Source organism: Caretta caretta, chromosome 8, assembly GCF_965140235.1.
Source record: "Caretta caretta isolate rCarCar2 chromosome 8, rCarCar1.hap1, whole genome shotgun sequence".
NCBI classification, from domain to species: Eukaryota; Metazoa; Chordata; order Testudines; family Cheloniidae; genus Caretta; species Caretta caretta.
The window spans coordinates 103842501-103958380 of NC_134213.1; the positions used below are offsets into that span (position 1 = coordinate 103842501).

The window sequence follows — 115880 nt, forward strand, 5'->3', positions numbered from 1 at the left end:
CAGGTAATCTCAGACTTTCTGCTGAGGGCTGCTCCGTCTGGCAGCCATCTCAACACTCCCTTTATTGACTAGCCCCTGTCCTTCTGCGAAGGGCCAGCAGAATACTACAAAGAACCAGGGTAGCTATAAAGTCCATGGGTGGATCCAAGACCATTCTTGATTGGGCCCCTGCGAATCAACTCACACGATATTCAGTTATTTCAGAATCAGTAACTTCAATGTACAGAGAGTTGGCAAATGCAGAGCGCCCCTTAAAGATGTGTGGTTTGCCATGTTGTTGTAGCCGTGTTGGTCCCAGGAGGAGAGACCTTTCCCAGACCTGAAGGAGAGCCCCATGTAGCTCAAAAATTCGTCTCTTTCACCGACAGAATTTGGTCCAGTAAAAGATATTACCTCCTGCACCTCGTCTCCCTTTAAGATTTGACTGTTTGCCTGTGATTATGAAGAGCATTTCAGGCTGTACAAAACTATTGGCTGCATCTTGAAAGGTTTTATTACCCAAGATCATTTAAACTGAATTTCACACACACACACACCCCTTGCTTTAATATATATGCAGGTGCCACCACTAACAGGGAAGTGACCAAACTGTCCCCACTTAAAGGCTTTCGAGCCAGGAGATCAGTTAGACTCTGCTCCCACGTAATCAGCTCGGGCGGCAATCAGCCTTTCCGAATGTAAATGTATGTAAATCTTTGGCAATATCCAGAATCCACCTCTCTCTCCCCCACTCTCTTTCCAAGCCGGTTGGAGTAATCACAGTGTGGCAGTGTTCTGCAAAGCGTTTCTGCTGATGAATGCAGTCACTATGAACATCGTTTTATGTATCATTAATTCCCTTAGCGTTCAAAAAATAACTTTCTCTGACTGCAGATAATACAGTAATCACTCACAATTGCCAATAAAATTATCTTCATTCAGCTGTGTAAAACAACTGCGGGAATATTTTTAGCAACTTACATTTTCTTTTCCTTTCTCTCTCGCTCTTTCTTTTTTAATGTTCACATTAAATGCAAAGCTGTTTTGACGCGGGTTGCTGCAATGCCGGCAGTCCCGGCTAGAAATTAGGCCCCAAGTTAATCTGCAAGGAGGTAAGAGGAAGGGGACATCGATCACAGTGAGTCCCTAATTTTCTTTCATCATGCTGCACAGGGAAACCAATTACAGGCCCAGGGCCAGATCCTGAGCTGGTGTGACTCGGCATTGACTGCAGTGCAGGGGAGGATCCAGATCTACATTGAAAGCGACATGGGTGGTGAAGGGGAAGATCCAGGGGGTCTGGGAGTGGGTGGCTTGGAAGAGGGGGGCTCAGCTAGGTGCTGGCTGGGGTGGGAGGAGCCGGAGCTATTGGGAGTGTGGCTCCTCACCTGGGTAACATAGAGATCAAGAAGTCACCCACATTGCGCCTCCAGCAGCAACTGGCAGAGCAGAGGAATGATGCCTCCCAGAGCCAGGCTGGCAGGGAAACACAGGGACCCAATCCAGAAGCACTGGCGTGCCACAGATCTGGGGGCAAATCAGCGTCGATCTTGGAGGATCTGTGTGTTTTGGGGACCTAGCCCTCCTGCTTCTTCCAGCTCTGGCCACACTCCCTCCCATTGGGAGAACTCACCGGAAACTCCACAGGTGGAATCTCCTCTATCAGAGCAGCCCCCCTCCACACAGCAGAACCCGGCACTGAGACCAACAGGACACACTGGGGGCAAGGTTGCTTCTTCCCTGCATTCCTGTGGTAGAAAGCGGGAGGCGGCGCTACCCGCATGTGACCAGCCAGTTCTCCGAGTCATGAGCAAGTGACCCACGGATAACAGTTTGGGAACTAGCATGGACTAGGGCGTTGTCCTCTGGCAGGAGATCGTCTATTCCAGATAGTTATGGCCCCCTCCCACTCCCAGGCCCTGCTGCTGTTATTGCTGAGCATTTCGTACCTGCTTCTACACAGTTCCCCTTGCTAGAACCCATCCGATCCTTTTCAGAGAGGCGACGCGGGCCTGCCGCACTGGCAGAAACAAGAGGACGGAAGCTACCTCCCAGGAACGCAATATGGTCACTGCCGAGGACAGCTGGTCTCTACTGACCTGGGAAGTCCAGCTGGATTTGCTCCGATGACATTCCCATGCTTTTAATTCCCTGGGCGTTGGGGCCTGCTGCATGCCAAACTACTGCACCTTCGCAAGCTTTTATAGGTTCCTGAGTGTGACTAACACACTGAGCTTTGGCTATTGAGAGATGGAGCGCACCGGGGAGGCAGGGTTTGGTCGTTAGTCTTTCACCTCTGGAGACCTGACTTCAAAAGCTGCCATGGGTCATACAAGTTTAAATTGGGCTTGAGGGTCCCTTTTCTTTGCTCCCCATCTCTTTGCACAGACATTTTTGTACTGTCGCACCTGAGCCCCTCCCAAGCACTAAGGAATTGATCCTCACCCCCACCCGCCATGAGGTGGGAAATTCTGATCAGCCCTCTGTTCCAGAGGGGAAACTGAGGCACAGAGTGATCAGTGTGCCATACCTACGATCACTGATTTTCAGACTTTTCAAGCACTCTGAGCTCTAACTGAAGCCAATGAAAACTCTGGATACTCGGCATCTCTGACAATTAGGCCGAAAGGCTGCAGATGAGTTGAGAACAGAACCCAAATATCCCGAGGCCTAGCCCAGTGGCTTAACCATGAAACCACTGTGACTCTTTTTCAGGAGCTATCCCCCTGCTCACAGCCCTGGAGGAACCTTGCATGCCACCCACTCATGCTCAGCCCTCCCTCCTTCCCGCCCCACAAGCCTGGGGAAAGAGGTGGGTTTGTAGCGTATCCCGAACATCAACAGATTCAGGACCAAGGGAGACGAATCCCAAGGTGGGGGCTCCATCGTTCCAGAAGGAGCCTCCAGCTCAAATGTGCTTCTGCGCCAGTGTCACTCAGAAGGCAGGAGCTCAAGATGCCAGGTCCCAGGCCACCTCAGCGGAGGCAAGAGGGGAGGACCAGGTGGGGTTTGTTTGTTGGCTGGTTTGGGAGAGCGAAGCAGATTCCAGAGTTATGCTCATTTGCAGTGCTGAATTTGTAATGAAAGCTCAAGCAATTTTTTTGACTTTCGTCCCTGATGCAGCAAGCCCAGAGGTGCCGGGGCTCTGAGCTGCCCGGCCCAGAGGTGCCGGGGCTCTGAGCTGCCCGGCCCAGAGGTGCCGGGGCTATGAACTGTCAGGCCCAGAGGTGCCGGGGTGCTGAGCTGCCAGGCCCAGAGGTGCCGGGGCTCTGAGCTGCCCGGCCCAGAGGTGCCGGGGCTCTGAGCTGCCCGGCCCAGAGGTGCTGGGGCTCTGAGCTGCCCGGCCCAGAGGTGCCGGGGTGCTGAGCTGCCAGGCCCAGAGATGCTGGGGCTAGGAACTGCCAGGCCCAGAGATGCCGGGGCTATGAACTGCCAGGCCCAGAGGTGCCGGGGCTAGGAACTGCCAGGCCCAGAGGTGCCGGGGCTCTGAGCTGCCAGGCCTGGAGGTGCCGGGGCTCTGAGCTGCCAGGCCTGGAGGTGCCGGGGCTCTGAGCTGCCAGGCCCAGAGGTGCCGGGGCTAGGAACTGCCAGGCCCGGAGGTGCCGGGGCTAGGAACTGCCAGGCCTGGAGGTGCCGGGGCTCTGAGCTGCCAGGCCTGGAGGTGCCGGGGCTAGGAACTGCCAGGCCCGGAGGTGCCGGGGCTAGGAACTGTCAGGCCCAGAGGTGCCGGGGCTCTGAGCTGCCAGGCCCAGAGGTGCCAGGGCTCTGAGCTGCCAGGCCCGCAGGTGCCGGGGCTAGGAACTGTCAGGCCCAGAGGTGCCGGGGCTCTGAGCTGCCAGGCCTGGAGGTGCCGGGGCTCTGAGCTGCCAGGCCCAGAGGTGCCGGGGCTAGGAACTGCCAGGCCCGGAGGTGCCGGGGCTAGGAACTGTCAGGCCCAGAGGTGCCGGGGCTCTGAGCTGCCAGGCCTGGAGGTGCCGGGGCTCTGAGCTGCCAGGCCCGCAGATGCCGGGGCTAGGAACTGCCAGGCCCAGAGGTGCTGGGGCTAGGAACTGCCAGGCCCAGAGGTGCTGGGGCTAGGAACTGCCAGGCCCAGAGGTGCCGGGGCTCTGAGCTGCCGGGCCCAGAGGTGCCGGGGCTAGGAACCGCCACGCCTGGAGGTGCTTGGGCTCAGTCCTGGCAAACTCCGACACAAACGAAGCACTGCATATTAGGCTTTCAATGTCTGAAACGCTTTTGGGAGCTTAGCTAGCCAAAGTGTTTCGAGTCAATTTCTATCCTATTTGTTTCCTCCAGAATGGTTAGAAAATTGGCTTGGCCATCAGCCGTTCACCTCTGGAGCCCTGAATTCAAAGGCTGCCATGGGTCACACAAGTGAAAGCTGGGCTTGGGCGGGAAGTCCCTTTTTTTTGCCCCCCCCCATCTGTTTGCATAGAGGCTCTTGGACTCTAGCACCTGAGCACCTCGCAAGCACTAACCCCCCCCCCCCCCACACACACACACACACACACACACCCCGGCTGAAGAAATGTAATTAGGGCCTGGCTTTTTTTGATGACTTTAAGAGACTCACTTGCCACATTCCTGAGAGCACTGAAAGCACTGAGCATTGCAAGCTTCTCTGAAGAGGAGAGGATCGTTGTGAGAGGTTTAGCCATTGGCTATTAAGAGAAGCCATTCAATTTCTCCACCTCCCGAGGTTCACAAACCCCACGGGCTCTCGGAATTGCAAACAGGGATTTATTTGGTTTCTCTCTTCGTGGATTCCATGTTGAACAAATGCCCCAGTTCTGTGCTAGGGGGCGCTGTGCTATGGGGGGAGGTGCCAACTTTGGGAATTCAAATGTAGTTCTCGTGACCAAACCTTGGCACTTTTCACAAGAGCTGAGGGGTTGGTTCTGGTGTCCTAATCAAACGGAGATGTGGGTAATTACATCAGCTGATCCAAATTCTCCTTTCAGCTGCACCTGGTGTTCTTCACTTCTGGTCCCCAATAAGGCAGAGCACGCCTCGTTCATTAGGCAGTTGGCACATCAGTTTGCATGTCATGGTGGGATGGTTGTGTTTCAATGTCCGGTGGGGTTGGTTGTGTTTGCACGTCAGGTTGGCATGGTTGTGTTTCAATGTCAGGGTGGGTTGGTTGTGTTTGAATGTCAGGTTGCACGTCAGGTTGGGAAGGCTGTGTTTGCACGTCAGGTTGCATGTCACATTGGGTTAGTTGTGTTTGCACGTCAGGTTGGGAAGGCTGTGTTTGCACATCAGGTTGCATGTCACATTGGGTTAGTTTTGTTTGCACGTCGGGTTGCACATCAGGTTGGATTAGTTGTGTTTGCACATCAGGTTGGCATGGCATTGTTTCACTGTCAGGGTGGGTTAGTTGTGTTTGCACGTCTGGTTGCACATCAAGGCCGGAGGACTGTGGGGACACGTGCGGTTGCAAGTCAGCTAACAAATCAGTTTGAGGTCCTGTTTTTTGCACATCCGTTTGCAGAGTCATGAGCGAGGCTTCTGTTTGCACAACACTTTGCACGTCAGCGGCCAGATCAGTTTGAGCTAGTGTTCTTTGCACATCCATTAGCATGTTCGTTTGCACGGTCGTGCGGGATGCTTGCGCTTGCATGTCACTTTGCCCCGCTGTATGAGATAGCGCTCTTTGCACATCATTCTGCAAATCTCTTCCCGCATCAGCCTGGGACCCTGCATGCTGTAAGTTATCCTCAGTTTGCTTTTTCTGCCTCTGGGCCAGTCTCTCCACCTCCTTCATGAACCGCAGACACAGCTCCTCCTGCCAGGGCAGAGCCACGCACTGCACCGCCACGGGCAGCCCCACGGCTCCTTCCACGGCCTGCGGAGGAGAGAAAAGCAGTGGAAGATTATTAGGGACACTCAAAGGACCTGTGCTGCCATGCGGAGCCGGGCCTGTAGACCAGGGGTGGCCAACCTGTGCTCCAGAGCCACAGAAGTTAATGTGCGGCTCCTTGTCTAGGCACCAGGGCTGGAGTTACAGGCCCCAACTTTCCAATGGGCTGGGGGGTGCTCACTGCTCAACCCCTGGCTCTGCCCCCACTGCACCCCTTCCTGGGCCTTCCCCTGAGTCTGCAGTGCCCTCCCCCCTCCCTACTCCCCCCTCCCCCCCAGAGCCTCCTGCACGCCACGAACCAGCTGATTGGGAGGTGCGGGGAGGGAGGGGGAGGCGCTGATTAGCAGGGCTGCCGGTGGATGGGAGGTGCTGGGAGCGGGGTTGGGGGGGGCTGCTGGGGGGCTGCTGACGTATTACTGGGGCTCTTCGGCCATGTACATTGGTAAATTCTGGCTCCTTCTCAGGCTCAGGTGGGCCACCTCTGGTCTAGAGCCTCCTTCTCTTTGTGAAAGAAGAACGGAAGGATCCGTCCACAGGACCCAAGGTTGGACTACGGGTACCCCCCTGCAGACATACCCCCTCCAGCTTTAATCTGGCCAGCTCAGGAGCAGTGAAGCCGCAGCAGTGGACGCAAGTAATTATCCAGGGTTCTGGGCTGGCTTGTACATCCCACGCTGGAGCATTCATGGCCAGCTCAATGAAAGCTCCCTTGGGCATATTTATATGCACTGTCATCACACCCTGTGATTGCACTGGGGCCAAGAGTGCGGCTGGTAATATGTTAGGCCATGACCCACGTTCCCCAGGGGAGTTGGGTTGCAGGTTATTTTGCCATCAGCAGCAAAGCTAGCCATGAGCTAGTGGGCCTGGCTGTGCACAGGTGGCCACCCGCTAGAGTGCTCTCCAGGACACAGCGGCCTGGCCCACCCCAGGGAAATTTTCCCTGGCCCAGCAGGGACCCTGTCGCAGTGGATCGAGGAGGCAGTAGCCTCTCTGCTCTGCAGAGCAGATTTGGTCCCTGTAGTGGGGCGGCTGCCCCACTCCCGCAGAACAGGGGTTAAAAGCAGCCCTGGAGAGGGCTGCGGCTGGGAAAGTTAGGCTGATTGGGGAAGCAGCCAGCTGTGGCCAGCTCAGCTAGGACCCAGCTGGCCCCGATAAGAGGGCTGTGGGCCAGAAGCTGGAGGAGTCTCTCTAGTTCTGGAGAGAAAAGGACCTGGCTGCCTGGGAGAGAAGGGTACCTGAGGCAGAGCAGTGCTGGGGATTAGGGCAGGGGAGCTGGGGAGCTCCAGCCTGGTAACTCCCCAGGCTGCAGGCCTTGTTAAAGGCCCAAAAAGGTACTGGGGCTGCAGAGGGGCAGCCCGGGAATAGGCAAAGGCAGCGGGTCCTAACCCCTTGCCAATGATGAGTGGCCATTACGGACTGCAGTCTGCCCCAGTGAGCGGGGGCTAGATGATGACTGGCAGTAGCCACTGAGGCAAGGTGGATTTAGAGGGCTGGGGGTTCCCCTGGGAGGGGGGACCCAGAATGTGGGGGTACTGCAAGGGCAGAACCCAGGATAAGGGGCACTGGGGTCTTGGAGGGACACGGGGCCAGTGGCAGGTGAGATACTGGTCAGGAGGAGGCGCGCCGTCTGCTGGAGAGCTAATTCCCAAGACGACCAGCAGGAGGCGCCGCACCAGTGAGTCATCGACTTCGCTACAGGCCCTATCTACCAAAGAGAGAGACAAGGTCTACTGTACAACACTCACAATCCGCAAGGAGACAATAAACTAGAAAGCAACCACCCTGTGATCTTTCAGCAACCCCTTCATTGGGATCGGTATGACAGCTTCCAAGTCTGTGGATATTAGAACGGTCTATGGCCACCTAAGACATCCCCCGGCTGCCATGGCCCCTCAGAATGCCATCGCAACCTCAAGGCCAGGACTCCAACCCGCCCACTCCAGAAACATAGCTCCCTGCGGCTTGAGCTAAAGGAAAATCATCATGAACAATATAGAGCCAATGGCACACAGTGGAGCAGTTCTGATTCCATTCAGTAGAGGGCAGTGGTGCACAAATACACACTAGCCTGGTCATTATAATGGATTGTTATCTACACGCCATGGTGGACAGTCACCCTTGGTCTGAAACATGTAGACTCTATGGATCTAGGGAATCATTCACCTGTGAAATCTGCATCTGGCCTGGACAGTTTGCTATCATGAGATATAGCAAGATCTGTCGAAAGAAGGCCGTGCTGCCCCCAAATCCTAACCTGTCTATGCCATAAAACAATGGAGATTCATCACTGTGAAACTGACCTGTCTCAGTCTCCTATCCCAGGGGTCATCGTAGTGCCCAGTGTAATGCTTCAGATTTTCCTCATCAGCCTCCGTAACGGTGGTGACCGGCACAACCCCGGCAGGGAAGTTTAAGACGTTGTACAACATGGTTGAGGAAACAGCAGCTGGAAATGGGATGCACAGAATATGGTAATAAATCTGGGGCCATATAGGACTCTGTTACTGCACACTAGGATTATCCTGGCAGCAACAGGGCTCGAACTCAGACCCTCCCGCTCCAAAAGCGGAGACACCTGCCACTTGAGCTAAAGGAGAATTGCACTCAGCTTTTAGCAGTGCAGGGGCCTGTTACATAAGTACCCAATTCTCACTGTCTCCAGGACAAGGCAGTGACACACACCTAAACTAGCTGATTGAACGCCGGCACCTTGAGCCTCTAGCATTCTCGGGAGTTCAAATCTTACTTCGGATATCAGTGTATAAAATCTGAGGCAACAGGGACTGCCTGGCTGTCAGCTTGCTGTGCAGCGTAGCCCCGGGAACTTCCTGAGAGCAGGAGTGTCTATAGCTACCACCCATCCTGTTACAATATAAAATCTGGAGTTCCCTGGGAGGAAGAACCTAACCAGGGGTCTAGTATCCTGACACTGCAAAATCCGTGAGAGAAATCAGAATCGATCAGCTTCAAACACAGAATCCATTTCTCCCCACTTTGGGGATCTGGTAAACGGCCTCTCTCTTTATACAATGGCCTGGCTCTGAAGACACCCAACCAGACTGAGATTTAATGGCTTGCACAGTTTTCAGATGCTGGCAAAAACTGGGGAGAGGGGAGAAAGAGTTAATCAAAGGTTCCTGACCCACCAAAGAGGTTTGGTTTGGTTCAAATTTTGCAGGATGCCTTAGGCCAGTTCTTTCTTGCACTGCAACTTACCAATGAGTCTCCCAGGATACCCCAGGGTGAAGGCAGGGCCTAACACAGGACACAGGACGACATCCAGATCCAGGTCTCTCCATCTGGAGAGGAATTCCCTTCGGTATATCTAGAACAAGGCAGCACCAGGATTGCCCCAATTTGTAGGATGTAATTATAACACTTGGCTTTTGCTCTGAGGATCTGATTGTGCTTTATAAATATTAAGTCCCCACGAGGTGATCTGGGTGAGTAATTTGGAGAAAATAACAGGTGGAATTGACCCCTATAGAGGGTCAGAACAACTCTTATGGACCCTATGTCAATGAGGGTTTAGGTAAGATTTAAGTAGCACACAGCTCTTGTGCTTGCTCCTCTGCATGGCATGGTATGAGTTTCACCCTCTGCAAACAGTTTGGAAAATTCTCTTATATATTCCTTATTCCATACGATTTACCAATTTCTCCAATGCCTAAGTCTTGATCTGCAGATTGTTTGCAAATAGCTTAGTGGGAATATTTGAACTCCCTCCTTTGATCAGTTGATCAAAGACCTGATAGGTTGATCGGTCCGGTGAGATGATTTCTGTTCCTGCATTAGATGATTTGTGTGCAGGGCCTAACTAACAGCCGCGCAAATTTCAAATTGCATATTTGAAGGGATAGTTCTCTGAGCTTCAAAGTTTGCATTGTGGTTGGTTTTAGTTCTGCAATTCGAGATTCACTGTCACTGACTATTTGTGCATAAAATTTCCTTTTGACCTGCACATGCACTAGTAAAGCTTGTTTACTAGAATATTTATGGAAAGTAAACACATAGCATGAACACAGCACAAATATTCAGATACCACTAGGCTAGGCCTGGTAAAAGAGCCTAGTTAGAACAGTTAAAATATTCACAGAAAATTCCCTCTCCAATATATATGGCTGGTAATTTCCTGCTAATGTTCCATGCTGCTGGGACTGCATACAAACTCTTTGGTGGCATGGAAGATGCTAGCAGAAGCCTAGATGTCCAATCCAGAAGAGCTGAGTTTGCATGTGTCCCAATGGGTGCTGTTGTAGGGTGAAGAGCTTACAGGATTTTGGTTTAAAGGTTGTATCAGTTGATGACAATGCAACTGACAGTGCAATGGCCACTATGAGACTGGGGCAATAGTTCATTTCCTCATTTCCTGTCTAAAAACAGTGCTTTTTATCTTTTCTATTGAAAAAGTCACATTACCATCAATGCAGCATGCAGCTTCGAGAATTCTTTCGGCGACCTAAAATTAGCCGGACAGAAGAAAGTGACAGAGATTATTGAGCGGGTAGGTGACTGGTTCACTACCAAATTTGGACACAGTGTCTCCATATGGGTGGTGTGTGAATGGATGAAATATCGATAAAGCACAATGCAGTCGCCATCCGGTTTCTTAACACACTGACACCCCCCTCTGGATATGCCAGGCAACATAACTCTCTTTTAACACAAAACACGCTTCAAATATGTGGGAATTTGGAATGGGCCCAGGAGAATAACTGGGGTCCAAATTTCATAGCTGGCCCATTTCTGCAAAGGCCCGAACCAAGAGCCTTGATTCAGATAGCCCTGAAATTTGAAGGGGATAAAAAAATTTGGCTCTAGGGGAAAGGGATAGCTCAGTGGTTTGAGCATTGGCCTGCTAAACCCAGGGTTGTGAGTTCAGTCCTTGAGGGGGCCATTTAAGGATCTGGGGCAAAAATTGGGGATTGGTCCTGCTTTGAGCAGGGGGTTGGACTGGACGACCTTTTATGATGAGATTACTGGTTCTGTGGATGAAGGGAAAGCAGTGGATGTATTGTTTCTTGACTTTAGCAAAGCTTTTGACACGGTCTCCCACAGTATTCTTGTCAGCAAGTTAAGGAAGTATGGGCTGGATGAATGCACTATAAGATGGGTAGAAAGCTGGCTAGATTGTCGGGCTCAACAGGTAGTGATCAATGGCTCCATGTCTAGTTGGCAGCCGGTATCAAGTGGAGTGCCCCAAGGGTCGGTCCTGGGGCCGGTTTTGTTCAATATCTTCATAAATGATCTGGAGGATGGTGTGGATTGCACTCTCAGCAAATTTGCGGATGATACTAAACTGGGAGGAGTGGTAGATACGCTGGAGGGGAGGGATAGGATACAGAAGGACCTAGACAAATTGGAGGATTGGTCCAAAAGAAATCTGATGAGGTTCAATAAGGATAAGTGCAGGGTCCTGCACTTAGGACGGAAGAACCCAATGCACAGCTACAGACTAGGGACCGAATGGCTAGGCAGCAGTTCTGCGGAAAAGGACCTAGGGGTGACAGTGGACGAGAAGCTGGATATGAGTCAGCAGTGTGCCCTTGTTGCCAAGAAGGCCAATGGCATTTTGGGATGTATAAGTAGGGGCATAGCGAGCAGATCGAGGGACGTGATCGTTCCCCTCTATTCGACATTGGTGAGGCCTCATCTGGAGTACTGTGTCCAGTTTTGGGCCCCACACTTCAAGAAGAATGTGGATAAATTGGAGAGAGTCCAGCGAAGGGCAACAAAAATGATTAGGGGTCTGGAACACATGACTTATGAGGAGAGGCTGAGGGAGCTGGGATTGTTTAGCCTGCAGAAGAGAAGAATGAGGGGGGATTTGATAGCTGCTTTCAACTACCTGAATGGGGGTTCCAAAGAGGATGGCTCTAGACTGTTCTCAATGGTAGCAGATGACAGAACGAGGAGTAATGGTCTCAAGCTGCAGTGGGGGAGGTTTAGATTGGATATTAGGAAAAACTTTTTCACTAAGAGGGTGGTGAAACACTGGAATGCGTTACCTAGGGAGGTGGTAGAATCTCCTTCCTTAGAGGTTTTTAAGGTCAGGCTTGACAAAGCCCTGGCTGGGATGATTTAACTGGGAATTGGTCCTGCTTCGAGCAGGGGGTTGGACTAGATGACCTTCTGGGGTCCCTTCCAACCCTGATATTCTATGATTCTATGATCTATTGGGTCCTTTAATTTCCAGGAAACTCAGTAGCACCTCGACATAGTAGGTCTAAATTCTTAAAGTGATCACTCATCATCATCACCAGGGCCCCAATCCTGCAAGGAGCTCAGCGCCTGCCCAGAGCGGCAGTGAAAGCAGAAGGCATCCACACAGGAGCAGGGGTCTATGTGTCCACTGTCAGGGTGGGGCACTGTGGGACGGCTTCTGAAAGGCAGCAGCCGTCAATGTAAGTGACGAAGCGTCGACACAGACGCTAGGTTGACCTAACTGCATCGACCTAAGCGCTACGCTTCTCGCGGAGGTGGGGCTATGAAGTCGGTGCAGTGGGCAAGTTACATCGGTGGGAGCTGCATTTTAGGTTAACCTAACTCGGTAGCGTAGACCAGGCCTCGGTCTCGTTGACATAAGCCTGTGCGCAAATGCTTTGTTGAGCTGAAAGCGTCATTGAGACTGATCAGGTGAACACAGCCGCTGCTCACCGATTCTCAGCCAGGGTCTTTCTAGTCCACAGGAAGCTGCAACCCTTCTCAGACTCTTTCACCCAGATGTCATGTTTTTCCCCTCACTGGAGTGGACATTCTGGGCCAGATCCTGAGCTATTGCCTGCCTAGCTCCACTGAAGTCAAGAGAGCCGTGCTTATTTACACAAAAGATCTGTCCTTCTGTTTGCCATGCACTTTGTAACACACACACTGTACAAGGAACTGATGTGGCCTTATTCACCAATGGGAGAGCTACACAGGGGAATAAGATTTGGTCCATTTTCTTTACACTCTTCTACCCCATGGATTCCTTGGTTTTTAATTAGAAAACAAGCCTCAAATCGGAAATGTCCCTATATTTTGCTTTGAGAATTTAATTTTTTTCCTCCCAGTTGAATTCCCCTGCAACCCAACCTTGCCTCAGTTTCTCTTCCATTCAACCCCCATCCTTTCTAGACTGCGTTGTGTGTTATGGCAGCAGCTTTTAACATTGACACAGGGATTCAAAATGAAGCCAGAATAGGAACTTGGACGTGACATAATTAACACAGATCCTAGAACAATAACTATTCATGGATTATACCCTCCCCCACATCATGCCCTTCTGTGACGATATGCAAATGATCAGTCACTGTTCACAGGACTATTCTCCCCAGCAGCTGGTAATAGCAGTTTCTATGCTTGCTCTAAGGATCGCTTGCAACCTTTCAATTGTATCGATAGGTGGCAGTAACAATTTCACAATTGGTTCAAAAGTATTTACAATCCATTCACCCACCCCTGTTGATTCTACACGGAACATACGTCACAATTCACGGTGATGTCCCAGGAACAATGCCATCAGATGTCAGCCCAGCAAAGTCATTCTGAAGCAAGGAACTTGTGCTGGAAAGATCTTTCTGCTTCTACACGGCTATAAACTGTACTGTGAAATCATCATTTTCTACAGATACTTGAACAGAATTAAAGTTGAAAAAACCGCCTCTTACCACACTCCACACAGTGCATTCAAATAACTGGAGAATCGAGGGAACTGAAAAGAGACATAAAACCGTCAATGAGCAGCATCATCATCATCGGGAAGCCAGAATCAGGGCAGATCGTTGAGAAAGGTTTTCAGTGGAAGGGGTTCTGCTCAAACAGCTCCAAAGGCACTGATGTGGCACACGCCGGGATGCACATTTTGCCAAGCAAGCACAGACACTGCAAGTGATCCACTAACAAACTTACCATGGGCACAATCTTTTAGTGACAAAACTGAAGATTATGAATAGGGCCCTACCAAATTCACGGTCCATTTTGGTCAATTTCCTGGCCATCGGATTTTAAAAATCGTAAATTTCATGATTTCAGCTATTTGAATCTAAAATTTCATGGTGTTGTAATTGGAGAGGTCCTAACCCAAAAAGGAGTTCTGGGGGGGTCGCAAGGTTATTGTGTGGGGGGAGGGTTGCAGTACGGCTGCGCTGATGCTGACGGCGTCAGCAGCAATGCAGAAGTAAAGGGTGGCCTGGTATGATATTGCCACCCTTCCTTCTGCGCTGCTCCTGGCGGGGCGCTGCCTTCAGAGCTGGGCGCCCGGCCAGCAGCTGCCGCTCTCCGGCCGCCCAGCTCTGAAATCAGCGAGAAGTGAGGGTAGCAGTGCCGTGACTCCCCTAAAATAACTTTGTGACTCCCCTAAAATAACTTTGTGACCCTTTTGGGTCAGGACCCCCAATTTGAGAAATGCTGGTCTCCCCCGGGAAATCTGTATCACATAGGGTAAAAGCACACAAAAGACCAGATTTCACAGTGGAAGACCAGATTTCACGGTCCGTGATGCATTTTTCATGGCCGTGAATTTAGTAGGCCCCTAATTATGAATGATCTAACTTCATGTATCTTTCCCAAACATTTAATTCTGCAAAATCAAAATACTAACAATGAGACTGTGCTGTGCTTGCACAGCGTGTTACAGCTGAGGGTCTCAACGTAAGCATGAATCATTATCCCCACTTTGCTGATGAGGAAACTGAGGCACAGTGATCAGCTGTAGAACTGGGAATAATACTCAGGAATCCTGACTCCTATGTGCCTGCTCTAGCCACTAGAGAGACTCTCTTCCCTTAAGGCTGTGGCTTGGAAGAGAATGGAAAACAGTTTACATCCTGCCTGATGGGTGAAATTCACCCCATGCAGAAGGTCAGCACAAAGCCTATTACTCACATAAGTCGCACTTTAGCCCCGGGATAGCTTAGTGCTAGGCTTCTGCCCAAGGGCAAATTTGACCGGCTGAGTATTTAAACCAACCAGAAAAACAACATTAATGTTTAAAGAGCCTCACAAAGAGAGGAAGGCTAGCCCAGGGACTTGGGATGTTGGAAGAGCTAAGTTCAATTCTCAGCTCTCTCACTGACTTCTAATGTGTCCTTGGGCAAGTCACTTGTCTCAGCTGCAATGGGGATCCCTGCTCTGCCTCCCAGGGGGCTGGGAGGAATTCAGAACTGAAGGTTATGGAGGCTGTGCACATTCCTATATGGAGAGAGGACCACTCCCATTGTTTAGATTTTCCAAGGAGTGTTTCACTGGACTCCAAAGCCCCATGGATCCACCCCTGTGTCTCTCCCTAGTGTCCATGTCCTGGCTTGCTCACCAACATTTCTGAGTTATAAGTTTGTTCCTAGGCATCTCCTGCACTCAGTATCTGGTGTGATGGTTCGTGGTTCACACTGATAGTCAGGAATAACGCTGTAGTGAGCTAACTCAGGATGTAAGGTTACAAGCTGGGCTTTAAGCCGGGTTACCATGTTGACCCTTTCCCCGAGCAACTATCCCAAACTGTGTCAATACACTACATGTTACCCAGAAGGAGATGGTTATACTCTGGGGGCCTGCTTGCTTTTCACTCGCCCTGTGTAAATCAGGAGTAAGTGCACTGAAGCCACTCTGAGTGAGAGCAGAACCAGACCTCAAAGGAATTTAGGTACCTGTCTCCCATTGATGTCCATGGGAATTAGGTGCCTAGCCCTTTTGAGGATCGGGGCCTAAGTCCCCCCTGAGCCAGCTGTGAGTGTGAAACGTGCCCTCTCTCCGGCACTGAAGGGAAGAAGAGGTAACTTACCAGGGGTTTGGTGAGGAAAGCCAGAATCTTCTTCAGGAGAAAGGGGAGTTTGTAGCAGTTGATCTGGGAGCAGGAGTTGGGATCCACAGTCTCCAGTTCACTGGGAAGGGAGACAGAAAGGAGGCAGTCAGGATGAGCCATGGGCCTATCCAGTGCTGATTCCTAGCCAGAAGATGTCTGACATTCATTTTATGACAGGTTTCAGAGTAGCAGCCACGTTAGTCTGTATTCGCAAAAAGAAAAGGAGGACTTGTGGCACCTTAGAGACTAACCAATTTATTTGAGCATGAGCTTTCGTAAGCATCCGATGAAATGAGCTGTAGCTCACGAAAGCTTATGCTCAAATAAATTGGTTAGTCTCTAAGGTGCCACTAGTTCTCCTTTTCTTTTTTCATTATTAAATACGGACCTCAGCTAGCCCCTTTCAGCCAAGGAGTTCAACGTTCTTTGCAAACGAGTACACCTAAGACTGAGAGATCCCCTGGAGACCAGGCCAGGCTCCTGCAAAGAGGCAGTCACCAGATCAGTTGACTTGCAGACCTGTGCGCTAGCCACTGCATAAGGTGCAAGAAATAAACTCTCCCCTGTTATTAAGCAAGAGGCTGGAAAAGCCTGCCTCCTAGCCTCCCTGCAGCAGTAGCCTAGGTTATCATGTTACTCTTCTTCATGGCATCACTCAGTGGCACCAGCTGGCTTATTGGCTGACCCCTTGCCTGGATAAACGCCAGGGTATGCCCAACAGGAACTGGCCCAGAGGTTCTAGGCCAGTGGCAGCTGGTGCCCAGAATAAGTGGTGGGGCTCGAGCAGCAGGCAAAATGACATTTGGCCCCATGCTCTGTGGCCGAACCCCAATAGCCCAGCTGAAGGCCGTATTCCCAGTTCAACGCTTCCTTCCTCTGCCCCTTGCAATCTCAGAGTGCGACTACACCGCACACTAAGCCCAGGCTCTGACTCAGGTTTGCGCACAAGCCCCACTTCCATCGACACCCACATCCACGTGACTCAGGTCTGCAAGTGCTCCAGATCCAGGTCATAAGACCCTGCTTGGGGGGCGGTCAAAGCCCAAGTCCCACTGAGACTCAGGTCCAAGCCCTGTCATTCTGCAGTGTGGACACAGCTCAAGCCACAGAGCTGAGTCAGAAGGTCTGTGTGGTGCAGGATGGACGTGTGAGCATAGCTGGGAGACCCAGGTCCAGCAACTATGAACCCAGGATTACAAAGCGGTGTGGATGCTCAAGCACAGGCTTGGAAACGCTGTGTGTGTAGTGCAGACATATCTAAGGCTACATTTTAGTCACGGGTATTTTTAGTAAAAGTCATGGACAGGTCACGGTCAGTAAACAAAAATTCACCGCCTGTGACCTGTCCATGACTTTTACTAAAAATACCCGTGACTAAAACTTGGGCAGGGGACCGTAGGTGCTCTGGGGCGGGGGTTGTCCGGGATGCCACGGGTGCTGGGGGAGGTGGCCTGGGACCCCTGCTGGTGCTGGGCAGGGGGGTTGGCGGGGCTGACAGGAGCTCCCTCCCTGGCTCCACGTCCCTGCAGCTCCTAGGTGGTGGAGGGGCACGAGCACCTGCTACAGCAGCTCCCATTGGCCGGGAACTGCAGCCAAAGGGAGCTGCGGGGGCAGGGCCTGCGGGTGTGGGCAGCGCGGAGCCCCCCCAGCCCCTCCACCACCTAGGAGCTGCAGGGCTGTGCCAGTGGGAGCCCCCCCTCCACAAGGGAAGCACCCCCCTGCACGCCCAACCCTGTGCCCCTAGCCCTGAGCCCCCTCCCACACACCCAAACCGCTGCACCTCTGGGCCGGGCAGCTCAGCGCCCCAGCACCTCTGGGCTTGCTGCACCAGGTATGAGTGTAAAAACATTGCTTGAGCCCCGGCACCTCTTTCATTACAAATTAAGCACTGCCTCATTGGTGGGGCTTAGCTCCACCGGCCTGTCAGGACCGGCCCCTCCTATAGCAGATCCGGACCACATTCGCCCTGGCTGGAAGCAGGCAGGACTCCATGGAAGGCAGAGCAGACAGGCCCGCAGCACTGCTAGGCAATGGTCCCGGGTGCCTGCTGCTCTTTCCCTCACTCCAGAGCTTCGTTATGGAGACCCAGCCTGCTGTCGCTAGTCCCACCCACCCGGCTGCGCATGGGCGGGCTAGGTCACACTTACAGTTTCTCAAGTAAAGCCGCGCCGCCATCGGCAAACAGGCCCTTCATGAAGAGCTCGTTCATGACGTAGTCGATCCGGGGGGGGATGAACGGGATCAGCTGGGTGAAAGACGAGGTGGTTCATAAACCAGGGGACAATACTTCCTTGCGATTACTTATATTCTGGTAGAATCCAGAGGCCCCAATTGAAATTGGCGCCCCCGCTGCGTTGGGCGCTGTACGTACACATGGTAAGAGCCAGTCCCTGCCCCAAAGGACTTGCAGTGCAATCTGAAAGGTCCTAAGGGATGTAGGCAACCCAATTCTGTTGCAATGCAGCCCTTGCCCTTACAATCAAACTATATTGGACAAATAACTGGGCGAAGGAAGAGAAAAGGGGATTGCCTGGCAGAGCCAGGAATTAAACCCAGATCTCCGGAGTGTCACTGCAGTGCTTTCTTCACAAGACCACCCTACCTCCACGTAGCCAAGATCTGCAGTACAAACAGGACTCTCGCTCAGCACCCATCTGCACCCGGGACACTTCTAAGGGTGCAAGCCGCAGAGTAGCCCATAATATTATCATCCTTTAACTCCTGCCTAGGCTCATTTGCTAGATGACATGAACACACCTAGGAGTGTAATAATGCTCATCAATGGTTGTGGGTTTTTTTTAAGAGTTCCTGCATAATATGGGTGTAAATACTTAGATTTTAAAAGAAAGTGGAGAGGAGAGGAGAGGAGAGAAAGCTTTTCCTATTTTATTCAATTTATCCTTTTTCTTTGACATTTTGTCTTACTAAAAGTAATACCATACAGTCATACTGTACAGCATCTTCTAGCCAAAGAACCAAAAGCACCCTCTAAAGGTCTGATTAGCCTCCTTTTACAGCCGAGGCCCAAAGAACATAAGTGATTTGCCCAAAGTCACATGGGAAGTCCACAAAGAGTCAGGTGCAACTCCCAGTTTCTTAGTCACTAAAACCATTTTGCCAAAGTGTAAAAGCAACACCAAAACACATAGGATCAGGTCCTTTGCTGGCAAAAATAAAACCAGCATAGCTCCACTGAGGTCACCAGTTTGCTCCAGCTGGCCCACAAGTCTTTACATAAATACTGTGTTTGTTTTTGTTTTTAAAATTAAGAGCAAAAGATACTCCAGACTTTAGTGGGGCCAGGTAACACAGAAGAAATTACTGAGAGCGTCCGTCTGTTCCCCAGAACAACTTACCTAGTAGCCTGAAATCGGATGAATAATTTACATCCAATGGAGAGACTACACGGCACAGATATGAGTACAGTAGAAATACCTAGACAGAGTCTTAAACGCTAATATGCAGGAGGAAGTCTGAGTGCTACCTTTGAATGGAAAGGAGAGAAATTAGAGCTGGCTGAAGATGTCTTTTTCCATCGGAAAATGCCATTTTATCGAAACTGAAATTCCACAGGAGCATGCTGATTTCAACCAAATTTTGCTTTTAAAAGTATCAAAATGAAGCATTTCAAGAATGTTGAAGTGTATTTTAAAATTTAAAAACCACATGCCAAAAGTCAAAACGGAAACGACACTGAAATTGAAAATTAAACAAAACACCAATTGAGCTGAAGCAAAGTTTTCAAGAGTTTTGTTTCATAGGAAGTGTTGAAATTTCGGTTTTTCATTCTGGTTCAGGAAAAAATATTTTTCTGAAATGTTGGAATTTCCCATGGAACAAAAATTCCAGTTCCTAACTATCTCTAGTTGCAAGATCTTCTCGTTAGCTGATCCTCCTGTGTTTGTGAAAGGCATTTTAATCATTCTATGTTTCATCCCAGTCACAATCAAGGTAGTGTGATAACTAGGTACAAATATATGGTTCTCTGTTGCCATCTGGCATGAGACCTGGTAGGCTTCAGAGGGTTAATTAACCTACACCTTGCAGTCAGTCAGGTTGCTTCTCCTTATCACTTTGATTCATGTAGTTACATGGACCCTATGAATGAATCTGGCTATGAACAAACAGGCTGGGGCCACTGAACGTACCATGTGTCCAGCCTCCTGCAGCAGCATCCTGGTTTCATGCACAGCCCGTCTCATGCAAGGAGGTAGCAGGAAATAGCCATCCGTGTCATAGTACCCGATCCGAAGGGGGGTGGAACTGGAGTACACCTGAAAGGAGACATACCTGTCCTTAACGTCTCCAGAACTGTGGGGAAAATGGGATTAAACCACTATCGACCAGACTCTTCCCAGCTGGGGCTAATGATGGGCAAACCTCCATCCTCAGCCCAATCCTAGGAGGTCTTGATTCTGATCCCTCCCTTCTCCCAACTCAAAGATCCTGTCCCCAGTGAGTTCTCTCTCCCAACAAGCCCTGTGGTTGTGATTCCATCATGGGTGCTCAGATCTGTTATTCTCTCTGTCTCCAAGGCTCTAGCCAACAGCCTCCTTCAAGCCCCACACATTCCAGGGCCTCCCCATGTCAGAGGGTCCCCAGAGGATGTCCTCCCACACCCTGACCCCAAGGATACCAGGTCGTAGGATGTGAAGACGTTGGCCAACTAAGCCAACATCATCACGGCTTTTTAGACCACAACGTAAATTTCAGCAAAAGAGGGAGCCTAATCAGTGTGACTGTCTAATGTTAATTGGTCACCATTCAATGACCTACCTTCTCGTTGAAGGGCAGGGGTGGCACTGTGGGGTCCAGGCGGAACATGTCGTCACACAGGAGCGCTCTCATGCACAGAGCCAGGCTGTCCACGTCCCTCGCCATTGGCCCGACCATTCCTGTAACTGGAGTAAAAGAACACACATGCAGCTAACCACTAAGCCAAATGTTTGAGCTTCACCCAAAGTAGCCAGGTGTATCAAGGCCAGGTATGCCTGTAGCATACACACCAGTCTCCATGTCTGTCTACAGTTGTGATAATAGAGGTAAATTAATATTTTGAAGATCTAGAATGAACTGTGTAGCTCATGGAATAAAAAACTCCATTTATGTCTAAGTTTGACCTCCTCAGGTGCACTCTGCCCATATAGCATCTCTGACGGAACTGCTCCTACGGTACCAAATCTTGGAGAAAGAAGGAACCCACCCACCCCCCTGCACGTGTGCGCGCTCACACACAAACACACACACACACACAGAGAAAAGCATTTCCTCCCCCCCAAAATGTGGATAAGGTCCAAGTTCAAGGTCCCGGGGGCAGAGCTGTGAATAGTTAGCCCGGCATGAATAAAGGGCTTTCTATGGTCTAATAAGGGGCTGTCACAAAACAGGTCTGCCTGAGTGAGGACTGGAGAAATTGACCCCCTGAGCCTGTCCCAGAGCTGAGCCAGGGAGGGACACAGCAAGAAGTCCGTGGGTCAGGAGGGCAGAAAAGAGAGTGTATGGGAAGAGAACGCCCTTCTTGAAGGGCTAGGGAGCATGGATGGGAAGAGAGGCTATTCCTAGGAGTACTGTGTCCAGTTTTGGGCCCCACACTACAAGAAGGATGTGGATAAATTGGAGAGAGTCCAGCGAAGGGCAACAAAAATGATTGGGGTCTGGAACGCATGACTTATGAGGAGAGGCTGAGGGAACTGGGATTGTTTAGTCTGCAGAAGAGAAGAATGAGGGGGGATTTGATAGCTGCTTTCAACTTCCTGAGAGGTGGTTCCAAAGAGGATGGTATTCTCAGTGGTAGAAGATGACAGGACAAGGAGTAATGGTCTCAAGTTGCAGTGGGGGAGGTTTAGGTTGGATATTAGGAAAAACTTTTTCACTAGGAGGGTGGTGAAACACTGGAATGTGTTACCTAGAGAGGTGGTAGAATCTCCTTCCTTCGAAGTTTTTAAGGTCAGGCTTGACAAAGCCCTGGCTGGGATGATTTAATTGGGGATTGGTCCTGCTTTGAGCAGGGGGTTGGACTAGATGACCTCCTGAGGTCCCTTCCAACCCTGATATTCTATGATTCTATGATTCTAGGGACAGCAGAAGTTTTGGTGGATCTGAGTCCCAGTCACTATATCCCACCTTTGGCTGAAACTTACACTTAAATGAGCATTTCCCAGATTTCATATCCAACTGAGTGGCTCACCATCGAGGTAGGACAGTTTCCATTATAATTAGTATTTCTTTGCATTACAGTAGAACCCAGAGGCCTCAAGCGGAGCTCGGCTTTGTACAAGACAGACCGTAAACTCTTTGGGACAAGGGACTAAGTAGGCAAGAGACAAAGGAAGGGTTATTACCTCCACTTTACAGATGGGGAACTGGGACACCGAGAGGTGAAGTGTCCTGCCCAAAGTCACCCAGGGATGGAACCCTAAATGCCTGTGTCCCAGTCTAGTTCCTCTCGCAGACCCTCACCGTGGTTAATATCTGTTGCCAGAGGTTCAGACCGAAAAGGTAGTTGAAAAAATGGCTCACCTGTTTGGACGTAACTGACAGGGCCGCTAGCTCCAGAGGGATCATGGGAGATAGAAATAAACAAACACATAAATACTGTGGATAACAATAGGAGGCATTTGAAGGGGGAAGGGGGGACAGGCAAGAGAAATAGATTTAATATCTGTCAGCAGATCAACTGCCAAGTTTAGTGATAAGGGAGAAACCCACCCAGTTGTGGGATGAATCAGCTTACAGCTGACCCAGCACCTAGTTGAAATCAAGGGAAAGGCTCCTATGGATTTCACTGCCCACTGGATCACCTTTAATGAGGAAAGGCCAATCCTTTTTCTGCACAGATAATCTGGAAATATACGGTGCCCCTCTCAGTGGGGTAACCACTGAGAATGGAAGGGGAGCAGCTCAGCGCTAGCCCCTCCACCTAATCCACTAGGGTCCTATTCTCCACCACAGGATACAGATCTGGGTCCCAAATGAAGCCGCTGGCAGTTACTCATACCCTGCAAGGCAGAATTAAGTCCCAAGGAGTTTAAAACAAGACCTGCCCATGCAGGCCCCAATCCAAAGATCACTGAGACCACTTGGAGTCTTCCCAATGATTTCAATGGCATTTGGACTTTCAAGGTCTGTGATGATACTCAGAGAGAGGGGGCTGTGATCACAGCCTTTCAAGGTCTGTGATGATACTCAGAGAGAGGGGGCTGGGTTTTCAATAGGCTTGGATTTGATTCACAAGGCCGAGGACCAGGCTGGCTTTGGGCTATGGGTTTTCACCCCCAGTGGCAGCAATTCAGGGTGGGGGGTACTTGGTCTCAGCACATGCTGTGCCATGGAAGCTCCTTGTTACCTGTGAGGGGCTCTGCAGAAATCAACCATCAGTCCCTTGTCAGTGCCGCAGAAACCAACGCAGCCCTTGGGCCAGCTGGGAACAGGTCTCAGCACTTACCTCAGCCTGTTGCCCGTCGGCTTGAGCCCGCACAGCCCGCAGAAGCTGGACGGCAGGCGGATGCTCCCACCTATATCTGTCCCAAAGCCCAGGATGGACCCTCCTCCAGCGATCAGCGCCCCCTCCCCTCCAGAGGAGCCGCCGGGGCTTTTCTTGTGGTTCAGCGGATTCACCGTCTGGCCGAAGATCAAGTTGCTGCAGTCGTAGCTGGGCGAGATGGAAAGCGGCAGTCAGTTCAGAGAAGTGAGCTCAGTTCCCTGCATCACATTCCCTTCTCTCGTGCTGAAGGACACGGAGGCCTGCTTAACCTCTCACCTTCCCGGGACACGTCTGAAGTGACTACAGCACCCAAATCTCAGCTCAAAAGACCATTGAGGCCGACGGGCAAAAGAGCCCAGCAGAGCATCCAAGACCAAATGTCCTGACTCCTACTTCAACAGTGATCTCAATAAAGGGGGACAACCACAGGTCACTTGCTGCTGGTGAATAAGGTAAAACGCAGCTCACAACTGGAGAACAACGGCGGGGGGCGGGGGGGGGGTAGAAGTTTGGGTTTCCATTATGCCCCTGATCCACCTACAATATAGTCCTTTATTCGCAGGGCCCTACCAAATTCACACTCCATTCTGGTCAATTTCACGGCCATAGGATTTGAAAATTAGTCAATTTCACGTTTTCAGAGGTTTACATCTGAAATTTCACAGAGTTGTAACCAACCCAAAAGGGGATCACAGGGGATTGCAAAGCTGTTGTAGGGGGTCACAGGATTGCCACCCTCATTTCTTGCAGCCCCGGAGCTTCCTACAGCTGGAGGAGGTTTCCGGAGGTGGAGGTGGGTCTGATCTCCCCGTTTCTGCTGGGAGCGCCCCAGCCAGGGTCTCCCAGCTGCTAGTCTTGGCCAGTCGTGGATTAACCATGCCCAGGAGCTCCGGACCATTTGGGGGCACCCCGAGCCCAGCTCTGGGACTGCTGCAGCACAGAAGTGAGGGTGGTACCCTCACTTCTGCACTCCTTCTGGAGGTGGGTCTGATCTCCCCACCGAGAGCAGTAGTGTAGGGGAAGGACAAGTCATGTCCCCCCCCATCCCGCCCGGACTAGCAGCTAGGAGCCCCAAGCCGGGGCACTCCCAGCAGTATGGGGGAGATCAGATTTCACAGGGAAGGACTTATTTCACGGTCCATGACCAGTTTATCATGGCTGTGAAATTGGTAGGGTCCTATCTGTTGGAGAGCAGTAACCTCAGCATATTTCTCCTGCATAGGTGCCTGGACTATTGCGGCTGATGGCACAGCAGGAGAACTGCATGGAAATTTCCTCCCAGCGGGAGCTGCCAGAGCCCTTGCTGCTGCCCTGTGTGAGCATTTCTGAGGTAAACACAGGAAGGGGGAGCAGGGCCTGAGCCACCCCAAGTGCACAGAGTTACTAAGAGCCGCGTGGCTCTCGCTCAGCCCTTTCCATCAGCACCTTCCTGAAGCAAAATCCCCAGCAGCGCTGGGAAGGCTCTCTGGTGGGGTGGGGGGCACCCTACACTGAGCACAGAAAGAAGGGATACATTAACTTCCACTGGATCTTGAATGTTCACGGTCCAGTTGGGACCACCTTGCTGCTGAGAGTAGTCCCGGAGAAGACAACAGCCCAGTTCCTCAGAGGTTATTAGGCTCCTAACTCCCATTGATTTCAACTGATGTTAGGTGCCTAAATACCTTTGGATCTGAGCCAACATGATTAGTCACATGGGCAAGGCAATGACAGTCTGGCCTTTGGAGTTTCTCTCTCTCACTAAGCACTGAGAGCCAGATTTGAAGGCTACTGGAGTCAATAGTCTTTCCACCCTCCCACACCGATCGCCACGGCAGGGGGATATGGAAAAGTAGCAATCCTTGTCACGAGGAGAACTAGCCAATTACTTGATCAAGCACTGGGAGATGTTGGTTTTCACAAACGGAATGGCCCCCTGGTTCTTCAGCACCTTCACTAAGACGCTGTCCTCTTGCTCCGGGTAGCCGAGGTACTGTCCCAAGCCACAGGTGGACACGTGACCCTTGGAACGGGGGCAGACACAGAGCATGTTAGATACACGGGACTGACACCATGGTCACCACGAATGAAACCTCTGAGCCCTGATATGAGGGGTAGAAACGGACAGGCAGCTGCCTCCCCGTGTCCTCTGGTACGTGGCCACTAATGATGATACAAGGGCTGGCAGCTCCATTGAAGGTCCTCCTCTCTCTCCTGGGGGTCATATTTCTGAGCGATTTCCCCCACATGTCCTGACTGCTCTCCAGTCCCAGCCATGAGATGCCTTCTTACAGTCTGACACCCCCTTTTACCCCCGCAGCCCTCTGCAAGTCACCCCCCTCTGATATCTCCACACCCCTCAAGGCAGCTGACTCAATCGATCACAGGGATCTTTCTGCCAACCTGGCCCTGATTCTGTTTCAGTACAGTCTGTAATCAAGCTCACCGATATTTCAGGGCTGAGCCAATACTTTTAATGAAGTTTAATGACACTGTAATGAATCCACAGCCACATGGAACTTCACAGCATCAGCAGGGATAGAACTCAGACCCCCTACTCCAAAAGCACAGCCCCCTACCCATTGACCTAAAGGAGAATCTCTGGTCACTGGCAGCAGCATAGAGCTTTTGACACATATGAACAGTTTCACTTCTATCCAGCAGAGGGCAGTAGTGCACAGCCACATGAACTATTGCTCTTTATACCTCTCAATACAATGGTCCATGTATTTTATTACCAACCCCAACGTATTGCACTCCCTTATCTCAACATGACATGCGTCTTTAAAAAAAGGAAATACAGAAGCACCTCGTATCCAATGGGATCCTTGATACTGACAGGAACGCCATACAACGATCCTTTCTTCTTTTGCGTCCTCACTTCCTGGAGCAGGTGCACACACTCCTGAATAAAATCTGTCACACAGTTCACGTCCTGGTTCACTTCTAAGGCCTTGCCGAGGAACCACAGGAGGGAAAGAAAGGGTCATTCACCTCTTTAGACCTTTAATTCACCCTGCATCTGAGTTTATGCTTTATAACTAAGGAAGAAAAGCAAAACCTTGTACCAAGATCTACGCCGGAAAGTTGTTTCTGATTAAGGTAGGGTGTGAAGTTAAAGTGCAATAGCTATTCCTGATTAACTCCAGGTGTGGACACTCTTATTCTGAAACAAGAATGCCTTATTGTGTTTCATGGCATAGAAATAGAGAAGTTAGATTAAAAAAAAACACAAAATACTTTTGCTGCAAGGTCACAATGTAACACAACTTTACTTCTCAGAATTCAGAGCCATAACACACACACACAAGAATGCAAAAAAAAAAAAAACTCAACAACAGAGAGAGACAAAACAGGCTGCTACTTAAAACAAAAAGGCACAACTCACTCCACCTTACTCTAGCTGGCTAGCTGCAGACTGACTGCTGCTGCGTGCTAGGCAGGTCTTATGCTTCCCTATAGAGCCCCCTAGTGTGCAAGAAGGACAAGGAAAACCTGGCACCTTAGAGACAAACAAATTTTTTGAGCATCAGCTTTTATGAGCTACAGCTCACGTCATTGGATGCAAAACCTGAGAACTTAAAGTGATAGATCACAATTTTCAGTTTTCAATACCGCACAGAACAAGACATTCTGTCTCTGGAATAAGCATTTCCACCCAGGGACCTAATCAGGAACAATTTTGTGTGTAGACAGACAAGCCCTAAGTGGCATTGGTCCAGGCAAAACTCCTAAGAAATCTACAGGGGAAATTTGCCCTAGTGCAGAGGGCCAGCCCTAGATCTAACCAACTCTGATAACTTACTTCAAAGAGAAATTTTAAGCAAACCATCCCAGTTTATCCTAAATCTAGCACCAGTTATTGTTATTGTATCTGTTAGAGTAGGCCTGGAGGACCCAACCAAAATCAGGGCCACCCATTGTGCTAGGCACTGTTCAGACACCTAATGCATCAGTCCCTGCCTGGAAGATCTTACAGACGAAATAGCAAGTTAAAGGGAGCGTTATAATCCTCATTTTACAGTTGGTTAGCGGAGCTCAAGGCAGGTTAATTCATTTGCCCAAGGTCACACAGGGAGATGTGTGTCAGAGTCTACAGTTTAAGCCAGATCACCTGAGTCCCAATCCAGTGCTTTAACCACATCCTTGCTCTCCTGAAGAAGGAATGAGTTCCTCACCTTGTCCATGTACGTGTAGAGGACACTCTCTGGCGACAGGGAACCTTCCTTCAGTTTCTTGACCAGCTCAATAAGCGGCAGAGAGAGGATGCGACTGGCCTGTACCTCTGGGTTCTGCAAGGTGTAGTAGATACATGGCAATTATTGTGTAGAGCACAGCGCGGGTGAAAACTTTCAATCAGTTGTTTTCCCCCCTAAATATTTCCCCCTGTTTTCTGACCAGCCCTCACAAAGAATTGCCCCCAGTTCCAGGGTCAGCTTCTCTCTCTATCTTGTCTCTGGGTTTGCGATTCCCATCGACATCTGAAGACCTGTGAATTCAAGACAGTTGCATTTCATTGCAAAGATGGTCAAATTCCACCCCGGCCCCAAAAAAGAACAAAATCTGCAAGATTTCCTGTTTTCACTCCCAAACGGTTCTAATTTCTGAGCAAACAGCTGCTTTTCCCCCCAACGCTGTCCCAGGAAATTTGGCTGAAAACACAAACAAAATCAGTTTTTACATCAGTGCAGTATAGGGTACATGACACATAGACGCTCATTTGCAAGTTTCCATGCCGAATGTGGTCTGGACTCATTGCTAAGGATCTCTTGCTGCTACATTATTTATAGCAGTCCTCTGCGTAGCTCAGAACTGTTAACTTCAGATGCGGTCTGGTCTATGACGCAATGCATTACATCAAATTCAGCCTGCTCCACCAGCGCCAACTGCTACCGGCAGGGTGCACGGTAAAGTCGAATTTCATGTAACCCATAAAAAAGAATGAGCTCAGGGTCTCCCCAGGTGGTAGGTCACTGCGTAGACAGGAGATGGGGATGTAGCTCTGACAGCATTCAAATGAGTTCACTGATTCTGACATACCAGGTTGCAACTCAGCTAAACAGTCTGGGGTTATGTAGGAGACTTGCAAATAATTTAGGGTCTGATCCTGTTGCCCTTAAGATGAGCGGTTCCTTATTCCGTGAGTGAGGCTAGCAAGCTTGGAGCCGTCCTGGGGTCCTGGATGATCAGGGGACAAAGCAAATCTCACGCTGGGAGACAGGTCTGTGTGCTATGGGGTGAGGTTGATAGCTAAGCCCCCTCTGTGCAGGAGATTATAAAGGAAACTTTTGGGCAGAAGTCACAAGACTTCAGGGATCATTCATTCTCCCGGCTCTGAGGGGAGTTTTTTTGCAGCTGGACCCAGGACACATGTATGTGAGATTGTTAATGAGATGAGCGTGCATGATCCTTTCTGAGGATGGGAGGAATACCCAGGTGTGTCACCTCTTGTTTGAACTGCTGGACAGCTTCTTCCATCTGTCCCAGGGCGCGCACTCGGTTCCTCCTCGCCTCCTGCATCTTCTGCTGCACCAGCTTCTTCACCATCCACTTGAGCCCCAGGAAGGCCACGGTGGAGCTGCAGAGCAGGACGGAGATAACGCTGGGATCCAGCTCCACCTCCGGCAGCAGCTGCCGCATCTTCTCGGGGATCATAGCGAGACGGGCCTCACCAGCTACCAGGGCGCCCTGAAATCGACAGGGCCAGTAAGGAGGGGCCGCTTCGGAGCCATTCGAATACCACCCATGATCAGCCACCAGCAGCACAGACCACGACCGCTGGAGCGAAAGGAGGGTCAGAAAATGGAAGCGCTGGATGTTGGTGCTTCTCAAGGGGTCTCGCTTTAAGCCCCTGCTTTCCCAAAGGGCCTAGGTCCCTGCTACAGTGGGGCTGTGGGAGTGGGGACATTTTGCAGGGCCTTCCTGCCAGGAGGAGCTCTGCAAGGTGCAGCCACGCGGCCGGTAAGATCCGTTCCCCTCACCCCACGCCCTGGTGTCCTGTCGCTGCAGGATCTGATCAGCCTCCATTGACAGGAGCAGGAGCTACTGGTGGGAGAAGTGGGCCCCAGGCTGAGCAGCAAAGCAAAGGTCAGCCCATTGCACCAGACTGGCTTAGGTGGCCTGCTGGGGCAGACGCTAGGGGCCCAATCCCCTGGGGGGGTTAACTCCCAGCAACATCAGACAAAGACGAAGCAGGCAGGGATTCAAACCCTGCACCTTCCCATCCTTGCTCCTTCCCTGCACTCCCCCATCCATTCCCACCCCCTTCCTCGCTCCTTCTCTGCACCCCATCCCCTACCCCATCCCCCAACAACCCCCCACACCTCCACCCCATCTTTACTCCTTCCCCAGACTCCCTCACATCCCATCCCCCTTCCCTCCCCCACTCCCATTCTTCCCTGCACCCCATCTCCTTCCCCTCAGCCCCCACAGCCCACCCCATCCCCCCTCCTTCCCCGCAGCTCCCACACCCCACCCAATTCCTCCTCCTTCTCCACAGCCCCCCACACCTCCACCCCATCTTCACTCCTTCCCCAAACTCCCTCACACCCCATCTGCCTTCCTTCGCCCACCCCCATCCTTCCCTGCACCCCATCTCCCCACAACCCATCTCATGTCCCCTCCTTCCCCACAGCCCCCCCACCTCCACCCCATCTTCACTCCTTCCCCAAACTCCCTCACATCCCATCCCCCTTCCCTCCCCCACTCCCATTCTTCCCTGCACCCCATTCCCCCACCCCATCTCCTTCCCCTCAGCCCCCACAACCCACCCCATCCCCCCTCCTTCCCCGCAGCTCCCACACCCCACCCAATTCCTCCTCCTTCTCCACAGCCCCCCACACCTCCACCCCATCTTCACTCCTTCCCCAAACTCCCTCACACCCCATCCGCCTTCCTTCCCCCACCCCATCCTTCCCTGCACCCCATTCCCCCACCCCATCTCCTTCCCCATAGCCCCCCACGCCCCACCCCATCCCCCTCCGTCCCCGCACCCCCCCACACCCAACCCCTTCCTCCTTCCTACCCTGCACCCTCCATCCCCCCTCCCTGTACCCCCATCTCAGAGCCAGGAGCAGCACATTGACCTCTCTGTTGGGGGGCGTTCCAGGCTCTCTCCCTATTTCCCCTCAGGCTACGCCTTGCTTCTCTCTCTCTTCAGCTCACCTTCCCGCCCCTGCGCCCCAGGCCCCGTCCCTCCCAAGCTCATCGCTCTGCCCCCTCATCGCTGCCTGGCCCCTCGTGCGCAGCGCAGGGGGACCCCGCCGCCCTGGGCGTTGCCTTCAGCCTCCCGCCAACTGCCCACTTCCAACTGCCATTCCCCGGGGCCGCGGAACCTCCCGGGGCCAGCCCCCTGCCCCCTCGGCCAGGGGCTCGGCGCTCCCTGAAAGGCAGGGGGGGCCCCCGATCGCACCACAGCTATCCGCTTACATCCAGCTCGCGCCACCGGGCTGAAAACAGCCGTGTGGGCATTCCCACAAAGGCGGGAGCCCGGGCTCCCAGACCCAGCCGCCTCGCAGGGTGTTGTCACAGCCCAGGCTCCAGTCCAAGTGTAACGCCGGCAGAGCCCGGTCGTCGGCAGGCGGGATCGAACCGGGGACCTCTGGAGCTTAGTGCATGAGCCTCTACCCATGAGCTCAAACCCAACTGGCTGTTAGCTGAGGCTCTAGAGCAGACTCATTAATCTCGCTCTAAGTGGTCTCAGGGCCACTAGACGGGACAGAGAACACCACACCCAAGAGGTGTGTGGGTTACACAAGCAGGAACACCTACACTGCTATTTTCAGCCGTGTAGCACAAGTCCGAGGTCAGACTCGCTGCTGTGGTTTGGTTTTGCAGTGTAGACGCGTGAGATCGGTGCGTCAGGGCCAGGGTGAAAGGAGCGGGGTGTGTTAATGAGGAAAGGCTGATGGTTTTAAAACTTTAAGTTGCTAAGAATAAGCCATCAGTCTGTCGTCAGGAGCAAGTTTATTCCAGCCTGGATCTAAATCCACCATGGACAAGGCCCATATACCGGGCAATGTCCTGCTTACAACACTACTTTGCTCTTATTTATTTGGCTAACAGTGGTGTGAATCCAGTGTTAAACCATTACAGAGAAAGCCAATGGAATGGGGGGAAAAAATGGAAGTTCAGACATAGCCAGAATTGTAGGAACTCATTACTCAAAAAATTCATGTTATTGTCTCTCTTTCAACAACTTCAATTTACAGTTTGGGTGTGTCCCCCCTTTAAAATTTGACAGCCTTTAAAAAACTAGGGATTTTAAACTGAGCTGGTTGGGAAATACTCCCCTTCCCCCCCCAGTTAATTATTTTTCATTTTTATCAAAAAAAATCACTACAAAATTGATGTTTTGGTGAAATTTCAGCCAGAATAAATACTTTTTATGATAAAATATTAGAATTTTCAGTCAAAAGCAGACAATTTGCATGATAAATTTCATTTCATCAGAAAAATTTCAACTAGCCCTAATTTTAAACCTCTAACAGTCACAGGTAGTCTTTATCTTATTAGCCTAGTAACACCCATTGTGAACAAGTATTTGAAAATTAAAATAGTTACTATCAAAGTTGTCAAGCACAAAACCTTCACCTTACCTTGCATTTGTTTTGTTCTGATTTCTAATATGGCCAGAGGGCTGCACTACAAATAAAACCATAGCTTCTGTATTCACAGCTACATAAATTACCAGCAACTTAGTAGGGTTTGGTTGGTTTCACAGGATATGGCTACAGCTGGGAATGAACTGTCCATCCCTGTAGACAGATTCAGTTAGCAGTTCCTGCAGACACTCGGGCTAACCGTCTGAGCTTCGATCCAGGGACAATTGTGGGCTTGAGACCCCAAGCCACAACATCCACACTGCTATTTTTAATGCTGAAAATGTATCGAAACTTACAAGAATTCTGCATTTGGGCACAGGATTGCTGTAGGTTTCATTACTTTGTTGGGTCACAAGAGGTATCCAGCAGACAATTCAGAAGGGAAGAGAGACACAACTTCAAACCAAAACAAGTCCGATGGGTGTCATTTCAGATGAGCGTTCAGGGTCTTTTTCAATCAATTTACCTAGTACTGTGGTGGATTCTCCATCACTTGAAGTCTGTGAATCCAGCCTGGATGTCTTTCTAACGGACACACTCACCAGAAGTGACTGGCTTGAAGCAGAAATCATCGTATGAGTTTCTTTGGCCTGTGTTATACAGAGATCAGGATGGTCCCTTCTGGCCTTAAAAGTGATGACTCCTAATTGTAAGTTTCCTTGTTTTCATGTACTACAATATAGTTAAGTGGGAAGAAAGCCAGAAAATTATTTTTATAGCTATATTTTTAAAAACCGCACCACTGCAAATAATGCACTTTGTGTAGCCAGCACTTGATCTTTTCCCTTTATCTGTACAAAGTCTGTGTAATTCTTTGCTGGTATTTTTATGGGTTGAGTTAAGTTTCCTTGACGCATCAAAGATCCATCATCAAGCCCTCCTCCTAATGGAAACAAACCACAGTACACCAACAATTGACGAACTGCTCAAGTCAGAAAGGTGGAACACTATTTTGATCATTTCTGAAGAGGAAAAAATAACACCAATACCAGCATGTCAGCATTCCCATGATCCAATAACCCAACATTTACAAATGATTAAGGAAAAGCGCTAGATAGAAAATGGTTTTCCACAGAACATTTTGACTTTTTATTAAAAACCAACCAAACAAAACCATAGGTCAGCTGAAAATGGCTGAAAACCACACACACACCCACAAAATAGTTTCCTCATGAACGAAAATTGATTATTTTTTTTTTTTTTGCAGAAAGCAGACACTTTGCATTTTGTCCAAAAAAAGAAAAATTTTCCATCTCTAAAAAAAAAGGGTTACGTGGAAAATTTGTGCCCAGCCCTATTCTTAGGGAACTATTTTAACCTCATTTTTCTGCAGAGGAGACTTGTAGTGAAGAAAACACAGAAATGATGAAAACTTGGATAATTGTGTACACGCATCAGAACCTAACGTAAGAACAGCCACACTGGATCAAACCAATGGTCCATCTAGCCCAGTACCCTGTCTTCCAACAGTGGCTGATGCCAGATGCCTCAGAGAGAATGAACAGAACAGGGCAATTCCACAGTGATCCATCCCATGTCGTCCAGTCCTACCTTCTGTCAGTCAGAGGCTTGGGACACCCAGAGCATGGGGTTGCATCCCTGACCATCTTAGCTAATAGCCATTGATGCACCCATTCTCCAGGAACCTATCTAATTCTCTTTTAAACCAGTTACATTTTTTGCCTTCACAACATCCTCTGGCACTGAGTTCCACAGGTTGATTGTGCATTGTGTGAAGAAATACTTCCTTATGTTAGTTTTAAACCTGCTGCCTGTTAATTTCATTGGGTGACCCTTGGTTCTTGTGTTATATGAAGAGCTAAATAACACTTCTCTATTTACGTTCTCCACACCAGTCGTGATTTTATAGAGCTCTATCTTATCCCCCTCCCCGCCCCGCCCATTGTCTCTTTTCCAAACTGGACAGTCCCAGTCTTTTTAATCTCTCCTCATATGGAAGCGGGTCCCTAATCATGTTTGTTGCCCTTCTCTGTATCTTTTCAAGTGCTAATAGATCTTCTTTTGAGATGGGGTGTCTAGGACTGCACACAGTATTCAAGATGTAGGCGTGCCATGGATTTACATAGTAACATTATGATACTTTCTGTCTTCTTATCTATCCCTTTACTAATGGTTCCTAACATTCTGTTCGCTTTTTGACAGCCACTGCACACTGAGCGGATGTTTTCAGAGAACGATCCACGATGACTCCAAGATCTCTTTCTTGAGTGGAAACAGCTAATTTAGACCCCAACATTTTCTAGGTATAGTTGGGATGTTTTCCAAAGTGCATGACTTTGCATTTCCCATCACTGAATTTCATCTGCCACTTTTCAGAGTAGCAGCCGCGTTAGTCTGTATCCGCAAAAAGAACAAGAGGACTTGTGGCACCTTAGAGACTAACACATTTATTTGAGCATAAGCTTTCGTGAGCTGCCACTTTGTTGCCCAGTCACCCAGTTTTGTGAGATCCCTTTGTAACTCTTCACAGTCTGTTTTGGACTTAACTATCCTGAGTAATTTTGTATCATCTGCAAACTTTGCCACCTCACTTGCTTACCTCTTTTCCAGATCATTTATGAATACATTGAACTGCACAGGTCCCAGTACAGATGCTTGGGGGACCCTGCTATTTACCTCTCTCCACTGTGAAAATTGACCATTTGTTCCTATCCTTTGTTTCCTGTCTTTTAACCAGTTGCCAATCCATGAGAGAACCTTCCTGCTCATCACATGGCAGCATTGTTAATGAAAGGGAAATGATAGACCAGATTGTTGAGTGTATTTCACTAAACATAGATCTGGGCCTTTGTAATCTGACCTCAGGTTTGCTACAAATCAGGTTTAGTGTCTTCTTGGTAAATTATCTGTAAGCAATGACTTTCCTCCCTTTTCCACGAAACTGTGATCACACAGATAGGTTTGGAATACACCTTATCTTCTCTCTAAAGTACAGCCGCATCCAAAGGATAGTTGTCCTCTCCCATATACTATAAGAACGGTGCCATATTCCTTATAAAGGGATTAGTGTAGTAAGACATTATTACTTTAGAGTGGAGTGTGGAATTTAGACCAAAAGTTTGAAATTCAAACTGGAAATAAGATGCAAATTCTTTAGCTGAGAAGCCACTGGAACAGATTACCTAGGCTTTAAATCAAGGGTGAATATCTGTGTGTGCTTCAACCATAAATTAAAACTTGACTAAAGGGATCAAACCAATACATTAACTAAAACCATTAATTAATTAACTCATTAAAACTAAGAACCTATTCTTGCCATTTTGAGAAGTTACAGATGGGCTCAAATTCAGTTTCCACTCTGCCACACCTGTCCGGGATCCTAGGGGGGAAACAGACACACTATTCACATTATTCTCTTACAGCAAAAGTCAAGCCAATCTGGGAAATGAACCTGTATCCCGGGAGGCAGGGAGGGACCAGCGAGGCTTGTTAACAGGTCCATCAGCTTGACCGTGGCTAACGCAATCCCTCCCCAGTTTCATAGAATATCAGGGTTGGAAGGGACCTCAGGAGATCATCTAGTCCAACCCCCTGCTCAAAGCAGGACCAATCCCCAATTTTTGCCCCAGATCCCTAAATGGCCCCCTCAAGGATTGAACTCCCAACCCTGCTCAAACCCCTGAGCTATCTCTCCCCCATGGTGTTGAAAGTTTGAAAGATAGAGGCCTGCAGAATCTTTCAGGCAATGCAGGGGAGCTTTTAAGCCCCCCTCCCCGCATAGTACAGCGCAGAGGGGTAATGCAGGCCTTTTCCCAATTTAAGATCATTGCTGGGGAGCTGGGGGGGGGGGATCCCCTGGAAATTCCGGCCGCTTGGTGCAAGCTGTGCTCGTCAGCAGCGTTTTGCTCCGCTTCAGAGAGGCCGGGGGAGGGGGGGCTGTCAGAGGAACCCCCCCCCACACACACACCCTCGGGGGCTGCATTGCACAAGGACACGCACTGCTTTCCTGCACACGGCGGAAGCGACACGCGCATGCGTCTGCCTTGCCGGCGGAGCAGCTGCATCCTGCCCTGGGAACGCCGCGGCCCGGGCGTTCACACGCGGAGCCGCGATGGGAGCGGGCGCCTCGGCGGTCTCGGCCCTGCTCGGCGGCGCGGCCGCCGCCGCCCTGCTGCTCCGCTGGCGCGGGAGGAGCGGGCTCCGCCGGGCGGCGGCCGAGGCTGGCCGGCGGCGGGGGCTGGCGCTGGGGCGGATGGAGAAGGCCGCCGCGCGGTTTCGGGAGCAGGTGGGCGCCCCGATGCTCCTGCTCCGGGCTGAGTTCCAAGCCAGACTCCGCCGGGCCCGGACCCGCGGGCTCCCGGCACCTGCCCGCAGCCGGGCCGGGGATGCCCCGGTGCCTGGTGCGTGCTGTCCGTGGCCGGCGGGCAGCGAGACGCCCAAGTGCTCAGCTGCCACCGGGCGGCAGGGCAGGGGTGGGTGGGAGCTGCTGTCCGAAAGAGAAACCCCCAGGGCCCTGTCGCAAGGCAGTGGGGGGGGGGGGGTAAATGTAGGGACCCTCTGAGCCGCCCACGATCATCTTCAGAAGTTCCAGAGCTGGGCATGCCGGGGGGGGGGGGGGGGCTTCGGCCCTGCGGGGAGGGCTCCTGCGGGGGCTCGGGGCTTCAGCCCTGTGGGAGTCGCCCTCTGGGGCTCGGGGCTTCAGCCCCCTTCCTGCTCAAGCCCCAAGCCCGGGCAGGTGTCTCCTACAGGGCTGAAGTTCCGAGCCCCCCCCCTGCCCTGGTGTGGTGGGTGGAGAATTGCGGGGGGGCCTCTGTGAGCTGCCCTGGAAATGGGAAAGAGCCGCATGTGGCTTGCGAGCTGCGGTTTGGCCGCCCCTGGAATAGGGTTTAGTGGAAACGATCCCAAACCCCTATGGAACTTGTTCAATAGAGAACTCTACAGCGGGGGAGTTAATTCTCTGCTGAGTTCTGTGGGACTTTTCCAGACGCAGGGGGGCAATGCATTAAGAGTGAATTGAACATTAACTGCCAGCTCCCTGGCTTTCCAGCATTGTGTCTTTGTTCCTAACAGTGCTTTTGCTAGGGAGGAAGTACAACTGGCCGGGGGGAGGGGAGCTGTGGCCAATGTGCACTTCAATTCCCCGTGCACCAGCAAGACCAGAAGCAAGAAAAGAGAGGCCGGATCACCTTGCAGGCTTAATGTCAGTGAATTTGGCTCCTCCGTCTAGTCCCCGTTTGTTTGCCCATGCTTGGTGCAGTTTAATCGCAAGGCTGATTAGCGAGTTTGGCTGGTGAACAGCCCACGTGCATCGCATGTGGCAGGGTTATAAAACTGGAGAGAGCAGATTTGTACAGGTTTTTTTAAACATCTGATGCCTCAAAGGTTGCATCCTAATTGCAGCCACATCTTGCGTCACCTCTGCCCACTTTAACTCTGTGATGGGAAAGCACCAGTGCCAGAGTCTCACTGGTCTGCGATCATTAGTGTATTTCACCAGGATGAATAGATTCAGAAATAAAGGCAGGTAGTTGATCAGGTGTAGTAGGCCCCTGCTGTTTAGGAAGGCAGTGTGGTCTGCTAGATAGAGCTATGGCCTAGGAGTCAGAAGACCTAGCCTGCTGGAGGACTTTGGGCCTAGTTGCTTTGCCTGTGTGCCTCAGTTTCCCCATCTGTAAAATGGGGATAAAGATTCTAACCTCCTTTGTAAAGCTTTCTGAGATCTACTGATGCTGTGGAAGAGTTCCGTCTTTTTATTACCTGAATAATATTCAGGATGCAGAATTTCTTTAGAGAAATGAGATTTGGATCGATTCAGATTTCAGTGCTCGTGATATATGGCAAGGGAAAATAGAGGTTTTCATTGCACATGGGCCCAAATGCAGTTCTGGTGTGTTCAGCTCGCCGGGGGAGGGAGGTTTGCTTCAAAGCCAGTTTTCATTTTGAGATGAACAAGGTTCTACCGTGTAACTTTTGCCACCGGGGAATTTGAACCTAGAGAAGGTAAGCGTGGATGAGTTCCAGAGATAACTAGTGCTCTGCTTCCATAATCATTCTTAGGTATGTTTGTAAATTAACCTACAGGCGTCAGTGTTTGAGCCAAATGCTCAGTCCTGCAGGCTGCTGAGGACTGACCTCTGTCCCTGATCCAGCCTCGCAACTTAGGCATGTGATTAAACCTAGTGGCTTCGGCTGAGACTTCGGAACTTTGAGGCTGCGAGTACATGGTTGAAGTGCTTTGCTGGGTCAGGGTCCGAGGCACTCAGCTGCCTGCAGGACTGAGCCCTGAGTTTGTGTCCAGGAGGCTGGAAAGTTAAAGGAGGGGCTTGGGAAAGCGGGAAGGTCTGGACTAAAATACAAGCCTAAGAGATGAAAGGGCCTAAGGTACTTCTGTTTTTATTTGCTTTTTTCCATAGTGCCTGAGAGTCTCTCATGATCTTTGAGAGAGGCCTGGGGGCTGTTTAGCTCTCTGACCTGCCCAGAGCTTCCCCAGAAGTGACCTTTGAGCCAGCTGTTACTTGTCTGTTTTTACACTTGTTCTGCTCAATCCAAGGAGCATGGCCCCAGTTCTGCCATTTGACCCTTACACCACACGGCATCCCCCGACACCAAATGGCAGAACTGGGGTCTCTCTGTGTTAATATTCACTGTTTGTTCTATTTTTGCTGTAGCAAGATTTTTTTAAAAAGTGGTTTTAGTTTTTGTTTGTTTTTTTTAATTCAGGGTGGGAAATTGTGCTGGCTTTGACCCTTCCATCATGCAAAACCAGAAGAAACGACTTTGTTAGAACTTCTAAAAAGACTTTTAGGCAGACAGCAAGCATGGGGAAAGTCAGGCCAGAGGCGGCTGGTTTTGAAAAATTCAGAGCGTATGACAACCAGAGCATCATGGCTGTTCTGCAGCCTTAACTGTGCACCTTTAAGGGGTGTTTTATTTAACATAGATTATACACAGAGACGGCAGCAAGTGCTGCCAAAATAGATCCATCTCTGGGGCAGATTGCAGCAGCTGTTTGAGAGCCCAGCAGCGTTCCCCAGCGCTTCACAAGTATAGACGTGTGGATTCCGTGTTTAATTCCTCCCTCAGAATCCTGATGTAGATGCAGACCCAATCCTCTCTCTCACCTTGGTGGAACTCTCTGAGAAACTCCGGGATGGTTCTCTTTCTCCAGACTGGGTCTTCTATACCTACGTGGACAAGGTGAGGAATGCACCTATTTCCAAGGCTTGTTGCTAATCAGACGGTGTGATTTTGTGCTTGGAGATCTGAAAAGAGAGCATTGCTCAGTGCAAACAGAATATGTGGTTGGGGCTGAAGGCTTAAGCCTTTCCAAACAATTCAGTTGAAACAAAGGGGATGTTCCGAATTACTCAGAATTCGAGATGACTGCAAAGAAAAGCTATTAATGGGGCAGTGTCTAGGCTCAATCTGTGTCCCAAAAGAGCTTATGAAGCAAGCTAACATTCTGAAAGTTTGTATCCTTCACCACGTCACGACCTGACTCGTGAAAAAGCCAGATTTGCTAACAAAGTCCTGCACTGCCCCAAGCTAGGGGAACTGCTGTGGAGTATTCTACAACTCATGCTAAGGTAAATAAAGAACAGTAAAGCCCCAGTTGTGCAAAGGGACTTGTATGGGTTGATGCTTGTGAGGCAGTGAAATCAACGAGGCCCCACGCTGTCACGCCATCTGCCTACATGGATTCGGGCATGGTGGTTTCTGCCTTCCAAAAATCAATACATCCATTTGACCAACTTATTTTTATGGGCAAATAAAACATCAAACTTTTCATTGTCCTCCATCACCGTGTCTAAGGTTAAGATTTTGGCATGGGGATTTTTTATTAAAATTCGTGGGCAGGATGTGGACAATAAATAATGAATCATGGAAGCCAAGCCCCGGTGGGAGGCTGGCAGCCGGAGCCAGAAGTCACTGAGGTCTGCTAAAATCATGGAATCCGTGACCTCTGTGACAAAATCATATCCTTAATCATGGCTAGTAAACTTTGACATGTACTTAGAATTGACTTTATTTAAAAAAAAACAACCAAATAGTTAATGTCCAACCCATTATTTTAAAAATATAATCACAGACACTTCTCCAAATAAATTGAAGCACTCTCTGTACCAGATCCTCAGCTGGTGTCAATGAGGATAACCCTTCTGGAATACATCAGTGTAAAGGCTGGTCTGCACTAGAAAATCAGAGTGACCCATCTACATGGCTCAGAGGTGTGAAAAATCAACACCCTGGAGCAATTTAGTTAAGCCGACCTGAGTCCCCATGTAGACAGCAGTAGGTCGACAGAAGAATTTTGTCCATCTGAACTGGTGGGAGAATCCCATCTAATTGTAGACATACCATCTGAGATTGTGTCTCGGTGTCTTTCCCTAATGATCATTTCACACACATCCAGAAATAATTGTCCTCAGATAAAGCTGCCTGAGTGGGGCAAAGAATTGACAGAGCTACTTTCTGCTCTGATGTAGGCAGCTTCAGAACATGGCCTGGTTGTGGGATTATCTCTGGAATGACTGTCTCCCTCACTGGCTTTGTGTGCTTTCCGAAGGCCCTTCAAGTGACCAAGGAAGTCAACTGTGTGACTGATTACCTCCAGGAGTCTGAATCCCAGCTTCAGCAAGTGAAAAGGCAGGAGAAGAAGGACTTGCTGTATGGGATCCCAGTCAGTATAAAGGATTCCATTAACTGCAAGGTACAGCACACATCAGCTAGTTGCCTGAGAGCTGCAGGATCATAAGCCCAATGGAATGTTGTGAGCAAAACGCTTTCTTATTCACTTATCTTCAGCTGTCTATATCTTCATGATTTGTAATGTCGGTAGCAGCCTCTGGGTCAGGCATATTCTGTCAGTTAATACCTGGATGGGTTAAGACAGGTGCTCACAAACATTTCCATAATGTATGCAACCTCTTCATAGAGAAATCATCTCACAGGACACCTCCCTCTCAGTAACAATTGCAACCCACCCTGTGAATTGCTTGCATGGGAAAGCAATATTAGGAAAGTATTTAGCTGCGAGTAGGGTTGGCAGAATGCCGTGGGTTTTTTTTTATCATTTTGATGGATAATATCCGTGTTTGATTTTTTTTAAGCATTTTTTTTATTTTTATCAAATACAGTTTTCACGGTTGCAGAAAATTATGGGGGGATCAGACAATGCAGGGGTCAGACAGTCATTAATGATAGCAGCTGTTGAGATTCAAAAAGTTAAAGCTTTTATAACCCTTAAAACACAAATTGTCAACATTGTGTGTCAAAATATACAAAGCAAATAGCCTTAAATCAGACTCTAGGTTCTCAAGCAGCATTGCTTTTGTTTGTTTGTTTTTTACTTTGCCTATCTGTACATTTCAATTTTATTGGAAATATTTTTTCCTAGTTTTGTGCTTGTACAGTGCAAGCAACATGACTGAAATTTACCAGTTTAAAAATCGAATCCTTCCAAGTTTAGCTATGAGCAGATGCTAGAATCGCTCCTTGTGATCTAAAAAGAAAAGGAGGACTTGTGGCACCTTAGAGACTAACCAATTTATTTGAGCATAAGCTTTCGTGAGCTACAGCTCACTTCATCTGATGCATACTGTGGAAAATACAGATGTTTGTTTTTATACACACAAATCATGAAAAAATGGGTGTTTATCACTACAAAAGGTTTTCTCTCCCCCCACCCCACTCTCCTGCTGGTAATAGCTTATGTAAAGTGATCACTCTCCTTACAATGTGTATGATAATCAAGGTGGGCCATTTCCAGCACAAATCCAGGTTTTCTCCCCCCCCCACGCCCCCCTCCCCAAACAAACCCACTCTCCTGTTGGTAATAGCTTATCTAAAGTGATCACTCTCCTTACAATGTGACCTTGTGACCTGATACTCTCCTGTTGACCACTTCTCCCCCTCTTTATTTTTGTCCGGGGGGCTTCAGACAGGCATCATTCTGCATGGCAATGGGTCTCCCCAAGCCAGTTTGAAATGTTCTTCTAAAGTGTGTGTGTGTACACATGAATACGCACACTGTTGTGCATGCAGACATACACACGCACGCATACGTCGCTTCATAAAGTAGACTGTGCCAAACACTGCTGCTTAATTGTGAGAAAATTGCAATCCTCCATTTGGAAGTTTGAATCGACCGTCTCTTTTCCTTTGATTTTTTTCAGGGCCACGATTCCACCCTGGGGTTTGCGAAGCGTCTCAATCAGCCTGCTGCTGAGGACTGCGTGTTGGTGCAAGTGTTAAAGAGACAGGGGGCACTTCCGTTTGTGAAGACCAACGTTCCCCAGTCCCTGTTAAAGTAACTGGAATCCTTGGATTGGATCTGACCCATTTTTGTTTCTTTAGCGTCTTTATACGTAACTAGAGTTGGTTGAAATTTCAGTGAAAAAAATGTTGATGGTATTTCTAATTTGAATGAAAAATGGAGGGGGGGGGGGGCAAAATGATTCCCTCCCTCAATTTCCCCCTACATTTTCAGCCAGTTTTAGAGCTGTTCAAAATAGAATTAATTTAAATTTCTACAAATAAGTGGACTTTTTAAAAAATTAATATTATTTCCCCTCTTCCTGTCCCCCCACACTTATCTAAAAAACTTAACTGGAAAAGATCATGTTAATTACAGTGTAATTAGCTAAATGGGGGAAGGGAAATCTACTGTAAGTGATGACTCTATTACACTATAATGGCCTGACGCAAAGCCTATTGAAGTCCACGGAAAGACTGTCATTGAGGTCAATGGACGTTGGATCAGGTTTTAAGTGAGCCTTGTGTGTACCTGATGTTCTTTCTCTTCCCATCCCTTTCAGCTTCGACTGCAGTAATTTAATCTTTGGCCAGACAGTGAACCCTCTGGACCACACCAGGACACCTGGCGGCTCCTCCGGAGGAGAAGGGGCGCTGATTAGCAGCGGTGGATCCATCCTGGGCATTGGGACGGATGTAGGAGGAAGCCTCCGTTTCCCAGCTGCCTTCTGTGGGATTTGTGCGCTCAAAGCCACTGGGGGAAGACTGAGGTACTGTGTATCGCTGGGTCTTGCTGCCTCGTAGTAACTCATGCTTCAGTGAAAACCATTCCGGGGTGGAAACCCTGACCCACTGACGTCAGTGGGGTGTTTTGCCATTGACTTCAGTGGGACCAGGATTTTGCCTGTGTCTAAAGTATGACACTGCGTAACTTCACTATGGCAGCATGCTGAGTGGGCACCTCTTCCACCATGCACAATGATCATGCAAATCTGAGAAAAGGTTTAGAAACCTGACCTACATGGAAAGGTTAAAAAAAGGGGACATGTTGGGTCTTGAGATGAGATGACTGTGCGGGGGACACTTCAAATACTTTCAGGGTGGTTATAACAAGGACGGGGATCAGTTGTTCTCCATGTCCACTGAAGGCAGGACAAGAAGTAACAGGCTTCAACTGCAGAAAAGAAGCTGTATTAGGAAAAGCTTTCTAATGACCAGGGCAATTAAGCTCTGGAACAGGCTACCAAGGGAGGTTGTGGAATCTCCATCAGTGGCGGTTTTTAAGAGCAGATTGGACGAACACCTGTCAGGGTTGGGCTAGGTTTACTTAGCCCTGCCTTGGTGCAGGGGGTTGGGCTTGATGGCCTCTCGAGGTCCCTTCCAGCCCTACTTTTCTATGATTCTATGCTGGCATTTGACAGACAAGTTTATCACAACTCAGCAAATTCCTCCTTTCATTCCCAAAAGCAAAACCCCCGAGAAGCACTCTTACAGTGTAGTTCCTTCCCCACCACATGTAGCCTTCCCGTAAAGAGAGAGAGGCTGGGATTAAAAAGACAGTGAAAGGCATTAGGTGCTCAACTCTCATTTCAGTGGGAGATGGCTACCTAATTAACACTACCTAACTCTCTATCATCAGTAGATCTCTATCCCCATTTTACAGATGGGGAAACTGAGGCACAGAGAGGGGAGCGACTTGCCCCAGGTCACCCAGCAGACCAGTGGCAGTGCTGGAACTAAAACCCAGGTTTTCTGTGTCCAGGTCTGTCCACATGCAAATTCTCCTTTGGGCAGAGACTTAACTCCGCGAAACTTCAGCCCAAAGTGTGAATGCTTTGGAAGGGTGTGACGGTGGTCGTGGGCTAATGGAATCCTCCATACACTTGGCTCCAGCATTCACGACCAAGTGAAAGCGGGAAGAAAGAAAGCAGTGCCTTCAGGAATAGACCTGATTCCTTTTATCTCAGGAACTCCTAGTTGTTTTCAAGTGCTGTTGGGGTCCAGCTCAGATCAAGGAACAGCAATTCACAGGAAGGTGGCTGAGAATCTCGGCTGGTTCTCCACTTTACTTAATATTGCCCATGATCTTAAAATAAATCTCTGTTGTCTGTCTTTATATTCTCCCCACAGCAAGAAAGGAGTGGTCGCCAGTATTGCTGGGCAGAAATCAGGTAGGACTTTGTCTTTTGATTATTGGGGAATCTTTCTTTCTTTGGTTTTTGCTCCTCTTAAATGAGATCCACATGGTTGGGGATCTGCGAAGGGCCGTAGTGTCCCTTAGGGGCTCGAGAGAAGAACCTAGCCAGAGTGAGAGAACCCCACCCTGAGATATTCTCTGGAGATGTGCTGGGTTGTATTCAGGTCAAGAGGTTGGGTTTGCTAGACATGTGAACTTGGTAGCCTGTTCGCTGCTCTTGCATGGGAGGTGGGGTGTGGAAGATCACACTAGAAAACTATAGACCCTGGGAAAGTGTGGTTATGGGGAATATATAAGTGCCTAGATTGAGAGTCTTCCGTGCAGGACAAGTGGCTGGTGAAGATGTACCTCTGCTTGGACTCTTCTATTTTGCATTCGGCACTTCTGTGCTGAAGGGAGCACCTGGCCCATGATTCTGGATAAAGGGTGCTTTGCTATTGGGTTTTTTTCATTGCTTGTTCTGGTAAGGGCCAAATATGAAAACCCTGTGTTTTCAGCCACAGCCTGCAGAAAAGGACCTAGGGGTTACAGTGGACGAGAAGCTGGATATGAGTTAACAGTGTGCCCTTGTTGCCAAGAAGGCCAATGGCATTTGGGGATGTATAAGTAGGGGCATTGCCAGCAGATTGAGGGACGTGATCATTCCCCTCTATTCGACATTGGTGAGGCCTCATCTGGAGTACTGTGTCCAGTTTTGGGCCCCACACTACAAGAAGGATGTGGAAAAATTGGAAAACGTCCAGCGGAGGGCAACAAAAATGATTAGGGGACTGGAACACATGAGTTATGAGGAGAGGCTGAGGGAACTGGGATTGTTTAGACTGCGGAAGAGAAGAACGAGGGGGGATTTGATAGCTGCTTTCAACTACCTGAAAAGGGGGTTCCAAAGAGGATGGATCTAGACTGTTCTCAGTGGTAGCTGATGACAGAACAAGGAGTAATGGTCTCAAGTTGCAGTAGGGAGGTTTAGGTTGGATATTAGGAAAAACTGTTTCACTAGGAGGGTGGTGAAACACTGGAATGCGTTACCTAGGGAGGTGGTGGAATCTCCTTCCTTAGATATTTTTAAGGTCAGGCTTGACAAAGCCCTGGCTGGGATGATTTAGCTGGGGATTGGTCCTGCTTTGAGCAGGGGGTTGGACTAGATACCTCCTGAGGTCCCTTCACCCTGATATTCTATGATTCTATGGTACCTGGTGTCCGTTCTTACTGAAGGACAGATCCCGATTACTAGTCTATTCACAAGGACCAGCCATAAAAACATCTGAAGGTTTCCTGAGATTGCTGGCACTTCCCTTTCCCAAATCCCTTTGCTATCTTACTGGGCACTGATTCACATGTCCTGTTCCAGGTCTGAACTGTGAAGTGTTGCCTCTGTCACTGGAGTGCGGAGGCATAGCAAGAGATTTGGCGGCAGGCCGGAGCTTGGACCAACTCTTCCTGGAATTCTTCAGAGTTCCCTGCCTCTTTTCCAGCTCAGGCCGTCTCCACTTGTGACAGAGCTGTGGGGGTTCTTGTTAAGCCTTAAAAGAAACCCAACAACAAAACTCAACACAGTTTGGCAATTTTTTTTATTAGAAATGAATGAAATAAATAAGCATCAGAGATACCTGGACGCCTTCTATATTTACATGGCGAATGAGAACATCCAGAATTGTTATAGTAAGAATTGAGGGAGTGGGAAAGAGTTCTGGCAGAGATATCAACTCTCATGCTTCAGGGCATAAATCTGCCTCTGATTTTGGGGTCAGGAGGAAACATTCCCCTGGGACAGATTATCCCATCTTTGCCTGCTGCAGGATTTCTAGCATGTTTCTCAGATGCAGCTGGTACTGGCCACTGTCAGAGGCAGGTCGTGCACTAGGAGGACCGCAATCTAATTCTGAATGGCAATTCCTATGTAAGTTATGCCCCCTGAATATGGACCTTGTGGGCATCTGTTTGATTGCATGAATGTTCTTTCTGATTTTTTTGTTCCAGCTGTAGTAGGGATAGGGCCAATGGCGAGGGACGTAGACAGCCTGGCTTTGTGCATGAGAGCGCTCCTGTGTGAAGACATGTTCCACCTGGACCCCACTGTGCCGCCCCTGCCCTTCAACGAGGAGGTAAAGAACCACACAGGTCTCTGAAGGACGAGAAATGTTCCAAGAGCATCCCGCTGATGAGCAGCTCATTATCCTTTACCTTTGAAAATAGAGCAATAACAGTCACTTGCATTCTGCTGGGGGGATCTCAAAGCACTAATTAACAAATTAAGTCTCCCCAACTCCCTTCCCTCCTGTGAGGTTAATATAATCTCCGTTTTACCAGTGGGGAAACTGAGGCACACAGCAGGGGAATAACTTGCTTGGGGAATGCAGTGCAATAATGGCCAAGTCAGAGGAGACCAAGTTCTCTGAGTCTTTGGCTTTACCTGCAAGACCATCCTTCATATGAACTTTAACTCCTATCCAAATGTGAATGAACTATATCCATCTTCGCATAAGCCTTTGGTACTGAGACTTCGCCAGGGCCAAGAAGAGCTTGGCCCTGGTGAGGTCTCCACTGGAGAACTGGATCCAGTTCTGGGCGCCACTCTTTAGGAAAGATGGGAATTCATTGGAGAGAGTCCACAGGAAATCAACCACAATGATCAAAGGGTTAGAAAACCTGACCCGTGAGGAAAGGTTTAAAAAACGGGGCATGTTTAGTGTTGAGAACAGAAGACTGGGGGGGGGGGGCCTGGAAAGTTTTCAAATATGTCAAGGGCTGTTATGAAGAGGACGGTGATCGATTGTTCTCCATGTCCACTGAAGGTAGGTCAAGAAACAATGGGCTTAATCTGCAGCTAGGGAGATTTAGGTTAGATATTAAAATAAACTTTCTAACTCTCAGGCTAGTTAAGCTCTGGAATAAGTTTCCAAGGGAGGTTGTGGCATCCCTGTCACTGGAGGTTTTTAAGAACAGGTTGGACAAACACCTGTCAGGGATGATCTAGGTTTACTTGGTCCCACCCTGGTGCAGGGAGCTGCAGGGAGCTGACCTCTCGCGGTCCCTTGCAGCCCTACGTTTCTATGATCTGTACCCATTGGTATACGGGCAGAGGGAAGATGTGAGTGCTGGCACAAGAGGACCTGCAAGACTCGCCCAGTGGGATTGATTTAATAGGTGTATGTTCCTGGCTTTAAAGCCTAAAATGTGACTGTAGTTCTTGGTAGAAGCTTCACTTTCATTCCTACTACCGCCACCAACTACCTTCCCTTAAAACCCTTTCTTCCAGGTGTTCTCCAGCTCACGGCCCCTCCGCGTAGGATATTATGACACTGATTCTTTTACAATGCCAAGTCCTTCCATGAGACGGGCGGTTTTGGAGACCAAGCAGCTTCTGGAGAATGCAGGCCATACGGTATTTATAACAACAATACACTTGTGTGTATTGCGGTAGCACTTATGAGCCCTAGTTGTGGACCGGGACCAATGTTTCCTCTCATTTTTTACATTCGTGTGCGGAATGAATTTTGTTATGTGCACCAATTTGGGGGTAATGTGTGGCGGGGTGCGGCCAAGGGGTTCGGAGTGTGGGAGGGGGCTCAGGGCTAGGGCAGAGAGTTGGGATGTGGGGGGTGAGGGCTCTAGGGTGGGGCTGGGGATGAGGGGCTTGGGGTGCAGGCTGTCCCGGAGTTGCGGCAGGAAGAGAGGACTCCCTCACAGCCCTCTCTCGCCGCAGCTCGGGGGCCAGGGCCGGGGGAGAGGTGCCTCTCCCCAGCCACAGTCCAGGCCCCTGTGGCTGTGTGCGTGTGCGGCCCTTGATAGCTTGCTGCGCAGCTTAGAGAGAACGTAGACCAGGACCCCGTTGTGCTAGGCGCTGTACAAACAGAGAACAAAAAGACAGACCCTGCCCCAGAGATCTTACAATCGAAGTATAAGACAAGAGACAGATAGGATAGCACAAGGAAACAATGAGACATTATTGGTTGGCTCACCAGCGGCCTGTTGTCAGTGTACATTATCAGCCTTCCCCATTTCTTTCATGCCTCAGCTAGCATCCCACCCAAAGAGCACAAATCAGGGCTTCTGTGCATAAAGCCTGCTCTAAACACTTCAGAGGGAATTTTGCCATTGACTTAAATGGGGTCAGGACTTCACCCTTGGGTCCAGTATATAGCTATCCTTAAAGCAGCCTCCATGACGTTAGCATACACTTACTGCAAGAAATAAATGGTCATTTGTCTGGTAATTTTGTGCAGCTTGGGTTTTTAATTTTTTTTAATTGAGAAATGCACCATTTTAGTAACTTGTTTAAAATTCTCCAGTCCCTTGTGAAAGGGTCCTATTCAATGCAATAGAAAATAACAATGTTAAAACCATCCTATAGGATTTAATAGACAACTATATCCCTGGAATAGGATTGTATATCAAAAAACCTACAGAGAGGCTCTTTCTCTATTAAATTCTGTAGGATTTTAATTTCTTTGGGAGCCTATTAAATTCTTAGAGGTCCCCATTGTTTGGGGGATCCCTTTTGATCACCACAGACATGATAGTGTAAGAAATCAGGTCTTTGTTTCTTATCCAGTTTCCACTAGGATTAGGAACAGGGGCTGTATACGGGGTGAGCAGAGCAGTTGCTGGCTGCAGATCTGCTTTTCTTTGGGCCACACTCTTTATGGGTGGAAGTTAATACAGCTGCTCCATCCCTATGTGCTCAAGTGCTCTAAGCAGACTCGGGCTCACCACTGCCCCGTGCAGAGTAACTGGCTTCAGGAATAGCAGCTTTCTTTGTCCTTTGGGGGCTTTTTAGGTTTGGAACATGAGCATCAGATATTCCTTGTGAACCCTGGTGAACAGGGTGTGAGTGAATTGTGCTAACGTGCAGATGCAGGAGCCCTTAACCGGTCCCCCATCCCAGTTCTGTGCCACTCACTGTATTGTGTCACTAAAGTGTCTCCTTCCCCACTGTCATTTGTCCCTTTTAGCTGGTGCCGTTCAAACCCTGTCGTGTTGAGCACTTTATGTTTGATATTTCTGTAAGAGGATTGTTTGCAGATGGGTCCTCCACCTTTTTGGACCGCTTGTAAGTATCCTCTCGAGCAACTGTGTGTATGTGCATCTGCATCTGTATTTCTAGATACACAGGAATTTAAAAATGTACATATGGGTCTCATTAAAAAAATACAAATGAGAACGAAGGATAATCTATTGGGTAAGGCCAAGTGACAAAGAGGGGTGAAGGACGAACTATTGGTTAAGGTGCTGGACTGGGACTCCGAAGCCCTGGGGTCAGTGCTTCGCCACAGACGCTCTGTGTGAGACCTTGGGCAAGTTACTTAACCTTTCTATGCCTCAGTTTCCTGTTTGTAAATGAGGGTTAATTCTTTCCTGTCTCAGGGCTATTGAGAGGATAAAACCATTAATGATTGTGAGGTGCTCAGATGCTGTAGTGATTGAGGGGGCAGCAGGGGAATAGTTAGATAGAAAAGCAGATCTTCTGGATGTTGAGGATAGCCGACACCCCCTGATATCAGTGGTATTGGCAGCTTAAGAACGTAAATTTTTGAGTTGAATTTTAGGTAGGCTGATCTGCTCAGGAATGTTAGAAGCAAACCGGAGAACCCAATGGAGTATTTCATGGAGCTCAGAAATATGGTCCTTTAACATGCCACACAGGGGAGCTGATGGTCTGAGAACTAAAGCTGCAGCCTTAAGGCCTAATAAACTGAATGTATTGTTCTTTCAGCAAAGGGGAGCTAGAAGATCCCAACGTTAAACAATTACTTCTGTTGTGTAAAGCACCAGGCTGGCTAAGACGCCTCTTGTCCTGGATTCTCAAACCAATAGTAAGGTTCATTTATTGCTAACCTACTTAGAATGTATTGAACAGCTGGTGACGAAGGGGAGCATTGAGGGCCTGATTCTCAAATTGCACTGAGACCCCTTTACTGCTCTGCAAGTGTAAAGAGGGCTTAAAGTCGGCATATATTATTTTGCCGCTTTAAGGCCCCTTTGTGCTGCCAGAGTGGTGTAAGCCAGAACTTGGCCCTGAGAAGTTTAGCAGGGTTTGGGGGAGGAGGCATCTGACAGCCCGTGGGCAAGGTGAACCCCCTGCATGTGCCTCTTTCTATCTGCAAAAAATATCATACCTAGAATGGTTCAGTGGTTTGAGTGCTAGCCTAAGACTTAGGGGTTCAATTCCCTGTGTGACCTGGGGCAAGTTATGTAGCCTCTCTGGGCCTCAGATCCCCAGCTATACAATAGGGATGAGAGCAGTCCCTATGTGAGAATAAATACACTTAACGATTGCGAGATGCTCCGATTCTGCAGTCGTGGGGGGCTTGCTAAGTACCTAAGATAGAAACATTTTGTCTTTAATCAGCCGTTTTCAGTCCACTGCTGTACAAAGGCATCTCCTTTTAAGCCCCACTTCCTTTGATTTTTGCACCGTGCCCATCCAAGTGACAGCCACCTCTGGGCCACCACTTGCTGTACATATTTATTCAGCTAATTTAAATAGGTGACTCACCACTCATCTATGTATTGAGATTATTACTGTTTATCTGTATTCTGGCAGTGTCCACAATAGGCCCGGGCATTTGCCACAGACGTAGGAAGACCCCATTTCTGCCCCAAAGAGCTGGCCGTCTAAGAACGCAGGCCATATACACAGGGGGAGAGAAATGGCAATGATCTGCGGATGGCAGGTTCAGTCTCAGTTTCTCGTGTGATTCGGCTTAGCTGGCAGTCTCTGGATGGGAACCCCATTCTCACTCCCTAGGAAGCATGGCCCCATTCAGTACACGCAGCGGCATAGAGATGCTAAAAGTAGCAGTGTGGCCATGGTGTCTCAGATGGCAGCTCGGGATAGGTACGTCCTGAGATCACTAGCCTGCTGTCTTTAGCACGCTAGCTCGATACAAGCTAGTGCACGTGTGTCTGTCCAGAATGGGAATTGCACCCCCCAGCTGCAGTGTAGCTGTACCATGAGTGAGAGGAGGAGAATGCTCTGGGGCTTGCCTCTCTTCCAAGTGGGCAGGGAATGGCAATTTCTCCCACTTTGCCATGACCTTGAACTAGAGCCGAGCAAAACATTCACCAGTGGAGCCGGTTGAATAGTGAGGTGAATGATCTGTTGATAGACAGGGGTGGGTGGGAATTACAGGTAACTTACTGGACAAATTGTATTCACCCATCTGCAGCGCTGGCTGAATAATGCACCAGTCGTGCTGACAGGTCCTTCGTTTATCACTTGGGGCCGTGAAGGGGGATAATTGACTGAACTATTCAGGAATATTATTCACCCCGCTCCGTCTATTACCAGTCAAATCAGGCTCAATTTATGCAATGTGGGATTTCTGTACAAAAGCAAAACTCAGTCCAGCTTTGTCAGGACTTGGGTCAAAACCTGGGCTTGGTCACAGATCTGTGGGTTGGTTAGTTGTATTACAGTGACATCTGGGGCCCCATTGCGCTAGGTGCTGTACGTAGGTATAGTAAGGGTATATTTAAACTCGAGCTGGAAATTACAGATTACATCTTAAGCGTAGATGGACCCTAAGAGACGTGCTCCAAATGGACATGGCAGACAAAAGGTGAGAGCGATGAAGCGGTGGTATCCCCATTTTGAGGTGACCTGTCCAAGGTCACGCAACCAAGAAGTGACTCCAGAAGTCCTCACCCACGGATCCCTCTTCCAAGCACTACCTTACACTATTTCCCAGAGCTGGGAATGGAACCCAGGAGTCCAGACTCCCAGCCCCCTGCTCGAACCATGAGACATGCACATTTCATCTTTAATTTCCCAAATGTATATTTGTTGTAGCCAGAGTCATCTGAGTTGTTAGACGTATATTTAAAGAAACAAACCTGTATTCCATGTCAGTTTTTTTTTCTCCTCTAGGAGCCTAGATTAGCAAACACCCTGAGAAACATGAATGAGAGGTAAACAATTCTGAGTCTGAACAAATACATCAGGGCTTCGCTCTACTTTTTCTGTGTTTTTACAATTTTGAGTTTAAAAATTAACCTCATATTATTATGGCTACGCAATAAAATGCTCCCTCTGAAGCACCTGCCATTGGCTACGGTCAGAAGACAGGATACTAGATGGACTGTTGGTCTGAGTCAGTGTGGCCATTCTTATGTGTTAACCTTCCCGGGCTGCCCTATGGGCCACAGCCCCCGAATCTGTGCAGCACTGCACACGTGGGCGCTGCCTCTAAGACACCCTTCCTTCCATCACGCCCCCGGCTTCCCCCGCTGGCTCCTAACCCAGGACTTTTAGGGACACTTTACACCGCTCCAGCCCTTTTACATGATGCAAGGGGGCCAGAGCAGGGTGAGAATCTTGCCCAACGTCTGCCCTGAAATGAGAATTCCCTCTGGAGGGAATAAGCCCAGTCTATAAAGTGCTGTCCTGTTACCCTCCACGCCAGCAGAGGGTGCTGAGCCTTCCCCGGTTCAGGCCAGTAATAGGGATCAGTGACGCTTTAAACCATTAGATCGTAAAGTCGGGTCATACGATGTTTGAGTGCCGTCTAACCGCTGAGAGAGGCAGCTGGACAGCCAAGCACACCCATTTTTGTGCAGAGATTGTTAGTTCAGAAGGGACCACTGTGGTCATCTAGTTTAACCTCCTCTGTAACTAGGCTTGGCAGAATTCAAGTTTGATAGGTGATAAAGAATTTTTCTTTGTCTCGATTTTAAATTTTCATGGTTGCAGGAAATTATAGGGTGGGGTCAGACGATAATTATGTCATGAGAGCAGACCTCGAGATGTGAAAAGCTAAAGCTTCAAACACAAATTGTCAACATCACATGTCAAAATATGCAAAGTAAATAGCCTTAAATTAAACTCTTAAGTTCTCAAACAGCATTTCTTTAGCTTCACCTGTCTGTCCATTTCAGATATTGCCTATGGAAGTATCTCTTTTTCCCATCGGTTTGTGCGTGTGCGGTGAAATCGTTGACCAACATTTACTGAGTCAAAATCTAATCTTTCTGAGCCTGTGTCTAACACAGGCCATAGAACTTCCCCAAAATAAATCCTACAGCAGATCTTTTAGAAAACCATCCAAACTTGATTCAAAAATGATGGAGAATCTACCTTGCCGTTCTCACCGAACACTTGTCTGGAATGTGCTAGCTGTCTCTTTGATGGCGCCTCCCCTTGACAGGCTGTGTTGTAGCCCGACTGTCCTGCCACAGCCCAATACTGAAATCCTTACTTGTAGTGTAGAATGGATGAAATTCTGGCCTCACTGAAGTTGATGGCAAAACTCCCATTGACCTGTATTTCCCCCCATGTCTATAGCCAGCCTCAGTCAAGTCATAATCACTCCCCCACTTTCTTAATTGCACACTATGACAGCAGATTGTGGGGTGTGAAAGCTGCTTCTTTTTAATTGTCTCCTGCAATTGACTTTAAGTCTTTCAATTTTCTTTCTGACATCTGTAGGTCAGTGAAAGAACTCTGGAAACTTCATTGTGAGATTGAGGTAAAGCACCATCTGGAGCAGTTGGTTCCACTCTTTAATTCTTCTTTGTCAGGCCTGATTCAGTGCTCGTTAACATCAGCCGAAAGGCTACCAGTTACTTGGGTTGGGCCCTAAACATTTCTTGGGTAAACCATGATTGAGTCCAATATATTTGCTCAGCTACTTTATTTTGTCAGCTCTGAAATATCTTCCTGGAGGCTAGGATTGAATTGGGGGTGTCCTTCCAGGTCGGGTCCACTAAACAAGGAGACACTTTTTTCAGAGATCATAAAAAGCTTGGAATTTATTAGTGGGATAGACCCTAGAGGCCCAGCCAAGATCAGGGGCTTGTCTACACTTAAAACACTACGCGAGAAGTTCTCCTGTTGGCGTTGGGATTTCACCTCCCCGAGGGGTGGCAGCTAGGTTAATGGGAGAATTCTCCATCAGCCTAGTGCAGTCTACAGTGGGGGTTAGGTCGGTTTAACTGCGTGGCCTAGAGGTGTGGATTTTTCACACCCCTAAACGATGTAGTTCTACTCACCTAATTTCCGAGTGTAGACCAGGCCTAGAATTCCACTGTGCTCGGTGCTGTATGCACATGGTAAGAAACAGTTCATGTCCCAAAGAGCTTACTGTCTAGACAACGAATAAGAGGGGAAACCAAGGCATGGAGAGACATGACTTACCTGGGGTCACCCAGCCGGTCGGTGGTAGAGTTTGGAGTACTGGACTGAGACCTGGATTCTGTCCTCTAGACCACATTGCCTCTGGATAGTTCTGTGATTTTCGCAGTGTATGAAAACAAGGCTCCTCTCCCACATATTCTAATCAGGTCTCCGCTCCATAGCTTTACCGTTAGCAAATTCATAGGATACACTCTGCTCCCTGTGTCTTCTAACTGAGAGTGACAGAAAATTAAACAAAGGCTTTGGGATCTGCTCCTTTCCCGAGGAGTGTTTTGGCCGATACTTTCAAATCCCAGTGCCTAAAGCTGGGGACCCTAAATGCATATTTAGGCTCCTAAATAGAAGTGGTGTAATTTTCAGAGATACTGATCACCTGCAGTTCCTAAAGTGACTTAACTGGGGTTGCAAATTCTTAGCAGCTCTGAAAATCAAGCCACTTGTATTCAGGACCTTAAATAGGCATTTAAGAGCCTAACTTTAGTTTTGGTAGCTACAGCTGGTCGGGAATCTTTTTTTGACACCGTGTTTTCTGGTCAAAACCAGAGAGAGACTCGCCCTCTGGGTTGTGAGACATCCAGGTTTACACAGAAGAACCTCAGACTTATGAACTGACCGGCCAACCGACGCACCTCATTTGAAACTGGAAGTACACAATCAGGCAGCAGCAGAGACGAAAAAAATAAAAGCAGAGCCTGTACAGTGCTGTGTTAATGTAAATTACTAAAAAAAATAAATAAAAATAAAGGGGAAGCTTGAAAAAAGATTTGACAAGGGAAGGAAACTTTCTGCGCTTGTTTCATTTAAATTAAGAATGTTCAAAGCGGCATTTTTCTTCTGCCTAGTAAAGTTTCAAAGTCAATATTCAGTTATAAACTTTTGAAAGAATGTTTCATTCAGCATTACGAACAATCTCCATTCCCGAGGGGTTTGTAACTCTGAGGTTCTACTGTACCCTGTGATCTGAAGCAGGGATTTGAGTCCTCTCATCACCAGGCTATAGAGTGTCTCTGTCTCTTCTGTTGGACCCAATCCATTTTGTCTAAATAATATCCATTGGCCAGAGAGAGAGAGATACAGAATGAAACCAAATTCTGAATCCTCAAAATGTTTCACAAAACAGAATTATTGCTTTCCAGCCAGACCTGTTAAAACACTGTCTTGTGTGTTAACAGTCGTAGGTTGTGTTTTATCTTCAGCAATTCACTGGTGGGAGGAAGGGGATAGGGCAGACTGGGGATCTGGGTTCTAGTCCTGACTCTTCCGTTGGCTTGCTGCATGACCTTGGGCAAGTCATTTGATTGCTGAGTGCCTTGGTTTCCCAGGGGTATTGGTGTTTACCCACTGTTAAAAAGCACTTTGAGATCGGCAGTTGAAAGGTGCCAAATGCTGTTAATTATTATATACAGGCTTTGAGAAAAGACTGGAAAACTCTTTGCTATTCTGAAATTGTAATAGCTGGGAGCCTTGTCAGGAGGAGAGAGATCCTGGCAAACTCCCACTGCCGAGAACACTTAAAACTCTGTTTAATGGTGGAGCCCCACTGACAATCCTGCTAACCCGGAGCCTGACCCAGAGACCGTTGAAGTCAATGGGAAGGATTTTTTGTTTCATTGACTTGAGCAGGAATTTGGATCTGGCCCTGGGTTTATTATTTTAAGTATATTCTTGGTAGGATCGTTTTTATGATCTTCTCAACGCTGAACTCCAAGTGTTTTTTTGCTCCTTAGGAGTATTGCCGAGAATTCATCGCCGAATGGAGGAAGCTGGATCTGGATGTGATGCTGTGTCCGATTGTGGGCCCTGCTTTTCAGATTGGATTTCCTGGGAAGATCTCAGGTAGAACTCCTTGGGAACTTCTAGAGTTGGGCCCATCTCAACTCTTTGGGTTGTTCAAGGAACTCTGACTCATCTGTTCTTACTCTGCTTAATAGCCCTCTCAGTCCACTGTGAAATGGCTGGAGTTTAGCCTACATCAAGAGCGCCTGTCCTTCTAGCTTGGATCTATCTAGGACCCAGCTAGGACATTTAGCAACATGGAAAGACCAGGGTGGTCGCAGTCCCCAGGCTCAGATCCCCTGCATGAGGGTATATCTTAGCACCAAGAGATTTCTTCTCCATGGAAATCCCTGCCAATGCTAGGAAGTTGAACCATTGCTGAAAATGGGTTCGTTCTAATGTAGATTGGACCAAACCATCTTCAGTATTGTTTTGGAAAGCATGACGGAGGTTTCGTTCCATGCCGAGAGTGGTTTTGTCCTGTCTAGGCTAGTAACTCAACCAGTTTTGATACCGGTTCAGGAGGCACTTGTTACAAATTCCTTTCAATGCTGGTCCAGTTTCCGAGCACTAATGCCGGAGGGTTTAATGTAGTCTCCCTGCAGTGGTTTCTTTGCAGAGTTCTCTGGTTTTGATGACACTTGTCCACCTGTAAGTCAGATCACAGCCACAGGACACATAGCAAAGGATGCAGGATGACATTTTCAAAAGCACCTACATCCCATTTTCAAAAATAACTTAGACCAAGTCCCATTGAAAGTCAATGAGACCTAGCCACATAGGTCCACATCCTCAAAGGTATTTGGGGGCCTAACTCCTTTTGAAGTCAATGGGACTTAGGCCCAAATCCTCAATGGTATTTAGGTGCCTAAGTCACTTCTGAAAATGGCACGGAGGCTCCTAAGTTGCTTGCACGCTTTTGAAAATTTTACCCCCGATGTTTTATAAATATCCTCCCCAGCACAGCCTGAAGTTTTCGCAATACTGTGGTTCTTACAGAGAGTTGCATAGTCTGTGTATGGAATAATCTTGGGAGCAGATACCACGGTGATAGACGTGGGATAAGCCCCTGAATAGAGAAGGGTCGCTGGCAGGCGTTTGAGAGATGTCTGCTAGAAAAGAGGTATTCTTGGATGGAGTGACCTCCAAAAGAGAAGACCGATGTAGAGGGGCTGTCAGGCGTTTTATGATCCATTGTTCCTACCATGCTGGTTCCTCACGTGCAGCAGTGAAAACTTCTCTAAGCTAACAATGTTAACGCCTCCCTCACAAAGGGAGTCGATCACCAATGAAAAATCTTTGCTCTTGGTGTCGTACCCCAAACAAAAGGAGGCTCTTCGTACCGATTAGTCACCTGAATGTGACGTCTCTCGTTCTCTCTCACAGTGGCAGCGAGTTACACTATTTTGTATAACTACTTGGACTTTCCCACCGGGGTTGTGCCCGTCACTACGGTGACGAAGAAGGATGAGGAAGAGCTCAAGTCCCATAGAGGACACTATAACGATTCGTGGGACAAGATCTTCGTAAAGGTCAGTGGCTAACTGCTCTCGGGAGACTTGTTTAGGAGAAAGAGAGCCTGAGAGAGAAGCCCTTGTATCAAAGGCCCGGTATGAGGCCTGAGCTAAAGTCGTGGGCAAGCTTTGCTGATATAAAGGAAAGTCAGCCAAAGTCACGCTGTGAGCAAACCTCATGCTCTACCTGCAAGTTCACAGAATCTGGCAAGAACAGGGCTGATGTTGCAGAAATGCACATTCCTAAGAAGTGCTAAGCACAAAGCACTCACGCGCACACATCCCATGGTACCAGAACATCCCGATATCAAGGATGGTATAAAAACATCCCCCCCGGATAACAGGAAGACACTGACCCCTCCTAAAAGATAAGGTCAGGATCACAGTGTCATAAATAGAGATGTTTTGATTAAACGGCTCAAGATCATGATGGATGTGGTGGTCATTGGGCAGTTCGTTCGGGGTCTGCTGTGCCGGCTGTCTGCGCAAAGCTGGGACAACACAGGGGGAGAAAAACCCACCCGCAGCCGAACATCTAACCACAACTTGTATCGTCCTCGGCGGCTTCCCCGGACTTCGGGTGTCAGTCTGTTTCTCTCTGTCTGTCAGGCTATCCGGGGAGGAGTGGGGCTGCCCGTGGCGGTGCAGTGCGTGGCTCTGCCGTGGCAGGAGGAGCTATGCCTGCGGTTCATGAAGGAGGTGGAGACGCTGACCCGGAGGAGGCAAAGAAACCTTTGAACGGCGGGCAGGGTAGAACGCCGCTGGGTTACAGTGTTGCTCGTCTGCCCCAGCCAGCCATCTGCATCGAGCAGTGAAGTTAATGGCACAACCTTTGTTTAATTAAATAACCTGATGGTGCTTTCTGTTCTCCGGCTAATCACTGGATCCTGCCCCTTCCAGGCAGCGGGTGAGGCTTGCCTCAGCACTGACATTCCAATACGGTACATGTCTCTTGCAGTGAAGGATCTCTGAGCTCTTTGCAAGCATTCGCTAACTCTGGCTGTGTCTGTGCTGGAGCGGAGATGCGTCCTGTGGCAATGGAAGGGGTTTTTTTTCCATTCCTGTTGTTGATCCACCTCTCCGAGAGGCAGTAGCAAGGGCAATGGAAGGATTCTTCTGTCAACCTAGCTGCGGCTATACTGGGGGTTAGGTCAGCCTAACTATTGCGACTGGGGGCAAAACCTTTCACCGCCCTGAGCGGCGGAGCTGGGTCGATCTAATTTTTGAGTGTAGACCAGGCCTAAGGCTCACACCACACACCTGTGAAGTATTGGTTTCCCCATATTATAGGCAGAGAAAATGAGGCACGGAGCTGTTTGTAAGTCGGTTCAGGCCTCGTAGGCTCTGTCTTCACTGCAGAGTTTGCTCTTACTCAGACGATGCCCATAGCCCCCCCTCCTGTCCACACACACACAACCCTCTCCCCTGAGTTTGGTACTTCACAACCAGACTCGCTGGCCTGGCTCAGGGTGCAGGTTAGAGCGTGGATACTGCTTTCACTCGGGCTGGTGACCCACCCACTTTGCAGTGAGGGTGCAGATTACATCACTCCCATGCTGGTAGTCCTCCAGTGCCGTCCCACAATCCCCCCTGCGTGGCCAGATGAGTTCTCCCACAGGTCACTGGGAAGGAATCGGCGAGTAGCTCAGTTTATTTGCAGCACAAAGAACCCTGGGATGTGACACCGGAGGTCCCAGCAACACACACACTGGGAGGACGGCACCAGTGAGGACACAGTAATGCTAGTAAGGCTTTGCAGGGTGGCCCTTGCACCTGGGCTAGGCTAAGCTGGGTGCTCCGATCCGGTTGCCGATCGCCTGCGTTAACTTCGCAGCGAAGACTGACCCATAGCATGTGGCAGAACGGGCCATGGTAAGAGCTGCCCGGGCAGCTGCAGACCCTCCATCTGCCCTGGTTGGGGGCCCAGAGGGCGGGGACATGGGCCGGGAGCTGCTTTCAGGGTCCCCCCACCCGAGGCAGATGGAAGGTTCACGGCTCCAGCTGCCAGGTTGGCCGGGGAGCAGAGAGTCAGGGGTCCGGGGAGGGGCAGGGCCTGTGGTGAAAAGTGGGAGGGCCCTGGCCCCCTCCTCGTTCCAGCACCCCACCTCCTGGTTCTCTTTCCCCTCTTGGTCGCAGCCGGCCAGTCCTCCTTCAGTTTCCACTCTTTCCAGTTGCCTTGTCACGGATCCTTCCCCTCTGTGCTCTGTGGCAACAATTTTTTCCTAAATCTGGTTGTCCAAGATGACCTTGTCTTCTCGAATGTTATTCAGGGTTGAAATCTGCACTTCCAGCCTGCGTATCTTCTCCTCTGGTTTGTCGGTCGGCCTGTACCAGGAGTCTCTTCTGTCCTTTGGCAGAAATGAAAACCTAGCACATCCAAGGCAGGTCACCTCACTTGCTCCTTCATCAGTCATATCCGTTGTGGAGGTAGCTGTCATGGGGTGCTCTGCTCATGGCAGGTATGGCGCCTCCTCCTGGCCGTTCTGGGAATAGCTCACCAGGTTGACGCCCCTTTCTGCAGTTGTGTGCTGTCCTGCTGCCTCTGTCTGCAGCCCCTCTCTCACCTCAGGCGTGCTGCGGCCCCCTTGTGACTCGGGTCACTACTGTGGTTTCCCCTTGGGGGGTAGAAAAGTCTCTCCTCACACACGGGCTCCACCTGTTTCCTTATTCACTGCCCCTCTGGTGCCACTTCCCCAGTGGCTGGTTGGAGAACCTGGGCCCACCCTCTACTCCGTGTTCCGGATCAGGGACCCTCTAGTCAGCAGTCTAGGCCTGTTCCACCCCAGACCTTGCTGCATTTCCCTGAGCCCTTTCCTGACTTTCTGACCCTTTCTTCTCTGCACGGGCGGCAGGTGAACGTGCCATTGTGGGAGGCTATCCCCCAGCCCCTTCCCCTCTGCCTGAGGCCCTGCCCCTCCCCTTCTGCCCACCGGAGACTGGAGCACACACACCCCTGCGTGTCCCCGGCACGCTGGGAGAGCAGGGAATTGAACCCACATCTTCCAAGACCCAGATGAGTAATCCAACGACCCCTGCAATCCTATTTGGCAGTGATGTAAATACATACATTTACAATCCACTCGCTTGTTCTGACTGTCTGGCAGCACCGTGAAATTTATGTAACCGAACTAGGAGCAATATGGAGAGCCTGCTCTTAAGGTAATTATGGAAAAGGGAAAGCATTTTTGCAAAGCCAGTTTGAAAGCTCTTGGGCCTAACTCCATCCTGGGTGGTGCTGGTGAGAGTCTGGAGTAACTCCTCTGATTTCAGTGGAGTTTCTCTCGGTTTAAGCTTGAGTAACACAGGGCCTGATGTAAACACGTGGAAAGCTAAGGAAGACTGTTCTCTGGATCTGACACACGTTTTTTCTGAGGATGGTTGTTTGGACTGTTTGCATTGGGCTGTGATTCTGGAATTTGCTATGAAGTTTCAAAAAAGTTGAATTCTGTGGGGTGTTTAACATGGTGACCCTGCTGCCCCCTGCTGGTCAAAACATTGGGGGGAAAACGAGAGAAACTTGATTATCACTACAAAAGGTCCGTCCGTCCCCCCCCGCCCCCCCCCCCGCTGGTAATAGCTCATCTTATGTGATCACTCTCCTTACAGTGTGTATAACACCCATTGTTTCATGTTCTGTGTGTATAAAAACATCCTCACTGTATTTTCCACTTTATGCATCCGATGCAGTGAGCTGTAGCTCACGAAAGCTCATGCTCAAATAAATTGGTTAGTCTCTAAGGTGCCACAAGTCCTCCTGTTCTTTTTACCTATGTAACTATTGATCTCTGATGATATTAGCCAAGATTTTTTTAGGAAACTATTGAGTTTTGGGTGCCCAGCTTGAGCCACTTTAAAGATCCTGATTCACAGATAGGGCCGAGCATCCACCCTCTGAAAATCAGACCGCTTTAAGACACCCTAAATTGGGTTCCCAAAAATGGAGGCACCCATAAGCAGAAGTCGTGTTTGAAACTCTTGGCCTGGCGATTCGAGTGCCACGTTCTAGAACGGAAATCCATTGCTGTCGAGTATGCTTGGGCCCTTCACGCAACCGCAGGCGGCTTCCCTCAGACGTGTGATGATCAGGGCGGAATGGCAATCAGCAACAAAACGATAGGCTGTGTCTTCACTGCGCAGTTAGCCCAGGGGATCAGCCCCCTGGTCTGAGCACATGGCTTAGCCTAGCCCTGGGGTGAGCAGCCCCCAGTGAAGTCTCACCTGCGTTTCTGTGCCCTCCTGGTTTCTGCATTAACCCCCAGGAGACTCAGGGGGGGCACGTTCCTTGGCTCTTTGAGCTGAGATGCTCTGAGTCTTTCCCAGTCCACTGTGTGACTTGCAGGAGAACTGGTCTGTTCTCGGGGGGCCATTGTGGGAAGGCACTGGAGGACTATCCGCTACCCCCAGGCTATGCTTGCTCACTGGGGCTGAGAGCACCTCCAACCCGAGCAGTGCTTAGTGTGCCAGGAGGCTGAGGGGGGCTTCTTTGATCAGCTGCTTTCCCCAGCGCCCTGCCACCTGGGGCAGAGAAATCAGAGATGCGTCAGAAAACAGGCAGAGTGCTTTCCCCTTTCCCTCCAGAGCTGACAGCTTTCTCGCTGGGGGGCTCAAAACTGATGGCGGGCAGAACAGACATGGGGATAGATCTGATGGGAGGTCTCCGGGCACAGCATTAATTTGGGGGGGTTGAGTTCTAAGCAAGAGGATGGTCACATCTGGGGCTGGTGATAGACCCCCTCTCCCATCCCCCACAGACAGTTTTCTCAGACCACTGTAAGCACCGAATCCCAGGCCAGGGGTTTTTGTGTATGGAAGAGGGGGGGAACGGTTGGGCTAAAACCCGGGTCAGAGGCCAGGTTAATGGTGTAGTGAAGACACACCAAGAGAGGCAAAAACAAAAAACCCCAAACCGCTTGCAGAGATCGGTGGGTTAAACTTGGTTGCATTTTAGCCAGGATATGAGAAAACATCTACTCCTGCTGTAACCTTTAGTTAGTGGGGTTAGTTACTATATTAATTATTGCTAGAGGTGTGTCTAAGCCACGCAGTTCAGAGCTGGATTTTGAGCACCCTAAGCTCAGGATTGGTCAGATGTCTGTCCATTATAGAAAAAGGAAGGACTGCACAGTGGTTAGGACACTAGATGTAGGACTTGGGAGCCTGGGTTCAATTCCCTGCTCAGCCAGAGACTTCCAGTGTGACCTTGGGTAAGTCAATCGCTCAGTGCCTCAGTTTCCCATCTGTGCAATGGGGATAATACCCCAGCCCAGCCTCACAGGGGTGTTGAGGATAAAAGAATCAGAGTGTGAAGTGCTCTGAGACCACAGTGAGAAGGGTCAATCATGAAAGTTACGGGGGGGAGGGAAAAGGGTTTTCCCTCTCAACCCACCCTGTCCCCAAAGCTCTGGGATTTTAGATGGGCCCCATCTCGACCTCTCTCTTTTTCTGATTATGAGCTAGTTACAGTGATTGCTGTATTCTGGATTTCTCTATTTGTGACAACCACAGAATCTGATGGAGACATCCTTCAGCTTGCCCCAGGTGGAGTGCTGCGGCTCTTTGCCCCATGCCCACATCTTGGGAAGGAGACGGGGAAGCTGCGACAAATGTGGGGGTGCTCTTTGTTAATGATTGATACTGGTCTCTGAATCTGGCACTAGCCTGGTGTGTCTGTCCGGAGGGTTCTGATTAAACGCTTCTGTCTAGGGTGCTCCAGGCAAGGAGGCCACTTCTACGAAAGGGTCAGTAGGAGACCAGAGCCAGTGGCCTTAATAGCCCTGGGCCAGTCTCCTGGGCAGCCCCCAACCTGGATTGATAGGGTGGGTCAGGACCCACATACATTTGGGAGAACCTAGGGGACAAGGGGAGAGAGAGTAAGGTTGATGGGCTGGAAGGAGAACAGCAGGGGCCTACAGCCAGTTGGGGTGGTCCCAGGATGACCCAGGCTGCAGTGTTTAAAGCACTGCCTGGGAGAAACCCCCCCTGACTGGCTGCTTTCCTCCCTTGCCCGCCTCCTGGGGATGAGCAGCCAAGCAGGGCTGCTGCAGGAAACAAGCAGAGGGAGAGGAGGAAACAAGAGGAGGCCAGCAGCTCAGGGTGGTTCCAGTGCCCTCCTGTGAGCAACCACATCACTCCTCTGTGCTTCCCAGCAATGCCTGGCAGGAGGAGAGGGGACCCCGCTGCCATCCCCAGGCCTTGGAGAGGGGCGTGAAGAACCCCAGGAGGAGCAGAAGTGGGGCTATGGGATTAGAATTGATGGGGGGACAGGGTAGACTTGAGGGTTGGGTGCAGAATTAACCGGGCCAGGGGACAGGCAGACATGGGAGTGCTGATTTCTTTCCGGCCCCTTTAAGCACTGCTGGGCTGGCTAGGAGAACGTGAGTTGGTTTGGTTCTGTCTGTTAGATAGGGCGAAATAAACAGAGGGGGTGGTGGGATAGCTCAGTGGTTTGAGCATTCGCCTGCTAAACCCAGGGTTGTGAGTTCAATCCTTGAGGGGGCCATTTAGGGATCTGGGGCAAAAATTGGGGATTGGTCATGCTTTGAGCAGGGGGTTGGACTAGATGATTTCCTGAGGTCCCTTCCAACCCTGAGATTCTATGTTTTCAAAACCCTTTTTTCGCTGATGCTTTGTTCCAGCCACTCAATAAAAACTCTTCGTTGCAAGGAGGCGGATGGTCGCTATATCGGGGGCCCCAGGTCCCCGAAGGGAGGAAACACAGGGACCAAAACCCAGCTGGACCTGCAGGGGGATAAGTGGTTGGTACACAGGGCAGTGTGCCAGGGTCCTGGTCTGAGAGTGGAAAATTTGGGGTGAATCTCACGAGACAGGGTCAGGCAAGAGGCTGATCCGTGGAGAGGAGGCTCTCAGAGAGACCAAACAAGGGACACGGGTGCTGCTTGTCTCGTACCTGTGAGGCTCTCGGTTCCCGTTGACATTCAACATCTCATTTCAAATGGGACAGCCTCTTGGCCTGCACAGAGGAGAAATGAAGCCCCCACTCAGCTATTGCTGATGGGGCGAAGGTTCAGTGCCAGGGTGAAGTCCAGTGTTTAGGATGCCCAGCCCTGGATTTTTATGCTCTCCTGTTTCAGAGCTGGTCTCTAGCTGACTGCACACTGCAGGCGGCTAAGTAGCACCCACCTTCGCCTGTCCTTTCCTGCTCGCGCGCCCGAGCCCAGCGCATCGGCAGGCGTGAAGGCTGGGAGACGGTCCCGCTATGGTTTGGGCAGATCTGTGGCTGCTCCTGCCTGAGGGCGAGGTTGATCCTCGCGCCATGGCAGCCCTGCTCTGCGGCTCAGCTGCAGCCGTCCTGGCGCTGAGATGGGTGGGGCAGAGGCGGATCCAGGAGAAGATGGAACAGGCAAGGAGGACGCGGGATCTCGGTCTAGAACGAATGGAAAAGGTGGCTCAGCGGTTTAAACAGCAGGTAACTCACTTTCTGGCCAGGGGCGGATTTGGGTCACCTTAAGCAAGTGGGTGGAGATTGTTTAGAGAATGAACAATCATTTGGGGGCACGGTCATGCCGAGCAGCGGCCCACCTTGAGGGGGAGCTCCCTTCCATATACAGGTTTCAGAGTAACAGCCGTGTTAGTCTGTATTCGCAAAAAGAAAAGGAGGACTTGTGGCACCTTAGAGACTAACCTATTTATTTGACCATAAGCTTTCGATGCGTCCGACGAAGTGAGCTGTAGCTCACGAAAGCTTATGCTCAAATAAATTGGTTAGTCTCTAAGGTGCCACAGTGCTCCTTTTCTTCTTCCATATACAGTGACATACCCCCTTTATCAGGTGCAGCCTGCTGCACCCCTATTCTCCATGGCCTCAGCCCCACTCCCTTTGGAGAACCGTGGGCCCTCAGTGCAAGGCCCAAGTAAAGGGACTTTATTTCTGCTTAACTCTTGCATACGAATGAGCAGAAGGGTGTTTTGGCACACTCTGCTGCAGGGTATATCTACTCGCTCTTAGATTGTAAGGTCCTTGGAGCAGAGATTGTATAAACTGACAATTATAGCCAATTGCAAATTGGGGGCAGAAGAATGCAAACGTTTCAGATTCTTTTTCCATCTAAATGTTAACTTTTGAAAATGCTGACTGGGTCTCAGCTGAAAAAATCAAGGCACTAACTAGGCAAGGAAAAGGCTGTACAGTAAGTAATGCAAGTGTGTCACACAACTCAAACCACTGAGGTTGCTGCAGCTCCTTGGACAAAGAGGAAATTAGTGGGTTTTCTGCATGAGAAGGCTCTGTATTATTAACAGGATCTTGCGTGCCCGTGCATTCCCTCCTCCTGCACGGTCTGTTGCATTGCAAGGCTACCTCTTTAAAGTGAATATCTTGACAAAGCCGTAGCTGGGATGATCTGGGGGTTGGTCCTGCTTTGAGCAGGGGGTTGGACTAGATACCTCCTGAGGTCCCTGCCCACTCTGAGATTCTATGATGATTCTGAAAAAAGAAAAGGAGGACTTGTGGCACCTTAGAGACCAACAAGTTTATTTGCGCATAAGCTTTCGTGAGCTACAGATGAATGCATCCAATGAAGTGAGCTGTAGCTCACGAAAGCTTATGCTCACATAAATTTGTTAGTCTCTGAGGTGCCACAAGTCCTCCTTTTCTTTTTGCGGATACAGACTAACACGGCTGCTGCTCTGAAACCTATGATGATTCTATGATCTTAAAAAATCCCCTGTGAGAGGTGTTTAGTAGAGCTAGGCAGAAATCATCCAGCAAAGTTATTGCTGATCAAAAATGGCAAAACAATTTCATAGGGAAACTGCTGCAAAATTGCCTTTTACAAGACTCGGACTGGAACTATTTTCTGGCCTGTTTCCTGCAAAATGTATCGTGATTCTTCTGTTCTTACTAGAAGTTTTTATCTGCATCACTTTGTAAATCAGTGTCAGAATTTGTAAAATAAAATTTCTGCAACTATTTCCCACTCCCCTAATTTGCCCAGACCCAGCTAACTCGTTTATATTGCTAACTTATTTTGGCAGACAACCTGCTTGAGTGCTCTCGCTGAAATCAAACAATGTTTTTATTTTTCAATAAGTCTCTGCTTTGCCCATAATTTAACCAGAAGATAAGCCCCAGTGCTGTAAGGAGCTTCACCCGGGCGGACTCACATAGAGTCCAGGAGAATGGATTCTATCATGTTGGCAGGGGATATATCTATCGAGGAGGAGGAGCGTGAATAAATCATCACCAAGAGGTTTTTAATACTCCTGGGTGGTGTTTATAAGCTCACCCAGGGAGCCAAGCTCATCCCTGCTGTAACTCTGCAGGCTCCAGTCGAGTTATTCCCTGAGTGTAATTGATCCACTGTTTGTAATGTCTTTTCTGTAAACCTTCCCTGTGTAACAATGCATCTACACCTGGCAGAACCCAAGGATACAGGCTGGTCACATCCTCTCCCTGCCGCTTGTGGAGCTGGCTGAGAAACTGAAGGAAGGTTCCCTCTCTCCAGAGAGCGTCCTCTACACGTACATAGAGCAGGTGACTACAACAAGGTGTACTGGCCCTATAAAGTTAGGAGGGGAAGCCTTTATGTTTCTGCTGAGCAAGCTGGATGAGAGAGGGGAATTACCACAGCGATGCTCAGATATTCCGGTAATGGGGGGCAAGTATGAAGCCCTAGGAAACTGCATGCAGTGCGCTGGAATATTTAGCAGTGGAGAACGGGTACTGCACATGTCCTCTGAGGTGGGGTGTTTGCAGAGGTAGAAGAGCGAGCCCTAAATGTAACGTCGTCAGTAGACCTGCTCAGGAATTTTTCAGTGAAAGGTTTTTTTAATCAGAAAATGCAGATTTGTGGAAACAGAAACTTTTGGTGGGAAAGGCTTGGTTCTGATGAATTTTATTGACCTGAACATAGTTGATTTTTTTTTAAATTGGCCACATGATGTTTCAATAATTTCTAAATGAAAAATTCTGGTTTCCCCGTTTTGAGATGGCCTTTTTGTTTCAAAATTTAAGCTAATTGCAGTTTAAAAAATTAAGAAAGGTTGAAATCTAAATGAAATGTTGCAATTGACCCAAATCACTTTTTTTCCTTCGGATTTTCAGTTCATGAAAATTTCAACTTTGTTCCATTTAGGATGAGAAAAAAATTTATGGGACAGGAAAATCATTCCCCACCCACCCACTAGTCATTGGAAGTGGGGATAAAACCCAGGACCTCTGGATCTAAAAGTGTGAGCCACTGTGCGTGAACTAAAACCTCTTTTAGCTCCTGTTACCCAAGCCTGTAGAAGACTCATCATTTATGTATGGCCCAGCCACTAGAAGGTGACAGAGCACCACACAAGTATGAGCTATGTTCTCCAGGTGCATTCTGGGAAGTTGGGTATCTTGGCGGGCGGGGAGGGAGATTGGTAACGAGAGATGAAGTCTGGCACCTCTAGCTCACCAATTGGAATTTGGCCCAGAGTCAGAGACTCAGTATTGCCAAGTCACGAGTCAAGTGCTAAAAATCAAGAGATTGGCTGGCTTAAAAATCCTAAGAATTAAATAAACATTGGGGTTCATTTTATTTGCCTTCTGGTATCTGAGCCCTTCGGACTGACATGCTCAAGCTTTTCTCCGCAACCACCAGGTATTATTTTTTTTAAATGAAAGCTGAGAGTCTCAAGTCATCACATGACTCCAGGAGCTGGGACTTTAAAAGAAACCAAGCTGTATGTTGCAAGAGTTGGCAACATTGGAGACCAGAAGTCATCAAAATCTTAATAGCTGTTCGGTGGCCTATGTCAGATGAATAGGACAAGTGCTCAGAGCACAAAACTGTCCTAACAACTGATCACAATGAACATACTTCTTAGCAGTCTCTATAGAAAGGCCAAGGACTGAATCTAAAGTCTGAAAAATAGAGCTCCAAAGGTTTGGCAAGGTCCCTCTCTTCAACCTCAAATATACTGTCCTTATTAATTGTTATACCCCCTTCCCTTCTCGTTGTGTTTGCCCTGCTGCTGTTCTCCGTGTCCATGGAAAGGCCTTGGAGGTGACCCGGGAGGTGAACTGTGTGACAGATTTTATGCAAGGCTGTGAGGAGCAACTGCGGGAAGTGCAAAGGCAGAAGGAGAGAGGGTTACTGTATGGAGTTCCTGTCAGCATCAAGGATCACATTGGCTGCAAGGTGGGCACGGTATTCCTATAAACTGCTGGTCTGTTGACTACCTTGTACCGTTCTAAGTAATCAGGGGTGTTCGTAAAAACTGGGGAGTTTAGACTTTTGAAAGGGGGGTTTTATCTCAAACAAGTCACCCTAAAAATTTCAGACTAAAGACCACTCATAAGCAGTTGACTCACATGATTAATTCAAAAAAATCACAATTAAAAAAATGAATTGTGATTAATCCCACTGTTAAACAGTAGAATACCAATTTGAAATGTATTAAATATTTTTGGATGTTTTCTACATTTTCAAATATATCAATTTCAATTACAACACAGAATACAAAGTGTACAGTGCTCATTTTATATTATTTTTGATTACAAAGATTTGCATGGTAAAAATGATAAACAAAAGAAACAGTATATTTTTCAATTCACCTCATACAAGTACTGAAGTGCAATCTCTTTATCATGAAAGTGCAACTTACAAATGTAGGGTTTTTTTGTTATGTAACTACTCAAAAACAAAACAATGTAAAACTTTAGAGCCTACAAGTCCCCTCAGTCCTACTTCTTGTTCAGCCAATCACTAAGAGAAACAAGTTTGTTTACGTTTATGGGAGATAATGCTGCCCACTTCTTAATTACAATGTCACCTGAAAGGTGTTCGCATGGCACTGTTGTAGCTGACGTCACAAGATATTTATGTGCCAGGTGTGCTAAAGATTCATATGCCTCTTCATGCTTTGGCCATCATTCCAGAGGACATGCTAATGACGCTCGTTAAAAAAAATGTGTTAATTAAATTTGTGACTCAACTCCTTGGGGGAGAACTGTATGTCTCCTGCTCTGTTTTACCCGAATTCTGCCATATATTTCATGTTATAGTACCTTAGAGACTAACCAATTTATTTGAGCATAAGCACATCGGATGAAGTGAGCTGTAGCTCATGAAAGCTTATGCTCAAATAAATTGGTTAGTCTCTAACGTGCCACAAGTACTCCTTTTCTTTTTGCGAATACAGACTAACACGGCTGCTACTCTGAAACATGTTATAGTAGTCTCGGATGATGGCCCAGCACATGTTGTTCATTTTAAGAACACTTTCACTGCAAATTTGACAACATGCAGAGAAGATACCAATGTAAAATTGTTAAAGATAGCTATAGCACTTGACCCAAGATTTAAGAATCTGAAGTGCCTTCCAAAATCTGAGAGGGATGAGGTGTGGAGCGTGCTTTCAGAAGTCTTAAAAGAGCAACGCTCTGAAGCGGAAAGTACAGAACCCAAACCACCAAAAAAGAAAATCAACCTTCTGCTGGTGGCATCGGACTCCAATAATGAAAATGAACATGCTTTGGTCTGCACTGCTTTGGATCATTATTGAGCATTACCTGTCATCAGCATGGATGCATGTCCTCTGGAATGGTGCTTGAAGCATCAAGGGACGTATGAATCTTTAGCGCATCTGGCATGTAAATATCTTGTGATACTGGCTACAACAGTGCCATGTAAATGCCTATTCTGACTTTCAGGTGACACTCTGAACAAGAAGTGGGCAGCATTATCTTCTGCAAATGTAAACAAATTTGTTTGTCTTAGCGATTGGCTGAACAAGAAATAGGACTGAGTGGACTTGTAGGCTCAAGTTTTATATTGTTTTATTTTTGAATGCAGTTATTTTTTGTGTGCATAATTCTACATTTGTAAGTTCAACTTTTTTGTAAGTTCAACTTTCATGATAGAGTTTGCACTACACTACTTGTATTAGGTGAATTGAAAAATACTATTTCTTTTTTACAGTGCAACTATTTGTAATCAAAAATAAATATAAAGTGAGCACTGTACACTTTGTGTTCTGTGTCATAATTGAAATCAATATATTTGAAAATGTAGAAAACAGCCACAATAATTAAATAAATGGTATTCTCTTATTGTTTAACAGCACGATTAATTGCGATACATTTTTAATCGCTCGACAGCCCTACTAATAAGCTTTCTAATGGATGGCCTCAACCTTTGAACAGCTTTCGATGAGACTCTTTAATCACAGACTCCGGAATATCACCCACCTCTTGGTGCTGTGAAAATTGGCCAAATCCTTAGCTCATGTAAATCAGGCAGTTCCAATGAACTGGGAGCTTTGCATCAACTGCAGATCTGGTCCTTCATGTCTATCCCTTTCCGAAGGAAGGGAAGTTTAACTTAAATGCTCGATTGATCCCATGTTGCCTAATTTATAGCATCAAAGAGATGGGCTGGTTGTATGGGACCTGTGGACATACCTTGCTTTGTAATGCACGCTGCAATAAGACACCTGCGGCTGGCCCAGGTCAGCTGGCTTGGTTCACAGGGCTCAGGCTGTGGGGCTATAAAATTGCACTGTAGGCATCTGGGCATGGGCTGGAGCCTGGACACTGTAGCCTCTCCCCTTGCAGATGTCTCCACTGTAAGTTTATAGCCCTGCAGTCCAAGCCCTGTGCATGGGAATCACCTCACATGGGCCAGCTGTGGGTATGTTATTGTAGTGTAGACATACCCTCTGAGACACGGATATAATTGGTGGTTCCTCGCTGCCTTGAGCATATTGTGGAGACCTCATCATTCAGCTAACAGCACAGAAGCCAGCCACACTCTGGCCTGGTCATTATTGGAGAAGAGAACATCAGAAAGAAATGGAAACTTCTGAGGACAGTGTGTTATCCTGGGACTGAGGAGTCCCAAGCCATGGAAATGAGCCAGGGAGAAGAATCAAGGCTGGATGAAGAACCCTGGGGGTGGACAGTATCATGGTGTGGGTGCCACAATACTCAAAGAAGGTCTTCGATGCTGTGTACCTGCAGGCATAATAACAGAATCGAAATATGGTCAGGTTCCAAGAAGAGGCTAAAATCTGGACAAATGAGACACGGTGAAAATGTGTATGACGCTTGAAAGCTCATGAAAATCATCTTGAAGACTGTAAAGCTGCAGAGGCCATGTACTGACTGACCATGTAGCAAGAAGAGGGATGGAGGATGAGCTAGACTTATAGTGAAAAGTTGAGCAGTAGGCCACAGGTGCAACAATATACGCCCCCAGGGAGGAAGGTGGGAATGTTATCTGGTTACCTTTGCAGGTCCATTTTGGTCAGTTCTGATGACGTTTGGTGGCCGAGTGGGGAGACCATCTGCCTCCAGTTGCCACAAAGCAGCTTCTCCTTGTGACAAAGAGCCTCCGAATTAGAGTGGGGGGTCTTCTATTTTCTTTTTACCAATAGAGCTGCCATGTCTCGAGCCTGGGGAGAAAATCTACCAGCTTCCAACTGTGTCAGCCCAGCATGTCTAATGAGCTTTATTTCCCACTCCCCCAAAGGGTCACGTCTCCACTGGTGGCTTGGTGCAGTTTCTCGGCAGAGTGGAGGAAGAGGACAGCGTGATAGTCCAGGTTTTGAAGAGGCAGGGGGCGATTCCGTTTGTGAAAACCAACGTCCCGCAGAGCATGATAAAGTAATAGCTTGTTCTCTTTAGTACAGCTGTCCCAGGCCTCCTTCTGTCATCTCACAAAAGACATCGTGCAAGTGAGGCATTGGCTTTGCTTTCTTCTCCCTTTCAGCACTTCTCCTGCAGAATCCATTCCTCCCACCTCCAGCGCAGGAGAAAAGTTACCTGCCCTCCTGTTTCTTATCACCATCCCACCCTTCGCTCCCCTCCAATCCAACGTCATCCGCAAACCCTTCCCATGCTGATCTCCCGCACTGGCCCATTTCCACACCCTGAACTCTCTCTGTGTGTGTGTGCAGAGAGAGAAATAAATAACAACAGACCTGCTGCTTTCCATCTTGCTCAGCTACGACTGCAGCAACTTAATCTTCGGCCAGACGGTGAATCCGCTGAACCACAAGAAAAGTCCCGGCGGCTCCTCTGGAGGGGAGGGGGCGCTGATCGCTGGAGGAGGATCCATCCTGGGCTTTGGGACAGATGTCGCTGGAAGCATCCGCCTGCCGTCCAGCTTCTGCGGGTTGTGCGGACTCAAGCCGACGGGATTCAGGCTGAGGTATGCGCTGAAGTAGAGAATGACCACATGACCACAAGTGAAATCTGTTTTACTAGTCAATGGAGCAAGGCATCAGATATCCCCAAGCCATGGTTGTGCCCTGCATAACCCTTGTATTATGGCTGCTTCCCTGCCTAGGACATTTCTAAAACGCCCAGAGGCAACAAGCACTGATGCCTAGGTGCTAACTTGGGTATAATTGCTCCAGGGGAGTTGCTCCATTCATGGCCGCATGACAGGTGGGGCTGCTAGAAATTGATTTTGGACCTCCTTGTCTCTGGTCCTGGACAGTATTTTGTATTTCCTGATTTTTCAAAGGGTTAAGTTTAGCCAGCCTTCACGTTCCGTAAGGGTACAAGGCACCACTGAGCAACTGCAACTCTTTGTTTGCTAAATTTTGGGGCATTTAATAGAGACAAGAATTCACCTGCCCTTTTCAAAGGGTGTGGACTATCCTTTTTAGAGGAAGTTAGATTATATCCACGTGGGAAGATATATGACAATTTATCCTGTACCTATCTTTGGATCCACTTACTCAGCTCTGTCCTCCCACGTTGCTCCTGCTTTAATGAGACCCTTTGCTATAGACCAGATATAGTGCAATGCATGTTGGTAATGCACGTACCAAGTAGTGTTACCCGGGGTTCTTTCAACCCAAGCCTCTTGGTAACTTTTACTCTGTGCGAGGTGGTGTCAGGAAATAAATCAGGGGAGACACGGCCGTCCGACCAATCAATGGCTGGCACAAACAGGACAACACGAGTGCTTTCACTTAAAGCTACACTTTACTTCGTCTCAAGCACTTACACACGTCCGCAACAGGTTAGTAAAACACCCCCAACCCTCGATGATTACCGAAGCTGAGTGTGGCTCTCGAGTGGCACAGCGGCAGCCCGTCTGCCAGTGGGGAACACAACATGCATCCAGAGGGAGAGACCAGTCCAGACTTGAAGTCCCCCCCACCTCAAACTTTTCCCCCTTATTTCGAATACAGTGACATGTCCCTTAAAGAAAACTTTGTTAAGCAAGCAGTTTCAATGGTCCAGCAAGAGGTTTCCTTCTGATTATTGATTAACCAGGTGTGGGGTTTTCCCAGAGTCTGCAGCCTTGAGGCCCCAATAGACATTCCTGGGGCACATCCTGCTCTTCTAAAATGCATGTATCAGCAACTTCAACACAATTCTTATCAGGAAGGACGCGGGGTCAAGCTGCCCTTTCGGTGGCACCCAAAACCCCCTCCCCCGCCATGGTTACGCTGAGGCTGCTGCATGGCCACTTTACGGCCTGCAGACTTGGCTGCTTTTAGCAGTAACCAACAGCGGTTTCAGGCACTTGACTGGTTTGCCAAAATCACCCTGTACGGTAGCATCGGTAGTCTGTTTCGGAAGCAAGTGCAGTATTTGCAGTTCAGCCAGAGCGATTCCCTCCAAAGACCGTTAACTGTTGCTAATTTGTTTCTCCCATTTTATATATTTCATAGCATCCAAGGTCTCACCAGTCCTATAGCCGGCATGAAATCAGGTGAGTCCGTCCTAGTTACCTGGAGGATAACGTATGGATGCTAGTTGAAGACATGGTTAGTTGATGACAAGTTCTGAGCAGGGAAAATTGGAAGAGGTGGTTAGCCAGATCCTGGCCCCTGCTACAGCCCCTTTGTGCTGTCACTTTCCATTTTTATTATGGTGAGTAGGTATTTTAAGAAATACAACACTGTCCCTTTAAATTTCACACTGCCATAGCACTTCATGCTGTATAGAAGAGGATCTTGATTATTTTGATGACTAAGCAGAAGATTGTCTGCTACATCCAGCTGTCTCTGGGTGCAGCGCAGAGGGGTGTGTTGTTGGGGAGCTGGGCAATGGCACCCTGATTCTCTGCCTGGCCTGGCCCCAGATACAGGTTAGAGCAGCCTGGGGGCTGCTCTAACCTGCGCCAGCTGGCATGGGGTCCCTAAGACCACTTGGAGATTGCCAGAGCAGGTTGCACTCTGGCCACCCCTCTGGTCTGGGGAATGGCAGGTGGGGAAGGATAGGAACCGGCTTTGCTGGCTCTGGGGTCTCCTCCCTGCTAGGGGTATCCCCAACAGGGAGATTACAGACACTGTCTGCTCCTTTTGCTCTGCCTGATGCAAGGGAAACAGAGTAGGATCGAGGATCTGGCCCCAAGCATTTGACCCACCATGCCCTGTGCTGTTGAACAGCCTCCCACGCGTTAGCCAAGAGATGGACTATGTAATGGGGCACCTCTGCATTCCATCTTCAGTGATGGGCATCCCTGCATTTGTGGTTGCAGTTACAGGAATGGTTGGGCCAATGGCGAGGGACGTGGACAGCCTGGCTCTGTGCATGAGAGCGCTCCTGTGTGACGACATGTTCCGCCTGGACCCCACCGTGCCACCCCTGCCCTTCGACGAGGAGGTAACAGACTCAGAATGCTCCTCAATGAGGGAGCCTCCGTGAGACATGGCGCCGTGGATTAAAACATCCTAGTCTTTGCAAACCTATGATCTGTATTCTGGAAATAGCCTTGTGGAACCAACTATGGCCAGACCATCTTAGAACATGGTTTACTGTTGGACAGAACCTCAGTTCACCCACAATTGAGCCACCTGGCAGTGGCCACTGTCCAAGACAGGATACTGAGCTAGATGGACCTCGGGTCTGATCCAGTCTGGCAATCCCCCCATTCCTACGTGAAAGCTCCTCTGCTTCTAGGTGTACTCCAGTTCAGCCCCACTTCGGATTGGATATTACGACGGAGATGGCTATTTCCAGCCTTCGCCCAGCATGAGACGGGCTGTCCAGGAAACCAGAAAGCTTCTCCAGGAGGCAGGGCATACGGTACGTTTCTTGTGTTGAGTGCGGGCCTGAGGGCCAGGGATGGTCAGAGTTCTAATCCCAGCAGTAACATAAAATATGACACACGTATATTTTCCTAGCGCCTAGGAGCCCCAGGCAGAAACCAGGACCCTATACTGTTCGGTGTTCATGCAGCACCTAGCGTAAAACAGTCCCTGACCCAAACAGCGTATCATCTAAATAGACAGGAGAGAGACAGCCTGGAGGAAGGGGTAGAACATGCAAGTTAGAGGGAACAATGGGATGGTGGCAAACATCATGTTAATTCCACCATTTTTTGGGGGGTGGTGAATTTACTTAGGAGGTGATCAGTTAAATAGAAAGAAGGGAAGGGAGGGAGACAAAGCAGGGAAGAAAAGGGCTAGAGGGCCAGGTGTCTTTGGACAAATCATGTACTTCTCCGCTTCCCCCACCCCTCCATCTGTCAAATGGAGATCATGCTTATTCACTAACCTGTTGTGAAGATTAGAAAGTGAAAAGCTTAATTCAATAGTCTTTGTTCCCAGCCACTGCTCTCTCCCTAGCCTCGCTGGCCCACTGGTCTGACGTTGACATCTTAAAACATCGTCAAGTCAAAATTCTTTCCATACCTCCAACCATGGCTCAGGGCTTCCAAACAGCAGCGGGTGCCAGTTCCCCATAATATTACTTATGGTTGTGTCCCAACGAATAACAAGACATCTGAATCTGTATGGCTCCTGGTTTCTCAGTCCCTTAATTCAGCTCATGTTTGCCACGCAAAAGGGCAACTCTCTTCAGGGGGCATAAGTCAGAGGTCAGGGCAAATTTTCACATCATCAGGGAGACCCAGGTTTATGAGAGTTTGAACCTGGGACAATCAGTACCAAAGCATCTCTACCACTTGAGTAAAGGAGTAATTTCATTAGCTCCCGGAAGTAGTAGGCTGTTATCCACTCTGGACCTGCCACTAGAGGGGGCAATGACACACACTTTGCAGATGTGTTCCAACGTTGGTGTTTAGGGAAAATGCATCTGGACACCTGGGGCTAATCTGAATTTGGAACAAGCTGAGGCCCCTTTTTTGCTTCTCTAGCAAGGTTGCAAGGTTTTCACAAACATATATTTTTGTATAATGTCTTTGCCTCCTCTTGAGCAATGATGGTTTTCACACAGCTCATCCCTTTTACCCCCCCTCGGATTGATTACGTGGTGGACGAGCTTTTCACCAGAGGCCTCTTTTCTGATGGAGCTGCAAATCTGTTGGACAAATTGTAAGTAAATCCCGTCTTCTTTGAACAGGGCTGGTGGCCGATTGCTGTGGCTCTATGCATTGTGCAGGCAAGGGGGCGTAAGGAGGAACCAGCAGACAGGTTCCTTCTGCAAGGAGGACAGGTTTGGTTAGCCTGAAATTAACATGGAGGATGGGTTGTCTCTGCGCGTCCTGTTATCCTGCTGAGGAATGCTATTAAGAAACTAAGGTTGTGGCTTCCCAGTACATACTAGTTTGGGATAATTTACAGGATGTTAAACAGAGAGCAAGCTCTGTCAGTCCCATTATTCTCACTTCTAGTGGGTGCTGAGTTTCAATTGTCTAGGCTAATCACCCTGCCCGTTATACTTGTATGGCATCATCTGCCACATCACACTAACCTGAATCATATACGTCCACACAATGGGTCCGGTGCTGTAGCATCAAAGCGACATTGAGACTCTTAGGAATTGCATCATTTCTGTGGGGTAGAACTATATTTTCCACTTCTTCATCATTTGCACTGCTGTGGTGGTTCTTGGTCTTCTGTCTCCGTGACTGCTGGCCATTCTGCTCTTGTGGTTCGATGGAGAAGGCTTCATAGAATCATAGAATATCAGGGTTGGAAGGGACCTCAGGAGGTCATCTAGTCCAACCCCCTGCTCAAAGCAGGACCAATCCCCAATTAAATCATCCCAGCCAGGGCTTTGTCAAGCCTGACCTTAAAAACTTCTAAGGAAAGAGATTCTACCACCTCCCTAGGTAACACATTCCAGTGTTTCACCACCCTCCTAGTGAAAAAGTTTTTCCTAATATCCAACCTAAACCTCCCCCACTGCAACTTGAGACCATTACCCCTTGTCCTGTCCTCTTCTACCACTGAGAATAGTCTAGAACCATCCTCTCTGGAACCACCTCTCAGGTAGTTGAAAGCAGCTATCAAATCCCCCCTCATTCTTCTCTTCTGCAGACTAAACAATCCCAGTTCCCTCAGCTTCTCCTCATAAGTCATTTGTTCCAGACCCCTAATCATTTTTGTTGCCCTTCGCTGGACTCTCTCCAATTTATCCACATCCTTCTTGTAGTGTGGGGCCCAAAACTGGACCCAGTACTCCAGATCAGGCCTCACCAATGTCGAATAGAGAGGGACGATCACGTCCCTCGATCTGCTCGCTATGCCCCTACTTATACATCCCAAAATGCCATTGGCCTTCTTGGCAACAAGGGCACACTGCTGACTCATATCCAGCTTCTCGTCCACTGTCACCCCTAGGTCCTTTTCCGCAGAACTGCTGCCTAGCCATTCGGTCCCTAGTCTGTAGCTGTGCATTGGGTTCTTCCGTCCTAAGTGCAGGACCCTGCACTTATCCTTATTGAACCTCATCAGATTTCTTTTGGCCCAATCCTCCAATTTGTCTAGGTCCCTCTGTATCCTATCCCTGCCCTCCAGCGTATCTACCACTCCTCCCAGTTTAGTATCATCCTCAAATTTGCTGAGAGTGCAATCCACACCATCCTCCAGATCATTTATGAAGATATTGAACAAAACCGACCCCTGGGGCACTCCACTTGACACCGGCTGCCAACTAGACATGGAGCCATTGATCACTACCCGTTGAGCCCGACAATCTAGCCAACTTTCTACCCACCTTATAGTGCATTCATCCAGCCCGTACTTCTTTAACTTGCTGACAAGAATACTGTGGGAGACCGTGTCAAAAGCTTTGCTAAAGTCAAGAAACAACACATCCACTGCTTTCCCTTCATCCACAGAACCAGTAATCTCATCATAGAAGGCGATTAGATTAGTCAGGCATGACCTTCCCTTGGTGAATCCATGCTGGCTGTTCCTGATCACTTTCCTCTCATGCAAGTGCTTCAGGATTGATTCTTTGAGGACCTGCTCCATGATTTTTCCGGGGATTGAGGTGAGGCTGACTGTCCTGTAGTTCCCAGGATCCTCCTTCTTCCCTTTTTTAAAGATTGGCACTACATTAGCCTTTTTCCAGTCATCCGGGACTTCCCCCGTTCGCCACGAGTTTTCAAAGATAATGGCCAATGGCTCTGCAATCACAGCTGCCAATTCCTTCAGCACTCTCGGATGCAACTCATCCGGCCCCATGGACTTGTGCACGTCCAGCTTTTCTAAATAGTCCCTAACCACCTCTTTCTCCACAGAGGGCTGGCCATCTATTCCCCATGTTGTGATGCCCAGCGCAGGAGTCTGGGAGCTGACCTTGTTCGTGAAGACAGAGGCAAAAAAAGCATTGAGTACATTAGCTTTTTCCACATCCTCTGTCACTAGTTTGCCTCCCTCATTCAGTAAGGGGCCCACGCTTTCCTTGGCTTTCTTCTTGTTGCCAACATACCTGAAGAAACCCTTCTTGTTACTCTTGACATCTCTGGCTAGCTGCAGCTCCAGGTGCGATTTGGCCCTCCTGATTTCATTCCTACATGCCCGAGCAATATTTTTATACTCTTCCCTGGTCATATGTCCAACCTTCCACTTCTTGTAAGCTTCTTTTTTATGTTTAAGATCCGCTAGGATTTCACCGTTAAGCCAAGCTGGTTGCCTGCCATATTTACTATTCTTTCGACTCATCGGGATGGTTTGTCCCTGTAACCTCAACAGGGATTCCTTGAAATACAGCCAGCTTCTCAAAGAGAAGAGTCTGAAAGGGATTGAAGCTCTTTCTAATCCCTGCTGGTAGGGAATTCCATGGTGGCGGGTCCTTCACTGACTACGTCCAGCCCCAGTGAGTTTCATGCTGGGCTCCATCCACTGTGGCATCCTGCCTGATCACAGCTGACAAGATAGGTTTTCGGAGAGTGATGCAGTCTCTGAGATATCTGGGCCCCACCCTACTTTACACAACAGCATCTGAATTCCAAATCAAAATATGCTGCCAGATGTATACAGTACTCTGCGTCCCAGAGCACCTCCCCAAACCAGCATAATACATGTACAAACAGGGAAAGGTCGGGAAAGAGGGTCTTGTGGCTGAGGTGCTGGACTCGTGAGATGTGAGGTTGATTCCTGGTTCTGGCACAGACTCCTCGTGTGACCCTATGCACATCGTTTAATCTCCAAGTGCTTCGATTGCTCCAGCTGTAACATGGGGAGAGTAACAACAGGATCGCGTGAGGATACGTTTACTCATGGTGGAGGTGCTCAGAACTAGGGTGATGGGACGTGAAGGTAGAAGGCCAGTAGAGTGCAGGCAAGTCCCCAAGGTGTGTAAAAACAAAACAAAAAATCCTGCAAAAATGGAAATATAGGAAATGAAGCGTTCAGGTCATGTTGCAGAGAGTTATTCCTGAGCATCTACACTTGCGCCCTGAGCAATGATTCCTTTTACGCTCAGGGGTTCAGGACTTGATACCTTGGGTTGGTGCCTCTGTGGGTTCTCATTTTACTATCTAAAGATGCTAAAATGCTGGCTGAGAAGCAGCACTCTACAACTGGATTGGCCTGACTGCCTCCTTTCTCCCTTACCTCCCAGCAAAGGGGACATTGTGGATCCAAACCTGAAATCGCAGATCAGTTCTTACCGTCTTCCCACTCTGGTGAAGAGGATTCTAGCCCTCATCTTAAAGCCTGTGGTAAGTCACCTCGATGTGTATCCTCTTCGCAGGCTTATTGCAGTGGGAGATGCTCAAACGTCTCCAGGCTGGGAGGGTTCCCACAGATGGAGAAGGAAGACCCTCTACCTTGACACTTTAATTGGTTAGTCTCTAAGGTGCCACAAGTATTCCTTTTCTTTTTCCACTTAGTGTTAGTTTTGGGCCTAGAGCCTCCAAGGTGGTACCTGGGAGTTAGGCCCCTAAATGCTTTTGACGATCCAGGTGTTAGTGCCTAGTAGGCATAAAGGTGAAATTCAATGACATGCAGAGGCCTACATACTACTAGAGACCTCAAAGACAGGTTGAGGTGGGTCTGAAGTGGCATAAGAACCTTTTGCTGGCCTTCTGCACCACTTGGGAATGAGCCCATAGTATGTTCCTCTTCCATGGGTCTATGGCCAATATACCTTGTACAAAAAGAGCTCTTTGAAACCAGCTGTGTTGCCCTTAGCCATACGCCAGCAGAGAAGTGATAATATTTTTGATGCAAGCTGTCTCAGTACAGACCCATTCAGGTAATCTCCCAGAAAGAATTGAGCAAGCACACATGGCTCCCTTTGGATGTGTACTGAATTCCTGATTATTTCCCCACCCCTCCCCCCAATTGGAAAATGAGATTGCAAACAGGCATCCAACGAGCATCTATACAGCAAGCATTTGTGGTGAAGTCCCGGACCCTATTTGCATTGTTCTGCTGTTGTGATATAAATCAGTCTGAAGCAACGCTGGAATCTTGGTGTAAAACCAAAGCTATTTACTCCAATTTAATTTGAATAAGAACTTGTATTTAGGACCATTTCCCTTACAACAATAATTGTGTCAAGAATATGATTCTCCTCCTTCTGACTTAAACCCTAGTGGGTCCAACAGGTGAATCAAAATAAAACTATGCTCTCCTTGCTTCATACTGTATGAAGGCCTTATCACAGAGCAGAACAGGTCATTCAGGACAGTAATAATCACAAACCTTACGGAACTGGCAGTAGGTTACCATTTCTTCTTGCTGATGATCAGATTTAGAGTTTAGCTACAAACAGTTAAATCCCAAAGGTGGGAGCAATCCCCAGCATTTTGCTATGAATTTTTTCTCTAGAAACTCATGGTGGACAATAAAGATCCAGTTCTGGATCCCAATCTTGGATATCCTAAGGCTTTGGTGGTGTTTGGATCTGGGATTTTAGTTTGGATCACTCTCTAATAAATATGTATAGTGTTTCATCATTTTAATGATTGTTCATTACAGTATTTCCTTGTACTGTTTTAAGGGCACCGTCCTATGTGTCTGCTTATTCAGAGCTATTTCACTTACACTCAAGTTTTGTCTGAATCAACAACTAGTCCATGACAAACTGGGGGGTGAATCTACCATACACTAAACTGTCCATGTGAATCCTGCTCATGCAGGCTTACAGTTTCTTAGTGTGCTTTGATCTAATACCCATTCACAGTGGGACTAGATGAAAGCACACTAAGGCATTGTTAGTGTGCGTCAGCAGGATCCACACAGACAGTTAGTGCGTGGCAGGGTAGATTCACACCCTATTTTGCTGCAGACTCACTGTTCATGTAGACAAGCCCTTAGTAACGACAATGATGGGTGCAGATTAAAAAACGTAATTGAATCTGGAAGGTACAAAGCCTGGGGAAATGGGTACATGTGACAGGCAAAGCAATGCAGAAGCACGTTTATTCCTGTTTTCTGGTGTTGACGTGTATTTTAGGGCGTCTCATGAACACTTCTGCTTATACTGTTGTTCTGCAAAGGGAAGCTGTTGGGTTTTATCTTGGAGACACTGTTCAAGAAATGAGGGTACCCTCTGAACAGCATATATGTTCACTGTGGCAATGCTGATTGTTCACAAACTGCTGCGCTATTTCTACTGCTGCAGTGGAAAAGGGTAGAACAGACAGACTTCATTACACAGGCCTGCTTTGGTTGGGCCTCGGCAGCATTTGGTTTTCGTGGAAACCTGAAGCAGATTAGCTGTTTTCTTCTGAACGATGCTGTTTTTTACTTCCCTGCGCTGTGTGACCCACTCATTCCAAATGTTGTTTCTCTCCAAGTATCCACGAATCGCCAAAGATCTGAACGCACTGTGTGGAGTGGGGTAAGTGGCTCTGTCAAAAACTCCTCTGCAACTTCAAATTCAGGGATATAGAAAGGGTGCCCTTGTCGTGGTATCAGAAGTGGAAAGGAAGACGATATCTCCCCAGGAGACTATGCATTTTAACACCTTCCTTATAAGAATCAAGGCTGTACAGATCATTTTTATTTATACTGGAGGCCTGATATGACCTCAGGGAATGTAGAGCTCCTTGTTCTTGCTTGGGTTTTGATTTGTGCTCTGTGCTCAGCGTCTTCTGTGCCAGACTAGGCTGCTGTTCTCCTAGTGGGGCAAAACACACATCCGTGGCTACATACCTGGCCCGGGGAATCCCTGCTTTAGCTCACAAAGGTACTTGGATGGCAGTACAAGAGGTATGAATTGTGAATCACAGTAGGACACTGGTCTATAGAATCATAGAATATCAGGGTTGGAAGGGACCCCAGAAGGTCATCTAGTCCAACCCCCTGCTCGAAGCAGGACCAAATCCCAGTTAAACCATCCCAGCCAGGGCTTTGTCAAGCCTGACTTTAAAAACCTCTAAGGAAGGAGATTCTACCACCTCCCTAGGTAACAGAGGAACAGCCGTGTTAGTCTGTATTCGCAAAAAGAAAAGGAGTACTTGTGGCACCTTAGAGACTAACCAATTTATTTGAGCATGAGCTTTCGTGAGCTACAGCTCACTTCATCAGATGTTTACCGTGGAAACTGCAGCAGACTTTGCTGCAGTTTCCACGGTAAACATCTGATGAAGTGAGCTGTAGCTCACGAAAGCTCATGCTCAAATAAATTGGTTAGTCTCTAAGGTGCCACAAGTACTCCTTTTCTCCCTAGGTAACGCATTCCAGTGTTTCACCACCCTCTTAGTGAAAAAGTTTTTCCTAATATCCAATCTAAACCTCCCCCACTGCAACTTGAGACCATTACTCCTCGTTCTGTCATCTGCTACCATTGAGAACAGTCTAGAGCCATCCTCTTTGGAACCCCCTTTCAGGTAGTTGAAAGCAGCTATCAAATCCCCCCTCATTCTTCTCTTCTGCAGGCTAAACAATCCCAGCTCCCTCAGCCTCTCCTCATAACTCATGTGTTCCAGACCCCTAATCATTTTTGTTGCCCTTCGCTGGACTCTCTCCAATTTATCCACATCCTTCTTGAAGTGTGGGGCCCAAAACTGGACACAGTACTCCAGATGAGGCCTCACCAATGTCGAATAGAGGGGAACGATCACGTCCCTCGATCTGCTCACTATGCCCCTACTTATACATCCCAAAATGCCATTGGCCTTCTTGGCAACAAGGGCACACTGCTGACTCATATCCAGCTTCTCGTCCACTGTCACCCCTAGGTCCTTTTCCGCAGAACTGCTGCCTAGCCATTCGGTCCCTAGTCTGTAGCTGTGCATTGGGTTCTTCCGTCCTAAGTGCAGGACCCTGCACTTATCCTTATTGAACCTCATCAGATTTCTTTTGGCCCAATCCTCCAATTTGTCTAGGTCCTTCTGTATCCTATCCCTCCCCTCCAGCGTATCTACCACTCCTCCCAGTTTAGTATCATCCGCAAATTTGCTGAGAGTGCAATCCACACCATCCTCCAGATCATTTATGAAGATATTGAACAAAACCTGCCCCAGGACCGACCCTTGGGGCACTCCACTTGATACCGGCTGCCAACTAGACATGGAGCCATTGATCACTACCCGTTGAGCCCGACAATCTAGCCAGCTTTCTACCCACCTTATAGTGCATTCATCCAGCCCATACTTCCTTAACTTGCTGACAAGAATACTGTGGGAGACCGTGTCAAAAGCTTTGCTAAAGTCAAGAAACAATACATCCACTGCTTTCGCTTCATCCACAGAACCAGTAATCTCATCATAAAAGGCGATTAGATTAGTCAGGCATGACCTTCCCTTGGTGAATCCATGCTGGCTGTTCCTGATCGCTTTCCTCTCATGCAAGTGCTTCAGGATTGATTCTTTGAGGACCTGCTCCATGATTTTTCCAGGGACTGAGGTGAGGCTGACTGTCCTGTAGTTCCCAGGATCCTCCTTCTTCCCTTTTTTAAAGATTGGCACTACATTAGCCTTTTTCCAGTCATCCGGGACTTCCCCCGTTCGCCACGAGTTTTCAAAGATAATGGCCAATGGCTCTGCAATCACAGCCGCCAATTCCTTCAGCACTCTCAGATGCAACTCGTCCGGCCCCATGGACTTGTGCACGTCCAGCTTTTCTAAATAGTCCCTAACCACCTCTATCTGCACAGAGGGCTGGCCATCTCTTCCCCATTTTGCGATGCCCAGCGCAGCAGTCTGGGAGCTGACCTTGTTCGTGAAAACAGAGGCAAAAAAAGCATTGAGTACATTAGCTTTTTCCACATCCTCTGTCACTAGGTTGCCTCCCTCATTCAGTAAGGGGCCCACACTTTCCTTGGCTTTCTTCTTGTTGCCAACATACCTGAAGAAACCCTTCTTGTTACTCTTGACATCTCTGGCTAGCTGCAGCTCCAGGTGCGATTTGGCCCTCCTGATATCATTCCTACATGCCCGAGCAATATTTTTATACTCTTCCCTGGTCATATGTCCAACCTTCCACTTCTTGTAAGCTTCTTTTTTATGTTTAAGATCCGCTAGGATTTCACCATTAAGCCAAGCTGGTCGCCTGCCATATTTACTATTCTTTCGACTCATTGGGATGGTTTGTCCCTGTAACCTCAACAGGGATTCCTTGAAATACAGCCAGCTCTCCTGGACTCCTTTCCCCTTCAAGTTAGTCCCCTAGGGGATCCTGGCCATCCGTTCCCTGAGGGAGTCGAAGTCTGCTTTCCTGAAGTCCAGGGTCCGTATCCTGCTGCTTACCTTTCTTCCCTGCGTCAGGATCCTGAACTCAACCAACTCATGGTCACTGCCTCCCAGATTCCCATCCACTTTTGCTTCCCCCACTAATTCTACCCGGTTTGTGAGCAGCAGGTCAAGAAAAGCGCCCCCCCTAGTTGGCTCCTCTAGCACTTGCGCCAGGAAATTGTCCCCTACGCTTTCCAAAAACTTCCTGGATTGTCTATGCACCGCTGTATTGCTCTCCCAGCAGATATCAGGAAAATTAAAGTCACCCATGAGAATCAGGGCATGCGATCTAGTAGCTTCCGTGAGCTGCCGGAAGAAAGCCTCATCTACCTCATCCCCGTGGTCCGGTGGTCTATAGCAGACTCCCACCACTACATCACTCTTGTTGCACACACTTCTAAACTTAATCCAGAGACACTCAGGTTTTTCTACAGTTTCGTACCGGAGCTCTGAGCAGTCATACTGCTCCCTTACATACAGTGCTACTCCCCCACCTTTCCTGCCCTGCCTGTCCTTCCTGAACAGTTTATAACCATCCATGACAGTACTCCAGTCATGTGAGTTATCCCACCAAGTCTCTGTTATTCCGATCACGTCATAATTCCTTGACATCACCAGGACCTCCAGTTCTCCCTGCTTGTTTCCAAGGCTTTGTGCATTTGTATATAAGCACTTGAGATAACCTGTTGATCGCCCCTCATTCCCAGTATGAGGCAGGAGCCCTCCCCTCACAGACATTCCTGCCTGTGTTTCCTCCCGGTATCCCGCTTTCCCACTTACCTCAGGGCTTTGGTCTCCTTCCCCCGGTGAACCTAGTTTAAAGCCCTCCTCACTAGGTTAGCCAGCCTGCTGGCAAAGATGCTCTTCCCTCTCTTCGTAAGATGGAGCCCGTCTCTGCCCAGCCCTCCTCCTTCATGGAACACCATCCCATGGTCAAAGAATCCAAAGCCTTCTCTCCGACACCACCTGCGTAGCCATTATATACCCACACTGCACTTCCACTTCCAGCTCATAGCTGGTGTCAGAGTTTGAGAAACATACTGAAGAGTTTGTGTGTTGCATGCGAAAGTCTTTTGGGAACATAAATGGACCCAAAGCCCATTGAAGTCAATGGAAAGGGTCCCATTAACCTCAGTGGGCTTTGGATGAGATCCCCCGGATTACAGAATGCTATCCCCACATGTAAAGCCTGAAGCAGCTCCCTTGAAACGAGTTGAGGTCTTTTCCATTTGACCTAATGGAAATTAGATCATGCCATTAAGCCTTTTCACTTTTATTCTGTATGTGTTGAATGGAACTGCCCCAGCTTGTATATCACATAGAAATAGCAAGTAACGTTTCTTTTCCCCGAATCCCATTAATCTAATAATATCTGTTATCAAATAATCTCTAGCTGTTATCATCCTCAGATCTCAAAGTGCTTTACAAAGGAGGTCAGTGTCATTATCCCCCATTTTACAGTTGGGGAAACTGAGGCAGGGAATTGACAAGAGCCAGGAATAGAACCCAGATCTTCTGAGCCTCAAGAGCCATTAAATCATCCAGTAAATGATGGAAATCCTCACATTTGTATGTGTATATGACTAATGAGGACTACTTATTTTTCAATTTTTTTGTTATTCTTTGAAATACAGTAATTACAAAAGTAGCTGTGATTCCCAGAAAAAAGATAAATAGGTGGGATTTTATACATATGAAATGATGGGGTTTAAATTAGCTGTTACCACTCAAGAAAGAGATCTTGGAGTCATTATGGATAGTTCTCTGAAAACATCCACTCAATGTGCAGCAGCAGTCAAAAAGGTGATCAGAATGGTGGGAATCATTAGAAAAGGGATAGATAAAACAGAAAATATCATAATGCCTCTATATAAATCCATGGTACTTGAATACTGTGTGCAGATGTGGTCACCCCATCTCACAAAAGATATATTGGAATTGGAAAAGGTACAGAAAAGGGCAACAAAAATTATTAGGGGTATGGAACGGCTTCTGTATGAAGAGAGATTAATAAGACTGGTTTAACTGGGAATTGGTCCTGCTTCGAGCAGGGGGTTGGACTAGATGACCTTCTGGGGTCCCTTCCAACCCTGATATTCTATGATTCTATGATTCTAAGACTGAGACATTTCACCTTAGAAAAGAGACAACTAAGCGGGGACATGATAGAGGTCTATAAAATCATGACTGGTGTGGAGAAAGTAAATAAGGAAGTGTTATTTACTCCTTCTCATAACACAAGAACAAGGGGTCACCTAATGAACTTAATAGGCAGCACATTTAAAACAAAGAAAAGGAATTATTTCTTCACACAATGCACAGTCAACCTGTGGAACTCATTGCCGATGGGTGTTGTGAAGGCCAAAAGTCTAACTGGGTTCAAAAAAGTATTAGACAAGTTCATGGAGGATCGGTCCATCAATGGCTATTAGCCAGGCTGGGCAGGGACGCAGCCCTATGCTCTGACTGTCCATAGCCTCTAATTGCCAAAAAACTGGGAGTGGACAACAGGGGATGGATCACTCAATAATCGCGCTGCTCTGTTCATTCCCTCTGAAGCACATGGCACTGGCCACGGTCAGAGGCAGGATACTGGGCTAGATGGACCTTTGGTCTGACCCAGTGTGGCTGTTCTTTTGATTTCACGACATGTATGTATCTGTGGGAGTATTGACTCACCACAGTCACTCCCCCTTGTGGCTGGGTATGGTAAGGCAGACTTCCTCATCTAACACCCTCCGGGGGATGGTCACCGCAGTCCCATGGTAATCTGCCTCTTCTCGTCGCTTGGCCCTCCAGCCAGGTCGTCTTGTTCCCACCCCTTCCCGGCTCCCTAGAGTCTGTTAACAGATCCAACGGAAATATAAAGACAACTGAGTCTTCAGAACCAACTGGGCTTATCTGGCTGCCCTCTCGCTCAGGCCAGCCTCAGCTGCAACCCAGTGACGTCACATCTGTGCTCTGGCTCCTGTATTTCATTCCACTGCACAGTGTATGGCTGGTGCAGTTCTCCCCGTTCCCAAGGTTTCCAGCAGGCTGTTGTCCCTCAGTGACCCCTGGTCTTCCCTTGGGCTTCAGGTTGACCTCAGGAGCAGCCGCTTCCCTGAAAGAGGGAGCTCACTACATCCTCTGCCCTGGGTCTCCTCTCAACAGAATGCAGAAAACTGAAGGAACCTCTGCCCATCCAGGCTTGAGCTGTTAGTCCTGGTGGGTTCTCCCCAGCTCCTTGGTCCTCTTGTGGAACACTGACCCATAGGGCTAGTTCCCTGGACCCTTGACCAGCTCCTCTTCTAGAGCTTCCCTGTGGTTCCTGTCCCAGAGTGAGGGGCCTCTAATCCTCTCCCTCCTGGGCTTCTCTGTCCTGTCTTGGGTCTCCTCCTAGCTTTCACTTCCTTCTTTTATAGAGAAGACCCAGCTCCTCCCCAGATGGGTCTGATAACAAATCAAGCCTGACACACCTTCCAGGTGCAATAAAGTGGGCTAATTGAGCGCTGTCTCCAGTTAACCTTTTTGCCCATCCATGTGGGATTACACCCCATCACAGTATCACATATTCTCTGTGTGTGTGAGAGAGACAATGAAGCGAGATGGGAATGGATTTAAGTGAATTCATTGTGGATTTTGTCCATATGGCTGAGTGAAAAGAAACGTGGTGATACCCTTTTAAAATAAATACTGAAAAGCTCTTTAAACGCATTCCTAGCCGTATTTGGCTCATATGTTGTATGATTGCTTGATCTCTATCATTGTCATATATGTGGTCATTTGTGTTCTGTAATAATGACACTCATCATTTAATGGCATGTTTATCTGCCTTTTATTTATATGATGTACTGACACTGACTAATTAATCCTGTAAATTTTCCAGATCAGCAAAAAACCTTTGGAAGCATCATGTTGCAGTGGCGGTAATATTCTTTTCTCACTAAGACAGATCATCAAGATTTCATATTGATATTTAAATGGTCATTTCAGCTACATAGTCAGTGCAGTACTGAAACTGATCACGTGAAAATAAACCAGACATACTTTGCTTTGAGAAACATGCATTTCTAGAATAGGTGATGAGAGTACAGGCAACGCTTATATGCACAGAGGCTTTTATTCACTCAAGGGAGAGATGATCCTTCAGCCTGCTTTCTCCAAGCAGAAATAGCACAAGAAGAACTCGTAATGGACAATTTCATGTATTTCCTCGTGAAGCATATCCATAGCTTCAAGCACTGGATACCATTATTGCTAGTTAAACCACATGTAGAAGTATCAAGGCTAGAACCCAGAACCTAAGGATTCAAATACACAGATGGTCAGCACTTGACTTAAGGTAGAATCTGCATGAGAGTTTGTGGCCTCTGTTGCACAGCTGGTTGGGAATTTTTGGACTAACTGATTTCCCATTGGCAAATGCCAGTTGAAACTTCTCACAGCAACGTTATTGGTTTCAATGGAACATTCATCAGTTCCAGGATGACTAACCAATAGCCCAGTGGTTAGGTCATTCACCTAGGATGTAGGGTCTCTAGAGTCAAACCTCTGTTGTGCCTAATTTGGAGCAGGGACATGATCCTGGCTCTCTCTCTCATATAAGGCAAGTGCCCTAACTGTCTATTCTGCAGTGTGTGTTGGTGTCTCATTCTTGATTTCTTGTGAAAAAATTCTAAAGATCTCGCTTTCATTCCAGTGCAGAACAAAAATAAATGTCAGAACTTGGAATTTTTTTTGCAAAACAGAATTCTTGGAGGCTTCAACCACTAGTTGAAGATATATTCATGCTTAAGCAAGTCTGATATTCCATCCAGCAAAGGGCAGTCGTGCACACGTAAATCGGTATATTAGTAGAGGTGGCTGAAATTTTTCAAATAAAATTTTTTTAGTTTGGAAAAACCACCTTTTTTCGAACCGGAAATATTTAGTGAAAAATTATCAACATCACGGGCATGTTTTTTGTTGTTTTTCTCAATATTTTTATGACATGGATAGTCAAAAATTTGAGTTTACCAAATCACTTTTCAGGAAACGGCGAATTTCAGCATTTTGAAATACCTATTCAAATAGTTATCAATGTGCTTTGTTGACCAAAAATTTGGTTTTCGGTGAACAAAAGATTTTTGATGAAAATAGATCTCAGAAAATGGGCCCACTTTGAACCCAGTGAATTGGAAATTACTTTGCAGTTCTGAAATTTTGGCCAAATTTTCATCTTTTGATCAGCTCTGTATGTTATGCTGTAGTCTTCGAGGAAGCACAAAGATGTGTGAAACAAAACCCGCAACTTTTCAAAGAAAATGCAGATTGGCTACAACTGTAGCTTAGTTACAACTGTAACTCTCTCTCTCTCTCTTCCTAGGCTTACCGTACAGAATTCATTGCTAAATGGAGGGAGCTGGAGCTGAATGTTATGCTGTGTCCTGCTTTGGGTCCGGCGTTTAACAAGGGCTATCCTGGGAAGCTATTTGGTAATCCCCGGCTATGTCTAACTCTAGCAATTTAGGCTGGTATGGTTGAGGTACTAGCAGAAATGGAAGCAAGTTTTCAAGGTTGAAAAACCTACTCAAAGAGTAGTTATCAATCATAGATACATAGGGCTGGAAGGGACCTCGAGAAGTCATCCAGTCCAACCCCCTGTGCTGTGCTAGGACCAAGGAAACCTAGACCATCCCAACAGGCGTTTGTCCAACTTGTTTTCAATGATGGGAACTCCATGGCCTTCCTTGGAAGCCTGTTCCAGAGCTTAACTACCCTGAGAGTGAGAGAGTTTTCTCTAAGATCTAGCCTAAACCTCCCTTGCTGCTGTTTATGCCCATTACTTCTTGTCCTACCTTCAGTGGACATGGAGAACAATTAATCACAATTCTCTTTATAACAGCCCTTAACATATTTGAAGACTGTTACCAGTCACCCCTCAGTCTTTTCTTCTCAAGACTAAACGTGCCCAGTGTTTTCAACCTCATAGCTCAGGTTTTCTAACCCTTTAATAATTTTTGTTGCTCTCCTCTGGACTTTTTCCAGTTTATCCACATCCTTCCTAAATTGTGGTGCCCAGTATTACTCCAGCTGGGGCCTCGCCAGTGCCGAGTAGAATGGGATCGTTAACGCCTGTGTCTCACATACAACACTCTCGTTAATACACCCCAGAATCACACTGGCCTCAGCCCAAGGCTGGGAGACTTCTGACTGCCACCGTCTTATAGAAATGTCCTGGGAAAGGTAATTGTCCAACGTCTCAACAGGGAGCCTTTCATGGCCGCTGATCATTCATCACGAGTGAAGATTGCGCCACCTGGCAAATCCTCCGAGCGTTCTATTCCTTGGAGTAAGGACTTTGTCCAGAGCTGGGGTTCAAGATGCGGCTCGACAGAATTGGAAACCTGATGATCAGTGCTCTTTCTGTTGTCTCTTCCCAGCTGCCAGTTCCTATACAAATTTATACAATGTCTTGAACTTCCCCGCTGGGGTTCTGCCGGTCACCGTCGTCACGGAGGCTGACGAAGAAGAGCTGAAGAATTACAGAGGTCACTACAGCGACCCCTGGGATAAGAGACTGAGAGAGGTTAGCTGACATTACAGAGGACAATTTCCTGATCAATACGAAGGGAAGCCTACCCTGCCAATCTGATTTCCCTCTGAGTGGTCGAATGGGGGAAATTTCTCATACTCCTTAGTGACGAGGCTGCATTACGGAACAGGCTGAGGCAGAGGGCTGGGGAAGGGATGGGAGACAGATGAGGTAACTTTGTTAACAGTGAGCACACAGGAAAGCAGAACTCCATTGATTTCAGTGTCGCTCCACTGATTTCCACCAGCTGAGGATCTGGCACCCTGTATCTCTATGCCTGTCTGCTAGCAGTGCCCTTGACTTCAGGAGGACTGCTCTAGATAGGCCACTCGTGGGAGGGACTAAAGGGGGGGCACGTGACCACCCCACATCCTCTCCCCATCCCACGTGGGGTTCTGCCCTCCCGCTGCGCTGGCTCCCCCTGGCATATTCAGCTGCTCTTCCTTGCAGCCAGGCCCCAGAGCCACTCCCGAATGCTGCCCAGTGCACCGGGCAGCGTCCCGGGCAGCATGGCTAGAAGAGGAGAGGCTCTGGCCCCGCCTCTTCCCTTCTGGCTCCGGCCCCGCCCCTTCCTCTCCCTGCCTGGTCCGGCGGGGGCACTTGACCCTGGGGAGGGTCACGTGACCCTTGGTGCCCCTCCCACCAGTTGGTAGGTGCTTCTGCCTGAGCCGTCGGTGCCCACGTGCCCTGGGTGACATTAGGGCGCTTGTCTCCTCTGCAGGCCGTGGAAGGAGCCGTGGGGCTGCCTGTCGCCGTTCAGTGCGTGGCTCTGCCGTGGCAGGAGGAGCTGTGTCTGCGGTTCATGAAGGAGGTGGAGACGCTCGCCAGGAAGAGGAACGTGGGACCCACTGATGATGATGAAGACGACGATGACGCTGATGATTTGGACTTATAAACCCAATCACTTTCCTACTAAGACATGAAATAATGTGAGGACACCCCTGTGAATCGGACAGTTTCTCTTAGTGATCAATAAATCTCTTCAAAAGCCCCTTCTCCTCATTAACAATTCACTAAAAGCCTGACTCTGTGCAATCAGTGCTCCATTTGCCTGGGTTCAATTTTTAACCAAAGGGTGGGAGAAGAGCAAAAAAGGATCAAAATCTCACTGAAGGATCAGTGAGCAGCAGGAAAACAAATTAAAAAAAAAAAGTTCGAGGGGACACATGCGTTCCCCAGTTTACTCATTACTGCACATGGGAACCTGGGATTTGATATCCCTGTCACAGTTTGCGATCAATATCTGCCAATGATTCGTTGCGTCTGGGACCCTCCCTCGCCGTAAACTCACTGGTGAGAAGCAGGAAGGGGAGTGAGAGCTGCGGAGGCGGCTGAAAGGGGTTGATTAGTTGGTTTTCTTGGAGAATTGTTTGAAGTAGTCGCACAGCTCTAATAACCAAGCATGGAAAAGAGATGGCTAAGGGGGGATACGACTGAGGTCTATACAATCATGACTGGTATGCAGAAAGTAGATAAGGAAGGGTTGTTTACTCCTTCTCATAACACAAGAACTAGCAGTCACCAAATGAAATTAATAGGCAGCAGGTTTAAAACAAAAAAAAGGAAGTATTTCTTCACACAACACACAGTCAACCTGTGGAACTCCTTGCCAGAGGATGTTGTGAAAGCCAAGACTATAACAGGGTTCAAAAAAGAACTAGATAAATTCATGGAGGATAAGTCCATCAATGGCTATTAGCCAGGATGGGCAGGGATGGTGACCCTAGCCTCTGTTTACCAGAAGCTGGGGATGGGTGACGGGGTGGATCACTTGATGATTACCTGTTCTATTCATTCCCTCTGGGGTACCTGGCATTGGCCACTGTCAGAAGACAGGATACTGGGCTAGATGGACTCTTGGTCTGACCCAGTAAGGCTGTTCTTATGTTCATTTCTTCTCCAAGGTCTGAAGACACTTCACCCATATAGAGCAAGGGGTAGAGCAGGAGAAGGATGTGAAAACAACAAAATACATTTTTTAAAAATCAGTCAACGTTGGCAGGGGGTCTCCCAGAGCATCCTGTCTCACCAGTGTCTGCCTTTAGACTATAAGCAATTTGGGGCAGGGACTGTTTGTTTGTTCCATGTACACAGTCAAGAACGTAGCTGGTGTTGAATAATAAATCTGGCTCCGGCCCAAGGGCAAGAGCAGAGAATAAAGAACCACCTGGTAAATGTTCTTGATCTCAAACAAAATGCAACATTCTTCATTTGGGAGGGCAGGATCAGCATAGGGTCTCACATCCTTCCGTTTGCTAGTGGCAAACACAGAATCATAGAATATCAGGGTTGGTCATCAACCCTGATATCAGGAGGTCATCTAGTCCAACCCCCTGCTCAAAGCAGGACCAATCCCCAATTTTTGCCCCAGATCCCTAAATGGCCCCCTCAAGGATTGAACTCACAACCTTGGGTTTAGAGTAACAGCCGTGTTAGTCTGTATTCGCAAAAAGAAAAGGAGTACTTGTGGCACCTTAGAGACTAACCAATTTATTTGAGCATAAGCTTTCGTGAGCTACAGCTCACTTCATCGGATGCATACTGTGGAAACTGCAGAAGACATTATATACACAGAGACCATGAAACAATACCTCCTCCCACCCCACTCTCCTGCTGGTAATAGCTTATCTAAAGTGATCACTCTCCTTACAATGTGTATGATAATCAAGTTGGGCCATTTCCAGCACAAATCCAGGGTCAATGCTCAAACCACTGAGCTATCCCTCCCCCTCCGCCACAGGAAGCTACAGGCTGCAGAAGGGTTTGATGGGTGGACTTTGAGATACTGAAGTTCACTGCTCAGAGGCCACTTGGATAAATCTGCACTGTATCTCTTCAGACTTATTGCTGCTGAGATCTGGGGGACAATTTCAGTGGAATCCCAGGGAAGACGAGTTGGCTCACAACTGCCCAGCTGGTGGAGTCGAACAGACAAGCGATCGACCACTCTGCGATCTGGACATGGAAAGCAGAATAAAACCAAGAGCCACTCGTCCCTGTGCTAGGGACTCCCAGTCCTGGTTGACCAGACTGATCCACAGATTAGCCATTAGCAGCAAAGCTCTTCGTGCCCAGTAACTAGTTCAGTGCAATAAACAGACTTGGCTGTGATCTACAGCAACACTTTAAAAAAAAAAAAAAAAAGAGAATTTTTTTGTCAAAAATGTTCTGTTTGATTCAACCACCGAAAATTGGGGGGGGGGGGACTTTTTGGTTCAAAATTTTCAGCTGTCAGTGAAACGTTTGGCTTTCAAAAACGGATTTTTTTTCTGGAAGACTCTGTTTTTTTAAAAAACTAAAAATGATCATAGAGAACCAACCTTTTTGCGGTTTCAAGTTTGTGTTGAAAAAAATTGGAAAAACTTTTGCAGGAAATTTTGGAAAAAAAAATCAAAATTTCTTTAAATTGCCATAAAAGATATTGGTGATCTTTGGAGCAGCTCTAGTTGGTACATCTTATTCCGGTTTCTGCTAGAATTCACCTGTCATGGGGAGCAAAGTGGGCCCAGCTGTTCTGCTGTCCACATTGGCTGTTGAATTCAATGGGAATTGTTCTACTGATTTCCGTAGGCGTTGGAGAAGGCCTCGTAAAAACACCTACCACCCACTGGGCAGTGGTTCAGGATCCAGAAGTGGGATGGAAACTGTCCAAGGTGGCATCCAGACAGCTTGTCCAGTGGCACATTGATACCTCAGAAGCTGGAAGGGGGGCCCAGAGTCACAATCAGAGGGCGCTTTGAGTCATGAAGAGAGAGACACCACAGCAGGGCAAGATCTAGCCAGGAGGAAGTGCAACTGTGGTGAGTGGAACCCTTTACAGGCACCATCACCATAATATCTGAACACCTCCCAATCATTAATGTAGTCATCCTCACGACACCCGTGTGTGAGACCAGGCCGTGCTAGTATCCCCATTGTACAGAGGGGAAACTGAGCCAAAGAGCAGCTAAGTGACTTCTCTACAGTCACGTAGGAAGTCTGTGCCAAGGCGGGGCATTGAATTTGGGCCTCCCACATCCTAGGGTAGTGTGCTGATCACTTCCCCATCCTTTCTCTCCATCCTGGGAGCAAGGAGGGAGGACTTGGCCCCTCCACAACAGCTGTGCCCTGTGAAGCAGTGACCCCAAGTTCCCTGACCCAAATCTTTCCCTCCCCCAGACCACAATACGTGCACAGTAAAGCCAGTGGCGGTGTGTGGAAATGATCCCAGCTTTATGCCTTGCCCAACGGGATCTCTCACTGGCCAAATCCTCAGCCCAGCGCCCCTTGGTAGCAGGGCTGCTAGAACAGGTCCATGAGATCTGGGGCTAGGAAGTCCCGGTAGAGTTCCTGCACAGATAATCCCTTTGCCATTAGCTCATGGGATACCATGGGGAGGGGGGCAGAGAGTGCTGAGGGACTCTTCCGTGGAGCAACGTTGGACTGAGCTGGGAGGAATCCCTGCCGTGGTGCAGCTACGCTGCGTGAATGGACGTGGTTGGAATCCTTGCTATGACTCGGGCGGAACTCGTGTGTTTGCAACGGTGCTGGCAACCCTTGGGTAAGGCTAGGAGCATGTGAGTGTGTGGCTGGGGAGTGATTTGAAAGGGGAGCAGGCGCTCAAGGTTCCCACCGCCGGTGATGGCAACTGCTGCTTTCTCTGCCACTGAGGGGCCAAAGAAAAGTGCTGCCATAGGGCAAAGAGATTGTCTCCTGCCTCTAGTCCGCGGCCTTGCTCCGACAAGGACTCAAACCATCCCAAGCCTGGAGTAAGGTTGACGTCCCTTTACTGTGATTAAAAAAAGAGAAGGTAAGATTAGTTTGTAATACCCACACCTCAGATGAAAACCCAGACCTACTGAAGGCAACAGGAGTTTTTGCAATTGACTTCAGTAGGGCAGGATTTCACTCCCATCTTTGCTGCCTCTTGAGCAATCACTCCCCTTTTGATTGATTACGTGGTGAGCAAGCCCTTCGCAAACGCGTGTACTGACGGAGACTTCCCTTTATTGGAGAAGTTGTAAGTCAACACAGCACCATTGGATGTGTTCTGGAAAGAACCCTGAGCACGTGCATTTTGGATCCAAAATGACACTACAAATCCCAAGTGAAATAGGCCCCACAGTCCTGCCTTATTTAACTCAGAGGAAGGGAAGAACCAATGCCCATGCTTCCAGCCAGGAAGCAGATTCTTTAGATGGAAGAGCTAAGATCAGCAGGGAATGGCCAGGGAGGATGGATTGAGTCAGCTAGCTTTATCCACCCATCCCACTGAGATTTATTCATGGATCGCTGGTTTGATCTGGCAGGGGATAATATAAAGGGAATTATGTTTAGGTTATACATTCCCAATCCCTTCGGACTCATGGTGTGGAGCACCCTAGCTGTGCAGAGCCAGCTGGTCTGAAGAATCCAGCCTGCCGTGGGACATGGTGATTTCACTGAGTGCAATTATTTTTCCATTTTCCATGTCCAATCAAGTTCCGGTTAGGAATCAGCACTGCTTAGTGTAGGTATCAAACAGCTGGATTGCCTGAACTGCCTCCTTTCTCTGTTACCTCCCAGGGCAGGAGATGTTATGGATGCCATGTGGAAATCCCAGATCCGTTGTTCCAGCCTGCCAGTTTCGGTGTGCAGGATTTTGGCTCTGATCTTAAACCCCATGGTGAGTCACCTAGATGTGCATCTTTCTCATTCCCTCATGTTGTCATGGCAAATGCTCAGAGATCTGCAGCAAGTCAAAGGTCCAGCAGATGGAGAAAGGGGAATAATGGCCTAGTGGTTAAGTTACTGGCCTAGGATTCTAACAGATGTGCCATGGACTCCCTGTGTGAGCTGGGGCAAGTCACTTAATCTCTCTGTGCCTCATTTCCCATCTGTAAAACAGGGATAACAATCCGGACTTTCTCCCACTCCTATTTTGATTATAAACTCTTCAGGGCAGGGATTGCCTTTTACCATGTGTACACCACAACGAGGCCCTGAATTTTGGCTTGGACCTCTGCACACTGTTGTAACACACCTAATAATAAATATCTTTGGTTTCAGTGTGTCAGCTTTGTCAAGTATTTTAATGCTCCATGGGCACAGAATGTACCTCCTTTACGGGGGGAGCACCTGAGTGCAGGCTTGTGTTTTGTTAAAATAAACACCGTCTTTCAACAACCGTGAACATGTACAATGTGTTGGCTGATTAGCGGGCCAGCTGTTGCACTTTCGTGCTGATTGCTTTAGGGATGACTGCCAGGAATAAATCAGCGAGGTTGCTTGGGGAAATGTAAAGACCATGATTTACATTTGAAAATTTGATCTCTCAATAGTTTCCGAAATGCATCTTATACGGCAAGTGTTTGCCTCAGTATTTGCATTGATGGCTGTGGTGAGATGTAAATTGATAAGCACTTCTGGATCCTCCGAGTGAAATGCATGCCATTTCCTCCAACCGGTATTACATTATGAATTTATATTTGTGATCATTTCCCTCATGCATTGTCTGAAAATGACTCTTCTGCTCTGAGCCCTACTGGGTCAAGCTCGCTAACTGAAATCAAGCTACATCCGCTTCTTCCTCAAGCTGAAATAGGACAATGATAATAATAATAATAAACTTTATGGAGACAGTGCTGGGTTTCCATGTCCTGCCTGTTGATGATCAAATTCTGGGTTCAATAACGCAGCTAAAAACAGTTAAGGCATAGAGGTGAGAATGTCCTTTGTTATTTTGAGTAGGAATTTTTTCTGTAACAATCTGCATTCCATTTTCATATCCCTGACTGGTTATTTGTGGTTTGCTTCTCGTATATCAGTGTGTGCCTTTGTTATCTCCCTGTAAAGCAGCTGGCCGCTCACCCTTGGTGCTGCCCCTAGACAAACAGATCCCGGTAATGCATCTAGGCCGATAGATCGAGCTGGAAATTAGAGAGACTGAGAAAAAGGGGTATATGTGAGTAGCAAAGAGAGGAGAAACACACCTGTTTTGCAAATTCACTATATTTTAAATACTCATTGAGGCAGATCCTCCGCTGGCCTAAATCAGCGCAGCTGCACTGAAATCAAACGAGCTAAGGATCTGGCCCCTAGTTCCTGAAAATTCAAAGGAGAGCAGTGAACCATCCACCGATAAAATCATATTGACGCTGACTAAATGGACTTCAGGTCTGATCCAGAGTCTGGCAATTGCTATGATTGCTCTGTTACCAGGCTAATTTAAAATAGAATTTCCTTAGTTTCTCTGAATTGCCAGAGATCTGAATGACCTGTGTGGAGCAGAGTAAGAGGCTTTTATTTCAGACTTCAATGCCAGCATCACATTCAAATAGCTGTGCTGAAATGGGGTATTTGTGCAAGGAATAGTAAGGAAGGGCAGACAGTTCATTAGCTTATAACATACCAGGGTTGGATATATATCACTGATCTGGGTAAAGCTTGCTTCATTTCAGATGCTGCTTGTTATGGCAGGATGGGATATGAAACAGGAATTGGGAGGCAAAATGGGATGCTGGGTTTCCACCTGTATATCGGTATCCAGGTTGGTGGTGTAGCCCGCAGCCCCTGCACAGCTATGCTGGTGTCCCAGCTCCGGGAGTGCACAGTATAAGCTTAGGTTACGCGTGTGTTTTTCAAGGTAGAATTACAGCAGGATTTCCACACTGATCCTCTAGACCTTTATCCTACATGCGTTTTGATTGGCTGTGGCCTGGGTCCAGCAGAGCGCTTCTGCAGGTGCTTAACTATAAGCACTTGCTTAGTCTCAGCGACTTCAGTGGGGCAACTCAGGTGTACTTAAGTGTCTTGCTGGGCTGAGGCCTGGGGGTATTATGTAAAGGTCGCAAACGTCTGCGGGTTTTCTCGCCCTTTTAAAATAGGGGTGGAAGAATAACATGGAGATTGTAGTCGCTGGTCTGAAATTGGCCCGTCACATCCCATTTAAGTTTGCGGGTGATAGTGAGACCTCAGTAATGCATAAGCTTTGTGCTACTCCTCTACACAGGGGTAATTTCATCCTGGATGAATCTCTTGCAATAACCCATGGCCAGACTCTGCGGCCAACAGATGGCAGCAAAACAAGGGCTAGGACAAGAACTCAAGACATGTGGCTTGAAATATGTAAGCCTCTGCCCAGTGAGCAAAGGGAGAACTGTCATTATAGTAAACTGATTTTTTCCATCCAATAGAGGTGGGGTTACCAGTTTTGGTTGGATGTATTCCTGGAGGTTTCATCACAGGACAAATGTTTAATTCCAGATTAATCTTTGATTCCTGGAGACACCAGGACAATCTTGGAGGGTTGGCATAGAAGGGAAGAATACACATACACACAGATCTGTTAATTTACGCATTGTCATTAGAGACATTAAAGAGCTTGAAGAAAAGGAGTACTTGTGGCACCTTAGAGACTAACCAATTTATTTGAGCATGAGCTTTCGTGAGCTACAGCTCACTTCATCAGATGTATCAAATAAATTTGTTAGTCTCTAAGGTGCCACAAGTACTCCTTTTCTTTTTGCGAATACAGACTAACACGGCTGTTCCTCTGAAACCTGTCATTAAAGAGCTTAACGCACAAACATCTATTTAATTAATGTGTGCTAAGGAAACGAGAGAACACAAGGCGCTACCGTAAAGGTTCATTGTAAATTGTGCCATGGAGAAAGAGGAGTGAAAATGTTTACAAAGTGAACCAATCAAGACAAAACATATAGATCTTGTCCTTGTTACTAATGCTGTGCTAGGTTAAGAAAGCCAGAAATGTCTGGAAAGAAAAGCTGGTCAGGAATTTTTTTGACAAAATGATTTTTCATCAGAAAATCCTAATTTGTCAAAGCAGAAACTTATTGGGTCAGTTTATATGAAAATTTGGTCCGGAAGGTTTTTTCAGGGCCAGGCTGGAGTTCCTGAGAGAGACCAAGACCAACCCACCCCTCCCAAGATAACCAGCGGCTTGGTAAGTCATCTGAGATAGGAATACTCAGCTTCAAGTCACTGGTTTGAATGAATCAGAGCAAGCATTTGAACCTAGATCTCCTACACCCCAGTTGAGTGCCCTAAGGACTGGGCTATAAAGTCAGTATAGTGCTGGCTCCGTCCAATGAATATTTTGTTATTTATACCAAGTGGAACACCTCCAACAGGAGAGATTCTATAACACAAGGTCTTGCACTTGGGTCTCCCACATTGTGGATGAATGCCCTAACCATTAGGCTAGTGGCTGTTCTGGGGTAGAGCTCTCTGGTGTCTTCTTTTTGTTTGTGGAGCAAAAACAACTGTCAAACCCAAGTTTTTTTTCCAAAGAGAATTCTTGTTTTCGAGCCAGCCCTACGTGAAAGTGTCCTTTCCTTTTCTTTATTCACACTCTTTGTTTACTTTGTGCCTCTGAGGCACCATTCTAGGGAGCACTTGTGCCGGTGAGTAACTTGAAGTACATGAGTAATCCTATTGAGTTCAATGGGAGGGCTCGCAGGTGTAAAATTATTCATGCGCACATGTGTGTGCCGGATCAGTGCCTCCACTTGCACTCACGTGCTTGAAGTTAGGCATGTGCTTAAGCATCTTGCTGGCTCAGGGCCTTCAGTGCTAATGCAATGCGCATCAAGGTCAGTGAGAGCCTATCCCTTGACTTGAATGGGCACTGGGTCAGCTGGAGAACTGAGCCCAGAGTTGGGGGTCAGGAGGGCATTGGCTCTTATTCTGACTCTGCTACTGACTTGCTATTTGGCTGTGGGCAAGTCCCTGCATTTCTCTGCCTCAGTTTCCCCATCTGTGAAATCAAGATAATACTTGCCCACTCATTTCCGGTCTTTTAATGCTGTTTTGTCTGTAATTAGATTTTTTTAAAAAAGCAAAACTAAAAAAAACAAATTCCATCACATAGCTTCATATTGACACTTCCATGGCTCATCAGCAGGGTTGGAGCCATCACACAGACCTCTACCACTTGAGCAAATGCCGTAACTGATAGAGGATAACAACCTACTACTGCTATGTGGACCAGCACTGAAGGAAGGAGGATGAGATACCCACTTGCCCAGTGTGTTTTCATAGATTTGCTGACAGAGTAATGGTGAGACTCAGGCATCTTGGGTTCCATTCCAGGCTCTGGAGGGGAGGTGCTTTGGTGGGCACAGACTCTTCTGCTCATTTTCCCCAAGCTTGACCCGCTGCTGTCCCATCCCCTCCAGCCTACCCCTGGCTCCTTCTCCCAGGCTTCTCATCCCCGTCCCAGTCTCCTTGCACAGCCATTCCTAGTTCTCCTGCTCTGAGGGTGACCAAGTTCCAGTCTTGCTGTCCAAGTCCCAATCTCCTCCCTCCTCCCCTTCCGCCCCCCCACGCACACTCATTCCTGGTCTTCTTGCTGTACCTAGACTTAACAAAAAAGTAGCAAGCCAGCTGCCAAAAAGAGGCGGAAAATGTTTTCAAATGCACATACTAATGAAGCTTAAACAAATAAGATTGTTTCGAATAAATACAATAAATTTGCAATGGGTTTTGTCTTTTTAAAACTATTTTTTTCTAAAATACAACATACAGCCAGAAACTCTCAAAAACATGAATTTTGTAGAACTCTGTAGATCATCCATAAAAAGCATCGTTTTTCTCCCTTATAATAAAATGTCAACTTATGAACAGGACACGAAGTCAACATATATTCCTGCCATTCACAAAAATCCCTCTGAATTTCATAAAAATACAAAATACACCTCACCTGCCCCACAACACCTGCTGTCTCTCAGCGTGGGTCCGGGAGAGTTCTGCTCCTCTTAGCGTTGGCTCTGCAGGTTGGCTTGCCGTTGGAGGGGAAATCAGTGACGTGGAGGCTGGGTATGTTTTTAGTGCAAATGTTTTGCATACACACCAGTCCTGGAACAAGGGTGGTCAGCAACTGCATGCAGGTGAAATGTAGCCAAGTCAGCTGATTAGAAGTGACTTTTGGCTTGTTCATGTGGCATTGGGTGGATGTTTTCAGGCAGTTGTGGCCTGTGGTTTTCCCACTTGTCACTGAAGTACACTTCCCCCGCCCCCGCCCTTGACCAGAGCCCTGCGGCATTTTTTGCAGCATGGGGTCATGATGCAAACCCCACCCAGCCTCATGATGTTTGGATGCAAATCCCCACCCAGTGTCATGACACCTGGATGCAAACCCCACCCCCTGTTTTTTTGGCTGTTTTTTCCATGTTTTGGAGGCCAATCACACTTGGGTTAGAGCAGTTTTCTGGCAAGCCCTAGGCTGGTTCCTGGGATAGCAGCTCTGCCTTAAGGATTGACTCTGATTAGCGAGATTAAAACAGGGCAAACACCCTTGCTGCTCACTACAGCTCTCCCCAAGGAATCCTCTACATCTACACCAAACTAAAAGCAGCACAGATTTCTTCCAGCAGTGAAACAGAACTTGCCTAACAGCACCATCTAGTGGCTCCCTGGCCCTCGTAACTGTATTAATTGTCTATGTCCAAAGACTGCTAGTATTTGCTAGAGGGGTTGAACTAGAGTCGTTAATGCCAACCCACTATTGGTCAAATATGAACGCAAGAGACTTGCTCCATGAAGTTATGCGTGAAACCCATTTTGTTGAAGGCCAACGCAAGGCCTCTGCCCCACTTGAGTCCCATTGTTTTAAAGGCATATGTGGGGCATAGGAATGAACTCCAACCCACGTTGCCATGTTCCCATGGAATTGTTTCTGCCTGAGAAGCTTTTTAGTTTTTCCATCATTCTTCTGCACAATACATTGTAAAGACTGACTCTTCAGGTCCAGCCTCTGGAACTTAACTATTTAAATGTAGCTTCTAAATGACTGGCTGGTTCCCTTTCAGTTTAGAGGACTTATTGAAATAGACAAGAAACATTTAAAAAATAGGAAAATGTTCAATCACAACAGCTGTTGTGGGCCCAGCCCCATCCTCAGTCAAAACCCCCAGGGTGTACATAGGCAGCTCCCACCACTGAGATGAAGTCACCATCCCCATGGGGAACTGGCTCCACACTCCATAAGATGCATGGGCCCCGTTTAGCCTCCACCCCAAGCATGATGCATTGTCAGATGGTGTTGGGTCATAACCAAAACTCTGCCCATGCTCTGTTTCCATTCATCTCCCATAACAACTCCCCCACCATGTGGCAAAGCCCTAGAGAATTCAGTACAGCTGTATATCCCTTTGGTAAGATTCTCTGTTCCATTCCAGAGGGAGATAGAATCGTTTCTACAGAACCCTATGACATTTCTTTAAAACCCTGATATTTTCATCCCTATTAAGCTCTGCAGAACTTTCCCATAAAGGCCTGCAGCTCAAGAGAAACTTGCCCAAGGTTCAAAGTTCCACATTCCCACACGTGTTTCATGTTCTCTCAAATCATAGATACCATGTTCTATAGTCAGCCACTTTGCCACCTGGTAAAAATGTAATTGCTAATTGTAGCTGATGCTGACTAATATACACAGGAAGAAAAGGAGGACTTGTGGCACCTTAGAGACTAACCAATTTATTTGAGCATGAGCTTTCGTGAGCTACAGCTCACTTCATCGGATGCGTACCGTGGAAACTGCAGCAGACTTTATATATACACAGAGAATATGAAACAATACCTCCTCCCACCCCACTGTCCTGCTGGTAATAGCTTATCTAAAGTGATCATCAGGTGGGCCATTTCCAGCACAAATCCAGGTTCTCTCACCCTCCACCCCCCCACACAAATTCACTCTCCTGCTGGTGCTAGCCCATCCAAAGTGACAACTCTTTACATAATCAAGTCGGGCTATTTCCTGCACAAATCCAGGTTCTCTCACATCCCCCCCACCCCCATACACACACAAACTCACTCTCCTGCTGGTAATAGCTCATCCAAACTGACCACTCTCCAAGTTTAAATCCAAGTTAAACCAGAACATCTGGGGGGGGGGGTAGGAAAAAACAAGAGGAAACAGGCTACCTTGCATAATGACTTAGCCACTCCCAGTCTCTATTTAAGCCTAAATTAATAGTATCCAATTTGCAAATGAATTCCAATTCAGCAGTTTCTCGCTGGAGTCTGGATTTGAAGTTTTTTTGTTTTAAGATAGCGACCTTCATGTCTGTGATTGCGTGACCAGAGAGATTGAAGTGTTCTCCGACTGGTTTATGAATGTTATAATTCTTGACATCTGATTTGTGTCCATTTATTCTTTTACGTAGAGACTGTCCAGTTTGACCAATGTACATGGCAGAGGGGCATTGCTGGCACATGATGGCATATATCACATTGGTGGATGTGCAGGTGAACGAGCCTCTGATAGTGTGGCTGATGTTATTAGGCCCTGTGATGGTGTCCCCTGAATAGATATGTGGGCTAATATACACAGGCTAACCTACATCCATGTTATGCTGATAATACCACCTGTCATACATATTCCAAGCAGTTAAGTACTGTATACAGATTATTAAGCATTACTACAGCAGTTGTATAGCCCAAAATTGGCCTGTACTTTTGTTATAATCTTGTACACTTACGCTACGTCGCCCATAACATCTTGCATTAGCTGAAGTAAGCCTTGGCTTGAGTAGATAGGAAAACTGTCAGTCTCAGAGCACATGATTATTTCCTCATGGCAACAGGAAAGGAGTTACCTATACAAACCTAGGTGTCTTCATACCTCCTTGTACATGAAATGCATGTGTTCAAAACAAACATAAGGGTGCATCATAACCTGGAACGCATGGATTTAGAACAAAAGATAAAGGGGTACACCGTGGTACCAGAAACAAACAAGGTAAGAAGCTGATCAGTTGAATCCAGTTTCAGGTGACATATACAGTACCTTTTGCTGGTAAACAAGTAGGGAATAAAAAGATGGCTTAAGGGATGCAACTTCGGGGAGCACACCTTCTACGTAAGGTGAATGTAACATCACTGAATGGGCCTACTCTTCGGAGACTAGTAATGTATAGAATCGTTTTCCTGTACCACCTTAATAAACCTGACTGACATAGATTCCTTATGAAATATACTCAAGAAAGACCAAACCACCAGTGTAGTCAAGCAATTGACTATGCAATTGATCAACAACTGAGTTGGGGCTTAAGTCTCATTTCTACATGGGAGGTTCTTATGGTGCAGAAGTTCTCTCAAGGACTCCCTGCCCTCTCATTCATGATTGGCCAGAGCTGATCCTCTCCCATTCATGACTGCAGACATTACCTGCAGCAGGGATTTTCAAAGGAGCCTAAGGGAGTTGCACCCCTAACTTCCATAACATTTCAAGTTCCGTTAGGCCTTTTGAACACCGCACAACAACTGCCTTCATGGGAAAGTACAAGTAGGAAGTTATTTCGTGTGGGTGTGACCCTTGGCTAGTCTGGTCTGCTAACAGCGGGGACGGTAGGAGGGGATGTAACACTGACATCTGCCCACCGCAAATCAACTGAAACCATCACGCTAGGACCCGGGACTGAGCTCTACCCCCAGCTCCATTATTACCTCACTGGGTGTCCCTGGCAGCTCTCACACCCATCGGACCTCATTCTCCCGATCTAGAAAAGGGGATACTGGTACTTACCGGCCTTGGTGGTCTAGTGCTGGGAACGTGCTACACAAGAGCTAATACATCACTTATATCATCCTATCCGTATCTGACTGCAGGGGCGTATGTAATAGCATGCGTGTCTACAGAGCCGTTGGTTTGTGGACCTGAGGCCGCATTTCCAAATGCCAGCAGAGGTGAGGTAGGAAGTTATCACAGCAATGTTACAGATGAGGAAATGTGACACACAAAGTGACTTGCTTAAGGCCAAGCGGCTGCAGAACCGGAAGCAAAATCCAGAGTGCTCAACCTCTGCTCTGAGCACTCATTCCCTCTGTGGTTATTTTACAAATAAGCAGAGGAGGTTGGAGAAGAAAAACAATCAAGTTGCAAACAAATTTTAGCTAGATCCTATGAAGTCCTGTTCCCAGAAACAGAGCAGAGACATTACACTCTTATGTCTGCATCATTTATTCTCGGTGTTTGTGGCACAAAAGCAGACATCCCTCCAGGTGTTTTAAAAGAATCACAAAGCAGTTCTCTCTCTGGAACCTCTCGGTATTTCATTATAGCCTGGAAAAGAGTGAGATCACCTCAGTTCAGAATGTCACAACAGAGATGCAGCTGGGTGAAGACAAACTGCCCAATCTCACCTCCACCAGAGATAGGGGATCAAAAAGCTGACACCCCTACTGTTCCCGACGTAATTTGCAGAAGTACATGGGTCCAAAGTTGGCCGTGAGGTGGGGAAGGACAAGCTCCCCCAGCCTGCAGTCTGCAAAGAAAGAAAATGTGTCCTGGAAGAGTCTCCTGACGTAGCTTAAGTCTTCAACGTGGACACTGATGTTGTATTGGGTTTCTGCTACCTCAACAGCTCTCTCGACAACGTACTCGTTCTGTAGCTGAGACAGGGAGCATGTGGAGTACACCACTTCCCCTCCTGGTCTGGCAGCAAGGAGTCCAGCGCTAGATGGGAGGGGAACAAAAAGATGATTATGGGATGCAAAGGGGTAAGACCAGTGTGGAGGTAGGAAAAGAAAGAGAGGATTCAAGGCTAGTCATGTTAAGTTGTTAGAGACAGAGCAACTGTTGAGCTAAGTCTTTGCCTAATATCGCGAGACCTGCAGAAGCAGGGCTCATGTCAGAAGTGAGTGGGAAAACAGCAGAACAGAGTCAGTGTGACCTAGCCTTGAGATAATGTTTTGAGAAGTGAAAGTGAGAAAATACTGGAATAGACAGGAAACAAAATGAAAGCAGATGTTTTCAATTAATGCATGCCACAAAAGGGTATAAACACTTGTGTGATATTGCTTGTATTTTGAAGAACTACTGAGGCAGAGGTACTCTCTGTCCATTGTATTTCTTCCCTTGCAATTGCTTGAATAAAGCTGTCTCTGACTTCTTGTATCCAACCTAAAAGTGAAGGCTGTGTTTCTTCCACACCCTGCTGTGACTGTGTGTGTCATCAGCACAGATTGTCTGCTGAAAGGGGAAGCCAACCTCCTGGCTAGTGAGAGATAGATAGGGCTTCTGGACGCAGCAGTCTAGATGGCTCCACACTATCACTGCAGTTGCAGGAGAACTTAACACTGCAATGATAAGCATTTGTCCCACACTGAGACAAATAGAAGCAAGATGGGTCATTCTGCTGGAAAGGAGACCATAAGCAGTTGACTAGGGTTCATTCAGCCACAAGCTCCAGGGACACAGAACAGGCTGAGAAAGGATGCAGAGGAAGAATGGTCTTGTGGTTAAGGGACTAGGTTGGGATTCTAAAGATTGGCTTCAATATTTGTTTTTTGGCTATAGAATCCCCTGGGTGCCCACTCTGTGCCTCAGTTTCCCACCTGTAAAATAGTGATGCTAAAGTTTCCAGTCTCACAGGGGTGTTGTGAGGATACAAGTTTATTAACATCTGTGAGGTGCTCAGATACTGCAGTTACAGAAAACTACATGAATTCTCCAAACAAGGTATCATTCGACTCCAATCTCTCCCAGACAGACATGCCCTGAGATATGGTTTTCTGTGCTCAGCCCAGCAGCCAGTATAAGAACCCGAGTGGACAGACAGATCGCCTGCCTTAGGTAGAGTCAAACTCACTCACAGAAGCAGCTGCACCTGCAGCATCGGCAACGTCTGACGCTCCTTCAATCTCTTTCGACTGAAAATATTGTTGTTCTCTTCCATGACGGAGTGTCTATCAGTCGTGCACGGCACATCCACAAGCACCTGCGTAACAGAGGACTGGGATCTCAGCTCAGTTCTCCACCTGATTAAAGCTTAGAAATGTGTTCAGAGTCCTTTTCCTTTGCCTAGTTCCTCCACTATCCCTGCACACATTCTGATCTAGTCAGCTGTGTAGATAGTGCCCATCACCCTAGTATCAAAGTCCAGGTACACACACTGGATTGTCATTGGTAGGCTGCTCATGAGTCTGGGGGACAGGCAGACTGGGAGCTAGATTTTAAAAGGGCTGATAATTTCATACTATCGCATTTGTAGCTGTCAGCTAAGAGAAGGGAAATTAAACAACAAGTTCTCTCTTGCAGCTCAACAGTTAAGGAGAGAATTCCGCCTTCTCCACCATTCCATGGCTGGAAAAATAAATTATCGCCTTCCTCAGAAGCATCCAGCATTTTCCTCTACCAATGGCAGGAAACTCGGCTAGACAGATCTGCCTTTTCCATATTTTCAGTCACTTACCCTATTGTAAGTGTCCCCCTCCAGTTCCCCCCAATTCCTTCCATCCCAGGATGTGATGTGCACATCAGCGCTGATGTCTTTGGGAACGTAGCTACAGAGAACTCTGCGCAGCCTGTTACTGCGGGAAGCAGAGATATCGTTGGCGGCCAGGTGCCCTGCCATGAGAGAGACAACAGAACACACACTGAGAAAGAACGTGAAGAAAACCAACACACAGAGAAGAAAAGGAGTACTTGTAGCAACTTAGAGACTAACCAATTTATACGAAAGCTCATGCTCAAATAAATTGGTTAGTCTCTAAGGTGCCACAAGTACTCCTTTTCTTTTTGCGAATACAGACTAACATGGCTGTTACTCTGAAACACACAGAGACAAACTGAAGTCCCAATTGCCCAGCCCCTATAATCACAGGAGAGTGGTCAGATGGGAAACACCCACCTGACATTAACAGATGGGCTTCTGCATAATACTCCATACCAATATAACTTGGGGAGAGGAAGCAGAAAGTTAAATTGGGGTCCATAAGGAATCTATCACTTTAACCCTGTCATAGTGAGTAAAGATCACCCATTAACCATCTTACCCCATCTATATCCTGACGCACCACTTGTGGACAGGTGAAGGGTGGGATTAACCAACTTTACTTACTGCAACACCCTGTTTGCAGAAGAGCCAGCGTCTTGCCACCAGGTGCTGCACAGAGGTCAAGGACTAGGTCACCAGGCTGCACATTGAGAGCCAAGACAGGCAAGAGCGATGCTGCATCCAGCAGATAGTAGCCAAGGGTTCCTAAAGCGTCTGGTCTAGAAATCCCAAGAGATGATTAAAAACCAAGATGTGTTAGGAAAAATCTGAAGAAAGGTCAAGATACAGAGCTTGAAAAACTCAGGTTAATACACATGAATGCCACGTTGCCAGAGATAGTTACCCAGCAAATATGTTTGATGAAGGAACAGAACACACAATCCCAGAAAAATACAAAGTTCCAGATGGAAGACACTGATTCGATGATGATCTAGTTCATCTCCAGACCACCAAAGAACGATTCCTCAAAGTACATTGCTTAGTACTTTGTCTGCTTTAAATATCCCTATATTGTACGTATTTTACAAAATCCTAATACGCTTCCTCACCTCACTCCAGCAAAACGTTTTTACAAGCACCAGTAAAGCTGTGTAGAACCAGCAGCTGAGCCACAGAGGCAACATGTAAAAATTAAATTCAATGCAGCTAAATACAACGCCATATGGGGTGAATTTGGGAGGGGAGGAGAGGAGGCGAATCGCTTTTATTTCTGTTACTCAAAAAGTCCTAACTCTGAAGACGACTCCTACAAGATAGCCTCAAATCCAGAGACTGAACATCCGCTTTCAAGGAGGGGTTGGGGAAAAGAATTGTAAGAAGTATACACATAGCACAACCGCCTCAAACTTTCCAATCAGTGTTACAAAACAGTTCATAATAATAATACCTAGCTCTTATTCAGCATTTTTCATCAGTAGATCTCAAAGTGCTTTACAAAGGAACGCCGTACAATTATTTCTATTTTACAGATGGGGAAACTGAGGCACCAAGCAATTAAAGCTATTTCCCCACGCTCACCCAGCAAGCCAGTGACAGATCCAGGAACAGAACCCAGATCTCCCGAGTTCCAGGCCACAATGCTTCCGAGCGCCATACCTTGCCGGAGGAAACCGACTGACATCTCCTTTAGAGAACGTGTAACACTTGATGTTGGGGCTGATGGATGCAGAAAGCAATGACGGCGTCTGTGTTTGTTCCACAGACAACTGTTCACTGTGGGTTTCTTGGGGCGCTGTTTCCTCACCCCTCACTCCTTCTACACATGAATCCCACTGCATGTGCCAAGCTGCTTTCTGAGATTCATAAACAAAATCCACAGCTTTTAGAAGTTCCAACTCTTGGCTGACCCTGTTGGCGTCAGAGAAGTTGTTGACAAGGGCGCCATATTTCTGTTCCGAGAGGAGGCTGACGCGGATTGAGGGCCACACGCTGCCAAACTGCACACTGTAGTTCATGTCGAAGTTCTGCAGAGCCAGTCGGGTGGCCGAGATCTTGGGAGCAGTGCCAGCCTTCAGAGGGATTAAAACATTAGGCACGGGAAAGAACCAAACACATTTATACCGTAACATTTCGCTGCTTCCGTGACTGGGAATGACCAAGAGCGAGGCTCTGCTTTACCACAGTTACACTTGGCACTTCTGCAAGCGCCTGTCCCAGGAGGAACTTTGAGTCCCAAACAATCCAGCCACAAAACAGCCCTACTAGGAGGCAGCTGTTCTGCCCTTTGCCCAGATGGGGAAACTAAAGCAAAGACAAGCTGGGTAATTTGCACTCAATCTGAGAATGGCAAGACTGGGTTTGCAGGGTGGAAAGGGAAGATGGCCTCACTTCAGCACTTTTTACAGCTTCATGAAAGCCATGTGGAACCAGCCGTTGAGCCACAGAAGCAATATGTGGAAAGAAGGCCTTGGAACTGGCAGCAGTGGGGTGTTACTAGTAGGGAAGGGACTTCGGGGGGGGGGGGGGAATTTATGGTTGGGAAGGAGAATGAGGGGAATCAGCCATGAGGTGGGAGGATTCAGGTTTTTTTTTGGGGGGGGGTTAACTGGGGTGAGAGGGAAGGGATGAGGGGAGAGAAGAGAATTTTGGGCTGGTGGAATTAGCAGAGAGGTGAAGGAATGATTAAGGGGTAAAGGAATGATTTCAAGAGGGAGGATTTCAGGGGGATTAGTGGAGGAGGTGGAGGAAAGTGGAATGATTTTAGGGGTGTGACAGGGGGCTTGTGGAGGGAAGAGAATGATTTTGAGGGTGGGGCAGGATTTGGGGGGATTAGTGAGAGGGATGGAGGGGGAGCGGAATGCTTTTTAGATGCAGAGTGGGTTAGTGGGGACGGGGGGAAGGGAAACATTTCAGGGGGTTAGTGGGGAGTGCAGGGGACGGATTTTGGGAAGTTAGTGAGGTCTGGGGGTCAGGAAGCTGGACTCTGGTACTGGGTTGCCCGAGTTGACGGGTGTGTGGGGAGAATTTCGGCAAGGCATTGGCAGGGGGCTGGGGGTTAGTTGGGGATAGGGGCGAGGAAAACATTTCAGGGGCAGGGGAGGATTTTGGGAGGTTCGTGGGGTAAGGGAGGCAGGAGGATGGGTCAGCAGCTGGGCTCTGGTACTGGGCGGGCCGAGTCCCAGGGTGCAGGGGAAGAATTTTGGTGGGCGATTAGTGGAGGGCAGGGGCAGCTTTGCGGGGGGACCAGTGGGGTGTGGGTGGAGAGGGGGAATTTGGGCGGATTAGTGGGGTTGGCGGGGTTAGGGGAAGGAATCATGTCAGAGGCAGGGAAGGATTGGGGAGGGGGGGCACAAAGCAGCCGAGGGGCTGGGTCAGCAGCTGGGCTCTGGTACTGGGCGGGCCGAGTCCCGGGGGGGTGGGGGGGGGTAGGGAGAGAGAATTCCGGCGGGAGATTAGGGGGGGGCGGCAGTGGGGTGAGGGGGGATTATTTCGATGGGGCGGGGGAGGATTTCTTGGGGGGGGGCGCGGGGCTCTAGAGGCGGGTTCCCGGTTCCCCCCAACCCCGCTCACCCATTTCTCCTTGTACCGGTACCGGCGCGGGGGCAGCCCCAGGCCCGCCAGCCCCCCCGGCGGCAGCAGCCGCCTCGCCGGGCCCCTGAGCGCCGCCATGGTGCGCGCCGCTGGGCCGGGTCCGGCCGGGAACCGGGGCCGCCGCTGCAGGTTCCGGCCTGGCCCCCGCACCGGGCACTCAATTCCCGCCAGCCGGGGGGCGGGGCAGCCTGTGGCCCCTCCCCTCCAGAGCCCCCCCCAGCTTGGGGGTCCCCCCGGCTCTGTGCTAGGGGTCGCTCTAACCCCTCCAGATCCCCCCACAGCTTGGGGGTCCCCAGCCTCAGCCTTGTGCTAGGGGAGCCACCATCCCCTCCAGGGCCCCCCAGTTTAAGGGTTCCTCCCTGGCTCTGTGCTAGGGGACTCCCCACCTCCTCAAAGCCCTCTGCAGTTTGAGAGCTTAAATTAAGCATTGTAAGCCAACACAACACCCTCTTTAGCTACAAAGCCAACCGCCAAGGAGCACCCGAGATAAAACAAGCCCTGGGGGTTAGCCTAGCCCTGTGCAAAGACAACTAGGTTTGGGGAGGGTGGACCTAGGAGGTAAAGACGACCCCTTTATCCTGCACCTGGGCAGTAACTGGGCAGTGTGATTACATTCACAAGCCTTTGGGTGAGATAAGACTGCTTTAGCGAAGGGGTCAGCTTGTTAGAGTTTAGTCTCTAGAAAGCACCTGTTGGTTCTGTTTTATCGGTAACCCTTCTATTTCCATTATCCTGTCTCACTAGCTCTTAAAAAGCTTGATTTTTAATAAGCTTACAATTGTTTTCACCATAAACACAACTCAGTACTGCGGTATTGTAAGAGGAGCTGATCCTGAGTTGAATTATTCAACCTGGTGTGTACACTGTTCCCTCGGGGGCAGCATACCTGGTGTTACTGGGAGTGTTCAGTGGGTAAGGGCTGAATGCGAAAGGCAGATCTTCACAGGCGCACCTTTTGTTAACCAGCAATGTAAAGATCTAGCATTGACCTGAGGAGAGTGCTTGGGTGACTGACACCCAGTTAAGCACAAGCAATCTTCTCTCTCACTGGAGGGGATGGAAAGAAGGTGACTCTCAGTCTTGGGCACCCTGAGAAATATCACAGCATTTCAATTTACAGTATGCTTCCCAACAGACCCAAGGCATAACAAGCCCAAAAGGAGGATCTTCCAGCTCAGGGCCAAATTACACTTTCACTGATAGTGCTATACCTGGTGTGTGCATACACCAATGAATTTGGTCTCCATAGGTGACAAGCCAGCACACCTTTCATAAGCATAAAATTCACTATACCTGTAAACCTTGGTGCAGAGACAGCTGCTTAGAATACCTTGTGTGACAGGTTTCTACAGTCAAAAAACAGCCATCCAGTTTCCAGTCTTGCAATTTTTCAAGAGACACTTTTTTTTTAAGGCATACGATCATCAGATCAGTCCTTCAGCAGAGTTTTTGTGCACAGTATGTTTAATACTTCAAAGCACTTTATGAGCTAGACATTATTCTGCTGTAGTATTCTGAAAATTACTGTGATATTTTAATGTCTGTAGCTCACGAAATATTTTCTTTAACGTGAAGCTCTCATACCCAGGCCAGGGTTGTGAGAAGGATGCTCCATTTAATTCATTGCTGATAGAGTTACAGAACACTATGGTAGCAAGAAAGTCTGATGCTTTTAAATCCAAGAACTGTTATTTTACATATTGTGCTTTGAAGCTCCAGGCATGAGGGAAAAATATTCATCGAGTTACTTGTGAAGTGACACAATGAACTTGTGGCAGCATCAGTATGAAGAATTATTAGATGCTAAAGATGCTCCCTTAAATCTTAATTCAGCATAAGTCCCATCTGTACTACAAAGAGCTGCATTTCGAGTCAATGCTGTAGGTGACCCCACAAAACATGGGCCACTTACAGAAATGACTAGTGGTTTTGGGTCTCCCACTTGAGACCTTAAAGCAGCCTGATTTTCCAAAAGTGCTGAGCACCAACTCTCAAACTCAGTCTCCATTAAGATGTGTGAAGTGGGGCACCCAGAGTCACTAGAGGCATTTAACCAAGATGGGTGTATAGTGTTTTAACTCTGCTTCCAAGCAGGGCTCTAGCAAAATTGTTGAACTGTAACTCCATTTGGACTCTTTGAGGAGGACTTGCCTAACCACATCTGTGACTATACCACTTTGCCATCTTAGGGCACACTGTATGACAAGATTGTAAAGTATATTGCAGAATATAAAAAACAACCACAGGCCCCAGCATTAGGAGCTGAGCCAGTAAGGGCTAGTTGCCAAGATTTTCCTCACAATGCACTTGATGGGTGTGTATCAAGACAGCTTTGTAGAAGCCAATAAGGCCATGGTGATAAGCAACAGTCACCATGGATTTGTCAAGAACAAATAGTGTCAAATCAACATGATAGCTTTCTTTGACAAGGTAACAAGGCTTGTGGTTGGGGGGAAGCGGTAGATGTTGTATATTTTGAGTTTAGTAAAGCTTTTGACACTGTCTCACATGACCTTCTCCTAAACAAACTAGGGAAATGCAACCTAGATGGAACTACGAGCAGATCGAGGGACGTGATCGTTCCCCTCTATTCGACATTGGTGAGGCCTCATCTGGAGTACTGGGTCCAGTTTTGGGCCCCACACTTCAAGAAGGATGTGGATAAATTGGAGAGAGTCCAGCGAAGGGCAACAAAAATGATTAGGGGTCTGGAACACATGAGTTATGAGGAGAGGCTGAGGGAGCTGGGATTGTTTAGCCTGCAGAAGAGAAGAATGAGGGGGGATTTGATAGCTGCTTTCAACTACCTGAAAGGGGGTTCCAAAGAGGATGGCTCTAGCCTGTTCTCAATGGTAGCAGATGACAGAACAAGGAGTAATAGTCTCAAGTTGCAGTGGGGGAGGTTTAGATCGGATATTAGGAAAAACTTTTTCACTAAGAGGGTGGTGAAACACTGGAATGCCTTACCGAGGGAGGTGGTAGAATCTCCTTCCTTAGAGGTTTTTTAAGGTCAGGCTTGACAAAGCCCTGGCTGGGATGATTTAACTGGGAATTGGTCCTGCTTCGAGCAGGGGGTTGGACTAGATGACCTTCTGGGGTCCCTTCCAACCCTGATATTCTATGATTCTACTATAAGGTGGGTGCATAAATGGTTGGAAAACTGTTCCCAGAGGGTAGTTATCAGTGGTTCACAGTCATGCTGAAAGGGTATAATGAGGGGGGTCCCGC

General features: G+C 48.2%; 4 protein-coding genes and 1 long non-coding RNA gene across 10 annotated transcripts; 3 read left to right on the forward strand and 2 right to left on the reverse strand.

Annotated features, from left to right (window-relative positions):
• Positions 1-4993: 4993 nt before the first annotated feature.
• On the reverse strand, positions 4994-30552 carry LOC125641867 (vitamin D3 hydroxylase-associated protein-like). Its single transcript, XM_048862381.2, has 16 exons — positions 30511-30552; positions 28528-28770; positions 27261-27374; positions 25892-26035; positions 24972-25105; positions 23065-23271; positions 22140-22165; positions 20397-20521; positions 19769-19894; positions 17768-17865; positions 15600-15699; positions 13489-13532; positions 10259-10298; positions 9056-9164; positions 8140-8285; positions 4994-5821 (listed from the first exon to the last, which is right to left on the reverse strand). The coding sequence occupies exons 1-16, from the start codon at positions 30550-30552 to the stop codon at positions 4994-4996; spliced, it is 2526 nt and encodes an 841-aa protein (XP_048718338.2).
• Positions 30553-35718: 5166 nt separating this feature from the next.
• Positions 35719-58383, forward strand: LOC125641957 (fatty-acid amide hydrolase 1). Of its 4 annotated transcripts, none has more exons than XM_048862636.2 (15): positions 35721-35931; positions 38730-38843; positions 40213-40356; positions 41822-41955; positions 42464-42670; positions 44031-44071; positions 46078-46202; positions 47357-47482; positions 49053-49150; positions 49814-49913; positions 51971-52011; positions 53528-53567; positions 55963-56071; positions 57398-57543; positions 58135-58383. In XM_048862636.2, exons 1-15 carry the CDS (start codon positions 35758-35760, stop codon positions 58261-58263), a joined length of 1728 nt encoding a protein of 575 aa, XP_048718593.1. In that variant the 5' UTR covers positions 35721-35757; the 3' UTR covers positions 58264-58383. The 4 variants fall into 4 exon arrangements, with proteins under 4 accessions (XP_048718594.1, XP_048718593.1, XP_074987971.1 ...); XM_075131870.1 differs by lacking the exon at positions 35721-35931 and adding an exon at positions 35938-36039; XM_048862638.2 differs by lacking the exon at positions 35721-35931 and adding an exon at positions 37880-38027.
• Positions 58384-62617: 4234 nt separating this feature from the next.
• Positions 62618-92854, forward strand: LOC125641956 (vitamin D3 hydroxylase-associated protein). 2 transcript variants are annotated; one of them, XM_048862634.2, is made up of 16 exons: positions 62619-62729; positions 64617-64951; positions 66905-67018; positions 68514-68657; positions 71991-72124; positions 72465-72671; positions 74152-74192; positions 74964-75088; positions 75386-75511; positions 76664-76761; positions 80243-80342; positions 82428-82471; positions 89176-89215; positions 90655-90763; positions 91712-91857; positions 92585-92854. In XM_048862634.2, exons 2-16 carry the CDS (start codon positions 64742-64744, stop codon positions 92756-92758), a joined length of 1812 nt encoding a protein of 603 aa, XP_048718591.2. In that variant the 5' UTR covers positions 62619-62729; positions 64617-64741; the 3' UTR covers positions 92759-92854. The 2 variants fall into 2 exon arrangements, with proteins under 2 accessions (XP_048718592.2, XP_048718591.2); XM_048862635.2 differs by lacking the exons at positions 82428-82471; positions 89176-89215 and having other exon boundaries at positions 62618-62729.
• A 1799-nt stretch (positions 92855-94653) lies between these two features.
• LOC142073038 (uncharacterized) lies at positions 94654-97889 on the forward strand. Its single transcript, XR_012669741.1, has 2 exons — positions 94654-95663; positions 97408-97889. It is a non-coding gene; the product is annotated as an uncharacterized LOC142073038 (long non-coding RNA).
• An 8899-nt stretch (positions 97890-106788) lies between these two features.
• NSUN4 (NOP2/Sun RNA methyltransferase 4) lies at positions 106789-112766 on the reverse strand. Of its 2 annotated transcripts, XM_048862656.2 has the most exons (7): positions 112632-112766; positions 110718-111130; positions 109686-109840; positions 109038-109192; positions 108439-108563; positions 106987-107299; positions 106789-106906 (listed from the first exon to the last, which is right to left on the reverse strand). In XM_048862656.2, exons 1-6 carry the CDS (start codon positions 112728-112730, stop codon positions 107023-107025), a joined length of 1224 nt encoding a protein of 407 aa, XP_048718613.2. In that variant the 5' UTR covers positions 112731-112766; the 3' UTR covers positions 106789-106906; positions 106987-107022. The 2 variants fall into 2 exon arrangements, with proteins under 2 accessions (XP_048718613.2, XP_048718612.2); XM_048862655.2 differs by having other exon boundaries at positions 106789-107299.
• Positions 112767-115880: the final 3114 nt, after the last annotated feature.

Coding starts and splice junctions, on each gene's coding strand:
- NSUN4 (XM_048862656.2), bottom strand. CDS start 112,730: ATGGCGGCGCTCAGGGGCCCGGCGAGGCGGCTGCTGCCGCCGGGGGGG. Junction 108,564..109,037: donor AGGGGGACACTTACAATAGG/GTAAGTGACTGA, acceptor TCTGTTACGCAG/GTGCTTGTGGATGTGCCGTG. Junction 107,300..108,438: donor CTGCAGGTGCAGCTGCTTCT/GTGAGTGAGTTT, acceptor CCTCCCATCTAG/CGCTGGACTCCTTGCTGCCA.
- LOC125641957 (XM_048862636.2), top strand. CDS start 35,758: ATGGGAGCGGGCGCCTCGGCGGTCTCGGCCCTGCTCGGCGGCGCGGCC. Junction 49,151..49,813: donor TCCACCTTTTTGGACCGCTT/GTAAGTATCCTC, acceptor TTGTTCTTTCAG/CAAAGGGGAGCTAGAAGATC. Junction 49,914..51,970: donor CCTGGATTCTCAAACCAATA/GTAAGGTTCATT, acceptor TTTCTCCTCTAG/GAGCCTAGATTAGCAAACAC.
- LOC125641867 (XM_048862381.2), bottom strand. CDS start 30,552: ATGCCCACACGGCTGTTTTCAGCCCGGTGGCGCGAGCTGGAT. Junction 27,375..28,527: donor TCCAGCAGTTCAAACAAGAG/GTGACACACCTG, acceptor TACACCTTGCAG/AACCCAGAGGTACAGGCCAG. Junction 13,533..15,599: donor CTTTCCTCACCAAACCCCTG/GTAAGTTACCTC, acceptor GTCTCTTTTCAG/TTCCCTCGATTCTCCAGTTA.
- LOC125641956 (XM_048862634.2), top strand. CDS start 64,742: ATGGTTTGGGCAGATCTGTGGCTGCTCCTGCCTGAGGGCGAGGTTGAT. Junction 68,658..71,990: donor AGGATCACATTGGCTGCAAG/GTGGGCACGGTA, acceptor ACTCCCCCAAAG/GGTCACGTCTCCACTGGTGG. Junction 90,764..91,711: donor CTATCCTGGGAAGCTATTTG/GTAATCCCCGGC, acceptor GTCTCTTCCCAG/CTGCCAGTTCCTATACAAAT.